General features: G+C 40.2%; 1 protein-coding gene and 2 long non-coding RNA genes across 3 annotated transcripts; 2 read left to right on the top strand and 1 right to left on the bottom strand.

Annotated features, from left to right (window-relative positions):
- The first annotated feature begins 24598 nt into the window (after positions 1-24598).
- On the top strand, positions 24599-25636 carry LOC133215416 (uncharacterized). Its single transcript, XR_009726407.1, has 2 exons — positions 24599-24664; positions 24976-25636. It is a non-coding gene; the product is annotated as an uncharacterized LOC133215416 (long non-coding RNA).
- A 3476-nt stretch (positions 25637-29112) lies between these two features.
- Positions 29113-70493, bottom strand: LOC133215415 (uncharacterized). The gene is made up of 3 exons (XR_009726406.1): positions 70427-70493; positions 33772-33943; positions 29113-29663 (listed from the first exon to the last, which is right to left on the bottom strand). It is a non-coding gene; the product is annotated as an uncharacterized LOC133215415 (long non-coding RNA).
- A 3628-nt stretch (positions 70494-74121) lies between these two features.
- Positions 74122-106901, top strand: TACR3 (tachykinin receptor 3). Its single transcript, XM_061359421.1, has 5 exons — positions 74122-74812; positions 90113-90301; positions 92045-92195; positions 103063-103259; positions 106134-106901. Exons 1-5 carry the CDS (start codon positions 74337-74339, stop codon positions 106447-106449), a joined length of 1329 nt encoding a protein of 442 aa, XP_061215405.1. The 5' UTR covers positions 74122-74336; the 3' UTR covers positions 106450-106901.
- Positions 106902-144179: the final 37278 nt, after the last annotated feature.

Below are 144179 nucleotides of genomic sequence, written 5' to 3'. Positions count from 1 at the left end.
GGTACTAAGCCTGTTATATTTAGGGTTTGAAATGCAGTGCATTGGCAGAAACAGACATATTTTTCTTTATATTCCAGCTCCCAGTAATAAGACATTGCGTGGTTTAATCTCTTTGTAGGCATTTCTTGCTTAAGGACCCAGTACTTTCACAGTTTCTATATTAAAAAATACTTTTATCATCTTGCAGGGTGAGACCCCCCCAATATATTCTGTTTGACAGATGGTCTTTATGTAATTCTATTGTCAAACAGGCAAACAAATAAAATAAAACAGAGTAAAAAGGAAAAAACAAAACAAACCCAAACCCTAAGCTAGAAAGAGGCCTGAGCCTATGATTTACTGTGATTTATTCTTCTTGGGTTTATTTGCAGTCTTGCAAGTATGACAGCTGTGATGTAATGACTTGGCCTACATATTGCATAGCACAACGCTGTAGGTCTTTTCATTTTTCTGTTGTTCCTAATCATTTATTATCCGAGATGATTATCAATCATTTCTTTTAAACTCCAAAGCACATCCTCCAAGCCACATGATTTTTTATATTTGAAGCTCAAAAAGTGTCTGACTTCAGTTTAGTTTTCTGGAAGTCATCAGTTCACAGTGAAGGCAAATGTGATTTCCATGTAAATATAGTCTGTGCATCAGTATTTCATGCTTAAAATCAGAAACACTAGAAGTGAATAGCTGTCTCTCATGCACAACCTGTGATGGGGCTGATGCAAAGCTAATATTTTATTATTTACTCCACCACAAATTCACACTGGTATTTCACTATGTTCCTGCACATCCAAATAAAAATATGGGGTTTTATAATCATTACTTTTGCCTTGTCTTTGGAAATATTCTACAGAAGGTAGATACAAGCTGAATCATATTTTGCCTTGGAATAAAAGTTTATAGTGTTATTATGATGGGGTGATTGGAGCTGAACCTTGTGTGGGCAGGTGACTTCTTGTTTATTGGCATGATAGAAAAGTAGTATATACAAGTTATAAAAATCACTAAAAGATACAGTAACAAATTCTTACTTTGTGACACATACAACTATTTCTAGTGTTGTGTTCACCCAGCTAAAACACTGTTTCCTAGAGCAGATATTTCATGCTTGTGCAGGAACATATAAATCTTATTTGAAGCTGAGGAAACATTAAATAAGAAAGGCTTTATATTTTGGGTGATTGGGATTCAGTATAAAGCTCCAAAGTAATCTCATGAAAGCAGGGGTGTGATCTAGGGGGGAGACACCAGCTTAGGAATCAGGGGGCTTGGGTTTCATTTCCAAGCTGTCTCGCTTGATAGTCCTGGCCTCTTCATCTCAGCTCTTAGTAATGCCATTTTTCACTGGTTGTCTGTCTTCACAATTGAAACTGTAAAATTGTTGTGACTACCATTATCCTTCAGTATGCTTTTCTACAGTGCTTACAGAGCATTGGAGCTCTGTGGACTAGGTCAGGCAATTTTGGCTGTGTTCTAGCACAGAAATAAGACAGTCTCCCCTTCAAATGGATACAAGGAACAGCATGATGATGTCAGAAAAATAAAGGAAGGAGTCTCATACCTAGGTTTCTGATAGAAATCTTAAATGAAGTTTCCTTTATTTTGCTACATGGTTCAAATGGAGGCATTAATAAAATATTAAGTGAATGAAGCCAGTTTGTCATTGCTTAGAATATCCATAAGTGTATGTGTGCTATTCTCTAGCTGCTGAAATACATTACTCAGATTTACACCACACATGTTCACCTATGGGTTAACGACAAATAAGCCCAAATTGAGCAAGGTGGTTTGGTTGTAAGAGGTCAGATAGGTTTCCCGATCTCACTTCAGTTCTTTTCTCCAGCAAGCACACCAACACCTGTGGTGTCAGTATGTTCACCTTTGCACACTGAAGCTGGTGCCCTGCAATACCTCAATTGAAGAATTTCTTTTCTATTTCTTTTCCAAAAGTAGTTATCATCAAGAAAATAGTTTTGATAATATACATGAACAAGTCAGAAATGTAGCTGAAAGTGATTAATTTGAGACTGTAACTATTCAAAGGAAAGCAATCATTATTTCACTATCTGTAGATTTAAGTTGGCAATTTCACAAAATGTCATCTGAATAACTTCTGCTATTGTCAAACAGGTATAGATATTGGGTACTACTGTCTGAGTACTACTGAGCCTGAATGAGTTCTTCCTTCTCTTTAATTTTATCTCTTTTTGTTTTCCTTTCTGTTTTCTTTTGATTATCTCTGATTATTTTTATGTTGATCTTTTTGCAATTTCCGTCAGAACAGCTATTCGTGCTTTTATAAGTTTTAGCGTGAGTCTCTTGTTTTAGGACATCATTCCTTCCCAGAAGGAGTGCCAGATTTACCTGTGCTTTTAGCTACTTTGTGCTATTCAGCTGATCAAAGCATCTGTAAGGCCATCTTAATCAGTTAAGCCTGATTTATGGCTGCTTTACTTTGCCAGAGCAATACTAAGAAACCAGAATGAGAACTTGGGCTCTATGCTTCTTTTCTTGTTTCTCTTATCTATCAGTATTCTTTTCTCTGTTTTTCTTCAGCATATTCCCTTATTCTTCTATTAAATATAGCCAAGTGATTAAAGAGTATTCAGGAGTTGAAAAATGATTTCTACTGTTAATCAAGTAATGTATTCAATTAGTAGTTCTCTTTATTATTCAAACAGCCCAAATACTGCTCTCTACAGTTCTCTTATCCCATTTCTCAACTGATTTCTTACTTTCTTTCACAGCAATTTTCTTCCTTTATCTCTTTATAACCACTGATGAAGAAGTAAAAACTAACACAATAATCATAATCAGAGTAAGACGATACAAATGCTCTATTTGCCAAATTTCTTACTCTTTGCAATATAAAAATATATGCCAGAAATCTTTGCTTACTATTTAAAAGCAGTACTAGCTAAATCCAGATCTTCAGAGCCCCCAGAGCTCATGCATAATCTTGGAAGTGTCTGAAATTGATATCAGAATTTTGTCAATAAGATCTTGCTTGGCTGAGTGTGTGTTTGTCTGTGTGCACATTTTGTGGGGACTTGAGCTAGCACGCATTCTCACAGAGCCACTGGATGCCACACAGAACACATCTATTGGTGATGCTATCACTGCCTGTTGATTACCTCTTAATGATACCTTTGTTACCAGTTTCTCAGCCCACAGAGCATTTAACCAACATTTGGGAGATATGAATGCAGTGCTCTTGAGGGGATCTTGGTCATCACAAGGAATATGCAACAATGCCCGTGTGCAAAGTGTGTTGTCATGAGAGAAGACAAGGGCTGCTCTTCTTCAAAATAAAGTAATTGATGCCTACTGGACTGAATACTTAACTGGGAGAAGGCAACACGGGATTCCAGCCCTGCTCTACAGAGTGATTTTGCATTAGATCCTTGCAGTGGATCCTCCCTTAGTCCTGGCAGTACGAGGACTAGAAATCAAGCTTTTCCTCTTCAGTTAAGCACTCCAACCGTCCACTATAGCATCACTCTTCCTCTGCATTTATACTGAGCCCATATGAAAAAAATGTTAAAAATGATCCTTTTCTAAACCTGGAATAACAGTCTTATAGGATCCTCTGCAAGCTATAGGATTCAGCACATGTAGTGTTAATACTCTTACTATTGATTTTAAGAGTTTAAAGAAGAAAGGAACCGAGCTGTAGACTATTCTGTGGATATAGGAACCTTAAGAAAGAATCATCTTACTGCTCATTATATCTACATCTCACCTTCACATATCATGAGGATTATTTGTGTCTCTATCTTGGGACCAGTACAATGAACATTAGTGGTTCATGAATTACTACTTCCAAGAATGTTTTCCTTAGTGGGCAATGTTAGATTCAGAAAGAATTTATTTCTTAGTGACTTCATGAAAATGGGAATCTTTTCCACAGTGCACTGATAATCAATATTCTTTGTATAGATAACAGATGTCAGTATAGTGACAATGACTCCATCATACTCATCTTTCTGCAGCACCATCAGCTCTGATATCTTTTTCAGACAGTTTATCAGCTTCTCAATTCCAAGTCAGTGATCTATATCTGAAGCTACCTGTATGTTTCCTTTTATATGGTCTCTTTCTCATCTTGACTCATAAAAAATCACCATTAGCACTTCTTTCATTTTCCACCTATGCTACACAGCTTGCACAAAGATTTTGATGTACAGTGCAGCCTGTTCTCATTTTTTTCTCTTTGTCCCTTCTGCACAGATTGCATCCATCAATATTAACATTTCAGCTCTGTGATCTATCTCATTACATTTCTGCATTACCAGCTAAGTCATAATTTCCTTCCTGTAATGTCACTTTGAGCTCATTTCACATACACTCTGCGTGCATATATAGACAATTACTGGCTCTATTGCTCGCTTCCTTTTTCCTGGCCTTGGCTTTTCTCCTTTGTCTTTATACTCCAGCATTCAATATTTATGGAAAAAGCTCTGCACTGAATTGTAACACCCCAGTCTAAGTTCACAGTTGCCTGAAATAGCATGACAGTACTAGCCTTCTGTATTTTCTTGTTCTCAGGTTTTTAAATATGAACTGCCCACCCTTTCCACAAAAAGCAGGATTCGGTCATGTTTCCAGTCCTATATGCTCTGCAAAGTGCTAACAGACCACTGGAGTCATATATATGAGTGAAACCCTGCAGAGAGCAGAGAGACCATCACCTACCAGTTAAGGGTTGCTCATTTGGCAAAATAAGAATAATCAGTGTTGCCCCGAGTCCGCACTAAAAGTTCATGAGAAGGCACTCTTCATAAACAGTGACTTCCTGGTAGGAAACAGGTTGCAAGTAGGACTCCTTTTTCTAAGGACAGCAAATCTTTCTCTCTCATGAGGCCACATGCATCACAGAGGCTTCCTGTTAGGAAACAGCTCTCTGCACCTCGTGGCTAGAGGGGCAAAACAGTGGTCGGAAGCGATGCCTAAGGTGATGGGCAACTCTCTTATGCCTGGAGGCCAGACATATGTGGACACACACGTATGTCTGGGAAGACCAGGTTATACTGGATTTCCTGTACCATTTCTCTCCTACCTGGAGGCAATTCTAACCATACAGTTGGAGTACTGGCCACAGTCCCTGCTGCCCTGACAAGGACGGTGTTTTAAACGTTGGATCTGTAATTTGTCACAGTGCTCATATAAAAGTTTAAGCTCAGTACTTGGGCCTCCACATAGTCCACTCCCCAAAACTTCAATGCTATAGCTCCACTCAATGAAAATAAAAGCGCAACGCTCTCTTGCAGCCCCTTTCTTCCAAAAAGCTGAGTTGCTTGTAAGTATTTCATTATTCACTAGAGGGCAACATTGCCTTAAAAATCAGTTTCTTTGCTCGCTTACACAGAAAAAGGTGAGTTCATACAAACACGGACAGAGAGAAAATACGCAAGAAATACCCAACATGCTGCTCCAAGGGAATAAAAAAATGCAGTGGCTATTGTAGTGCTAAGGCAGTGTCTCAGACTGGAACAGAAATCAGTGATTACAGAACGGGGATGAAAGAAAAAAGTTTGTACAGAGTAAGGTGCTCATTCAGTGAGGTATTTAAAAGTCCTCCATTAATCTGAAGCAAGGCTTTAGCACTGTTGTCCTCAGTCAGAGTATAAATTATTATGTCTAAATACATATTTATGTATTTACATAATAATATGTGTTTACATAGTTTACGTATTATGTAAAAGCTTTGCTAAAGGCTAAGGACTCAGGAAAGTTTCCCCACCTGGGGGAGTCTGTAGAAGGGCTTCTTCTGTTCTTGGAGAGGCCAAAACAGAAAGGAGGGATGTGGGCTGGGCCCTGAAGAAGACTCTTGGGATAGGAACCTATTAAGCAAAGAAATAACTTAGAAATGGAAAGAGACACGCTAGTGCCAAGAAGAGCTAAGCAAAAGTTTCTTGGCAAGAAGAAAGTCACAAGCATGGTCAGAGCCAGCTCTGTGGTCAAGAGTCTTCTTTGGGCTAGGTGCAAAGGGAACTGGCACAGAGGGAATTTCTTCTGCTTTTGCCTGACAGTTTTTACTTGTCTTTTATCCCTGCTGAAGGAGACAGTTACTCTTGTTTATTAACTCTGCTGCCCCAGTACCGTTGTTATCCCTTCTCCCTCATAATGCTGATGTAGTTATGTCCCCAGAGATCTGTGCCTGTGGGCAGCAGTGTGAGCCTGCTGTGCCTCTCCTGGTCAGGTTGTGTGCTCTTGCCACTGCAAACTGTGCTGCTGCCCACCCACCACCTATTTTAGGTACTCCTGCTGGGACCCACATAGGAAACAACAGGCTGTGTGCCCACTTAGGAGCTGCATGCTGGTAAATGAATTGGTTTTAGAAGTACCCAAAGACGCTTTTGCTAACAATAACATGGCTTGTCGAAGGTTTGTAATACAGCTTTTGTAATTGGATTTGAAACAAGAGACTGAATTCACACAGTGCTCTGTGCGGAGCATCCCTCCATGCTATCCTGGGTTGTTGATAGACGCAGGAGGACTGGGACATGTGTGCACTCTGTTTCACGTGGCACTGGTTAGCTGTGGCTGGTCAAATAAGCAGCAGTTATGCCTCATCTCTAGTCTCATTGATCCTGCTGCAGGGCTGTGACTGCCGTGACAACACTACTCAGGTGCCCAGAAACAAAACAAGTCTGTAAAGTCTTGCATGTTCCGTGTGAAAATCCATACCTGGCCTCTGCCTCACTGCACTTCTCTTTCTCACACTGTTTCTCTGCCCTGCTAAAACCTGCAAGGCAGGTTGCAACTGCTTAGAGCCTTCCCAGACAGGGTGCTGCACTTGCTGTGTGAGGGCTATAAAGGCAGCAGCCCCGTGGTCCTCCCCGACTGCTACCTTCATGCTACACAGCCCGGTATCAATGCCTGTCTGCCATGCTGCATTGCCAAATGCCTCAAACACCTCCCCTCACCCTGCACACCACCACTTCGCACTCAGAAATGGAAATGTTTGGAGTAGGATGAAACTATAAAAAATGAAGAGTATGACTCTGGCTTAGCTGCTGCTGTAACAATCCCCTCCATTTTGACTAAAAAGCCCCTACTATCAGAACTGCCAAAACCTTGCATATCTGGGAATGCCACTCTGCCTCCTTAAAACTATCTAACCATGTCTCCTTCCACAGACAGCTCAGAAATCAGGTGTTGGCAAGTGTTCTGCACAGCCAAAGCATGCCTACTCTCATTTAGAAACCAGAAAAGCCCCCTGAGATAATATGAACAGATTTATCAAAATCCGTTTATACCCTGTATTGCCTCTTTACTCCATCTTGTACTCCTTTGCTTTTTTTTAATCTTTCTTTTTGAGGATTGGACAATGTAGAAATATATCTCTTAAAGCTAAAAGCTCATGCTTTTCCCCCTGATGAGAAAAGATCAGTCCATGACTCTAACAGCTGCCCTGATGCATTTTTTGTTGTTTCTGGAAGTGCAAATTGAGAATATTGTCTCCATTCTGCCAAGAGAAATGCCAAGGCCCAAGCCTATGGGAACTGTCACATTGAGGAAGTAGCAAATTTGATGGAAAAAGGTAGAAAATAAACAGTTCTTGAGACAGACACAGATTTGGTTCTTGGAAAGCCAAGTCCTCATTTCCTTGCCTGCTAGCAATTCACAACCCGTACAGGACTTAGAATGCTAAGTACCTGCTTATCTTCTCAGGACCGCTGGAAAGATATTGAGTCAATAAACACATTTGAATGCACACTGTCAGGGCGACTGCTTCTCAGGATAGCAAGCTGGTGGGAGGCTGCTGCTCGCTACGGGTGCCCACAGCCTTGAGCTCTGCAGAAATGTCATACAAAGGGTGACCCTGAAAGGCAGGTTTGGCTTTTCATGCTGCCACCAGGGACTGACCGTGCAAATGGTGCTGCCACATCAGTGTGACTGCTGTTGAACCTCATTAAAAGCAGAGCTTGGGTGGCCAGTAACACTGTTTTGAAAGGAACCCTGAGAAATATGTACTTTCTCTGAGGCTTTTAAAATGGGTACAATAGCAAAGCAACGCAAAGAGTTCCCCATATCCTGCTTGCGAGCAGTGTGGGAATGGTTTAATGTATGAAGTTGGCAAGGACTTCCAGAGTATAATTTGTGGGTCAGATAGCCTGTTTTATAGTTATCCAAAATGTTTGATCATGTCATCAATGCTTAGAGAGACTAATGCACAGGGATTATGTTTCTGGAGCCAATACACTGGGCTCTTCAGATTTGCATGAGTAATAATTCTCTGGGCTAGTAGCTGTCAACATGCATTTATTCCAGTAATACTGACTGCTTACTGGTTTGCAATTCCTTAGCAATACAAAGATTGCACAGTTCAGCTACTGTGATGACTTTCTCAAACATCAGGAGTCTGAAAACATAAATGTCATCACAAACAGGGCCAGGATCTTTGGTTGGTAGCAGGCTGCTGTGAAATACCATATCCATTTATTACAGTTCCCCTCTGTTTCTTCCTACTCATACTCTTTTCCTTATAGCTGAAGTAAAACTGTGTCATCAGGAGCCTGAATTCTGCTCTTTCACTTCCTTCAAAGCCCAGTGCACATCAGCTAGTGCAGGTGCATGTGAAGAATTCACAGGAGCTTACTGGAAATGCACATTCAGCTGGTGAGATCAAGGTGGGTCAGGGCCAGCAGCCTGGCTGGGAAGGAGGCAGCAGCCAGTGAAAAAGATCCCTCCACTTCTTCCTTCCTCCCCACCTCCATCATCGTACTTTTCCCTCAGCGTAACCTTTCTATTCACTGCCTTGGATGTGGCAAAGCTGTGTAGCAGCAGTTTCAGTCAACACTTTCAAGGGGCTCAGGGGGACTGGAGTCAGTGAAGCCAGAACGGGGTATAACCTATGGCAACCAAAGCGACAGCTGCCGCAGCCTTTCATGTCATGGTTTTTCAGGCTCCAGAGGGAAAATATCTCATAAAAGATAACCATGTATGTATACATCCAAAAGGTTTGGGGGTGTTTGTGTTCCAGGCAAGATATTGTCAGCTTCTTTATTAACAGCTGGCAACAGGATGGAGTCACAGAAGCTGCAACAGCAAGTCATCTCATGCTTTGCTGTGGTGACAAAAAGCATAACAAGGCCAGTAAGCGACAGAGGCACACACCCCTGTTACCGAAGTCAGTTTCAATTAACACTGGTTCTTATTCCAGGTCTGCACAGCTGCCTCATGAAGTGATATGCATGCCTTTAAAATGTAGAGCTTTATGCTGCATGTGCTCAAAAATGTAAGTTAAAAATGCCACATGTGCTCTGGGAGGAGTCTTGTTCCTTGTTTTGCATTTGGACTTCTGCCCAGTTCAGATGTACTAGATCCATGTCTCGTACAATGGAAACCTTTTTCATTTTTGTTTTTTCACAAGAAAAATGACAGGGTTCTTTAAGCAGACACGGTGCTAATTTTTGTGTTCATTTACCCAGAACAAATCTGTTTGGCTTAATGCCTAGGTTATTTTTGATATTGTTTGTAACGTAGTGGGACAGCAATGATTAAAGTGTCCCCTACCTCAGGCACAGATTGCCGTAGCATATATCTGCTAAAGCCAAGCAAAGAGGGTTTGACTGATCCTTAAAAGCCCTCGCTCATATAAACACTAGTCTTATTCTCAGTAATATAATCAATTATTATACTTTAAATACACTTTTGGGAGGTGTCCCTGCCCATGGCAGGGGGGTTGGAACTTGATGATCTTAAGGTCCTTTCCAACCCTAACTATCCTATGATTCTATGATTCTAAATATTATTTCTGCCAATGGAACACGAATTTGGTCAAATACCACACTGGAGACACTTTAACAAACTTTTGTCTGTAAGCCTCAGTTTCTAAGCATAGGTAAGTCTGGGTGATGTGTTTAAGTTTTTTTTTAACCAGTTGTTAAATACTAAAGGCAAGAATTACTAAGAGAATAAACTGGTTTATCTTTCCTAACGTCCTGTGACTGCTGTCAATGACGATAATGCTGAACCAGAGGGCTTTGAGTCAATGCTGCACAACAGATCACTGCATGCCTGACACCATAATGGAGGAACTTCAAAGGGGATATGATACAGATTGAAATATTTTTACATTTCCAAGTGCACCATCGTTTACAGGGAGTTCAACTGGAATTTCATCCCAGTTTTGTGGGCAGCATGGTACAGGCAGGGACAACCTGCATGCCTCCTACACTTTTACCTTTGCTTGCCCTGTAGGGTTTTTTTGGTGTGTCTTGTTCTTTTATGGCTCAAATGAAACAAATTCACTTGAGAGACTCAAAAAAGGGAAGCAAGGGAGACTCAAAAGAAGGGAAGCAGGTTTGTGAAGATTTCTCCAACAGAGTTGGAGGAAAAGTGAAACATAAAAGCAGATTTGTTTTTCTGAAACTGTTCATTTTGCCATGAAAGCCTATTTAAAAAGAACAGCGCTAGGCTACACTCATGTAGCAGGGAGGAGACTCTGAGCATACTGCTTTCTGCTCCCTCTAACAGCTTGTTTTTCTGTGAAATAACGAGCAGGGTGGAAGGTTTATGAAACATTTATAGCTGGCTTCTGTGCTGGCCTCTGCCTAAGCCTAGCACCTTCCCTGAAGGCACCACAACTGTGCCCTGTTTGGCGTTTCAGGCCCCGCACTCTTCCTGCCACCCCAGCTTTGGCACAGCCTGAACAACACAACAGTCCCCAGCCACCACAGGGGTGTACCACAGCCTCTACCCCACTCAGGGTGCATCTCTCCCAGGGGCTGTGGGGCAGGATGGCAGTGAGGACACACAAGCAAAGCAGTGGCACCCATTGCCCCAGGGCCTCAGAGGGGTTATTGTGAGGGCCACTTAGATGCCAGGTAAGTTGGTTCAGCCTGAGCTGTGCCCCACCTCAGGCACAGGCTGTATTTCACCCTGTGCAGCAGTGGGAACTGTTCCACAAATGGGATTTGTGTGCCTGTGCTGGGGGACACTGGCAGTTAGTAGAGTTTAATACAGATTTTTTGTACCACACTTCATTCCTGAGAGCCGTACCTGAGAAATGCAGTTGTAACACAAGAACAACACAGTTTCCTGTTCCCTTTGTCTCTCTGCAAGTGATAAGAGTATCTCTAGGTGGTGAAGATGCTAAAAATTGTTTCCTCTACTCACCCATAACTAGCCTGGAAAGCATTCACACCAATTCCTTCTTAGTCTCTCATGACAAATATCCTCAGTGACATCTGTGATTCATTCAGTAAAGCAATGAGCTGGTGGAGATAAAGTCAGTATAGATGATATTATCAGCACAGGCCACAGGTAACTACTGTGATATTAGGATTTCATCCAGCAAGGACCTCAGCACAAATTAAACTCAAGTTTCTCCCACCTTCAGGAGCGGCTTAGTGTAAATAGTGTAAGTTTACACATTGCTCTCAGTAGGTGAAGGTTTTTCAGCCTTTGAGCTTACACTGCATGATAAAACAAGACACACAGAGCTGCTGTCCAATGGTTTTGTCAAGGGAAAGCAGAGAGATAAATTGTAATGGCTTTCACAGGTAACTAGCAAAGACGGTTTCTGATATGTTTTGAAGCACGGTTACTGGAATAGTGGAAACTCTGAACTTTACAATACGTCCTTGTAAAATGCCACAGGGGATCTCAAGCCAATGGGACAAGAGCAGGAGAGTTTCTTGGCATTTTCTTTCCCAGGCAGTTACAGGCTGTTGAACCTTTCCTTGAACTATGGCTTCACTGGAGCAATGACAGGACCATGACAGATTATGTCCAGCATTAAGGGCTATACTACTTCCTCCCAGTCAGGGAGCTCCATCTCACCTTTGCTGCTGTTTTGGCAGGGGAACAAGACGCTGCAGCTAAAGCAGCATGAAATCACTCACCATGTTCAACAAGGACCCAGCAAGACTTTCTGCACCCTCAGTAAAGCTCTTTCTGGTTCTTCATTTCCCAACAGCTTCTCCATGGAGATTATAGTCACTATTTTTTAAATGGACTTCACATATTTAAGCACACCTAGAAAATTCATTCATATTGGCAAACAAAAAACACCACACTGACCTATGCCAACGTATTATGCCTATTTTGTAAAAGTAAAAATTCAGAGTCTTTCTTTCTCATTATTTAACAATGCAAACGTTTTGGTTAGATTAAAAAGAAATGTTACAAAAATAGACGAAATATAGGTTGTGGAAATACAGTGACATTTATGACTACTAACAACTTTCTGGATGTAGTGCAGAAAGTCTGTATGAAGTGACCATTACCTTCCAGTCCCAAGAGTGAAACTTCAAGTGACTTGCCTTATGATGCCCAAAGGAATGAAGGACACTCAAACAGAAGTCGTCAAGAAGCAGAATAATTATATTCCTTCTGTTAGTAATGCACTCATCTTTGAAATGAATGCTGGTGTTTTGCATTTCAGAGGTTTGTGCTTTCCTCTGAAATGAGTTCATTACTAGATTTAACATCAGAAAAAGTATGTTTTCTCAGATGTTCAGCTAGTGTTGTAGTATTTAGGAACCTTAAATAAACAAACAAACAAAAAGTGTCTGTCTGAGTCATCAGCTGAATTCTGTTAGCAGTATTAAATTGAAGCTGTCACCAGTTTTTCCCACTTCCACAGTCAAATGACTGGAGTGGAAAAGAGCGCAGGAAGCATCACAAAGCTGAAGGTTAAAACAAATCAGAAAACATTTTTCCTACGATAAAACATTGGGATTTTGGCTTCACTTTCCAAATGTTTGATGTACACTAAAAACTCACTCAAAGCAGGACATATAAAGGAAATAATGGTAATAACTAAAGCAAAATGTCATCTGTAAATGTTTGGGCCAAAGTTTTACACTGGTTCTCAGAGCTGGTCTACCAAGGGTAAAAGCTGCGTGAGCACCTCTTATGGCAAGTCTTGGTTTGACATTTCAAGTTCACTGCAGGAGCTGAGTACAGGATGCACAGCAAAACCCAAAATGAGTTCCCTGAGCTGGGGAGATCTGCATGATCCCAGACATGCCCTCCTGATCTTTCAGCATGAGCCCTCAGCATGGCAGGAATTGGAGATCCCCCTTCCCCAGTCCTGGAGATTCCCCCCCCAGCCCCGGCTCATCCGCATCACTCCCCACTAGCCCCTTCTCAGGAGCCAAGGCAGCAAGCAGACTTTCAGCTAACAATAGCACTATGAGTGCTGAGAAGCTGGAAGAGACGAGAGTGAATAAATGACTGAAATCCAAAGGAACACAAAACACTTTCATTGCTGACTGTAATAACTGTCATCACTGTTATTTATAGGTGTCAGGTTGGCAGCTCTGCACAGCCCCTGTGCAACCATGACCATGCAGCTTAAAATGCAGACTGCATAGCCACTTCCCAAATCCTCTGTATTTAATCCTGCTTTTATTGCTGTGATGTGCGAGTGGTCTTGGGGCAGCACATGCACTGACACCTCTGCCCTTCTGACTTCAGCAATGGGGAGGAGGCCCTTCCTGAGGGAGACAACCAGCACCAGTGTTCCCTGGCCAACAATGGGTTCATTTTGTTGATCAGAGACAGTGGAGGCAAAACAAGGGTCTAAATCAGAGTGCTTGCTGTCTGTCAGCAGATCCAAGAAATAATTTAGGTCAATAACCATGGCCACAGAAGTTGTAATTTCTGAGTATGACTTTTTAAAAGTATTCACAGCTCTGTTCACAATGTGTTCTTGTACGCACTGATCTCGAGCTGGACCAAAACAGGTTTTCACCTTAACTGTCACCTTGATGCAGCCAAGCAAGCAGATAAAAAGCAAAAGAAGACTGTAGCTGGCAGTAAACCACCAACTCTGTTTATTTTTATCCCTTAGACAGGATTACAGTGAAAGAAATCTCCAGTTTAGAATGTTAGCAAAAAAACAAAGGTAGGAGGCTACTTTTTAAGGCAAAAAGCAAACCATAAAGCACAGGCCTACACTTGCAAGGAGTGTGGGGAATGAAATTGTGCCACCTGATAGAAAATTATATACTCCTCCACTGACTTCTTAGCTTTAGTCATAACATTTAGCAACATTTTTCCCAGATCTTATCAAATACATCTCAGTAGGTCCCTGCATCATGTGTTGAAAGCATATTGGAAGATTAAATCTACAGGACTTCACTCTGCCTGTCCTTGTACTTCTCTCTTACTCCATTCACATCACTGGGTGCACTTGCCTAGCTTGGTTGAGAGGAGGCTCAAGCTCCAGGTGTATTCCTCAGGTGGTTATGTCCTTGGGATTAAGTACACAGCAGAACAATAATTCTTTCAGCAGGGGCTGATGTAAGGTTAGATGTCCTGTGCAAATGTTCAGTTGCACTGGCTGCAAAGTCCTTGTGCTAGAAGAATTGCAACCACTTAATTTAGCTTGAACCATTTGAACAAGTATATGCTGAATCCCTGCAGTGTGGTGGCTCTCACTCTGACCCAGCAGCTTTGTTGCTGCTGAGCTACAGGAGCAGATCTGTCCCCATTCCATAGACCCAGTGGTTAAAAACCCAGTGTCCTGGGTTCAGCAGTAGCAGTCATTTTTCTCCTTCTTAGTAGCTGGTGCAGTGCTGTGTTTTTGACTTTCGGCCTGGGAGCAGTACTGATAACACCGATGTTTTTAGTTGTTGCTCAGTCATGTTTAGTCTGACCAAGGACTTTGTGAGTCTCATGCTCTGCCAGGGAGGAGGGGAAGCTGGGAGGAAGCAGAGACAGGACACCTGACCCAAACTGACCAAAGAGGTATTCCATACCACAGCACGTCATGCCCAGTATATAAACTGAGGGCAGTTACCCAGAAGGTTTAGATCAGTGCCAGGGTTAGGCTGGGTATTGGTTGGCGGGTGTTGAGTGGTTCTATTCTCTTCCCTTGTTATTTCCTTTATCATTATTATTATTGGTGGTAGCAGTAGTGGTTTGTGTTATACCTTAGTTACTGGACTGCTCTTATCTCAAGCAATGGGAGTTACATTCTTTCGATTCTCCTCCCCATCCCTCCGGGAGCAGTGCAAGGAAGAGAGGGGAGTGAGAGAGCGGCAGCGTGGTTCTGATTTACTGGCTGAGCTTAAACCACAGCACCCAATATCATATTTCCATTAAGGGCCATCCCTGAACCTGTTCATGTCCCCAGACCATGCCGACCCTGTTTATTTACACCACAGCTGCTTCCACCGACATCATCCCTCTGCAGCCAGCTGAGAGAACAGAACCAGACAGAGCCTTTAACATCTTTTGTTGCCTTTTGCAAAGCAAGAAAATGAGTCATGTATTTAAGTCAAACCACTCTTCCTTAGTGTCACCTGAGATTAATTCAAATAGAACAAACTCTCTTCTGCTGAAGCTCCTAAAGATGAAATATATCTGATTTGTTGACTCTGAAAGAAAGAAAAAACTGTAAACAGTTAAATGCAAGGTACGAAGCAATGAACCCACTATCATATGAGGTCTGTGGCATGTTTATAAAGAGGACAAAATAACAATGCCTTATAAAAATGAAATGTATTCTGAAAATAAAATAACTTTACTTGTGTGTTTGATTGTCTTTACTCTTTGAAAAGAGCACTGCTTTTTTTTGTTGTTGTTGTTTTGTTTTTCTCCATCTACATTGATTTGGTTTTACAAATCCAGTTCCTCAGAGTTTGCAAACTGTGGTAAACCTGTGAAATGCTGAAATCGCAAAGACCATGTTGAACCACCAAGGAGGCAGAATGAGGGATGGGGGAAAGGAAAGGATTCCTAGGTAGATTATCAAAATATGTATGTTTAGGCACCTAGTTAATGCCAACAAGTAGTAGATAGCAGAAAGAGCATGGAACTTCATGAAGTATTTCAGAATTAAGAGACCATAACGCTCAGAGGCATCTAGATGGTCTTCCAGGGAGAAATGGGAGATCACCAGTACTGACATCTTAATGTCCAGTGGGGCATTCTAGGGCCAACAAGCTACTTAAGCTAGTTTTTACACACTGTAAAGGAACTAATAAGGTGAAAGGTTCAGTTAACAACAATTCTTTGCTAATCAGCTTTGAGACTCACATTATATTTGTGCATCCACACTGTTTGTTCAGTAACATCCCAATGCAATTATGCCAAGTAGAACAGAAGAGGTCCAGGCTTGGCCTCCTTTGTTACACATTTTGAATCTTACACTGCATTTTGAATTTTCCATGGTGGGGGGGGGAATCAAATTGAGCTAGTGGGTTTAAAAATATCAGAAAGAAGCACATGGATATAAAGTGACCAGGAATACTTTTAAACTGGGAATTAGATGATTTCTAACCACAAGAACTGTGGAATTATGGAACAGTCTCCCAAGAGAAGTAGACAGCATAAAAAGCCAAATTCTCTTATGGTGGTATTTGGCTGGCCTGTAAATAGGATGGTGTGTCAGGGTTGCCTGTTAAGACCAGGCACAAGACTTGATGAGTCAGGAGATTCCTACCATGAGTGATTACTGTCTTCCTGTCTCCCAGCTACCCATTCTGTCTGCTACCACCATATGGCAACTACTGCTAGAATTAGCCATCTTCCTTTGGCGAGCAAGGAGCTGGGATACAGGGCAAGAGAGAGGACTTCATATGCTGGCCAGGTCCAGAAGCGCTCCACTGAACTCTGCTGTGAGAAACCAGGCAAGGTTTGCCACAGGCTGGAGTGCCCAGTGCTGGCTGAAGGTGTTTTGGTGTTTGAAATATAATACCATGCTGCTAAGGCTGGGATTCTTGACTATGTGTAGCATCAGGATGTTCCTGGGCTCAGAACTGCATGCACTGACACTAATCACTGCATTTTCATAAGGTGCCCGCACCTTTCACTGCTTTCCCAGCCTTCTGCTGCATGTTACTGCCTGGCCTCATGGCAGAGGCAACAAGGGTAAAGCTGTGCTTACCCACACCTCAGCTGTTGCCGTTGCAACCCGGTGTTTTACCCTGAAGTATACTTTCAGCTAAATAGCTACAGCAACATGTGTTGGGACAGTGAAGGTGATCTGGGACTGCAGCTCTGTCCTGCTTCCCTTATGTGGTCACTTATTTTGGGGACAGATGGCCAGGAACAGCCACATATTCAGTGAGATATGCAATCGCTCAATCCTCATACTCAGCTCTGCACTGCCTTCAGCTGTAGAACAGTGATAGGAAGGAAACAGGAAAATACCAAGTCCCTACTTGATTTGGCCACATAATGCTCTGAGACATATGGAAAGGTTTGGAAAGCTCCCTTGTTCCAGTAAACAGACTTTTCTTACTGTATATCTGATAATTTCAGCCTTTTCATGCTGAATAGCTCCTTAAGCTCAGTTCTTGACCCTCTTATTGTCTCTGAATATTGCTTTTCTGCAGAAGCAGCTTCACTGTGTTACTGAGCCCATTTCTGCCCCATGTGGAGAGTCTAGGGAACACATATATACTTATGTCCTGCTCAAAGGTGTCCTCTGAAATTTAACCTGTTTGACTAAAGATCGAAATCTGCCAGTGTAAATGGAGCTGTACCTGTTTGCCTCAGAGAACTGAACCGACTGAATCTCTGAACTACAGTAAAAATAATCTCAGAGGATTATGCTAAAAGCAACAGCGAGAGATAACACAGTCTGAAATATGTTCCATATACTGCAAAATACTTCAGAATCAAATACTAAGCAGTCTACTAAACTGGAATACACAATGGCGTTGATTGAGAGTCTGATTTATCTGCTAGTCGTACTGGATCACAAAAGCCTGGGTTACCTCATGAGCAGTCTCTACTGGCTGGAGAGGTATTCTGCCATGAAAGGAGTGAGTAAACAGAAGTTAAGTAATATAAATATGAGTATGTCAGGCCAGAAACACTAACATAAACTAACATAAGCATCCTCCTTAATACAGATGAAGGGCCTTGGTTTCCCTGATTCCTAAAGAAGTTAGTGTTATGACTACAATCCAAGATTATGTCCTGCGATTGTTAGTTACCAAAGATGATGTGAAGGGGCCATTGACCCTAATGTTTGGGGCCTGCCTAATTCACAAGCTTGGTTTCTATTCTTGAGGCTCTGTTTAGAAGATCTGGACAATAAAATGTCTTCTGTCCTACCTCTAATCTGTTAAAATCAAGTTTGAACACTCTAGCATTCAAGTTAGGAAAAGCTAATGACAGAGCTGAACATGAAACTTTAATTATAGTTTCGTATGGATCATATCCTACACATGCACTTCTCCAAAGGCACATTTTAGTGCCTAGTTCGAGAACACTAGTTCTGTAATTCATAGTGTTTATAGCTAGAAAGTTTCTTCAGTATTACCCAGTTAGTCTTTAAGCCTAATGATTCTTTCAGCTATTGGTATTTGCCACGCCATCCCACACTTCCATTCCACCTCTTTTTAATTAGGAGCGGATTATTTCTTCCAGAGGAGCTACTGAGAGAAATCTGTTTGCACTTGGCAGTTAGGCCAGAAATGTTACTGCCACTCCTGCTGTAATTGCCTGCTAGCCTCTATTAGTTTGTATTGATCTGACACAACCCACATTGTTGGATGCTTTCTAAATCTCTCTGAATTCAGCCTAAAATGAAGTAAATTTTACCTCTTTTTCCCTTCAACACACCTCTAAACCATATAAAAAAGCTTCAGCTCTTTTACAGTTCAGATTTCTCCCAGTGACAGATTTAATATTAGTTCACTGCTACACACTTCCAGGGCCAAGCCCCTGTAGCAGAGCTGAACAGAATAATAAATAGTGTGGGACAAAAAAAACCCCATACTACAGCTACAACTGCTCATTACAAATTTATCTCTAGTGCTGCTTATCTACTGATTCCAGCCTTCTGTCCCATCCCAGCCAAACCATCTGTATGCTTAGCAACAGCAATCACCCAAAATACTCTGCTACTGTGGCTGCTGTGAAGAGCTCTGGACTGTATGCTCCTATATCACGCCTTAGAAGTCAGTGGCTTTGTAGGCTGCTTGCTTTCCTCCCTGTTTGTCTTCAAGGGGATAAATGTGCAACTGTTTAACTGCAGGACAGATGTCATGATTTGCTATCAGGCTTTTGCCTAGTGCTGCTTTAGATGTGTCAGCGATGTATGTTGAATCTGCAGGCACAGAACAAGGCTAGAAAACAGGAGGCATCACCTTTGCCAGTGCTCTGCTGCACAACTTTGGGTAGCTATTTTAGCTTATTCAACTTCCAACTCCCACTTCTTCTGTTTGCCTCTTGACTCTGGTTTTAATAAGAATATAATCTTGGGCAGAGATAGTCTGTTTATTAACAGGCTAATAAATGGCATCATGACTGGAACTTTTTTTTGTTGTTTCTAGATGTTAATTTAATATAAATAAGGAGCAATTAAACAGTCTTATGTCCTATCAATAGCATTAGCTCACTTCAATACAAAAACGGTTGGTAGCTGAATGATGTTGAGGTGTGTGGTATTCAGCCTAAGTTTATTACCTTCAGATGAGCATAAACTGCAAATAATTGTCTGAACTGAAAGAACATTGAAGTTCTGTGGGGTTGAGCCAACAGCACTGGGAACCAGTTAGTATTTCTCCAGAGACCTTCAATGCTGTGCAATAACTCGTTCTTTCAAGAACTGATACTGGAAAGGAAGTGAAATGTTTATGGGCTACTAGGAGAGAGTTTATTTATATCAGTCTTCTGGAGCCATTTCATAGCTCAGTATCTTACAGCCATCTGGACTTCAACAGTGACAAATCTAACATGATTACGCTGCTGCCTTGCACTTCATTTCTTTTTTCAATGCCTCACACTAGTCAGTTGCCAAGCCAGTCTCTGAGGCATGCTGACTTCTTTGGCTGCCCCAGAAAACAAGGGAACAAGGGCACTGAATAAATGCTTGGCCATACGGGCTTTTATGGAAGGCATCTCATAATTCATCCTTTTTAACCCTCTGAGCCCAAAATACCAAGGCCATCCACTCTGTAGGGCTAAATGTATAACCTCTGGCAAACTGAGGGGTATTCTTAAACCATTTCCAGCTGAAAGACTTTTCCCAGCCAGTCAGAAAAGCAACAGTACATGCTAATTTCTACCAGCAGGCTCCCACTCTGGGTTTCAGACCACCTGTGCATTTGCCTAGGGCCTGTACACGCTGTGCTGTAGGGACTTAGTTTTGTGTATGCGTGAGGTTGACAATACATTATGCCCCCCCCCTCCAAAAAAGACAACCTACTTGTTTTCTTCCTTATTTGTTTCTGTTCATTTTAAACTTCCTTTGCTAATTTCCAGAGCACAATTTGCATTATATTTGGGTTCATTTAGTTAAAGGCCTAACTTTGATTTCTCTATTTGTCAGCTTGTGTATGTATTCATGAAGGCGCATCCCACTGTCAATGCCCAAAATAGTTTAAAAAATAAATAATAAAAAATCCTTTTCTTTTTACAAGGAAAATCTTTCTAAGTGTCAACATTTAAGTATTATGAATTCTTAAGCCTAACAGTACACTCCTTCTAGAGAGAGACCACTCAGTCCACAAGCACGTCAATGACAAAAAATGTTTTATGGAGCTGTAAAACTGGCTCAAAAAGCCTCCTTGCCAGTCTCCTGCCATCAGCAAGTTCCCCGAGCTATGTACAGCTGATCTGCTCATTTTATACGAGTTCTCCCCATGGCCTCTCATGTCCTGTTCCAGTGCTGGCGCATAAAGACAGATCAGAATGCAGTGCTATCTGGCTGTTTCTCCCATCCTAATGGCAGTGAGCAGCTGGGGCACAGCTGTAAGAATGGATCTGGGAGTTTACTACCTGTCCTGGGGAGCTGGCAGATGCTCCAGCCAAGCTTAATCTGAAAGCAGTTGGGAGCGTTTTTCACTGAAATAGTTGTTCTAAGAAAAAGCATCAGAGGTGACACTGATTCCTTACTCACTTGTAAGTTTTGTGTTAGAGAAGCAAAATTCTTCATAGAAGCCACAAAATATATAGGAGGTATTTCCAGCTATTACAGCTTTCCTTTAGCAACATGTATGAGAAGCTCTGAGCAAAAAATTCCATGATGATCTCTCTCTGCCTTCTTTTGCTACTGTATTTGCAGCTTAATCACTGGACTGCAATGTCCTGACTTAAAGACCAGGGCAGTTTGGTTTTTCTGACTGTGAAATGAGGGTAAAGGATCTGCTTTCTAGCCTGGTCCTTTTTCTGTGTGTGTTTTCGCCATGTATTATTGTTGAACAACTTCCCTCATGTATGTAATAAACCAGAAAGTTTGGTATGACACAGTGCAAGAGTATGTAGTTGCTTGGTGTATTTTAACTTGACAGTATCAGGGTCTGACTCCAGGGGCCATTAGCCATCATCAGCCTGACACAAAAAGCGGTGCTAAGGCATACTTCCATCCCTGAAATACGCCATGCTCAGCAGTGAAAACATAAGCCCTGCACGTTCAGGGCAACCAAAGCTGAGGCAGAGGCTTTGTCAAATGAAGCCACAGGGTGCAGTAAAAATGGAAATAGGCAGTGAGCTAGGAGCAGAGACATACGTCAAAAATGAGGGAAAAAATAAGAGCAGTTTCCTAACAACAGAGCTGGATGTAGTGATCTGAGAGCTCTGCAAGTGTAATTGCTTGTGTGCCATTCGGAACACTCCACCTCTGTTTAAAGATGTCTTGTGTACGTAAACACATTATCCTAGAGCCTGTACTGTGTCCTGTCTTAGGCCAATGGCAAAAAGAGACATCTGCCAAATGTCCTTCTACTTGGCAAAGGAAAGGTTTGTTTCTGCTTCAGCAGGTAATACACAGCCCACGGTATTTTACAATAATTAGGAATCCAGAAACAGCTTCTTGAGATGGAGCCCTATTGTGCTGGTTGTTTTCTGAAGCATAAAACAAGAGAAAGTTGCCCTTTTGATGACTTTACATTAGCAAGTGTATCCTTGTGGTTTCAAAAGACAAAGTAGGAGACATTCAGGCTGGATTTGAAAACAAACACCTCCTCCCAGGTAGGGTACCATCTAATTAACTTGATCAGAGCTACCCCAGCAAGGAAAAGACATTAGAAACTGAAGAGCCCCAGTGCAGTTCTTAACCGAAAATCTGATTTTCTTACTTGCTTTGATAAGCCTACGACTTTGTACAAATGAAATCTTTTATTGCCTCATCTCTATGTACAAGGCTCTGTACAATCACGTGCTTTCTGCTGTGCCTTCTGCTTTCTATCAGGAGCAGAGCTGGGACTTTGTTCCAGGTTTCCACCCTCTATAGGCATCACACCACTGAAAATGCAGCCTGGGGAAGAAGCACACAAAACGCAAACTCTTTCAAGCTGCTGCCCTTTAATTTGACTTGAATCATGTGTCTGGAACTTGAGATAAAAGTTTCCAATTTTACTTGAGAAAAACAGGCAGCCAGAAAAATCCACTTTGCAAATCCTGGCCAAAGTTACAGTGCCCTGTGGTGGCACTTGCATCATTTCTGTTCTTGTTTGCCTTTGCATAGTTGCCCTCAATTTTCCCTACTCACTATCTGAAATGTATGCCTGAATCAATCCTACTTACACTGGCTCACTCACAAGTATAAGAATTGTATATCACAACAAACCAAAGGTACACTTACTCTAGTGTGCTGCTTCCAGTGATGGCCAATATCAGACATAGAATCATAGAATCAGAATAGTTAGGGTTAGGAAGGACCTTAAGATCATCTAGTTCCAACCCCCCTGCCATGGGCAGGGACACCTCACACTAAACCATGTCACCCAAGGCTTCGTCCAACCTGACCTTGAACACTGCCAGGAATGGAGCATTCACAGCTTCCCTGGGCAACCCATTCCAGTGCCTCACCACCCTTACAGGAAAGAACTTCTTCCTTATATCCAATCCAAACTTCCCCTGTTTAAGTTTTAACCCATTACCCCTTGTCCTATCACTACAGCCCCTAGTGAAGAGTCCCTCCCCAGCATCCCTATATGCCCCCTTCAGATACTGGAAGGCTGATATGAGGTCTCCACGCAGCCTTCTTTTCTCCAGGCTGAACAGCCCCAACTTTCTCAGCCTGCCTTCATACAGGAGGTGCTCCAGTCCCCTGATCATCCTCGTGGCCCTTCTCTGGACTTGTTCCAACAGTTCCATGTCATTTTTATGTTGAGGACACCAGAACTGCACACAATACTCCAAATGAGGTCTCGTGAGAGCAGAGTAGAGGGGCAGGATCACCTCCTTCAACCTGCTGATCGCCTTGTCTTGATGCAGTTGAGGATACGGTTGGCTTTCTGGGCTGCAAGCCAGACAACATACAACTATCTTGTGTTTTATATCCTCTCCCAGTTTTCAATGGGTTTTGGATCAAAATCCCTCTGCCAGATATAGTGTCTTTGTTCATCATAGCCTACACTCTTACCTGGTAATACCTGGTGCTAAGAGAACTGCAAATAGAGGCAGAGCTCAGTTGCAGAACTTGCATTAGTGTGGAGGACATACTAACATTTTTTTTGTGACAAACCTTATCAGAAATAATATGGTTGTACATTTTCCAGTGGGCTGATATTAAATGCATTACTTACAGATTTGCCTATCACCATTGGTTGGCAACCAACCAATGACCCATACTTTACAGTGACTCTAATGAATACCTAGCACACTCCAGGATTCTTCTGTTTCTTCTGCATTTTTTAGCAAGCACAAACGCTAAACTCCAGTTTACTTCTAAACCCATGTTTTTATTAATCATCCATTAGGAATAACAATCACACATAACAGTTTCTACTCATATTTTCAATGTAGCTGCCAGAATTATTGATCATTTTATAATTTTCTGATTTAAATTTTTTACCTTTCAAAAGTTTACATACTTCTGAGATTTTGACTGTTAAGGATGATCTACATTTGAAATCTGAGTTAGAATAACATAGGGTGTACATACAAAACACAACAGCTATTCCTAAAGTAGTCCATGTACAGAACGCTGTATTGCAGAATAAGATAATCTTACACTGGTATAACTAGGAGGCAGGTGAACTAAATCAAAGTGGAGTCAAGAGCAAAAATTATGAAATAGAAGTGTATATACCTGGTATTGGTTATTCAGAAATTTATGAACAGCAATTCCAAACTAATTCCATGCCTCTGTCTCAAGTCTAAATGAGCCCACCCATCAGGGGCCAAGTAACATAGCTAATTTATCCAGCTGAGCAGTTAAGAGCACCATATTAACATAGCAGTATTGCTTTTAGTATCACAGCAAGCTCATTTGAAGCTCGGGTATTTCTGTTTCCATACAATGTCCCATGAAGGTGGCATGGTTAATAGAATATGAACAAACACAGATTGAAACATCAAAGCAATTGAAAGCCTATGGTCATCTCAGCTGGAAGATTATTGTATTCATGGATGAGGCATGGTAACTGGCTTTGCTTGCACTTCTAATCTGTTACAGGGCTGTTAGACAGGTAAGTATAACCACCATCACTCTGAAAAACAGCTGTTTTGCTGCTGTTGGTGGTCCACCCTACATATGGTTTCAGATGTCAAGCATCCTGGATCCTAACAACAGATTTTCCCCATCTTTTTTTTGCAGATCTTCTTCTATCACAATCAGTGGTCACTGGTGTGAATCCATCTTACTTTGTGTTTGAACAGATCAAGATTCCACATGCACAGTCAGTTAACTGCCTAAGAGGGATCTACAGTGGGATAATGAATTGTTAAATTACCATGAAGACCTCTCTAGTGCTTAATAATTGTAACATATATATGCTATGGATCACAATACTTGGCACAGGTTTGTGTCAGAAGTGACCAACTTAAATGGCTTATGAAAAGAAAAGTATTTCTAGATGATTTTTCAAGGGTAATTTTAAACACCTTCCAGTTCCTGGTGCTAATATTCCTGCTCAAATCATCCTAATTAGCAGTTAGTTGTGAAATATGAAACTGGGTGATTGTATTATTAAGTGCTTAAATTCTGAATATTGACTAAGGAATACTAGAATATGATCTACTGATTCGTTTCAAATTTTAAACCCATAAACCTTTCTTGCATCCATAATTTTCTGTTTAATATTCATTGTCTTGATTGCTCCATCAACACAGGTCCTCTACCAATATATTTTTTAAAAAGGAGAAAAAGAAAGGAGTAGAAGGGTGAAGAAGGGGAAGAACTAGAAGAAGACGGAAAAAGGAGAAGGACGAGAATAAGAAAGGAGAAAACAAAGGAGGCAGAGAAAGAGGAGAAGCAGCAGAAGAAAAAGCAGAAGAAGTGAAAGAAGCAGAAGAAAAAGCAGAAGCAGCACCAGAAGAAGATGAAGCAGAAGATTACAAAGCAGTAGACGATGAAGCAGCAGCAGATGCACAGGGAGCAGAAAAAGAGCAGAAGAATGGGAGTGGGCAGTGCGTGTGTGGCAGGGGGGGCTGTACGTTAACCAGAAGCTAGAAGAACCAGACGTTTTCATGGCAGTTCTCAATGGTTACTGAATAACACCTTTCTCAGATTTGATTCTAGGAACTTTGCCCTGTTAAGCCAAGAAGTCGTGACAAACAATAGAGGTGGGAAGACAGGAAACACAAAATATATCCCATCTAAATTTTAATATCAGTAACATCCAATCAATACTAACTCCACTGATTTCTGCAACATCACCTATTAACAGACCAATCTGATTTTGCACCTGAGTTGACTGAAGTTTGGAACATCAGCTAGTGTTGTGAAGTGTGAAAAAATGCTTTAATAAACAAGAATTAGTGCTAGCGATAATTTGTTCAAGTTCAAAAGCTTCAGACTATTTGAGCCCAAATGTTCAGGCACAGCTTAAATTCCTGCTAAAAAACTTCTTGACAGATACTCTCTAATCATGCTTATTTTCTTTGGAAATTAACAGATTGTAGGCTTTGATGAGATTAATCACACCTCATGAAAATCTCATACAGCATAGAACTTCTAACTGACGTTTAGTTCATAATGAATGAGAGCAAGGTTGCCATCAATAAATAAATATTTGTGTTATCATCCAAACTTCACAATAACAAGTAAGTACTGCATAATTTACAGTGAAATAACTTTGGAGAAAAACTCATATATAGAAACATTAATTCAGCAATTAGCCTTTTATTAATTAGGTTTCTTTCTTAAGGCAGAAAGGGATTTTCTGATGGAAAAATGCCTAGGCTATAACATTATATAGGAAAATATGCAGCAAATAGAGACTTACAATAGTATTTACTAGGGCAGGTTTGGTTTGGGAATGATGACATCTTGATTTTGCTGCTGATAACACTGGCAAAGTATCTGACAACACTGGGATAATGGTGAAGCCCATGTCTCATCAGGGAACTAAAAGGCTGAAGAGTACCCTATCAAGAGTGAAGGATCCTACTGATAAAACTGATTTTTCTCAGATCCACAACCAGTATATAATCAATTCTGTAATTCTATAGATTCTTGGTAAACAGACTGATGACTACTACATATACCATTCAAAAGCCTTTAACAGTGTCTATCCCACACAAAACTAGCACAAATAGGCATCCAGAAGTAAAGATCAGGTTCATGAAATAAAGCAAAACTAATTTTTTTGCTAAGCAGCTTGCTTTTCTTGTGCTTTGATGCTGGTGATGGTATAGGACAAGCCCCTCTGAAATACAGTGGCTAATACAGCTTTAGAAACTCCTTTCTGCAAATCTTGACAAGAAAAGAGCAAATTTACCCAGGTGTTAAAGAGACTAGCAATTTAGCATCCCAATAAAGAAACATGAAGCACATTCATGAAGCACACTGCATGACCTGTTATATACAACATACCCAGCACTGTCTCCACTGTTGCAGCACTATGCAAAAGCTTAGACAAAACAGTCCAGGCAAGGTGACAGTGACCAGGCTTAAATGGTAATAACAGACAATCCACATGTACAAAAGATAAACAACTGGTGTATGTGTTTTCAAACTTCCATCTGCTGGAAACATAAAGGTCTGTATTCTTGCTCAACAAAATTGTTCAGTTGATTAGACAGTAATGCTGCAATTGGAGCTTTTAGTCTAGGTATATATCCCCTCACTGACTTCCCAAGGCCCTTGACTTGTGGTCTTTTCTTCTCCAAGTCCCATATTCTCTCTCAGAAGGAAAGGGCACTTCTCACAAACCTTGTAATTGAAATGAGAAAATATCAGTACAAAATTTTCTCCCTGATTGTATATGACAGATGCACATTTCCAAGTACTGTCTGTCCTCTGTCAACTGAACCTATAAATCGGCTGCAGGGGCAACCCAGCAAAGCTACCTGAAGAGTTTAAGTATGTCAATAATTTTACTCAGTTGCATCATTACAGAACTTTCTCCAGAACAAAGTGTCCCATTTCCAGCAGTGTTCTAACTTCAAGAGCCGAGTTACACCAGAGATGCCCATAATTGCACTGACAATAATTAGATGTCAATTACTCTTGGATTTTAACACTGCATACAGTATTCAGCAAGTGAAAAAATACTAGAGTCCTAGTTCAATCTGATCTGACATTTGCTGACATAAAAGTCATCTTAGCATTGTGACCTTCCAAAAGAAAAGCCCAATTTACTCATCGTAAAATAAGCAGCATCATTCAGACCTAATTTTCCCACTTATGATAATCCCTTCCACATATTGATGTGGAATACATATTAAATACACAAACAAACAGAAGTGCTCTGGCATGTATTCAAAAGCACTGGGTATATAAAATAATAAATAACAACAACAAAAGTACTGCTTAGTGCCTCACAAACAACATTCCCTGTCTCGAACAGCATTATTTGGGTAGAGTTTATATACCTGTAACTTCCTATGCATTTCTACGTTCATGATTGCATGAGCTTCAGGACTTGGCAAGCTCTAGGATCTGTGTATCTTACGAGCTCCCAACCTGAATTTTGGACTTGTGGGATTTTATTTATGCCTGGAGGTGCCCTACTGTTGCCTCTCCTACTCTTCTGTCTCGCCTTCCTCATTCTCCCATCTCCCCAGGTTCTCCTTTCCAACTCTCTCCTGTTAAAGCTTTACCCTGTGCATTTGCAGTTGTTCCTTTCAGATCTCTGACATGTTTGTTGGTTTTCAAGGCAGATAACCCTCTTCACTGATTCTTGAGTTTCAGCTGGACAGTCAGCTATTGGCCACTAAAGGGTTTTCAAGAACTGTCAGTCAGGTAGCTATTGGCAGTAAGAGGGAGTGTTTTGGATGTTATGGCTTACAGCAGCACAGACAAAACCAAAAGGCAAGGCTAAGCAAAAATACCCTTGAAGATATGCATGTAAATAGCCAAAGGGTCTTTGTAAGCTGCTAGAGAACTGCCAACTCTGCTACTGTGGTCAGTCACACCAGGAAATCCAATCATGGTTCTATCCTAAACCTAGTGCAAATTGTTGCTGTCATTACCCTTGGACATCTGCTCCAAAACCAAGCTTCTCTAACATCAGAAGGAGGCTTCTGACTTTAATGTGTCTGATTTATGCACACTTGGTTTTGTGACAGTATCATCTTTCATACACAGCAGTTGTTCTTCCACTACAGCAGTCACACAGATCTCCTTTTAGCCATAGGGACAGATATACACAACATTTCCAATAGATGCTTAGGCCTTCTCTGGAACTTTTTTAGCATTTTATGTGTGCAGGTGAGTGTATGTGCATACATCTGTTTCCATAGTAACTGATCATTACTCTTTACAGAGAACTGCATACCACAAAGCCGAAAAATTATAACTGAGTTTAAATTATATCACCTTGTATTTTAAAGACACACACTTTTTTGAAGCCATGGTGAAAATAACTTTATCATTTCCTTTTCTTTATTGCACTGTGGTTAATAAGGCATCCTTACATTCAGAAATAAAAGCATTCAAGAGAAAATATAAAATCCAGTGTAGAGATTTTGGTGAAAAGGAAAAATAAATCTTTTGGACAGAATTCTACAGAAAGTCTTTACAAAAGGTGAATATAGAGCCTTCATGTAAGTACAAATTTGAGTTACTGAAAGTTACATTCCTGGCAACTTGGAAGGTACTGGTAAGGGGCACGTAGCTGTGATTCTCGGGAGATGGGCAGGAGAGCACAGCAGGGCTGTACAGCCTTTCCTCAGAGCCTCGAAGATGAAAAGACCAAGATGTTTGCTTCCCTGATAAAGTTCCTGGAACTGAAATGCTGTAAATTCAAGCCACTGGGAAATCAAGGTCTAAAAAATGATAAATTAAAAAAAGCCCTCTTGCATCTGTGTCCCAGAACATTTGCTTCAGTTCCTTTTCTTTCACCAGATTGCTGTCTCCTCTTAACTGGTGCCCAGCTCTACACAGAATTAAAATCCACCAAAATCTCACTGAAAATAACCAGCTCTAATCCAGACTTACTACTGATTTGGAGGTTTCAGATAACTCTGAAGTTCCTATAAATATGTGGCACCATTACATGTAGTAGTACAGGTTGAGAGAAGCCAGAGGACTAACAAAACCCTTAGCTTAGAAGAGCTGCTGCATAGGAAGGCATTCGGCAGAGAGAAGGAGGATTAAGAAGAGAGAAAATGAAATAGTGCAGCTGACAGCTTGCTGAATCAAGTGAATTATTTGGAGAAGGGCTGTTTCCAGTCCTTTTGCATTTATATTAGCTTGTTTTTCTTCCAAGGTAGCAACCTGCTATGTAATTAGAGGATTTTGAATAGTATTCATTACTCATTAGTCTCCTTTGGCTCCTTGGACAACTATAAATGTCTCAGAGTCTTCTCCATGCAGTGGGCATCATCTTTATGGTAGTTCCAATTAAGCAGGCCTAAAAAGGGACAGAATGCTTTTTCTCTTATTTTCATTCACCTTTTTTGCTGATAATATTCCCTAGCTACCTCTACCTCAACTTAATAACTTTGCCATTACCATTTGCCTCTGTTTCTCCCTTTCCTTCAGATCCAAGCCAACATATCTTGTCTCCTAGTCTTTCATACTCTTTGCTTTATTCCCTGTCTTCCAGCAGTCAAAATATTCACCTTTTCATTGTCAAGATTTCCTTGTCTAAATACAGCCAACTCAATTCTCTGTTCCAGCACATTTCATTCTTGGATGAAACCATATTATCCTACTGAGGATTTATGGTCAGGATGCTAAAGCTAAGAATGTCCTAAGCTGAAAGCAACAGTGACAGGAAAGTTTACTGAAGTGATCTGTGATGATTTGTCTACATGGGAAATTAGTGCTGAAAACATTAAGCAAATATGCACTGGTATTAATTTCAAATGTCATAGCAACAACAATTGCTATTCCTCGGGCAGTCTTTTCTACCCAGTTTCAAGGGAGAAGTCTTGAAAGCTGAAACACTTTTACACATCTCTGCTCTTAAAGAAAAACCAAACAAATGTGGAAGAGAAGCGGTCTTGCTGTTCTGTCAGCAGAGTTCAGGCTGACCTGATGCAGGGGGACCAGCCCGGCCCTGAGCTCTGGTGCTCTGCTACAGACTGCCCAACGGCACAGAATTGAAAAACTGGAACACAGTGGCACATCTTGTTTTTCATAGAACATAGTTATCTCTGTTTCCTTATCCTCTCCTCTGTTGTAAATCTTGCTGATGGATTTTGTCAGAAGATAACCTTTAAGTCTTTATCAGTGTTTATTCAGGACACAGGACAACCTAGATCTTGCTGTCATCTTTGGACAAAAATACCTCACATCATAATGCTTACTCATGTTTTAAACCATATACTGCACCATGAGTGAAGAAAGGAGCACCAAGGTTTGATCTACTGTTAAACAACTACTCATTTCAGGTTTTGATGCTCTGGTATCCACCATATGGACAGCTTATAAAATATTTTGCAATCAGATACAGTATTTTCTTAAATGTGAGATAAAATCAGCAAACAGAAAATGGTCAAATAGCCAAGCTGAGGAAAAGGGCATTAGCTTCTAGTTCTGAATCAGAAATTGAAGAATATGAGAGATATGACCCTATTTAAATTGGAAGGACTACTATTAACAGGAGGAGGTCAAAAGAAGAGATGCCAGATTAAGTGCTGTGCTTTTTATTGTCAAACCCCAGCCTTTTCAGTGGTTCTTGCAGTTGTTAAGAAGATGAGTAAGTATTTTCCCTTAAGCATCATGGATTCCGCAGCCTAAGGACTCCACTAATCTATTTGAAACCTTTCTTAAATGATTGTACTAGGATCTCATGTTTATACTTCCCAACTCTTTTCAGAGAAAACCTTGGATATTACATCTATTCAGATTTGTTGAATTATTTGGTGGGGTTTTTTTGGTTTTGTTTTTTTTAAACAAGTCTAACAAAAACAGTAGTTTGACTGAGGTTGGTCCAAATCCTTCAAATCCATTTTTCGTATGATACATGAGGAAAAATTTGGAAATCCTAACTGATCACTTACCATTGCAAAATTATTCTAAGGATTAGGTATGATTTAAGTTTTGAATAAATATGATGTGTCATATTTAAGATCAATTATTCTCAAATTTAAAACACTAAAAACTTGTTTTGCCCTTTTCTGAAATAAAAAATAATTTTTCTCCAACTGTTCATCATTCTGCATTTTCCTAAGTCTGTGACTCTTTTCACTGGTTTTCACTTACAATGTGGTGATGGAGACACTAAGAGATGTTACAGGGAGAAAATCCATTGCTGTTTATTGCGTACACTGCTTGGAGACAGCTACTTTACTTATTGAAACTAGTGAATATAAATGGCACTGCAAGTAGACAGCAAATCCTTCAAATATTTTACCAGTGCTGCTTTGGGGCAGTCTAATAGACAGAAAGCCAAACACTTTTGATCTTTTTGTCACCTCATTGTTGATTTAGGAAGATTTTCCACCAGAATATGCAGTAACTGTCACAGAAGGGAAATGCTGTCTTCAAAGTTTTTAACCTCAACTATATTAAAAAAATGGTGATAATTCCAGGGTCAATAGGGTTGGAAGGGACCTTTGGAAATCATAATGCCCTACAATCTCTACATAAATCTTTATACAAAGAAATGGGAGCATGTAGTCAAATGTACACATATATTGTCCTACTCATCTCACAAATGTAAGGACAATACTTGGTTTCCATAGAGGGGCCCTGACTGCTCAGTGAAGCAGTTTCCACCTGATTTATGGTTACAAGAAGATAACGAGTGGTTTATTCAGTTTTCACAACTGCTCGATGTCAGAGCTAGCTTTCCACCTCGGATGTGTCCTGGGTTCAGCAGTAGCAGTCATTTTTCTCCTTCTTAGTAGCTGGTGCAGTGCTGTGGTTTTGACTTTCAGCCTGAGAACAGCCCTGGTAACACTGATGTTTTTAGTTGTTGCTCAGTCATGTTTAGTCTGACCAAGGACTGCTCTGCCAGGGAAGAGGAGAAGCTGGGAGGAAGCAGAGACAGGACACCTGACCCAAACTAACCAAAGAGGTATTCCATACCACAGCATGTCATGCCCAGGATGTAAAACTGGGGGCAGTTACCGGGAAGGGCTGGATCTCTGCCCAGGTCCGGCTGGGTATTGGTCTACGGGTGAGCAGCTGTATTCTCTTCCCTTGTTATTTCCCTTATCATTATTATTATTGGTGGTAGCAGTAGTGGTTTGTATTATACCTTAGTTACTGGACTGCTCTTATCTCAACCCGTGGGAGTTACATTGTTTTGATTCTCCTCCCCATCCCTCCGGGAGCAGTGCAGGGAAGAGAGGGGAGTGAGAGAGCGGCAGCGTGGTTCTGTGTTACTGGCTGGGCTTAAACCATGACAGATGACAGACCAGCTCAGCATCTACAGCGTTCTCCTAGCTCCACTCTCAGTGGCAGGCGAAGGGGCAGTTTTAACACATTTTGACTGTCAGGGAGATGAGTATCTAGGTTCAGGCATGTACCTGTCCTTCCAGCCTCCATTCTAGAAGGTGGGAAATTCTGTTTCTGTCATTGGATTTGTACCACACCACCTGGCTCTCAGCTCTGTACAGGCACAGCCCACATGAAATATGGCTCCCAGTAGAACTATAAGCTGCAGGGTTGATCTCAGTTGCCTCTCACCCAGTGGTCCCGCAGATTCTCACCTCACTCTGTTCCTGTCTCTCTGGCCACCTCCTTCTCCCACCACGGCCCAGAAAGGGGGGAGCACCTTGTAGCTCTCATTTGACAGGAGGGAGACACTTGTCCTCAGAAATGCAAGCAGACAAAAGGCAGCTCCCAACCAATAACAAGGTATGACACACTATTTTGGTGAATGGAATTCAAGTGAAGATTACCAGTGAGAGATGACATGACTTACCTGGCTGGAAAGTATTTAATTTATTTGCACATATACTGACATTACTATGAAAGGAACCAATGACTGCAAATAATAAAGGATTGCATTAAATATGCCAGGTAAATAGAAACAATGGGATCTCTGATCAACACTGAGAAAATATTAGTAAAAGATGCTGATACTTTTTTAATTAGGAATTTATCAATTATTTAACCTCATTACTGCTATGGCATCCAAGGGAAATAAATTCAAATAATCTGATGTGATTTTTTTTATAATATGAATACATCACACAAAATTGGCTAAGGGAAAGAAGTGCAAAGGGTAAAACTGCTAGTTAAAACTTCAGTTTGAGACACAGCGAATAGGCATAGCTGGTAACAACGTTACGAGGAAATAACAAGAGATTTCAAGGGTTAGTTTTGACAGATCATGTTAATATTGCAGTTACTCCAAGAACTTGATTTACAAATCCTACAGGTTCTAACACTGCTGATTATTATCCTCATTTAATAAAATATATGAACTGAAATAATAAAAATGAAGTGTGGGATTTATCTTCTATTCAAATCAAGGTAAAGGCTCCAGGTGACTTTAAATTAAGCAAGAAATAGAAGTGTTCCACAATAGGTTAAAACAAAACAAGGAATAAACTCCAAACCTCTGAGATAAGCTCTGCTCCCCATTTGTCCCATTTATTTAAACAGTTAAGTTCTCAGTGAAGCTCTCTTGCCCACAAACATTCACGGAGTTTAGCAGGAGTAGAATCCAGTTCAGTTTCCCAGTCAAACGTGACCCTTTGTACTCTGCCCTGTGCCTGGGACTTGCAGGTGCTGCTGGAAAACAAATAGAAAAAATAGGTGACTACACTGTCATCCATAATGGAGGGCTAAGACATAAAAGAAGCCTAAGCAGCTACCAAAGAAAACAACAAATCTTACTCCAGTCAGCAACAAGGACAGCTTTTCAAAACTCATGAGTCAGTGGTCCATTTTCTTTCACAGTTACATAAGGCGCAGTGATTTAATTCCATGCCATTGAGTGAAAACCTTTTTCTATATTCCTTTTTTTTTCTCTCCTGAGGGAATGGTAAAAATTAAGCTGTTTCGGTGGATGTCAAGGATTAGCTAAGATTTATACCATCTTATTTTTTCATAATCAAAACATGATGATGGTTATGATAGTTAATTGGCAGTATTTAATATTTAATATTTGTTATAAAATTAAAAGCTTTTGTTCTAATTTATATTCCCATTTATATTCTGCAACTTTCTCAGAAAAAGTGTAACGTTCCCCAGTAATTTACTTGTCATCAGGAACTCTCTGTCTTTTACTTGGGGGAAAAATTGAGGGAGAACTTTTATGGTTGTGAAAGAATTCTTTCCCAGGTCGACACAACTGATTACTGCATATAGGTCTCACTGTTTTCATCAGTATTTATGAAGTAAAAGATATTAAGTGAAATTCTAATGTGTTTTTACATTCCCACATTATCATCCTTATGCAGTCTCACTTTAAGTAAAAAACAACAATCTGTCTCTCAAGGAGGAGCGGTCGCTATTGGTATACTGCTTGTGATATTCATTGTGAGTATAGTAAAGGCCTTTTTTTGTTAGGAATTGTACATCTTGCTCTCACTAACACAGTTGTTAAATAAGTTATTTTCAGCTCAAGGAGAACAAGTGAAAGCAATTTAAGCTAAGCCAGCCACCCTATGGTAAAATCTGCTCATGTGGCTCAACTATGACAAGGACATAAGTAATTACATCAGTTCTGAATAGTCATGAGACTTGGATCTGAGTTTGGACTTGTCTGAGACAGGGCATGATTGGATTTTTACTGGAGGGATAGAGCTGTGGGAAACTGCAGAGGTTTCCCACCTCTCACTACCTGAAAATTAACTTCTCTAGAGAAAGGATGCAGGGGAGGGTTGAAACTCAGAGAATTTGCACCAAAAAGTAAACAGAAAACTCCTGAGCATTTTCTTCTCCAAGCTGATTGTAACCTTATTTCTTTTCACAATGGTACAGCAGAGCTGTGTACTTATGATCTGCTTTTGCAACAAACAAAAGAAGATTTTCAGTGCTTGCCCTTCTCTTGTGTTTGCAATGGACAATTTAATCCACAAATACAAGCACGTGTGGGCTGGAAAAACTAGTTTGCAAGACCCGAATTGTTACATATCAGAAATCCAATGGAGTACATATTCTAAAAGCAGATTTACTTTAGACATTAAAGGAAGAAAATACAGTGGTGGGATGTATATAATGTAATGATTAGAAAAGTTGACTCGTAATGTTAACCATGTTTGAATAATTCAAGTTAAATAAGTATTACAAATGCAGCACCCCACATATAAATAAAAAATAGTGGAGTCATTATTTCATCAGTTGTTCTGTAAGCATTTCAAGGTTGTTTTACCACATGTGGTGAGAAGTGAAATACAGGATTTGGCAAGTATATTTAAATTCCGAGATGGCATTATTAGTAGACATATTTTCCCAAGAAAAGAACAAGGGAAAACAGTGAAAAGTTTAAGCAAGAGAAATTCTGCCTGCATGAGTGGCGAAACATAATTCGCACAAATGATGATCAGGCACTGGATTAGGGGCCCAGAGAAGCTGTGGTATCTCCACCATTGGGTATATTCAAAACTCAGCTAGCCTAGGCCCTAAGCAATTCCCATATACTTCTAAATTTGCCCTGGACTGCATGGAAATTTAGACTAGAGGCTTTAAAATATCATAATCTAACAAAATACGTAAAAAATATTGATTTTATATTTGGAAGGAAAGCTGGAAGTTTCTGACATGCACACACACTGTAATTTCTCAGCCCTATCCAAGAGACTGACAAATTACATCAAATCATAAAAGGAAAATATAATTTTCATAGTTGGAAATATATCCATAAAAAATAAAATAATAGCAAAGATAAATGTGGCAAAAACTGCTCTGGATACATTAGTTCTGTCTTTACATAAGTATTTGCATATAAGTTCAGTATATTGATTCACAGACTAACAAGAATACGGACCTGAGGAAACACGAAGCAGTTTGTTAAATTCCAGTGTTTTTTATTCGTTCGTTCTAATTCACAATTATGATCCCAAAAGTCAGATGAACAGACATAACTACCATCAAGAAAAATCATTTTAAAGTAAAGCAAAGTAAACTAAAAGTAAACAAGTGTTCAGATCCTTCCACAGACCCTGAGGAAGTCTTACAAATTTGTCACTGTGTCAAGCTGAAAAAATTTACAGCATTGAAAATCCCATTCCTGAGGCTTTTCTAGGAAAGCAGTATTTCAGCAGAAGCACAGAATGGGCTCAACCAGAACATCTGCAGAACTTCAGTTCTCAAGATCTTCGTCTATACAAAGAAGTGGGTTTTAAAAAGATATTTCAGAAAATCAAGCTGATGAGCTATTTGCTATTGCCAGTAACTCTACAATAGAGCCAATTATAAGCTAAGGGAAACCTTCTGGAGACCACCATACTGCAATAATATTACAACTCCATCTACCTGAGATGTGGAACAACAGACAAGCATCGTTAGAAATCAGTGGAGATTACTCCTATCACTTGGTAAAAGAGTGCAAGTTTGAACAGACCAAGTTAAACCCTGTTCAATTCATCCACAGACTTTGTTTTCCAGACTTCAGGTGCAGGTGCCAGAGACTACCAGCAGAGTAGGAAACTGCATTTTAAAAGAGCTTTCTTACTTTAAGTGATAACCCCACAGTCGCTCAAATAAACATGAGCAGGTAAATAGAATAGTTCTGCAATAGAAGCCTCAGGCTTCCAAAACCTAAAATGTGTTTGAAAAAAGGAGAGCTGCTAAGTGAATTGATTATTCATTTATATGACAGTATGTTTTGCTTTGTGACTAATACCTGTATTAACTGTATTATTGAGGTGCATGCAGCATTTTCATAACTGTTTACAGATGTAGGTCCAAGATAGACAGACATGTTCTCTTGGCACAAAATATAAGTCTGAATCCAGTGATATCTTTCCCTCCTGGAGCTCTCTTTCATTTCCTATTGGAGGTGAAGAGTGATGAATTATTGATGTATTTCATCAGAATTTATATTGATGACCTATATTAAAGGAGGAAAACAAAACAGAACGAATTTAATTTCAATTTTGACATTGATTTCCCCAGGAAATCACAAAATCTGCATCAAAATTATAAAGTTAAAAAGAGGGAGCAGTTACATATACTTGATAAATGGTACCATGAAGAGCTCTGTACTTGCAAAGCACAAACAGCCTCTGGCATTAGTGGAAATCAAATGCAGAGATCTTGGTTTCTCTTCCATTTTTCACTGTACTATCTAGTTTGGTAGCAGTACCTTGCAGATGGGTTTCAAATTCCAGGCATGGTTGCATATTAGCTGTTAAAAATTAATTGTAGCATACATTTTACAGGAGGTAATGAAAAGAGGAGAGGGGGAAGATAAGCTATTTAGAGATCATACCTGTGATCAACATCTGTGTGACAAATATTCATCTGAGTTATCTAATTCCCTCCATCGAGCTCCTTTGAGAAATATATCTTTACTCCATATAACCATATGCAAGGCATTTTGAAATGAAACTGTTTCCTGTTCCTATGCAAAGAAATTAAAACAGGGAAAAAACTTCCTGATGTGAGAGCAGGTGTAAGTGGTAAGCAATTTTTCTAATAGGCAGAAAAGTAGAAATCAGTGCAGCAGAAGTCAAATCAGATTTCTTCAAAAACTAGCTGGAAAGTTGCTACGTGCATGTAATGTGTTTTATTACTTTGCTACTTAAGACACTGGATGTCTGACAAATGTACTGCATTAGGAGTCCATAAAAATATTTATCTGTGTTATAGAAGGTGCCAACCCTTGGAGTCTTTAGACAGGAACTTTACTGTCAGCTTTCCAGAATCTTGACACATACGAATACAACAAACCAAAGGAAAAAGCAACAGCTGAGTTTTCTGTTGCTGGTGTCTCCAAGACAGAGCAGCTTAATGATTCATCTTTGAATATTACCTTGCAAAATGTCAGTAAGAGCAGAGATGACTCAATACCCTAGCAGTCCCATAATTCTCCTTTAACTTCCCCCTCATTAAAGTTTCACATCTGCATGGTGCCTCCTCTCTTACCGCTCCCCCAGGACCTGATCTAAGGGTCTGCAGTCGTAGACGTACCAGAGCGTAAGCACACCAACAACTGTGTCAAAGATCACTAAAACTGCAGTTAATATTCTCATTACATTTGTTACAGTTTAGAGCTCCAAGTGCACCCCTTTAGAAATTTTTATTAGGGAAAAGGCTTCACTTGCCTACTGATAGCCTCACTCAGCATCCTACTATTCTGACAGTGGGCAACAGCAAATGCCTAAGAAAGATTGTAAGAAAGCAAACATATTTGTCCTTCTCCATATAGTCAATCAGTCACAATTGCTCTGTGATGCAAGAAATTCATAGAATCATAGAATGGTTTGGGTTGGAAGGGCCTTGAAGATCATCTAGTGATCTCTGTTTATAAATTCTGGGGTTTGAGGTAATATCTTTGTGATTAACAGCTCTTTTTCATCTATGAAATCCATGTAAACATTGTAAACATTGACCTTTGCAATGCATTGAGGCAGAGCTCTCCAGTTTCATTATACAAAGAAAAATCTCCTCTTTTTAATTGTCTTCATAATTTCATTTTATAGCCCTGATTTATTGAAAGCTAACTAATACTTGAATCACAAACTCTAAAATATTCATTCCCTCTTCATCTTTTCCATGCATTGCTATCATATTTCCCTTCAGCCTTCCCTTTTCTAGACAGAAAATTCCTAGCCTTTTGCTCATACTTGGTCTCTCTCAGTGCTTGAATGGTCTTTGTATCCCAGACACACGGAGCGAGGACGTCCTATTTGTGTTCCAGCATAGGATCCTTGATTTAGGTGGTCTGCTCAGAGGAAATCAGGCACAAATTCTCAAGTACCCTCTCCTTTTGTTGGAGGTATACCTAGCTATGTAACTGTTGGTGGCTTGCTCAAATAAATGTTTTCTGATTAATCAGACACTAGCCTGCAGGCATCTTCAGGGCTTGTCAGTGAATAAGTTTACCTGCCATGCAGTGTAAATTGTAACTTTCTGCAGAGACAGAACTAACATTTATGAGCATCAGATGACCAGCTAGTGACAATACTGCTTGTTAACTTTTTATGATTGTTCCTTTTGTGGAGCTAACATCTTCCGAGACCAGTGGTGAAGGAAATTGCTCAGGATGATCTTTGCTCCTAATTACGAAGGAACTAGGCAATCCTTATTTGCAAATAAAGCTCTCCTCTCTGCCTTTTTGCGAACAAGCATGCAAGCTTCCCTGCAGGAAGTTCACACTGAGGGATCCATGCTCATGTACTCAGCAGGACCTACCTCCTAGGTGATTCAAAAGCAGCTATCCTAGCAGTGGGAAAGAGTCTGACAACTAATGGAAATGTTCACTTCCTCTAACAGTTCATCCATTGCCAGCCTAAGTGTGTTTTGTTATCACTAACAATTTTCAATGAAAAGTGCAGCTGACAGTGAACATACTTTACTACTGGCTAGGTTGAAAAGCTGCAGACAGAATGTACCCACCACATTCAGGTGGATCTCTCAGTTCTCTATCAGTGATTTGTCCTTGAAAAATCGATTCAGTCTGTAAGGGTTTTATTCTGGTTTCCCAATGGATCTTTAATGGACACTTGACAGCTCTTTAGGTATTCAGATATCATTAGAGAAACATCTATACTCCTTTCCACTGGCCCCCAATCTTTGTTTCCATTTGAATTATCTGACTAGAGATTTATTTTTAGTGTTTTGAAGGATTAGAATATCACAATCTCTACTCCAACACACAGCAGTAAGGAGATGGTGGGAGTGTGGAACGCCAGATCAGACTAGTGATTACTCTAAACCAGTGTCCTTTCCCTGCTTAACATCAGATTTTTACCTTTCTGTGTGAAACCTTGGAACCTTCCTTGCCTGCAGAGGAATTTCTTCTTCTTTATCTGCTAATTAGAAAGTGATGGTATACCTTAATCTAATGCTACCTACAGCAAAGAAAGAACATTTTCACCCTGAATTGTTAGTCTTCCACTAATGCACTGATTTTCATATACATGTTTTCCTATGCAGTAGCATTGCAGAGATAGATTTTCATATACATGTTTTCCTATGCAGTAGCATTGCAGAGATAGATTTTGGGTAGGTCATCTTCTTAGCACACGAGACACCAGAATTTAGGGCTCCCTTGAAAATTCTTCAATTGTCCAAAACTGGAACTTGATCTACACACTCTTGACTCTAGATATAAATTAAATTTAAATTTCAGTTTTGTATAAAAAGAGAATATAGGGTTTTCTGATGATTAAGTAATCCTAACGCTAAGCTATTAAAAATAAATGAATCTCCAGTTCAAATAAATGCTAACTTAACAGTAGGAAACAGTAAAATTTCTCTCTTAAACCAAAGGTATATTGAGGCAATCGCTGTTTCAACAATATATTTCTTTTCGGAAAATTCAGTCTGGTTGTCATTGACAGTGAAGCAGACCACACCAGTTCTGTTTGACCACCCTACAAAAACTGTTCATCCTTTCAATTTCAAAAAGAAACAGAAGCTTTGCAGACACAAAACACAGTTCACATTAAGGAATTTGAGAACAAACGGGGGCACGACATTTTAGTCTAAAACTTATAGTCTATGCATTTGCTCCACTGAGTGCCCCATTTCTATCCCCACTAACTGTTCACTTCAGCTCACTTACTGTTTAGCTCAGCTCCTTTCAGTAAAAAAAGGTCGTATTCTATTAAGAAACCAAGAGGACAATTTGTTTGTAAGATCACAGATCTGATTTTAATATGTCACAACATTTCAGGAAGGACCACAAGAGTTAACCTAAAAGTTTACCAACTTTATTTTCTTTCCTGAAAGTCCTGGGGACATAATGCCACAAGCTTTCCTCGCTGTAGCAATACAGATGGAATTGATGAAAAATAAAGTTATGAAGTACAACAAAGTAAGGATTGCCTGTGAAATAATTCTGCCAAAGATCAAAGGACTAAGAAGAAATTAGTTCTCCTAGGGAATTGACTGCATCAGATGCACCTAAATTTGTCTGGAAAGCAGAATGTTCTTTGCATGACATGAATTCATAGACATTCATCAGAGTTATGCTATTTTATTAAAAATAAGGTACCGTATCCCTCAAGCAATATCAAGGTCCTATGAACCAGCAGCTTTATTTTAAGTCCAAAAATTTCAATATCTTTATTACCCAAATGTGAATATTGAAGCAAAGTTATCTTTGTTTACCTACAGCCTTATTCTTCCCAGAAAATTCTTTCTTTTTATATGAGACCATTTCGTGAAAAACAGGTCTTTCACTGTCTTATGACCTCAGTGATCACACCTATGAACCCCAGTGATACTTCTTAGGAGGTAAAGGGGAAGATCTGCAATGGTGAGGATCACTTACCAGCTTCAAACAAAATAACAGCTTTAAGTTTAAAGAGATGCAGTGAGAGACTTGGACCAACCATAAAATGTCAGATGAAATACCTGCCTGTTTCAGTATGCGGTACTTCGTAACGGTGAGTGGATTCCTAGGGATAAGTAGAAAGAAAATGAGAGGAACGTATTTCCCAGGAATTGCCTCACAGCTTTCAGTTCTTTGTTTTGAAATCTCCTGAACCACAGTGGGCACCCATTCATAATAGCCCTAGGTCATTTTTCTTCTATTAATGTATCAAATCAGTATTGAACACCAGCAAACTTTTAGCATCTGCAACAGCCTGTGGCAAGGAATTACATAGATTAGCTCTGTAGTTTGGGAGATTTTTTTCTTTGTTTATTTTCAACCTGCCATAAGCAATTTCAGTACATACACATCACTGTTAGAGTGGCAATGCAGAATAGTCCTGACAGCTTAGGGTTTTGTCTGCCAAAATTCTTAAACTTCACCCTTGCTTTGTGCACTCTTGAATCCACTGAACAGATTATTTAAGAGTCTTTGAATCTAAGTTATCTAATGTAACAGATATTGGGATAATCTGCTTCCTTAGACAAGGAAACTCCTCTCAATAGAATAATTACTTCAAAATCTGTCATTTTTGCAAAACTTTAATTATCTGAAACAGTTCAGTAACCACCATTGCATCTACATAATTGAAGTTGAACTGTAATTAGCTGTTGCTCTAACAAGAAGATTGGTTGGAGCAATTAGAGCAGTCCTTCTTGGTTCTGATGTTTACCACTTTTAAATCTTTCCCAATACTAGTAGTATTGACTTATTTCCTGGAAGAACAAAGTCAGCTACTTAATTCCATTGTTTCTATTTGGTGCTTTTTTAACATTTTCTCTTGAATCTACATTCAATTTCTAAACTTTCATGGGAAAGTCCATTCCTTTAATCAAGTGAATTAGTTACACATATCTCCCAGTGAGTTGCTTTCCTCTAATTTAAAATTTGACTACACAGCTGTGTAACACTACACTGGTCATTTAGTCTACCATGGCATTTCAGGATCTCAGGAAACAGCTTTAGGTGAATCACATAGCAGTAGAGCTGCCTTGACAATCTAGAGTTAAGCAAGGCAAGGCTGTATTTTTAATATAAAATAAATCTCTCTCTGCAAAACTTACTGTGTTAAGATAGCACAATTACTAATATATGGCACATATATTACTAATATATGGCACATATATTAGTAATATAAATATACACGCACATATACTTTGTCATATGGAAACTATACATGCTGGGATAAGCAATTTGTTTTGGGGAAAAGGGAAAAATCACAGTAGGAAATTAGAATAAAGAATGCAAGAAAATAAAAACTGTCCCAGTCTCACTGGCCTCAGTTCTTGAAAGAAGGATCTGTAAATAACCAAGTTCAGAGTTAAAAGTATTTCTGTTTAGTGTACCAGTGTTGGGGTTTAATCCCAGCCAGCCACTAAGTACCACACAGCTGCTCATTCACTCCCCACCCCCACAATATTCCCCCCCCCATGGAATGGGGAGGAGAACTGGAAAAAAAAAAAAAAGGTAAAACTCGTGGATTGAGATAAAAACAGTTTAATAATGGAAATAAAATAAAATATAATACAGGCTGCCCAGGGAGGTTGTGGAGTCTCCCTCTCCGGAGGCATTCAGAACCCACCTAGATGTGTTCCTGTGCAACCTGCTCTAGGTGGCCCTGTCTTGGCAGGGGTATTGAACTAGATGATCTCCAGAGATCCCTTCCAACCCTTATGATTCTGTGAATAATACCAATTCAAAATGCAAATACAAATGAAAAAGGAAATAACAAAAATAGAGAAAGGAATAGAACTCAAGAAAAACAAGTGACGCACAATACAATTGCTTACCACCCACTAACTGATGCCCAGCCAGTCCCCAAGCAGCAATCGGCCTCTTCTGGCCAGATTCCCCCAAATATTGGAGTAGAGGAGCACAACAGCATTCCAGCTGAAAGTATGTAAATCCCACAAATGAACTACCTGAAAATGGCACATGCAAGAGCATCTAGAAAGGACATGAATGAGCATTTGACTTTGTCACAGTCAAGTGATACACTGAAGTTTTAAATTCATATATCCATCTCTGATCTCAGTGCCTTTGAAATTCCTAAGCTTCATTACTTCTCTGATAGTTGCTCTGAACTGTCACATCAGTGCTGTACAAAGAAGAGTTCCATACCTTAGATGCTTTTGCATGACGTCAACTTTGAATGAGTTCTCTTTGAGAACATATTATAAGCACATTTTTCCCCATGTTTCTGCTACCCTAGATTTTCTTTATTACAACCATTTTTCATGTAAGCCTCTTCCTAGTAGCATATGTGAGGTTTTTATATGGCATCACTAAGAGCCTCCTCAGCTATATAATTTACTTTATTTTTTTTTTTGCAAGTATTCACCTGGTAATTTTCTCATATTATAACTTCATGCTTTCTTAAAATAACCATTTTATTATCTGCTTCAACTAGTGTGAGCATCTCTTATTCTAGTACTACCCACAGATTTCATTACGCTATTATCAATACCCTCTCTGAGTGCTTAAACAAGGAGACATTTAATAAAACTGCTCCTAATACCAATTTCCAGACATATTGCTGTTATTCATTGCCTATAACATTCACTGTTCTGGCTGGCTTAAGGTATATTACTGTAACGCTATTCAAACTAGTTCAGACTCACTTTCAGCTAAGATTTTATGGGAAAATCAATCCATTTTCAAGCAGCTTATATTTTTGTGTCTCTACCGTCTCTCTACATTTTATGTTTCTATCCAGAAACAATCACATTTTGATTGGCAAGATCAATCCTATTTATAAAAAGAAGATACAAAACAGTGTTTATTTTAGTCTACAGAGGTACTATGAGACATACCTATTAATATTTTTCACATGCTGAATCACAGTGAAACTCAGTACCACAAAAATATCTTCCAGAAGCCATCACTCCTATCTAGATTTTGAAAGGTCCTGCCTGACCCTCAAGTTAGACCAACTTAACTAAAAGTCAGCCTTAAAGCTTGAATCATTATATATTAATGGCAAACAGCCTTACGTGTCAATTGCAAATAAATTGCAATTTGACATTCATCTCCTAACAAGTAAACTGATACAGAACAGATTTAAACCACAGTAGGTATCTTGTATGTCTTTGAACCTATTTCATTACAATACTTTAAAATCAATGTAGTTGTAATAAAGTTATCATCTACTCTTTCTCCTTTCTCTTCTCTGTCATACATAATTAAATATCTAGGCCTTCCCTTCCTTGAATCATGGGGATTGAAGTCATCATGGCAATGGGGTTTGGACAGTGAATATAGATCACTTCAGTTACTTCTTCTACCGTTATCCCTAACCCTACAACCTACCCCTTAGCCTAGTCCCTTACTATATTTCTCTTCACTAGTCTCTAAAGCAAGCCCCTACCTTGAAAATCCTAAACCTATCAGGTTGCATTAACCTCCTAACCCTAACCCGTTGGGCTACTGGGAGGCAGATGAAGTGCAAGGACTGAGGTCATGGGGCAAAAGAGAAATCCCTGCTGCTCCAATTAATTCCTAGCAATGGTGCATACCAACTTTATGCAAAATGGCCTTATTCTCTTAGGATGTGTGAACAAACATGGTGTAGGATTCAGGCCACATCTTCCCGAGGTCAGTGAAAGACTTTTCTTACATTGCAGTTACAGCAGGATCCTTGCACTTAAATTTCTCAAAATAAAGCGAATGTCTCCAGTTCCCTTAGCTTTCTATCTGTCACATGATTATATTTTCTCTACTTATTCCGTGTTTAATGGAAAAGGAGGCACAATTGAATTCTGTGTTGCTTCACTGATTGCACTGCAGAAAAAGTGATATGTTTGGGAAACAGCTGCTAATCCCACAATGACATATCCATTTTACAGAGATTAACATGGATGTGGATGAATTTTATACCATAAATTTCTAGAGCATTTTTTTAACTGTATTTAGTCTATATATGATCTGACTTGTGATGTGAAATGGTTATGAAGCACAAGTTGTTCTTTCCAAACCCATGCATCCACTTCAGTGCTGAAAATATTTCTTCCCCTTGAAAGGGACTTGAACTTCAAAGCATAATTTCAAAATATAACTAAGGTAACGAACAGTGCAACAGATTGAGGCCAGTGATTCTCCCCCTCTACTCCACTCTCTTAAGACCCAACCTGGAGTACTGCATCCAGCTCTGGGGCCCCCACCATAAGAAGGACATGGACCTGTTGGACTGAGTCCAGAGGAGGCCACAGTGATGATCAGAAGGCTGAAGCACCTCTTCTATGAAGACAGGCTGAGAGAGTAGGGCTTGTTCAGCCTGGAGAAGAGAAGGCTCAGGGGAGACCTTAGAGCAACCTTCCAAAATCTAAAGGTGGCCTACAAGAAATCTGGAGAGGGACTTTTTATAAGATCAAGTAGCGATAGGACAAGGGGGAATGGCTTTAAACTGAAAAAAGGTAGATTTAAATTAGATATTAGGAAAAAAATACAGAATGCAAACAGGAAATCCTTTCCCTATTTCTGTTTCCCAATTTGTATTTGAAGAGGAAGATACATTTTAAGATGGAGATGAGCATAGAATCAGATTAGATATGAGGAAGAAATTCTTCACTGTGAGGGTGGTAAGACAGTGGCACAGGTTGCCCAGAGAAGTTGTGACTGCCCCATCCCTGGAAGTGTTCAAAGTGAGGCTGGATGGGGCTTTGAGCCCTCTGGTGTGGTGGAAAGTATCCCTGCCTATAGCAGTGGAGTTGGATCTAGGTGATGTTTAAAGTCCTTTGCAACCCAAACCATTCTATGATTCTATGAAAATATTGCAAAAATAGCAGTGACTGTGTCATGTAGAAAGATGCTATATAGACACTATACTCATAGAAAGTAAAAATGTTTTAAAACATGTAAGAGCTTACATGAAAATACACTTTGTCTCAAGACACAATGTGATCTAGGCAGTGACTTGGACTATTTAATCAAAAAAGTTTGTGCTTTGATGTATTGCAAAGACTTTCTGCAGTGTGAAAGGCAGCTAACATTGAATAACTACATAGTTTCTATGTATGCTTCAGGTACCATTTCTTGTTTGTTCAGAACAAGAAGAATAGGAACTTTTTCCTAAATCACAAGGAATCGAATAGAGTGATATTATCAGTATGTGCCTTCCTACAAGATATTGGACCCAGGCTTAAAAATAAACAGGTTGTATAATGGATGAAAACTCTGCTTTCTATTGAAGTTCAGTTAGTAAGCAAACAGTGTATGGATAGGGAGGATGGAAAGAGAGAAAGAAAATATAGAAGCAATAATAGTAATTTTCCTACAAATCTAAGAAACAAGTCTTAGAATTCTAGGCCAGACACAATTTATAGGTATGGACCAGATGTAAATTACATATACATCATTGACTGTAGTGGAGATGCTTTGATTTAAAGTACCCGAGGATCTCATTAGAAGAAAGAAGTCACAAATTTCCAGATTTCTTCCAGCACTATCTCACAAAATTCCTTTTTCCTCTGTGAAGATAGAGAAAGACACTTTAGGAAGATACTTATTTTAAAGGAGCTGTAAATACAGAGATAAATAAGTCATAGTCAGTCTAAGAAATTCTCAAGACACCATGTTCCTGCTGCAGGAGCCATGGATTAAATTAATAAATAGTGCTGTATGACAAGCAGATGGTTCTGCAAGAGAAAAGAGAAAAATAAATCATTGCACTCTCTAGAGGACTAAGACACCAAATAATTACTCCAATGCATTAGTTAAATTAATGAGTTGTAAATGTGTCCTCCTCTGCCACCCCCACTCAGAAATTCCACCAAATCCTCCTGTTAACGAAGCAGGAGTCCTAAAGAGAAAACTGCAGCAGCATAGCACTATTTCTGCCATAATAACACCCCATTTTCCTACACCCAGTCCTATTCAAAGGCTGACCCCTCTCTGAAAACACTTTGCATTCTAAAAAAATACATCAGTTTTAGGCCTAATCCCACAAACACTCAACATGTGCATCTGCTAGCTTCAATGTGATATTAATAAAAAAGATCATGCTTGTGCATATGTTCTCATAGCATCATGTCCTCACTAGTGAAATTAGGTTACTTTTATAGCATGTAGTGATTAGTCCCAACTTTACATTTTACGAGAATTGCAGGGGTTGAAAGGAAGAGTTGCAGATGTTTCATAGAACATGGCTTGGGAAAATGTGTCATTTTGCTTAAAATGTGTACTGAAAATCTCTAACATCTCACGATGCAGAATGAAGCCTTGAAATCTGGCAGCATTTGTGATTTGCTACAGATACTTAGGGTCACAAGTCCCATATACTCCGTAGACAAGATAGAATTTGATAGCAAATGTATCTGGAGATTGTACCAGGACAATTCAGGTGCTGCTCCTGGCTGCATCAAGATAATCAGGAGAAGGACAGACAAAGTTAATCAGAACTTAAAAGTTAATCAGGACTTCTGGCCTCCTGGTCATTACAAAAACCAGTGCCAGTAAGAATTTAGGGTTTGTTGGGTTTTTTTCCAGAGCATTACTCAAAAGGCTGAAGCATACTTAGAATGAAAAGGATGTTGTAAATGGCTCATAAGGAAGTATCAGTTAATACTACCTTTAAATATGCTTTTGGCTATACTTATAGAAGCTCCACAAATCAGTTAGATTTTAACGGCAATATGGAGTATTACCAAAATATTAACATCTAATAAATACTGATCACAGCAGGAGTTTTCAATTGCTGTAATTACTCAAGCAAAGACCATTAGTGCTGCTTCCTCCCAGCTAAAACATCAAAGTGCCTTTTACTCAGTTTCATTTGCTTCAGACTGTAATATGTCAGCATCTTAATTAATCTTAATGAATTTATCTTTTGCCCAATTTCAAATTGTTGTTTATTTCCAGAAATTAATGCCATAATCTCAGAATAGCAATGCATACAGCTACATATAGACTGCTAAAGATAAAGTGGGGGGGAATATTCAAAGCAACTACAAACATAGACGTTTCATTCTTTTACAGTCTCTCTGGGCAATCTGTCTGCTACTCACTTTTTTTCCCCTTTATATCAGGTCAGTTTTAGATCCTAAGATAGTTCTGTTTCTGGAAGTCTTAAAGGTGTAAAGATATAATTAGCATGTTTCATGGACTGATAAACTTGCTTGAATCAAAACTGTAATTTATTTGAACTCCAGGTAAGGCCAAAATTTTTTTCTGTAAAAATCTTTTTTCTCACTCTGCTGGTGCTGGTGGTGTTACTCTGCTTCAGACACAGCCGTGTAAATACGTTTTGAACTCTTCAGCAAGTGAAACCTATAGAGAAATTACTCTGTATACAAAATGTTCCAGCCTTGACATTTGATAGGCTTCCCTTGTATTCTTACTTAAAACAAAATCCCTAATGATGCTGAAGCCCAGGTCAGAAGCAGAAAAACAGGATTACTGAATAATGGCGCTCATTTCTTCTTCCCCTTCTAACATGAAATCATTTCTTCAAAGAATCTTTTTTTATTTCTTTGGTTTGACATCTAAAGTCAAGCCTCAATAGCAAGAAATGTGTGAAATGTCAGAAATTGCTGCTAGTCTTTCATAGGTTGTCAGAGCAACTGGCTTTTTCACCAAGTACAGCCATGATGAAACAAACATGTTTTGTTTTCTCAAAACAAAAGATGTGCCATGGAGATATATTTGATATCAGATACAAAAACTGTAGCTCCACTTGCCAAATCGTCTCTGAATGCACCCAGAGAGATGTGGAGTTCAGACTCACTCAGGACAACCGAGCTCTGGATCCTCCACCTTAAAACATCATCAAAACCCCTGACTGAGTAACAGAAGCAGGCCTGTTGGTTTGCAGCTGTTGCAAATACTCCCATCCCTCTCCCGGTCTCATAGGTGGCTCACCTGCACATAAGTTTCTTATCAGATAGTACAAGGCAGCAAACATCCCATGAGGAAGAGTCTAATGATTCCAAGCTACAAGATTCAGAGCAATCCAAATTCCCCATCTGTGCCAGGTCAGTGAAAACCTCAGTTCTCTGAAAAGGAAGTGCGGAGTTCTTGATACAATTAAAGACCCTATGAAGATTCAGGCTCTCTACAAGACTTTTGCTAAGTTTTGGGTTTGGGGTTATTTTTCACCCTTCAAAGGAGAAAAACACTCTAATGAGAGGCAGACACTGAATGTTTTCGCACTGAATATTGCAGCATGTTAAACCTCTGTGACTGTATGATACATAATAGGCATACCATAAGTAACACAGTTCTGATAAACTGTATCTTTCATGATGTATTTTTTTTTCATGTTCACTCTAAGCTCTATCTTAATTTTGTTGCAGAAATACGCAATAAGTTGTTTAATCAACTCTTATCAGCTCTTTTTCTTCCTGTTCAGTCAATTATGTTCCAGTTCTAAGGAATAAACAATTGAAAAGGTGTACTGCCTAAATGTATCAAACTAAATGCTCTTTATGTCTAAGGGTAACCACTCTCTTTCATGAGAAGAGTGTGAAGCAAGCTCACTGCCCTAGACTTCAAGAGAACAAACTTTGGCATCTTCAGGAACCTGCTTAGTAAGGTTCCATGGGATATAGCCCTAGAAGGCAGGGGGGCCCAAGACTCTTGGTTGATATTCAAGGATCACCTGCTACAAGCTCAGGAGTGTTGCATCCCAACCAGAAGGAAGTGCAGCAGGAGGGCCAGGAGATCTCCTTGGATGGATAAGGAGCTGCTGAGGAAAATTCAAATGAAAAAAACAGGTTTATAGAAAGTGGAAGCAAGAACAGGCAGCCTGGGAAGAGTACAAGGATGTTGTCCAGGAAGCTAGGGACCAGGTTAGGAAAGTTAAGGCCCAGTTAGAATTAAACTTAGCTAGGGATATTAAGGATAACAGGAAGGGATTCTACAGGTACATAGCAAATAAAAAACACACTAGGGAGAACGTAGGCCCCCTCAGGAAGCTCTCGGAAGAACTGCCTACCCTGGATTTGGAGAAGGCTGAGGTTCTGAATGACTTCTTTGCCTTGGTCTTCACTGGCAAAGGCTCTACTGCACCACCCAAGTCTTGGAAGGCAGATGCAGGGACTGTGAGAAAGAAGACCTTGGGTCCATTGTAGGAGAGGATCTGGTTTGAGACTATCTTAAAAATCTGGATGTACACAAGTCCATGGGACTTGATGAAATCCATCCACAGGTCCTGAAGGAGCTGGTGAATGAAGTTGCTAAGCCGCTGGCCATCATATTTGAGAAATCATGGCAGTCAGGTGAAGTTCCCGATGACTGGAAAAAGGGAAGTATAACCCCCATTTTCAAGAAGGGGAAAATGGATGACCCAGGGAATTACAGACCAGTCAGCCTCACCTCTGTGCCTGGCAAAATCTTGGAGCAGATTCTCCTGGAAGGCATGCTAAGGCACATGAAAAACAACAAGGTGCTTGGCGACAGCCAGCATGGCTTCTCTAAGGGCAAATACTGCCTGACCAATTTGGTGGCCTTCTATGATGGGGCTACAGAACTGATGGACAGCGGTAAAGCAGTTGATGTCATCTACCTGGACTTGTGTAAAACGTTCGACACTGTCCCACATGACATCCTTGTCTCTAAATTGGAGAGACATCAATTTGATGAATGGACCACTCGGTGGATAAAGAACTGGCTGGATGGCTGCACGCAAAGAGTTGTGGTCAATGGCTCAATGTCCACCTGGAGACCAGTAACGAATGGTGTCCCTCAGGGATCGGTGTCGGGACCGGTCTTGTTTAACATCTTTGTTGGTGACATGGACAGTGGGATTGAGTGCGCCCTCAGCAAGTTTGCCGATGACACCAAGCTGTGTGGTTCAGTTGATACGCTGGAGGGAAGGAATGCCATCCAGAGGGACCTTGACACGCTTGTGAGGTGGGCTGATGCCAACCTCATGAAGTTTAACCGTGAAAAGTGCAAGGTCCTACATGTGGGTCGGAGCAATCCCAGGCACAGGTACAGGTTGGGCAGAGAAGAGATTCAGAGCAGCCCTGCGGAGAAGGACTTGGGGGTGCTGGTCGATGAGAAAATGAACATGAGCCAGCTTCAGTGTGCATTCACAGCCCAGAAAGCCAACCATATCCTGGGCTGCATCAAAAGAAGCGTGACCAGCAGGTCGAAGGAGGTGATCCTGCCCCTTTACTCTGGTCTTGTGAGACCTCACCTGGAGTATTGTGTGCAGTTCTGGTGTCCTCAACATCAAAAGGACATGGAACTGTTGGAACAAGTCCAGAGGAGAGCCATGAGGATGATCAGGGGACTGGAGCACCTCCCGTATGAAGATAGGCTGAGAAAGTTGGGACTGTTCAGCCTGGAGAAGAGAAGGCTGTGTGGAGACCTCATAGCAGCCTTCCAGTATCTGAAGGGGGCATATAGGGATGCTGGGGAGGGGCTCTTCATTAGGGACTGTAGTGATAGGACAAGGGGCAACAGGTTAAAACTTAAACAGGGGAAGTTTAGATTGGATATTAGGAGGAAGTTCTTTACTGTAAGGGTGGTGAGGCACTGGAATGATTTGCCCAGGGGGGTTGTGAGTGCTCCATCCCTGGCAGTGTTCCAGGCCAGGTTGGACAAGGCCTTAGATGATATGGTTTAGAGCAAGGTGTCCCTGCCCATGGCAGGGGGGGTTGGAACTCGATGACCTTAAGGTCCTTTCCAACCCTAACTATTCTATGATTCTATGACCCCCAACACATATTAAGTCATTAGCCCTTTGCATTTGCAACCTCTTCCTTCCCAGGCAACATTTGTTTCTGCTGCCTGGAGAAGAGAAGGCTCTGTGGAGGCCCTATTGCAACCCTAAATGGGGCCTACAAGAAAGCTGGGACTTTTTACAAGCTCAAGTAGTGATAAGACAAGGGGGAATGGCTTTAAACTGAAAGAGGGTAGATTTAGGTTAGATATTGGGAAGAAATTCTGCCCTGTGAGGGTGGTGAGACACTGGCACAGGTTGCCCAGAGAAGCTGTGAATGCCTCATCACTGGCAGTGTTCAAGGCCAGGCTCAATAAGGCTTTAGGCAACCTGGTCTAGTGGAAGGTGTCCCTGCCCATGATAGAAGGGCTGGAACTAGATGATATTTAAGGTCCTTTGCAACCCAAACCATTCTATGATTCTATGGTATTTAATCAGTCATTAAATGAAATACAGAGATGAGCACTGCAGTTATCTATCTGAACACAGATGATTCAAACAAATGCTCTCACCACTGGTTTTGCCGCTTCTTCAGTCCTTTAGTGGACACTGGCCCAACTGCAACCCAGTAGTGCCAAGTCCAGAGCACCCTTATGGTCCAGACCTTTAGGAAGTTGGAGACAGATTCGGTTTACTACAGCCCCCAGTAAGATACAGGATTTCACAGCAGCTGCGCACTTTGTAGATGAGGACTCTTATCCAGCTGTCTACTATGTGGTCAGCAGTAACAAAAACATGACTGAATAGCAGAAATGCCCTTACAAAATAGAGACATTATTTATGATTTATGATTAACATTGACACTTAGGATAACACTCTAGGTTGTAGGTCCAAGTAGAAAAGAGCAATACTTTGATGTTCTATGGGAGTTGTATAATTCCTACAGAGACGTAAATTTCCACACACTTGCCACTTACAGCACTTAGAGGTACGCACTCCCTGCTGTTATTAACAGTTCTCTATAGCTATACCTATTTTTAACCACAAATCACATTTACATCTAATGCAAATCACTTTTGTATCATATAGATGCTTTCACTGACCCTTGAGATAGTGTCATGGAAATGCACAGGATGTCTTCAAAATCCCATGGGTGGTAATTCTGGTGAGCTACAATAAGAGTGTCATACTCTTCCCAACTGCAAAAGTAGAAGAAATAACAACCTTATCTTAACCAATACAAAGAGCACTAGAATTGCAGTAACTTTTGGTATGGAAACTACTCCTAAATCTAGCCAATTCAATATCAAAGTAATATAATTCAAGGCATCATAGAACTTGCCAGACAGTCAGTAGACACTCACTTTAAAAAGCTCAGTCTGTTGCCTTTGTACCTTCAAAAATACGTAGATAAAATTCAGCCACAGATGCATTCATAAATTTAAGAAACCAGTGATGCTAAACTTTCATAGCATCTTAAAAAGAGAAGGGGTAAATCAAATTTAGATACCCTCTGAATGGAAAAAAAAAATGTTCCCATTCAGGGGATATCTGCATTCAATATTTTTTGAGAATAAAAACCTTAGCTAAGCACCATCGTATGTAGAATAATAAAATATTATAAAACAAACTGAACAGGCAGATCTCAGCACCCAGGGAGAGACATTTTTGATGCAATATTTGCAGAAAAAGCCCTAGTGTAGGAAAGAATTCAGTTAATGAATTATGGTTATGTTGTTTAGTTTTTCCCTTCAAAAAGAGACAAAAATGTGTAGCCATCAGACAAAACCAGCTACTGCAGATTAGCACCTAGTTCATGCAGAGAATAAGACCTTCTGTTGCAGAAGGCACAGCAGTACATAGTGATGTGCATATCCCATTCTCATTCTAGGAACTACTACAGTATTAGCCTCCATACTTTTCTTTGAAAAGAAATCAAAACACATGAAGAGATGGTGCCCATGTAGCAATTTTAATAGAATACACTAGGAATAGTGATCATGTATTTTCCCTGGTGGTCCAGTTTTCATACTCTGTGTTGACTTCAAAGAACTTCTCAAAGAAAAGTATTGAAGAGAAATAGCTGCCCAAGATCAGTGGGCAATGAAATGGCAGTTTTCAGTACAACTCTGGGCTCCTAGCTTCATCTTGACAACAAATTTTGGAACACTCTATTCTCCTTACATACTTGTTTCATATGGATATGTTGTCATCATAGAATAGAATCATATAATGTTTTAGGTTGGAGGGGACCTTAAAGATCATCTGGTTTCAAACTCCCTGCCATGTCCCTCTTCTCAAACATCATGCTGCTCAGTAGATACCCATTTACCTTCCTGGCAGCTCCTATGTTGATCACAGTCTTCCATTGGAGTTATTCATCACTCCTCGCCTCCAGAGCAGAGCTATGGATCTAACACAGCTTGTTTGCCAGAATAGAAGCTGGATGCAAATTAAGAGATGGTTACTCTTCTGCTACAGTTCATCCCAAAGGAGCTACATAAAAAATGGCACTGAACAGAAAAGAAACTAGGTCTTACAATAAAAGTGTACTCATGAGCATAGTAAGGCTCTCAAGAATCAGAAAGGCAACTGATTAGAACCATTTTTGTTTTCTCTTACCCCTCACAGCCATCTTCTAGCTACCCATATAGTTTTCCACAAGGTTGTGGAGTAGAGTGCCAATGGTTACACAGGACACACCCTTGAATCACCTACAGGTGCTTTATTAACTCCTTTGTAGCATTGGTAGCTGCCTTTGTATTCTGCTTCAAGTTCCAAATTTCTTTTTCAAGTCCTTATTTACAAACAGCTTTTCAGTCAATCAGCTCAAGGAGTAAAAGCAGTGAGAAGCATGTCACTTCAGCTGCAGCAGCAGCAGCATAGAATCATGGAATAGTTAGGGTTGGAAAGGACCTTAAGATCACAGTATCACAGTATCACAGTATGTTAGAGATTGGAAGGGGCCTCAAAAGATCATCTAGTCCAATCCCCCTGCCGGAGCAGATCATCTAGTTCCACCCCCCCTGCCATGGGCAGGGACACCTCCCACTAAACCATGTCACCCAAGGCTTCGTCCAACCTGACCTTGAACACTGCCAGGAACGGAGCAATCACTACTTCCTTGGGCAACCTATTCCAGTGCCTCACCATCCTCATAGTAAATAACTTCTTCCTTATATCAAAGCTAAACTTCCCCTCTTTAAGTTTTAACCCATTACCCCTTGTCCTATCACTACAGTCCCCAATGAAGAGTCACTCCCCAGTATCCTTATACCCCCCCCGCCCTTCAGATACTGGAAGGCTGTAACGTTTTTTCTATTGGCCAACAATGGCAGGGATGGAAATGAATTTAAATTTGGCTTATTTCTTAAACTAAAAACAGGAAAAAATAAAGAAAGAAAAAAAAAAAGGTATTTTATCCTTGTTTCCACTTTCATTTGAAGTTTCCAAGTCCTGCTTTCAGTATTCACTGTTAGTAGTGTTTCTCTGAACAAATCTTACCAAATTTCTGCAAGTAATTGTGTTTGCACAGATCCCCACAAACAAAACACATGCAATCATCTTTGCTGTTGAAATAAAGACTAATTCTAACAATGACTTTCATAACTTGAAACTGTAAGCATGACTGAAACATGATGAACAGATACCATCATTTCATCACATTGAAGGAAAAGACCTTTATAAAGACCTTCTTCAACTCCCCTTCTCTCTTCAAACTAGGCAATTTTATCAAAAAATGTATACAACTGTGTTTGGTTGCTACAGTTGGCAGTTTAGCCTGACTTCATTTAATTTGTTACTGAATACTAAATATTCTTTTCTGTGCTCTGTACTCATTGCTCTTTTTCATTGCCCTCTATTCCTCCCTAATTATGTATCTGTGGAAACAGACACCAGAAACGCAGCTCCCATTCGATTCTGTGCTATTTTGTATTTGGTCTGTAATGTGTTGCTTCGAATGCAAGACACAAACCTTTTCTTCAAATACAAATGTGTCTTCTGGAATCATTCCTCTTGAACACGAAAGGAGCCAAAACCACATCCAAAGCAATCAATGAATGCTAAACCTCTAAGGTTCTGTTATCTTGACTGGACATACAAATGGATAGGTGCTAAACCAGTGAAGCAATAGTTTTTTAGAAATTTTGAAAGCTTGTATGTTCTAATACAATTCCTTTGAAATTCATTGTAGTTTCTTATCAACCAACATTATTTTATATTTGAAATTTTGACACCTAAAACCGGTGTTTTTATTTTTATTTCCTCAATTTCCTGTGGATTAAATGAAGAATACCTTAAAGCCTTTCAAATTCAGTGTCAAGCCTTTTATGGTCCAGAAATCAAGGGGGATTAGTTTTTCTTCCTGGTCTTTGTTTAAGAGAAAACTGAAGTAAAAATCTACACTTCATAAAGCAAGAGAGTGAGAGAGAGAAATTGATACAGACATTGCACAGATCTCAGCATTGGTATTTTATCCGTTTCATGTCACTGTATAAAGAGGAGAGGAAGCTGAGGAGAGATAAATAAACTGTATAAGAAGCCATCCAAATAAATTTTCTAACAAACAGCATTGCCACCAGCTTGAATCAACCTAGAAAACACAGATCTTTCTCTCTCGTCTCCCAGTTGTTTTCTAACATGAAGCTGTTCCAGGCAGCAGCAGCACAGAAAAGGTGAGCAATGGGAAGTCATCTCTTTTGAACTGTCAAAAAGAAGGCCTATGCTGCGGATTGAGCTAAGTACAAATAAGACAGAAAATGGCTTCAAAGGCAGTATCAAGATGTATTCAGAAAATGCAGCTTAAAAGGTATTGAGGCTCAGGCTCAGATTTAGCACAGGAAGTTGATTATTAATTCAACCTCTGACTCACAGGCAGCAACTGTCTATACAACAAAGCATGCCAGAGAAACCAAGTGAGATGAGTAAATTCAGACAAGTATGACAGTTGTTACCATGTGCAAAGACTCTTCCGTGTCCCCACTGCTCCCTGTGCAACACATCTGTATCTCCTGTTCACTCCTGCAAGCTTAGCAATAGTACTCTCTGTGCTAATACAGTTGTACTTAAGTGAAACATGCAGATGATAAGTCTTAATACTCTCCTATGGCAACACCATGAAGGGAAAAGACAGCTAGTGCTCTTGAAACACAAGCCTAAATCACAAATATTTTGCATGGTTTTACCACAGGGTTTAATGAATGCTACTTAACTTTCCTGTTTATGAATGGAGCTAAGAGACATCTGATTGCTGGCACATTTATAAAGGAAAATTAATGCCTTCTAAGAAAACAGAAACAAATTACAAAGCACAGTAATATATAGCAAACATCAATGCAAAGTTGCTGTACATAATGGGCTAGTCAAGTCAGAGAAACAGTCTGCTATCTTTTAGGAGAACAAACACAAGAGACGTGAACAGAGCAGTTTTGCACTTTCTGGTGACATCTATCAGAAACCAGCACATAAGAAAATCTTCTTTAAAACTTCTTCTGTAATCCAGCACTGTGATTGCAATGCTTATTTAAGATTCTGAAACACTAGGGATGTGGAGTGATATAGAAAAATGCATATACAAGTAATGTCCAACTGGGCTTATACTAGCAATATCTGCTCCAAGCAGTGCAAATAAAATGGATGATTTAAGAACTTAATATTTTCTTCTTTGCTAGAGTCAGTTTCCTCAAATATTCCCCATCCTTGTCCATTTTTTGGTCACCCATCGCTGGCACTGAGAAAAGTTTTTCAGTACTGGTGTTTGCACCTCAGCACATCTTAAAGGTTTCTTAAGCCACGATGCTTCAGATGATTCTGTGTTACAGACTGTTCTGTGCTATTACAACTAGTGCAAGAGACAACAAACAAAGTTCTGCAAAAGTATGTCTCCATGGTAGTAAATATTTCTCACAAGAGAAACAGCTGAGATATGGGATTATACAGCCTCCATGTGCTATCCTTGAAGCAGAACTGAAATTGTAAACAGGTAAGCAATTGCAACCAAAATTCCCAAGTTGCAGGGATTTCTACTCACAGTCTCTGCCAAGATGACGGCAGTCTCAGCTATTATTTCAGTACTCTGAAACAACAAAGTGAACTAGCTGAAGCATTTACCTTTGAATTCAGGGAGGACATTCTATGAAAACCACCCTATGACTCCATGATATTTTGTGCCCCCTTAATGACATGGAAAAGTCAACTACTTCGCCTACTCATTAGCCTACAAGAAATACATCCTATCAAAAACACTGGGATGTGGATTGGCTCCATAACTGGCACAGGTGATCACTGTTCTTAACACAAAAATTAGTGTGTAATAGTAACAGTAAGTATGTGCGCAATGTTTCTACTTACAATTTCCAAACAGCTTTATAAACATTAGTTATTTACTTCACATTAAAGGAAGTGATTATTAGGTAAATGCCTAAAGAACACAACCCAGAGATATTTTCTTTAGCCATGTGTCATGCTTTGCCTTCCACATACTTCTAAGATAAATATCTGCTGGAAAAATCAATTGGATAATTACTGTGAATTATTGTTTGCAAGTTTATTTTTCTACTTCAGCTGCAAAAGAGAACCACTTGAAAGATAGTCTGTCTTACCCTATTTGAAAAGATCTCCCTATAAACTAGAGTCTTTGCATTCAAACATCAAAGGACAAGCAATGACCTTGTGAAAATCATTCAGAATGATGTTGCTGTCCTAGCTGGCCTGTACATTTCTGAGCACAGCTAATTAGACACCAAGCGAGACTTCATTAACAGTGAAATTATCTATTTCTGCTTTATACTTTTCTCCACTCTCAGCCAGGTAAATATTTTCATTTTATCATATTTGGGGAAAAAGCTATTGCTATTTTTTTATGGCAAAGGGAATAACCAGCTTGACTAACTTTTAATAAAAGCTTACTTTGACTAATATTAATAAGAGTTTGTGGGGGTGAGGGGGAGGAGGGAGGAGTCCTTCTAAATTAATTCTGCTTCTTTTACAGAGGCTTGCTTTAATGGATAGTAGCTACACAGTAAGCTCTGTCCTTTGTGCTTCTATACATCCATTAGCTGCTTCTTCTTAGCCAAGTGCCTTTACATTTTCTCAGCTCTCCCCTTTCTCCCTAAACAGCACCAGTCTTTCCGGTTTCTGCAAGGAGCTGATGGTATCTCCTTCAGCAAAGAGGCATTGCACACAAGTTGTTATAAAAGCAATGATGAACCCTCTCAGACTGCACAATTTATTCATGGACTTCCATATCAGAGACTCCAAAAGGAAGGACTAGGGTGTACTTCCCCAAGACATAAAAACAGACTCACAAACCCAACACATTTAATCACCAAAAATTCAGCATTCTCTTCCAGAATGTACAATTCTTTACCTCAGTTTAGATGTCTTAGAGATTATCTGAATGACTGTCCTCAAGCAGCTGTTAATAATTTTGTTTTACTCATGGCTCAGATGCAAACATGACCTCCCAAGCACTTCCTTCTGTGGTTTTGTTACTTTTCAGTGGACTAGCTGGGCTGATAAAGTGCTCACTGTTCTCCAACTGCCACTCTAAATCAAAATCCAAACTCAAATGCCTTAATGAATGTCATTACTGCAAATACTTTCATTCTCCTGAATGATAGTGTCTGTGTTTAACTAAAAAATTACCACTTGTATTAATTTATGCAAGTAAATTATTTTCCTTCTTCAATGTTTTCCATTGATTTACCCAACACCTCTTGCAAAATGTCAGCATTCTTCTTCAATTACAGTGTATATTTTGTTAGTGTTTGATGTCTTATCATTATACCATGTAATTTATTGTTTTCTAAAAAAGAAACTGTATTGACCTTTAAGAATTAGATGTGAAAGATATAAATGTAAACAGCTGTCCTGGGTTTAGCAGTAGCAGTCATTTTTCTCCTTCTTAGTAGCTGTTGCAGTGCTGTGTTTTGACTTTCGGCCTGGGAACACAGCTGATAACACTGATGTTGTAGTCTGACCAAGGATTTTCTGAGCCTCATGCTCTGCCAGGGAGGAGGGGAAAGCAGGAGGAAGCAGAGACAGGACACCTGACCCAAACTGACCAAAGAGGTATTCCATACCACAGCACGTCATGCCCAGGATTTAACTGGGGGTGACCCGGAAGGGCTAGAGGACTGCGGGGTTGGAGGAGGTATCGGTCAGTGCTTGGTTGGGCTGGGGGAGCGAGTTATCGGTCGGCGGGTGGTAAGATGTTGTATTCTCTTCCCTTGTTATTTCCTTTATCATTACTATTATTGGTGGTAGCAGCAGTGATTTGTGTTATACCTTAGTTACTAAACTGTTCTTATCTCAACCCATGGGAGTTGCATTCTTTTGATTCTCCTTCCCATCCCTCCAGGAGCAGAGGGAGGCCAAAAAGCGGGGGGGAGTGAGAGAGCGACTATGTGATTTATGGCTGACTTTGTTTAAACCATGGCAACAGCCTCCTGCCTTGCTGAAGCAAATGTTAGTTTTCTCCCTTGTGATTTAGGCTGTCTTCAGTTTTTCTCTTATATCAGTGTAATTCTCAGACATTTCATCCCAAGAAAGTGACATTCAGTTATGCAACAAAGGTGTTTCTGGCACAGACTTTATTTTTCAGATACAAGGTAGATTGGAAGATCAGATTAATCATAAGCTTGTTTACCAAAGAATCATGGATTCATTTAGGTTTGGACGCTACCTTTAAGATTAAGTCCAACTGTTAATCCAGCACTACCAAGTCCACCACTAAATCACATCCCTGAGCACCACATCTACACATCTTTTAAATACCTCCAGCGGACAATGGCTCAACTCCTTCCTTGACAACCTTTTCAGTGAAGAAATTTTTCCTAATATCCAAATTAAACCTCCCCTATCACAACTTCAGGATGTTTCCTTTTGTCCTATTGCTTGTTACTTGGGAGAAGAAACTGGCATCCACCTCACTACAACCTCTTTTCAGGTAGTTGTAGGGAGTTATAAGGTCCCCCCGAGCCTTCTGTTCTCCAGACTAAACAACCCCAGTTCCCTTAGCCACTCCTCATAAAACCTGTGGTCTAGACCCTTCACCAGCTCTGTTGTTCTCCTTTGGATACACTCCAGCTTTTCAAGTCCTAACATCACAGGACTGAAGGAAGCAAGATTTCCACTGGACCGCTTTCTTGATAAAGTCAATGGTAAAGATAGACAAGCTTTAAAAATATATATATGTATACAGTGGCACCATTCCATGGGAACTGGAGGCATTGCTGGTAGTGATTTCTGATAAAACACATTCTAATAGTATATGATTCCACCATAGACACAAGATGCAGAGTATATGCAGCAAAGAATTTATTTCAGTTTTCTGTGGTGGGAGACGATTCCTGGATTAGCTGATTAATTGCATTAACAAAGTGACATGCAAAAAGAAAAAAACCTGTGGGGTGCAGAACATTCTGACAGGAAAGATGTGCACAAAGGTGACAACATTAACATATCAATATGAATTTGTCAGTCATATAAACCTGGAACATTGGGTTGCACTTTGCTTTAAAAAGATCAGTTTGCTCTTCGCAAATAAGAAGTGACAGCAGTGAAAAACACAGTTAACTCCTGCACATTGATGAGACTTGGGGTAAGAGAGATGCAACTGGATGAAGAAAATCTTCAAGTAAAAATATCAACCTGCTATTTTCTAACCTTAAGGTTTCCGGCTGCCTGTAAAGAGATGGCAGGAGGTAGGTAGCATGCAAAGAAACACAGCCTTCAGTGTACAGCCACAAGAAATTTCAATAGGTATTTGGTCCTGAATCAAGACAAAAACATCAACACAGAGCTTGAGATTGCTTTTTGCCCAAGTGGAAACTTTCAAAAGTTTAGTTGTTTTGGTTTGGTTTTTACTAAATAAAAATTACTTGCTGTGTTTCACAAGAGAAACCACTTTCATAGTCCTCAAGTCAAACACTTTCATTTGAGATTTGGAGACGTGAGAAGCAAGAAGAATCTGTGGTAATGGAGGCCAAATAAAGTCCTGCCAATGAAAGACAGGGGTCTAAACAAAGCTGCTCTGTGTTGACAGATAAAACTTCAATATTTTTAGGTCTCACTATTGATGCCTGACAAAATGTATCATCATACAAGTGTTAATATAACCATAGACAAAAAACAGTGTGATTTTCAGTCCTTCCTCCTCACCCCAACTCTTGCACCAAAAAAACTTGTTTCAACATCTAATTATCTTCTGTCTTCTTTTTCAGTCTCCTGTTTCCCTTCTATTTATTGATTTGGCTTTTACCCCTTTGTCCTTCCTTTGGATTTCTTCTCTTCAGCTTTCTGTATTTTTTGTCCCAAATGGAAGCTGGCTTTAATGGCTGTCCTTGCCTACTAACCCAGCTCCAGCCTCCAGTTACCCTTTCTTTTTCCTTCTTGGGCATCCCACACACTGCATCAGTCAAAAACAAAAACATGAGGCAAGAACTGCTTAGCTGCAGGGCACACTAGTTCAACTTTATGGGATAGCAGTATTTCATTAGAGTGATGCTTGAATTCACCTGAAGTACATAAGCCAGACCAGGATCTCCCTATCTTTATCATCCATAAAAGAATATTTGTGCTCTAGGAAATGATGAAGGACTCTGTGGAACCAGAATAAATCCATTAAATAACACTCTGAACACATTCAGTCAGACACAAGAAATCAGTTTCTTTAGCCTACAAATGCTGCCTGCACACGCATTACTACCACTACAAATCCTACTTGACAAAATGAAATTATTTGAACAATTTAGCAAGGCAACAAACATTTTATCAACACTCACCATCTGTATTGGTTTTAAAAGAGCAAAAGATTTATAAAACAACCTGAGTCCCAAGAGCTTGCTACGTGTATGAGAACAAATTAGTTCCTGACAATAGCCTGAAGGGGACATGTGTGAATTAAGAGATTTATCTTTTCCCTTGTCTGCCTCAGAAAAGCTAAGGAAGACTCACATTTTAATTCTAAGTATCCTAGATCTCTGTATTATTTTCATAGTACTTTTCATAGCTACTTTCTTATTAGAGCCATTGCACTTGGGATGTGTATGTGTGTGAAAAAAAAACCAAAAACCTAAGCTGTGAGCTATTTCCTTTGTGGTTTATATAGACAGAAAAAGATTTTCACATTAATTTTTTTCAAAGGTCCAGTAAAGCTAGAAAGTATTTTTAATGAGGTTGCTACCTGGTGCCAATCCTAAACAAATGGTAACCTTTAAAGAGAACAATGTTGTTGACAGACTACTATGGTTATAGAAATTGTCAGATGATCAACTATTATCATTATGGATGCAATAACATTACGAGTGTAGGTACAGAATCCCAGGTTGGCTGGGGTAGAGTTAATTTTCTTCATAGTAGCTAGTATGGGCCTGGTTTGGATCTGTGCTGAAAGCAGTGTTGATAACACAGGGATGTTTTAGCTATTGCTGAGTAGTGCTTACACAGGGTCAAGGCCTTTTCTTCTTGGCAAACTGCTCTGCCAGGGGGTGGGCTGAGGGTGCACAAGAAGCTGGGAGGGGACACAGCCACAACAGCTGACCACAACCCCCAGTAAACACAAAGTGATATTCCATACCATATGATGTAACACTCAGCAATAAAAGTTGGGGGAAGAAGAAACGGGTAGGGTAGGGATGTCCAGAATGAGAGCATTTGTTTTCCCAAGTAACCATTACATGTGATGGAGCCCTGCTCTCATGGAGATGGCTAAACACATGCCTGCCAATGGGAAATATGAATGAATCTCTTTGTTTAGCTTTGCTTACACACACAGCTTTTGCTCTATCCATTAAACTGTCTTCATTTCAGTCCATGAGTTTTCTCATTTTTTTCCTCAGATTTTCTCCCTCATCCCACCACGGGGGGAGTGAATGAGCAGTTGTGTGTCTCTTAACTCCCTGTGGGGGATAAACTACGACAAGCCCATAACAGAATGCATATAAGGCTAAGGTAGCCTAGAGAAAAGAATAAATGCCAAGTTTCCTCATGAAAAAATGCAATTAATCCTTTCAAGAAGTTCGTGTCAAAATTAAGTCTCAGCTAATGGACAATAAATATGAGACGTTGCTACTCAAGTAGTGTGGAAGAAATAGCAAGGCAGAGGCAGCTCTACAGACTGGAATGTGTCTGCAGGAGCTGCATTAGAGGGCAATGGCCACAGTCCTTCCTTAGATGTACCCTCCCACCTAAACACATTAATTTTGCTACCAATATTATATTCAGTTAATGTTCTATGTGTGTGTGCATTAGATTTATTACCCACGTACATAAACACACAAGATTCATGGTAGAATGTTTTTCTGCTATGCCAGAAAGCCAAGCACTACAGAAGTGAGAAACTAGGAGCTAAGTAGAGTGGACTGTGTGTTTTTAATCCTTGTGGAGAGTTGTAACTGAAACAGAAGAGCAAAGCAATATTTTAAGGCAAAATATTTTAAGGCAACTTACCACCCCATGCTGTCACAAAAGCAATGGAAAAGTTTGTTCTGAGAGGATCCAGCTTAGTATCTGAGAGCAGTCCTGGCCTGCTACACTAATAAGTTGATAGCAGCTTCTCAGTTGAGTTAATCCATCAGCTATGAGCATAAAGTATCAAAGTTCCTTAAATATTTGAGAAACTTGCAGTGACAGGACAGTAGTTTGAAGTTCAGTGAGCCCACTCACTGAAAAAAAAAAAATACATACAAAAAAATAAACAATTATGCATTTCAAATGTGTAGCTGAATTAATAAGCAATAGAAACTGTTACTGTAAGAGGCCAAAATATTAGTTGGAGACAGTTTATGACAGAAATAAACATTCTAAGTGATCAATTTGATGTTTTTGTGGGAAATCTTCACTGAAATTTCAACTTTTTGCTAAAAATTTTTTCATTTAAAGACAAATTTTCTCCAGGAGGCAGGGAAGCAAATGGGGGAGGAAGGACTCTTCCTATTGCTACAGAAAATAACAAAATCTGTCTGATGAAATCATGCTCACAATCATGAAAATGACACAAGAAAGCATTTGCCATGCACGGTTTCTGCTTTGCATTGTAATTTATGACTACAAGCCCAGTCACTGAACATCAGTCAGTAAGCTGGACAGGATAAATGGAGAAATCAAACAGTGGTTAAGCAAGATGGTAATTACAGCTCATAAATGAAAGGTGATCGTCCCTTTAGAAAGAGTATACAAAGAAAGTAATTTTGCAGTCAACTCTTGTTAATATTAGCTATAGTGTAATACTGCATAGTCTAGCCTAGTACAGTGCAGCAGAGCAAAGCACAGCTGAAGAGCTTGCAAGATCCATCTTCACATAAAATAAACTTAGATTTTTCTGATTACATTCAATCTTTATACTACATTATTATTTGAGAATTAATAATAATGAAAAAAAAAAGACACAATAATAAAAATCTGAGTACCTTCCCTAAAGTTCCAAAACAATCATCAAATGTGAATGTTAATGTTTGGAGTTTATCTAAATAAATGATGTAATTTGTAAAGAATTCATCTTAAGATACTACATTTTGCTTTCATGCATCTTCCTCCCTCTTTGCTACTGCTTATTCAAAACTCAGCTGGTGATATAGGTTGTATCCACAAAAAATAGTCTAAATCACTTCACCTCAGAAAATTAATTGCCTTCCTCTCTGTTTTCTTCACAATGCTTCTGGAACATTGCTGAATTACTGAGAAAGGTCAGCTCATTTGCAAAAAGATTCTCTTTCTGCCAAATGAGCCAGTCTGACGCTAAAAACAGGAGAAAGGTTTCGTGATTTGCTGCATAAAAAAAGCAATCCCATTTTTTTGCAAGGAGAGGCATACACAGAAAAGCTTGGGACAAAATTACTGACATTTGGTTTCCAACCTTAGCAGCAATGATTGGTTGATGTAACTGGTAATCTCAGAGAATTTTACAAAGCTGATTAGAAGAACGGGAATTCTGAAGTTGAGAGAGAAACCAATTTCTCCAAGCTGAGCTGTGCCACAGGCAAACTAGAACTCAGGTCTTCACAAACTCAGTTCAGTGCTGCTTCCAGAACTCAGCAACTGTTTCTCTTTTGCCTCTAGGAAAAAGCAGATTAACTAAGAACATACTTTTCCTACTTATTTTTTTAGGTAAATACAGCTTTTTCCACCTGTTCAAAACCAAAACCTGCTGGGTTTAAGCTGTATCAAGAACACTGAACAGGGCTGATATAGCACAAAAAATACTTTTCTCTAGCACACAGGAAGAGAGGTCACTAACAGTAAGAGTTTGATGGATCAGACCCCCAAAAGGATGTTAGCACATCCTACTACATAAGATGATCAAAGCAAGGAAAATATATTCAACACTACAAATTACTGCTAGAATTATGACAAACACAGAAATCATGGCTTGATTCTTCTTTAAGTTATATCTGCTCTTCCGGGACTATTTCCACTATAACTCATTTTTGATGAGGAACTTTAAAGCATTTTAAATGATAGCCAAGATAAAAAGATAAACTAAAACCTTATTTTTGGATGCAAAGTTAAAAGCTGACTTTGCTTTTTAGTTAGAAAGGCAGAAGTTTAGAGCAACTCCCCAGAAATCAGAGTATTTCTGGATTAACTTCAGAAATTGTCATGAATACTTAACCGAGCATCAGCATGTCCTTTAATTCTTCCTTACAGTGACTTTTATGAGTTTAGCCTGTACTCCTTTTTAAATAAATATATTTTATCTAATAATCCAATGTGCTATAGTACTTTTGAGTTTTATTATTACTACTAGTTGTAATGTTCAATTCCTCCTGTATGCTTAATCTGCTTTGGTTAATTTTTTTTGCAGAGGTTATGGATATTAAATGTAATGATGTACTTTTCCTAAAGGCCTCAAAATGTAACTATTCTTCTTTCCTTAAACTCTAAGGAATATAGAAATATAAATGTAGCAGGAAAGCTTCTTTGGCCTTGTGAATAAATCCCAAATGTTTTTTAAAACAGTTTACTGAGCAGGAAGAAACAGAATAGCAATTTACAGACCATTGTAGCAAGCTTGTGGGAAAAACTTTGTTTTCTGGAAAGCTTGGTGGAGGGAAGTTACAGCTGGCATATTTCTAGAAAATCTTCCATTAGAAAAAATAGCTTTTCTACTGAGTTTCTATATGCTTACCATGTAAGCAATTACAAAGTTCACTTGACTTCGATCTGGCTCTAACATTTAGAATTTAAAATAATTTTTGGTCAGAAGTCATAAGAATGTAATAACATCACATGTAAAGTTATCCTTTTTTCCTTGTATAATAAGGAAATATCCTGTTACTCTTGTCTATGCTGCCACAATATGGTCTTATATGAACATTCCAAGTAGACAGTTTTCTAAAATGGACGAGATTTCTTTTCTGTAATTGCCTGTAATGTTTTATGATGAACAATCCATAAAAATTCTTTTTCAATGAAGAAAGCAAGTGACATTAAATAGCCTCTTAATACAACAGTGATAGTAAGATAATCTCTCCTGTTATCAAAAAGCAAAGTCAAGAAGCCTCCTTGTTTTACTTATCACGTAGCAGTTAAATACAGATGCATCACTGATGCCCTATGAATTATGCAGTAAAGCTACCTGAAAATCTTGTTACCATGATTCCATTCACACCCCCTCATCTTACTTCAGACCTTAAAGTATGCATTTTATTATGTATTAATAGGTATATACATTACTATATATATAAATGTATTCAGTAACTCCTGGAAACAGAAAAGACATTAGTAAAATCCCCCTTAATTTGGATGTTTGGAAGGAAACAAATTGCTGGAAAGAGCCTTGTAGGAGACAGAGGAAATTGTTTTGACAGTAGGTGCCTCTTTTATTGTCTTTAGTGGACTTAGAAACAGGCCCATAGGAATTTCAGATGGCAACAGCAGCTTGACATTAATTTCAAGACCGTAGGTTCAGAACATGCACAACCTAATAAAACACATTGTTTTCATCTCTGATGTATGTGACCTTATAATACTGCCATAATTGTAACTTAAAAAAATAGAATCATTAAAGCAATTTAAAAGAAAATAAGAATATGGGGAAACACGTAGTAGTGCATACATATATGTTAAGTTGCTGGCTCGTCTCACCTATGACATTGGACTGGCACTTGAGCAATTGGAAAATGATGAAAAGGAAGAAGTGCCTGGAGTTACAATTGCAAATACTTTGTCTCCCACTGGAGAAAATAAGAATGTACAATAGTCGGGGGGAAGGGAACCCCAAAAAAGAAACCACCCTGAAACAAAACAAGCACACTCCCATGCCCCCCCCAAAAACCCAAAATCTAACAAGCAAACAAACAACCCACCCCCCCAAACCAACCAACTTGGTAAAGATTTCACACTACTTTGTGTCAGGGACTGCAACAAAGAGTTTAAAGAGGAAAAAGAATAATAACAGGAAAGACAATCACAATAGCCCAAGAAAATGTTTTTTTTTAATAGCACATTCCACTTCATTCTGCCTTTACCTCCTCTCCACATGCGATTATAAGGTAGAAGTACCACTTGAATCAATTCACTTAATTTTTAAAACCAAAAACCTTATAATACCTTTTCCTCCCAAAGCCCAAGCTGACCAGGAAGCAAATTAGTACTTTTCACTCAGCTGTGCCCTACAAATTACATTTTGACACCAGCACCTCACTTACCAAGTATTCAACTACTTCAATCATGTCCTATGCACAGCAGCTAAAAACAGAGGGCCAACCTTTGCTCGTCACAATGGAAATTAAGTGTATTTAGCCTTTCAGAAGAATCAGAAAAGTCAAACTCTCAATAGCTGATGAAGTCCTCCTGGTTCTTTCTTCATCCTTCATCCGAGTTTTCTCACACAATATATTTTGTGAATATTACATATAATTCAGAATACTCTTTATTTCCATGCAGTGTTAATTTCCATTACTCATTCCTAGACCTGCCCAGTTTCACTTTATTCTAAAAGTAGCTAACAGTGAACTTGCACTTCAGTGTCATACTCCAGAAGAGAATCTGTCTTTGGCTCTGATTGTCCCCACCCCTCCTGCCCCGTCTTGCTACTATGAAAGACCATATACAGTATTTCTTGTTTTGTCCAACCCCTTTACTAGAACATCCTTACTCACATGGTTGTGATGTTGCCTGCTATCCTATTGAGTCATTTTCAGTTGGTGCCAAGAGGAAGACTTGTGCATTTATAATCAGAAATCAAGTTCAAACTGAATCTTCCAGCTGTGGGAAGAATTGCAAAAATTCTCCTGCTGTAGTCAAAGCTTTGCATGACTGACTGAAGAACAGGAGCTGAGGAAAACTAAAAACTGCTCCTCAAAGATCATCTCTTCTAGCTGGCAGCTGGAAGGATGGAGGGAATGAGGTCATTAGGGTAGGTTTAATCAAGCAAGCAAATTGAAAAACAAAAGCAATCTTAGTGCCCTCAGTGCTATAAACAAAAAAATGAAAAAGGAACCATAGAGGACAGATCTTGTGAAACAGAACTTCTGTACATAACAATGATGCAGTTAGCAATCATGCTAAATAGAGATGCTGTGCAGACTGCTATTTTACTACAAATCCCTCCTGATACACTACTGCTGATATTCTCTGGCTCTCTTTCCCATCCCACACAGAAGAATTCAGTGGAAGAGTGACATCAGTTGAAAACTTCAAGTACACAAGAAGACCTATAGAAGATTAAATCATAGTCTCATAAATAGCAAAGAATAGGGTAATTTCTAAATCTACCTTGTAATCAAGATGCTAAGTCAAAAGCTTAGCTTCTGCTCAGCTCAGAAAGAAAGGTTTTGCTAGAACTGTGAAAAAATAACTTAAAGCTCTATAAAGGAAGAACTACAGACAATCACAGCTACTTTCCTGATCAGACTTTGGATATTTCTTTCACATTTCTCAGTGTTTCTGTGAAGCCTGGGGAACTGCTAATAGCAGCAAGTTTAACCACAGTTGTCTGTACAAGCACAAAGGAGCTATCAGTGGAAAGGCAAAAGAAAACAGCAAATAGCAGATAATCAGAAAGCAGTCACTCTAAAATTTAGTACAGTCTTAACCAGAGGAAAATGAAACACTCCTACTGCAAATACGCATAACCTGGAATGGCCAAAAGCTAGCATAAGAAACCACATACCTGTATTGGTTTTAGAAGAAAATGCCAGAATGTTTACCTTCTACAGCCACCTCATTTTTCTACAGGAGACTGAGAAAAGACACAGACCTTTGTCTTTTGTACTACTCATTTGCATGTTTTTCACCACAGCCAGGTAGGTTTTGTTACTCAGAAGTTATTAACAGAAACACTTTCACTAAAGTTGCTGTGAAACTTATTTGAGGAACTGAATGTTGATGACCTTCAGCTGAACAATCAGTTAGTGTATAATATATACAAATGTTGATGGAGAAACACAGCTGACTTCACTGTCCAAGTAGATTTCCTCTCTAGGCAAAAGCCAATTACTGGCTGCTTAACCTCTTTCCTTAAATAAAATGGTAGCAAGACAGGTGATAAAGGGTAGGTCAAGCTATTTCTTTGCTGCAGTCTTTTTGACGTAGGAGGATGTGGTTTTGCTCCAATTGATCGTACCAGACTGCTCCTTTAGGGTTTCAATAAGAACGAAAGCCAGAGCACAGGCAATTTATTCTAGTAATCACCAACAAGAATCATAAATGTTCCCTACAGAAGGCTGATCCAGTTGCCCAACATTTTACCTGTACTGTTTAGTGTTCCACTTCTTAATACTAAACAGCTCCAGATACTCACCCACCTCTTCTTCCAGATTTGAATACCTGCAGCAACACAGCAGATAACATCCAGCTTACTGAGTAAGTGACTAGTGAAAAACCTAGGTTGCTGCTAAAGGACATTTTTTCTTCTCTTCACACACAGAGGAATGGGGAAAAGCACACTGTATAAAAAGCTCCCTACAGGAGTGGGATAGTTCCTCAGTGTCCTCAGCGTACCCCTGAAGAGGAAGACAGGACACTTTTGTCACATATTATGTTGGTGGTCTGGCTGACATACCACAAACACAGACTACAGAAAGCTTCCTGGTATTTGTTTAAAGTCTGAAGGACTCAATTTACCTATAGCTTTGCCTGTATAAGGTGACGTTGACTAGTACTGACTTTTCACTGTGACTAGGAATGCACTGAGAACAATTTCTCTTGGCAGCACTGTAAAGGATTATTAGTGAAGGACTCATGGGACTGGTTTCTCCAGAACACCCAGTGTGCAAGGGCAAGCAGTTTTCCAGGACAGAGAGCTAGATCAAACTTCATTTGTGTGAGAAGAGAAACAAGAACTCAGATTCCAGCTCTCAAAGTCAAAATACAGCCCCTAGTTCGCAGCATCGGGTCAGACTACTGCACATTGAACATTTTTCAGGGGAACTCACCACTGAGACAGAATTTACAATACATGACCAGGACATGACTCCATGAAGAGTACAGAGTAAGTAGTTTAAACATAGATCCTTCGTGTTTCTATACAAGGCAAGTTACTGGACGTGCTAACAGTATGCTGTTCCTGTATGTTTGCACTCTGCTGCACTGTTGGCAGTACCGTGTGCAAGAAATAAGGTCCCACTAGCCTGGGAATGTGAAAAACACATCAGCTTAGTAACTGAATAGAGTCTGAGGCTCCTAGTTTGGGCATAAGGGTGGAAAGGTATAGGGCACAGGGCTGAGTTTGTGCTTTCTGACTAACAGCCATATGAAAATCTTGAGTGAAGCTCTTGGAGTCAATAGCTGAATGTCCAAGTCTCTGCTATAACTAGTCAATTCAGTAGTCCTCACTCACTGGAACCCCCATCTGAACCCTTTCAACACTCAAACTCACAGAGATTTTCTTCACCACAGTTAATTCAATTTCTTGGATTTTGGCTCTGATTTAGACCATTTATTACAAGTCAGACTTCTTCGCCCAGGTAAGAGATTCTCTCAGTCTATCTCACTGGTCTATTTCAGATGACATGATACAACAAGAAGCCCTAGCTACTAAGCCTCTGGCCAGCACCCTAATGATTTTACCAGAGGAGAGCACCTGAATCACTCAACTGCTTATTCCTTACTGCCTTCCCAAAGTCCCCTTTACACACATCCAAAAGGCAGAGAAACATACCCCACAGTTTGCTGGAGAGCTATTTTAGAGCGTGGTTCAACTCTCTCAGAGCTACTACAGCTTCTGCTGACCCTGCTTCTTACTATGAGACCTCTTGAGAACAGGGCACAAAGCCTGCTGGGGAAACAGTGTGTGAACTACTATCCCCCTCTTCAGACTCACCTCCAGGGAGAGGATTAAAGACAATGCAGATGGAAGACTTGGGTCTTGAAATGGAACTGTGGGATTAACTGCAGTGTTTTTCCTGTGATGAGGACCTGCAGCACATGGGTAGGTTCCACACGTGCTATAGCAAAGTGTGGTTTTCAGCAGAGACTCTCAGTCTGAGATGGGCTGCTGCTTGTGATCATGGCAGGTGGTAAGAACTGAGAAGCATACAGAAACAGCCACAGTTGCTGTCATTCAAATTAAAAGTGCAGTGTAGACCTGACAATTAAAGTGTAGGCACTATTTCCACTGGGTAAATGCAGCAGGGAGGGAGTGGCACACAGGAATATTTGATGAATATGAAGATTTTGTTTAAAAAATGTAAACATGTCACTGTTGATAGGGGTATTGTATAGCTCCCACTCCTGTGATACAGCTGAAATATCTGCTGATGACAAGTAGTAGCTCTAAACTGTTAAAGCATGGAGCAGATCAGCACTAAACCACATTTTCTCCCCAAAGACTGCAGCTTATTGAATAACAGATTTGTTAGTTGAAGTCCCTTGCAATCAACCCTTGCATAAAACATGCATCCCCAACGCCAGCTGTTGTTAACGTGTTAATGAGAAAATTGATTTCTTGGATGTGAAATCATCAGGTGTTACATTTCCTCATTTACCCTCTTCTACCACCCTAAAAATCACCATATATAAAAATACTGTTTGCTCAAAATAATAATAGTACGAAGTGTAGAATAAATGCAAATGAGTAAAAAAGAACTAAAAATAGTATTTTTTTTCAAAGACACAATGAAAACAAACTCTTCCCATTTTACACATATCTAAGGACATCTATGTTTAGGGCTGCATAGTGTTTCAACAAAAAACAGTGTCTGACGAACATGTAAATGCCTTTACAGGCATGTAAGAAAATGTCACATTATAATTTTATAAATGTTTCTTGATGTCGGTTGTGATTTAAGCTGGGCTTAAACCACAGAAATGTCAATTACATGTTACAGATTGAAAAGTGAAATTAGAGAGCAGTGGGATGTATTTATCTATCTGAAGGGAATCACTATTCCAAACCTGTAGTTAACGGAATGGTTAAAAAGAAAGTGTGTACTAAATAACAAAGAGCAGCAAAAAAGCAGATCTGCATTCCTCTGGAATTCAGGAAACAGCTTTAATCAAAAGCAGCCTCAGCCCTGGGATATTCAACTAATTAGCCCTGCAAGGACAGGGCAAAAAGACTATTCTAAACTTAAACAAAGGCAATATAAAACAAATCTCTCAACATAAACAAGATGAGAATTCATTTTCTCTCTGGCGCTCTCCACAGCTCCTGAAAGTGCCTGCTGCTGTCAATGAATGAAATAAAAGGGGAGGAGGGAGAACAAAGAGGTGCTATCTTACCAGCCGATGAAGCTTATTGCTCCACTCCCTTCATGACGCTGGGTACTCACAAGCCTATAAAATGTGCCTTGGCTCCCAGTCAGCTTCTCTTTCAGCAAAATCAAAAGCAAGAGGTGGCTGTAGAGAGGAGCAATAGGATGCTGCTCAACCCAGAGGTAGCTCTCCAGTCTCAGCTGGTACAGCATTTCTAACAGTTGAACAGAGTAACCAAAGCTTTTCTGGCAGGTTTCTCGTTCCCACTGCCTGCTGTGCTGCCTCACTCCCTTTTTTCTTTCTTTCCTCTTCTTACCTGTTTGTGGTGATTTTGGTGGGCTGGGAGAAGCACATCATTTCTGGAACTGAGGAGAGGAACATCCAAGATGACTTCTGTCCCCACAGCCAACGGGAACATGAGCATGAGCAGCAGGTGGAACATTAGCCTTGCTGCAGTGGGTGATCCCTGGGGACAGGAACTGGGAGCATCAGCTGGAAACACTTCTCCCCCTGTAGCATCCTCAGCAGCCAACTTCTCCAACCAGTTTGTGCAACCCTTTTGGCGCATTGCCCTGTGGTCTCTGGCTTATGGTGGTGTGGTGGCAGTGGCTGTTTTTGGAAATCTCATTGTTATCTGGATTATCCTGGCTCACAAGCGCATGAGGACAGTGACCAATTACTTCCTGGTGAACCTGGCCTTCTCCGATGCCTCCATGGCTGCTTTCAATACTCTCATCAACTTCATCTATGCGCTGCACAGTGAATGGTACTTTGGAGAGGCTTACTGCCGCTTCCACAACTTCTTCCCAATCACAGCTGTCTTCGCCAGCATCTACTCCATGACAGCAATAGCTGTGGACAGGTGAGAAAAAGGAAAAAATTTTGGGTGAAATGTCAAGTTCAAATACTCTGCTGAAATAAAAATACACAGAAAACAATCATAAAGTAACAAGAGGCAGAGCTCTCAATCGGTCACTGATTGTGCTCCTCTGTACTTCTGTAACTTCTCTCCCTAACACACAGTTTTTCTCCCTGTCTTTGCTCTTTCTCCTTTAAATTTCATTGTTTTCACTCTCGCATTTTCTTTTACATTTCCTCTCTGTTTGACTTCAGTAGCTCTTTGTGCTCCATCTTTTAATACCAATTCAGTAGCAGCAGCCATTGCTCAGGGTTTTGTTTCCCCACCTGTGAAAACAGTATCTGTCCCTCAGTCAATGTCATCTAATTCATACTGATAAGTAGTTGTAGAGATTGTGTGTGAAGGGAGAGGATTTCAAACTTCCTTCCTCTTTGTCTTTTTGCAGCTGGTGGAGGCATTTGTCTCCTCCTCAGAAATCACTTCAGACTCTGTTTTTAATAGTTCTTCCCACAGGCAGCTCTGAGTTACTTGGTTCCTCCTGATTTTAACTAATGAGACCATTTACATTGTCATTTGTACATATCCAGAGGTCTGGTAAGAACATGGTTTCAAAGAGCTTGATTTTTTTGTCTGATTACTTCCTGCAAAGGAAGCCTCTGTGACTGTGAGAAAAAACAGAACAGGAAAAACATTTACCTTTGTGCTCATGACAATAATAGAATAGAACAGCTATTGTCTGACTTTGAACAGAGGTGCTTTGATGCACCACGTTTCTCAGAAGGTGATGTGAGTCTTCCCTGGGAAATGTTCCTTTCTTTATGATAATTTTCACATTTCCTGTACTGGAGAGGTGACCTACCCCATACTTTAGACCTCCAATGAATCCCTGAATTTTCATTCAGAAAAACAGATCACGTTGTACTTCAGATCTTTTATTCTTTTAGCAGTACACTCTAATCACTCATAAAACTCTTTTCTACATATCCAAATCACATTATGCATCTTGCCTGAACTGACTTGGCAGAACTGCAGCACTTTCTGCAGTTGGTAGTTAAGATTAATGGTGATGTGAGGTTAAGATTTGGTGATGGTAGTTAAGATTTTTATGAGGTTCAATCCACCTTCTGAAACATTATTTCTCACTTCTGGGTGCAAAGATTGGGAAACATGTTATTGTACCTCTTCTCTATGCTGTGGACAAGTTCATAATGCTTTTGTGTTGTTCCTTCAGAAAGATAAAAGGGTTTTAACTGATGTTGAGGATTTAACTGTTATTACTGCAGCTGATCACATCATTATCTGAGCAGTTACCTGGATGCTCTGAGTAAGGTTTTCTCATTGTTCTGGCAAAAACATCCAGGGAGATGTAGTACTTACCACCTTGAAAGTTCATAAATTTATGCTAGGAAACTGGAAACAAAGATAAATACAGTTCCCTGGGAACCCAAAGGGTGCATTTCCAGAGTAAAGTAAAGAATAGCTCTGCTCCACTCTGACTGAAGTGCAGTGGTCATATACAAATACATTAGGAATGTTTTCCTTGGTTTAGCTATGTGACACAGTGATGCTCAGAAGTGAAGCTATTACTGCTGTTGCTCACTTTGATCTATTTCTTGTCTGACAATCCCCTGAAATAATCACGATTTCCACCCCTCCACATCTTCCAAGCTCACCTGCCCCCACAGGCTTATCAAAATCTTCCCTTGGGAAAGCACAGTGAGCAATCCCACAGCTGTGTTCAGGAGAGCTCTCTGTAGTACCAAGGATCATCTTGTAAAACAAAGAGCAGTCTAGCCCTCCTTCCCTATTCAAATTGTTATTTCTTTTCTTTTTATACCAAATCACACCTGATGCATTCAGCACCTTTAACCATTTTCTGCCTACTACTGCAGAACAATTCTGCAGATTCAAGAGGAAAACTGGGGGTCAAAGTGAATCCCAAGGAATGTCCTTAGATGTACAGACTGCTGTATTCCAAGGCACACATCTACTGGGTGGACGTTTTTTAAACTTTGGTTCCCATTTCTGTGAAAGTTCAGCCAGTGCTTCAGACAGATCCCTGTGCTTTAGTTTTGACCCAGTAAACCCATTCTTAAACATTCATGTTCATCTAGAATTAAAAAAAAAACAACAACAACAAAAAAAAACCCACAAATTAGGGAAAAAATTACTGGGGGATTGGAAATGATGGGATTGTATGAGATGATTTAGTAGTGGAAATTGTTAACATCCCAAAACTGAAAACTTATGGGTTGCAACTGAAACTCACTAAAAAGCATGCTGTGATATGCTCCATTGATCCTTTTAGAACATCCAAACATTCACAGAGTATGAATGGGTCACTGTGATTCTAGGCATCACTGAGCAGAGGTCACAGGCAGTACATGTTTCCTTTCACATCATGTAGGCCAAATTGTTTGCACTGGGCTGACACAGATTTCCATGGAGTAGGTGGTTCCTGCAGTGGAGTGTGGTCATCTGGAGATGAGGATGAAAGTATCTGAGACTGCTGTATGACCGTCATTGAACACAGACTCAAATTTATGTGGATTTATTTACAGTTCTGACCACCCTTTCCTGGTGGTCTTTTTTCCCTGCCTTCTGTTTCTTTTCCAACAGGCTGTTTGGAGTCTCTTGCAGAGATGCCACAGGTAGCTTTAACCAAACCGACCCAAGTATCAAGCTGCACAGATTTTACACCACTGCTTCAAAGGCATTCATTCATTCACTCATTCTGTCTTCTGTAGCTCATGCTGCACAGTACCACAGTTACACTGCTTCCAGTGCAATAGTTCCTTCAGCTACTTCATGGAGATAAGCTTTTAAAACAGCCTAAGATACACTGAATAAGGGATAGTTCTGGAGCCAATATGGTAATTATCCAAAACGGTCATATGTCTTACCTCTGTCTGTGACTACTCACTGTGGTACAGTTCTTGGACATATTAAAGGCAGTAACTTAGGCAGAATTTATGTGATCTGGCCCTGGCTATTGAAGACCCACTGTGCCTTCCTACCAGTTCTTAACATGCAAAAGGGAGAGTTCATGTATGCTGGCACTTAATCTCCAATCCCAAGATTGCCTCATTATACAACCAGCTCTGTGTGTAGGCGAAGAAATTCTCTGCAAATGTCTGATGGTAAAAGTTCAGAATGGTAGGAATATAGCATAAAATAAGATGCCTTCAGTAGAGTACTTAGTGCCTCTTTATGCATTTTTTTCCCTTTTTTTTTTTTTAACACATCTACAGTGTGACTTTTTCAGTTATTGTTCTATCAGCAATTCCATAAAGATTTCCTCATTTCAACAAGCTAACTGTAAAAGCATCTGCTCTGGAATTATACAAGGTATTCCAACAGTGACAGTGAGTAGCTGCTGATCCTATTTAAATTTTATCACTTCTTTTCTTCCTAGTATGCAAGCAAACTTTTGGTCTTTGAAGAGGCATTGCATATATGTTACATTTATTTATATGCCGAAGTTATTGAAAAGAGTTACATATGTCAGTATTTCATACAAATGTAAATAATATTGCATCTATGATACACTAATATTCTGCATTACTGCAAAACAGCCTACACGGATTACTGCTGTTCAGTGTGGATCAATATAATAACATTAAAAAACACATAAAATCTTTTTTTTAACGAATTATTACAAAAGAAAGAGTCAAATGATGAGTTTAACCTAATTCTTTCTAAAGTTCAGATTCTGCCAGATGCTACCCACTTTAGTCTTATACTTTGCAAAATTCACAGCCCATTTTTCAGTTCAGCTACTTACAGAGTCAGACTTATTGCAGTAGAATGATCAAATAAAGCCCAATATTAAGAACTAAGAAAATTCCACTTTCATGCACTTTTTTTAAATCACAGAACTTTCCTCACATGTTGTGTTGGTGTAAACGCTGGACTTGTTACAGTTTTCTGCCATTAATACTGAAAGTTCAATAATTAACTTCAAAGCAGGAGGTTATCAAAGTAAATCATCATTTCTAAAAACTTAATCATGTCCCAAAGTCCAATTATGATTTCAATAATAACTTAAACTTTTTCCCCATTTTCTGGTCCTTCTAATAGAAGGAAATTTTTTTACCTACAGGCAGATACAGAACTTTATTCTGTTTTTGTCTAGTCCAATAGAGCTGTTATGAAACTTTTTATTTGTATTTATTCCACAGAACTGTGTCTGAAACTCTGTTTTTAAAAGCTATTCCAATTAGAGCTAAAAGACAGATATATAAGCACTCTTACCTTTGGTATCCTACTCAGCTCACTTAAGTATGACTACACAGAATCACACTGCTGATATGGACAACATGGTGATATCAGGATGGATGTTTTTAAAAATTTGACTGAAAAATTGAATAATCAAACAATTTGCAGCACAATGAGATTCAGAATCCAACAGCCATGGGCCCAGCTTTCTTCTTCCCAACACCCCTACACTCACTTTGCTGAACACCAGATCCAAAATCAAATTAACCTTCACTAATGAAAGATAATATCATTAGAGAATATCCATGTTTCAGAATATGATTGATTCTTGTAATTAGCAGTCTCTGTTTCCTTTTGGTTGCCCTTCTCATTTCTTTTTAATAACCTTCCTCATGCTTTTATAGTTTCCCATTTTTAAATGAAACACTATCACAGCACCTTTTGGGGCCTTTTATTGTTTCTGCAGAGATGCTAAAAGCAGCTATAATCAAGATAATATTCAAAGAATAATAACATTTAAGCCTGACCATAGCCACTGTTAAGGACCAACTCAAAAGCTCCTTGTTTACTTTGGGATTCCTCTTATAGATGTTCCATAATGCAGTAATTAATGTTGATGAATATATTTTATGTCTGCACAGAAGTCACTGGTATCTTCTATTATTATTGTACAGCCTGCTATCAGAGCCTAATTTCTTTCAGCATGTCATCATTATTACCATGAATTATCTGAGTGTGTAATCCTGAAGTTGATTTTTTCAGTCAAGCGTGGAGTTTCAAACCATTTAATTCTATATTATTCATTAATACATTTGTTTTACTTGACTTAATTTTAAACTATATTTAACATTCATTTTTGCTCTTCTGCTTGCACAATCTCCTTTTTATGAACCTTAGTATTACAGTGTTACTTTCCTCCTACCTAGTTTCTAGTATGTGTATTACACCAATATCCTTGTTTAAATCTTGTCATTCTAATTTCCCACCTGATTTCTTAGACTTCTAATATGTCTACAGGAGCCTACATATACTGGATCAGTTTTTTATTTCTCTGTGACATTGTTCAGTTACAGATGGCTGTTAATAATCCCTCTATATACTCATTAGTCTCCTCCATAAGTAGTATAATACAAGCTTGTAACAGAAAACAGTTAAAAGGCATAAACATGTGGTTTCAATTTATCAAATTCATCATATGTACACACTCAGATCCTCAAAATATCACTTAGGCTCTTCATTCTCTTCAAGTGTATGCTGCAAGAGCAGTTATTACTGTCACAAAGTAGTATTACAAGCCCTATCAATGAATCTGTTACTGAAATTCTGAAGTAGGCAATTGGGCCATTGAAAAATGGATTATTTTCCCAGTAGAATACATTTTGATATCTTTCTCTGCATGAGTTCCTACTCCTGGAACAAATTGCTCAAGGCCTTTATGCCCCATAAAAATTTTAAACTGTCACTCCTGCCAAACTATGCATGACCATCTTTAATCTAGAATAACTTTATCTGAATTGGGAGTTACCTGTTCTGTCTACTCAGAAACACTAAAGTATAGGGAAATGTGTATGTGAAAAAATGATCACAAATATGTCTGACAGGTTAGGATATGGAGGCCTACGACCTATCCTAGGTCATAGTATAGAGGCATCAGCAAAAGATCCACAAAAGATGTACACCAGTACTTGCAATCTTGTACATGTGCTTTGTACCAAGTGTTTTGTGCTTGGCTCACCAGTGAAAAGAGTTTGAAGCAATGGCAGGCAGGAAACCCACATTGCCCAACCCGCTGCTATCCCCTGCGCAGACATGAGCCCAAATAGAACTTCAGCCTTTGGCCTCTCTTTCACTCCCCTCAAATTCTGTTGTCTCAAAGTAAATGGATTCCATGTAAAAGAGATAATTTGCATTGAAAACTGGAGGAAGATACGTATTAGCAGAGGAAAAACAAAAGCAAAAGGCTAGGTGAGTTTCTTTTCAGGTTTCTTGTGCTTTATAGGGTATTTTGCCCAGAGAGAACTCCTCAAATCTGAGAATATTTTCATCTGAAGAAAGGGATGAAGGAAGCTTCTGTAAACTCACTGTCCTTTTTTTTCCACAGGACACCATTTTGTTGCTTGTTAGCATTACCTGCCTCTGGTGTCCCATAACTACACGAAACACTACCTGCCCTACCCCCAGACTAAAGCTCAATACAGCTTTTTTTCCTAAAGTAATGGATGACTTCATAATCATAATTTCATGAATCAGCCTTGGTCACTGTGTATTATGAAGGGAAAAATGCAAAATACGGTTTTAAAATTATTACAATTATTACCTTGCCAGCCAAACTACAGAATTCAAATAGAAAATCCTTTCCCTATTTCTCTGTTTTCCAATTTGTATTTTAAGATAGAGATATATTTTAAGATGAAGATGGGGGTAGATTCAGATTAGATATTAGGAAGAAATTCTTCACTGTGAGGGTGGTGAGGCACTTTCACAGGTTACCCAGAGAAGCTGTGGATGCCCCATCCCTGGAAGCGCTCAAGGCCAGGTTGGATGGGGCTTTGAGTGACCTGGTCTGATGGGAAGTGTCCCTGCCCATGGCTGTGGGGTTGGAACTAGGTGAGCTTTAATGTCCCTTCCAACACAAACCCTTCCATAAGTCTATGAAGCACATCATATTTCTGAATTCCAGTACCTAGCCTGCCCTCTGAAAATTACTAGTTCCCAGAATGAGAGATAAAATGTTGAACAGGAGAGCATTAAGGGTTCAAAAATCAAGACGTGAAACATAAAGGACTCTTTACGCCTTGGGGGCCTAAAATGATTTTCTAGGTTTGATAATTCTCTTTCTTTCTGAGAAAAAAGGTGAAATAGTTTCTGCAGAACATCCTGATGCAATGACTACAAGATTCAGACTGTGAGAGACACAGGAAAAATAATTCATTCGTTGCTGTGGTACAGACTTCTAATGATCAGGATAAAACAGAGAATCTTTTTGTAGTCTGCAGTACTTTTCAAGGTTAGTCAAGGGTTGGGTATTTTTGGGTTTGGGGTTGGTTTGTTTGTTTTAATATTATCGTGTATATGCCTGTATTTCTGACTGATTTACCAGTCAGGAGAGAAATTTCCATCATTCATATACCTGTGTTTACCTAAACTAAAGTTATTCAAAATAACTGCAGAAACAAGAAGGAAGTCACTCAGATGACAGTGCCAAAAAATATACGCAATGACAGGGCAGAGTGGGTTGTACTCTTTGCTCTAGAATTAAACAAGGTACCCCAACAGTGACAGTGAGTAGCTGCTGATCGTATTCACATCTTCATAGTGTCTGTGTAGATGGAGATGGTTTCTCAGACACTGCATTGATATTGGTCATTGATAGCCAAGATAGATCATATCCAAAGAATAGGAGGAAGAGAAGCCCTTCTATTGGGAAGTCAGTTAGCCCATTATTTTATGAAACAGACCAAAGAGAAGTGTTATCCCTTTTCTATTAATATGCACAGGTGTTGAAAACATTGTGTAAAATCAATTACATACTTATAAAAATCTAGCCCATTGTCAGTTACCAAAATGTTCCTCAATTAGAAATCATTGCACTGTTTTTGAGAACTTAGCTGTACTGAAGAATTTCAATATCCCTGTTTCAAGGTTTTAGTTAGGAGGTACCCAAAAGCAAGGCCTTGGAGGGTAGTCCTGATTTTGGAAAAGCTGCACTGTTATCCCTGCTCAGACCATGACAGCCATTCACCAAGAACAGCATATGTGCCACTGGAAAAATCAAGGCCAAGTTATCCTTCTGGGGCATTGCCCATTGACCTCTCATATGTACAATGTTTTTGTTTATCTGTCATGGTGTCCTACACTCTTTCTTCATGCCGTCAGTTTTAAGGTGATCACTGAGTAACAGCAACATTGTTCACTGTAAATCCTTCTAGCCACCAAAACCAGTCTTATTCAGCAGTCCTACAAAAATGCCCATAACCCCTCTTCCTGAAGAGAACGTCAGTCTAAGTAAATTAATACAGACCATTCCCACACAAAAAGATGGAACCTTGTACTAGCAGGTAGAAGATAAAGATTAAAGAATGCAAAAGTTAAGCACTTGGCTTTCACCATACAAAAAATGTCTCTAAAATCTCACAGTTCATTCCATCCTCTTCAGCCTACTGTATCTACCTTACAGAGACCTTTTGTAGGATTTTTCCACAACAATGTTTTAAATAAGGGCAGGGAATCATAGCAATTTCCCTACCTATGTTTCTTAATTACCAGTTGATTCCAAATACAAAGTTTCAAAACCAGCTTCTGTTTTAAGGGAATAACAGCATCTGTGCATTCCCAAAGGAAGTGCACTCTGCTGTCTGCTGTTGATGAGCCACTTACACAGAAGCATTATGATTCTCTCTCTCAGTCTCTTCCTCTGTCAAGTCTTAATTTCCTGTTACAATCTGGGGCTGAATTGATTACTTTTCCCCCCATTTTAGTTTATAAACACACTGTAAACAGGTGAAACAAACCACTTAGAATGATTAAAGGGTTCCAACTGTGTCTCCAGATGGGCATTTGTAGGATCCAATTTTGAACATCATTTTAGTTGTAAAATGTCTGACGTATTTTTGCTACAATTTTCTAAATAATGTGTTAAGAAATTTTTCCTGCCTATATTAGTCAGTGTACGCTGTTTTACAAAAAGAGAAATCAGGATTTTTTAAATAATCTTTTCTACTGTCAGGACCATAATATGTAAACTTCAGAAGCTTTTATGGGACTTTTATAGGACCAGTTATTTGTCTTTTACGTTATTTGTAAACTGTAACAGAGCTACATGCTGTCATTATAACCAAAGGCTTAAACAGTTTACCAGTGTTATTCAAATGAGGACTATCTCTATTATTGCTTCAGAAAAAACAGATTTTCTCGATTTGATGAACCCAAGAAACAAGTAATAAACAGTAAATTGCAGACTGATAAGTTCTGAAGGAAACTAGACCTATTCTGACCCAGGCAGATAAGAAAACAGTCTTGAAGGAAAAGAGTGCTGCAGCAAGCACACCATGATGCACCACCACTACATCTTGCAGCCTGACTGATATCTCATTAAGTTCACTAGAAAGATTATCGCTGACTTTGGCAGTAATAAGCTGGGGACAAAGATTAACAAAACACAAAGCTGAAAGAAAAACAGTGACAGTGGGATCACAGGAAACAAAATAATGTGCTAATAAAAAAAAAAAAAGGCTTTAGTGCAATGCATAGAACATGGTGCAAATGTTGAATAATCCACACTCTTGCAAGTGTCTGCTTGAATCTCTACCTAGAATCACAGTTAGGGTTGAAAAGGACCTTAAAATCATGTAGTTCCAGCCCCCCACCATGGGCAGGGACACCTCACACAAGATCATGTTTCCCAAGGTTGTGTCCAACCTGGCCTTGAGCACTGCCAGGGATGGAGCAACCTGCACATATTTACATCTCTAAATTTCTAAATGTGCATATTTAATCTTATAATTATTTTCCAAGTGTTAATGTTTATGCTGGGGGGGGTAATACTGGCTTCTGCTTGTTGTGATAAAGGAGCATAACGAGTAAATTCTTTTTAGTCGTTACATTTCAGAATCAGTATTGCTGCTTTACTATGTGGAACAAGCTATCTGTGGCATTATCAGCAGCTCCCACTGGAGTAAAGAAGCATTAGAAGTTCAATCCTGAAATCAAATGACTTCAGCAAGAGTTCACAGTGCTTTGTTCAGCAGAGAGTCCCATTTCTCCAGCTCGGTGGCTGACTGAACAGTAAACACCCAAAGACTGCAAAGTCAAGTGGCACAGTACCACACTGAATAATGTTTGTGTGGCTACAGAACGCTTTTCCACGGTGTAACATTCAGCTGCTTCTAGCCGTTATAAGTCCTCCTTCAGCTCAAATGTCTACCATCTTTTAGAGTGCTTACAAGTCAGAGGTGTAGGGAGGTCCAAGGTCTGTGTATAAATATCACAGAACACGGTGGACCTACAAGGGCCTCAGCACTGCCACTTTCACTGACTTCAGAAAGACTGCGTAAGTTCAGACCACTTTAAAAAACAGTGGAGAAGCAGAACAATAATTAAGACAGATTACATTGGAGCATCAGACAAGTCAATTTGTCCCCCTTGCATGCAGTTTATGGTTGCCTGATCACAGAGAGAAGCAACTCTTTGGGAGTTCTCTCTCATAAACCTTCAGTCTAAAGGTCTCGCCATCACAGAATCCCACTGTCAAAACATTGGGCTTTTCTTCTTACCTTGGAAACTCTAGTCTAGTAGGGACAATTTTTCTCATATGTCTTTTGTCTTTACATCACCTGAGTTTCCTTTCTTATTCTCTCCTCTCTCAACTCACTTTCTATCTGCTAATATTCTACATGTCTGCTTTTTGTGCTTCTATTAATTTCTCATTATTCTTGTTTCATTTCAATTCCTATTTTTGGATTCGGCAAACTGTTTCCCAGTCTCAGTTCTTCTGCTTCTGCTCCGTACCCTGTATCTCATCATCCTCCCCTTCATTCCTGGCCTACTCACACGATCCTTTTTTTCTACACCATGTTCAGCACCATTTAGTGCACAATTCAGACAGCATGTCTGCTGCTCCCCCTTGTGACTGGCACTTTGCCATACAAAATCTATTAAAGGATATCAAACAGATTAAGGAAATGAGCCCTAATGACAGAGTTCACCATGAAAAATTACCGACAGTTGTCAGCTGTAGGTAATTGGAATATACAGGGGCAATATCCTGTATCATATATACATATTCCCCCAAACTTAACCTCCTCACCTCCTCACTGATGGAAACATCCTGGCCAAAATGGACAGATATCAAAGACAAGGGCCAAGTGGAAAAAATAGCTACTGTTCCTTCAGGTTGAGCCTAAAGAGACAAGCAAACAACTTACCATCCTTAGGTACCAGTAATGGCAAGATCACTTTTCCAGCAAACAAAATTATAGTCAGGAGTAGGTATGCCTCCTTTGCGAATGACAGTTACTAGTGCAGGAAGGACTCAATTCTCTTCTAAGCTTCTTTTGGGTGCAAAGATTAACCACAGACAGCTCATCCATGGAGGTGTTTTTTAACGTGCAGCTGAGAGTCGTTCCACATTTTCCATTGTCCTTAATTATGGCAGTGATGGCTTCTCTAGGAAATTGCTACCAAACTTAAATGACAAATTTGAGTGAATGTTACAACTGCAGCTATGAAGCAGTATCTTACTATGTTAATTTAGCAATTTTGTTTCCAAGAAAAGCCACTTAGGGAACAAGTTAGATACTTCATTGTAATCGTTAGTGAACTGGCACATCAGAATAAATTAAATGTCTTAGCAAAGGCTCAGTAATAGAGAGTTGCCAATGCTTTCTGATCAGCTAAGACCTTCCTGCACAAAGGAATTACCGAGGAAGTGGTCAAGGCTTCTCCACCGTTTGTTTGTTGGAATGACTGACTGCTATGTTTTTGTAATCTATCTTGTGCAAAAGCGAGACTGTTGGCTTATCACTCAAATTTCAGCAACAAAGAGAAGTAGCCTGCTTTTCATCTGATCCTTGTATTTGACTTACTCAGCCAGACAATAGTTAAACATTTCTATCAGTACAGTTGTAGGAGTTATTTCACACAAAAAACACACATTTTTAAAGGGCAGTTACCAGACAGGAAGACAAACCAACAGAATTTTTTCTTAGCCAAAGGGAATTGCTGCTGGTGCCTATTGGGTATAAGAATAATGTGAATGTAATAGAAATCTGACAATAGCACATAAAATCATGTCAATGTGCAATCTGAAGAAAACTAGCAATTGAAAGGAATGATACTAGGCTAGAAGAAGATGCCTTAGGAGTCCCACAAGCATGTGAAAATGGTGAATTATTGGTTATCACCTACTACAGGTAAAGATCATCAAGCATTTTGGACAGCATTAGGCAGCCAGCACTCAAGCTAGCTCAGTTTGAAAGACAGGACTCATGACTACCAACTTATATTCATTACCAAGTTGCACTTGTTTTTTGGAGGAGAAGGGAACTAGGGGATAGAAGGCAACAATCCAATTAAAGTTTATATTCATGAGATCTGCTGCTTTCTTAGGTCAAGACACCCAGCACTCAAAACTATGCCATAGTTAAGATATAATATCAAAAGTACTAATTTAGTTGTAAAAAAACCCCAACTAACCAACTAAACAAAAAAGGTAAAGGAGAAGGGAACTAATTACCTTGTAGTAATACCGAAGTGTAGTAAAAGCAATGGGAAATGAACAGTTGTTTTAGATTACTATTTCTGCCAGCATTTGGATGTTTTAAGATATTAGCACAGTTCTCACGTCTACTAGAGGTTGTGAATCTCTAAGATGGCAGGTGCTGGGTTTATCACATATTTGATGGTTAACTAAAATGGAATTATTTTTGATAAACCAAATATCTTTTCTGCAATTAACTATCTCTCAGGTATGAAATGTCAAAAAAGTAGGAATATCCTGAATGAAATTTGTTTTCCATAGCAGGTAAGCATGGATGCAGATGATTACTTGGACAATTTTTTATCAGGAGCATTATCTTATAAATATTATAGTTATTGTAGCTAATGTCTCTACAGAAAAATCCTTGGCAAGTCTGCCTAGAACATTGTGTGCACTGTAACAATTAGGACATGTTGCACCCTCCTTCGTTTTAGATGACTGCTACTCTTCTGATTGCAGCGGAACACAACTTACTCATCCTCAAAAAGGATTAATTAAAATCACTGGTAGCTTGTCCATTGATTTCAATGGATTCCAATTCAAATCCTGCCTGGATTTGGAAGCACAGACCCAAGCAGTAATCTAACAGTGTAAGAAGGTTTCTCATAATCTAAAGCCAAGGCACAAAATGAGAACACAAAACATAAAAATTGTGAGTGGCTTTGGAATCGTTTTGTCTATGAATGTCAATATGACAACATAGACAAGAAAAATAATAATCACATATTGTGTCACTTTGGAATAGGATCTACTAATTTATACTTGCTTGCCTACAAAATAATTCATTCTCTGTCAGTGTAAATTAAGATTGTATAACTTCTAAGTCCCACAGCAACAATTAAAGTCTCAACAATACCACAAAATCTACAAAACCTAATAACACAAAGTGCTTTTTTTTCCCTTTTTTCCTACAGTCTTGCCATAAAATGGCTATTACTGCCTATGTAATTTTCCATACAGAAAATGGTCTCTGAATTCATCCTGAGCCATCTTTATGTGAGGTAGAAATGCAGAGGAGTACATGACAAGCCATAGTACATCTTTTACTTATTGCAATTCCTTTATAAGGTATAAATGACACAAGAAGGGCAGCAATACTGGAAAATTCTGCACATGTAGGCTGGAATAGGTGTGGTTTGACTTTCTAACTGTATTTAAAACCTGTAACAAACAGGAACAGGGGCAGTTAGCAGGCATGAAGACTGGAGGACATTCATGATCACTGGCATACTCCAATAATCTTGTCAAAGATGATCAGGTAACTGGACATGTACCGTGAAAGAGTGAAAGTGTACAGGCCATAATGATTGTTTGGCAACGAGTTTGCTTCTTCCAGAATTAGTACTAATAGCCATGGCTGATGACAAAGTGTTGAAACTGATGCAGACATTCTCCTAGAAATCTGGCAAATTCCCATTGGAAATGATTTTCTCATCGGTAAAATATTCAAGCTGGTTTTCATGCTTACCCCAGTTTCCCACCTGCTTCAGGTGTTTTCATATAATATAACAAACAAAATAAAACAAAACAAAACCAGAAGGAAACACAGAAAATAATATTTTGTTAGTTTTCTTCTGACCTCCCTGGTTATTCCTGAGCTGCTTCTAAATCATTGCTATTCTAATTCTGATTTTAGAAAAGCAATGGCTTGGAAAAACAGTGTAGAATATCAATGTTACCAATGACTGCAGAAGGGCAGATCTTCATTCAGATTCAGTTTCCAGAATAAGCACAGATAAATTTCTTGATTTAAATTGCTGATCCATTAACTGCTACATTAACTCACAGTCAGCATGGAATCAATCATGAATAAAAGGATTTTTTAATGTACTCTGGGAACCCTCTGGATCTGAAGCAAAATATTAATGTAAAAACCATTTCCTTGTATTGTTTCAGAAAACATTAGGATGTCAGGTTAAAGAATATGTAGTTAGTTATTCAGTGTGCTATATCAAGTAACAGAATATGGGCACACATATAGCCAAAATCACCCTGGTTTTATGGAAGTATAAAAATTTCTTTAAATGTGATTCTGGCTGATACTTATCAGTATTCTCCTAATACTGGAGGACATTTTGAATAGTGCTTTTTCCTAAGCTTTTAAACTGCAATTAGAATAAAATTTTAAATTATTTTTTGCATGTTCTTCTAAAATTACCATACATGGATTTCCCATACAATTATAGAGCTACAAAAAGAATGCTATCCTACCTGACATCACAGGAACTGAGAAGGCAAGTGAGATGTTTTCATGCTTTATGTATCTATTTCTCTTGGTGCTTTTCTCATTTCTACATTACCCAAGGAAATGCGCATATGGCTCCTCTCTCCATTTCTGTATGAATTAATTGCAGTCTGGGTCTCTTTGGCAGATGTTCCAAAATCAGTCTGTGTTTATTGAAATGGATTCATGTGGACTTACCAAGTTCCTGTAGGTTTTCAACAGATCACTAATAATCCTCACAGCTTGACTGTAAATTTTTTAATTAGAGATAAACCCTGTATTATGCAGCAGAGTAACAGAGGGTCCAGCTGTATTGTTGCTTTTTCAGTCAGGTTGTGTAATAACATGATTAACTCTTTGATAGTTGCTCTACTGGTATACATTTGGTTAACCAGGTGCCCCACAGCTTTAAAATAATATTCAATGGACCTTCTTCCAGCCTTCATAGGGGCTGAACCACTCACAAAGCACAATGCCATTCAGAAATCCGGGAAGACAAATATCTCTGCTCTTATCCTTCTCCCAACCCTAAGCTTTGGTTGATTCTAGATACATCCTGATCTCTGACGGTTTCTTATGCACAGGTTTTTGCTTTCTTTTACAGATACATGGCCATTATTGATCCCTTGAAACCTAGGCTCTCTGCAACTGCTACCAAGGTGGTCATTGGGAGCATATGGACTTTGGCTTTCCTGTTGGCCTTTCCCCAGTGCCTATACTCCATAACTAAGGTGATGCCTGGGAGAACTCTTTGCTATGTAGCGTGGCCTGGTGGTCCAAAACAGCACTTTACGTAAGCTTTTGTTCTTTTAAACTTGTGCGTGGTGGTGTCTACACTTGCAATGGACTTGGCAAAAGTTGTAGAGTATCATGCAGATACTCTGCATGCAGAATAACTAACAGAATTAATCACTGAGAAATGCAGAACAAGTTTTAGGACATAGAAAGGTAGAATATTTTAAGTGGTAAGTGGAACACATTTATTCTCTTCCACTTCTATGTGCTCTTCATCCCATGCTGCATGTTTAACATTGCTGCTTCACTTAAGATGGCTACTTCTACACAGACAGAAATAGTCAGAAATGGGGATAGAGTAGGCATTTCAAAGCAACCTTCCTTTTCATCCTAGATAGGAAAAAATGTATTTCCATCCTCTCCTCCTAATCAGATTTTTTCCTCTGGATCTCTTTGTGAGAGGGCTGGATTTTCCCGCTTCATTCTGTTACATTATCACCATTACTTATAGCAGTCCAAATAAGAAAACTGTAAAACCTGTAACTGGTTCCAGTTTCTGAAAGTGTAGAATAACAGTCAGTTAAATTGAATCTATCCTATTTTACCTCTGGCAGAATTAGGAATAAGTGGTTACCTAGCCATAGAAACAATATCTGCCCTTTGATGTCATTACTGGCATTTAAGATGAACTCGGTGTTCAAGGCTGAAAGCCTGTGTGATCATCCAGAATCAAATTTTACTTTTTGCCCTCTTTCAGGCAGGTGAGAGGGCTCACCCCAGTCACATATATGATTTGTATCACTTTAGGAAGAACACAGAAGTATTTCTCTTTAGGGCAGGAAGATCACACTCAGTGACGGCTGGGGATTCGTCACTGATTGTTCACTAGGATTTTATCTGAGGATGGTATTCAACCAGGAAGCAAGAGTAGTTGCCATTTTTTCCCTAGTGCTTCTATCAGCAGAGATGACTGTTGCACATAGGCAGCAGATATTTCCTATGTGCAACAGATCTGCTATATGGAATACTGTCCTGGCTTTTGCTGGGATAGAGCTAAATTTCTTTCTAGTAGCTGGTGCAGTGCTCTCGACTCTAGTCTCAGAACAATGCTCGTAACACACCAATGTTTTAGCTGTTGCCAACTAGTACTTACCCTGATCAAGGACTTTCCAGTCTCTCATGCTCTGCCAGTGAGGAGGGGCACAAGAAGCTGGAAAGAAGCAGAGACAGGACACTTGACCCAAACTAGCCAAAGGGATATTCCATACGCAGCACTTCATTCCCAGTGTATAAACTGAGTGAGTTGGCCAGAAGTTAGTGGCTTGTGTAGTTAAACCAGCTGTGGTTACACCACAAGTACGTCGGGATAACACAGAACCTTTGCATAAGTATACCACTGAAATACTTATTTTCCTCTTTCATTTATGGTCCAGAACACAAAACACCCACCTTGTCCTTAGGATACCTGGCTGTGCATAATTAAAAATCAATTCAGCTAGTTATGGACAAACATACCCTTATTTTTCAGTCACTAATCATGATAACTTTAGAGTCCTTCTTAATTTATGATAGTGCAAATTCAAAATCAGCTCTAGAAACCCCATAAAGCTCTTGCATTAAAATGTAAACAAGTTTGCAGTGCAATTCAAGACTTCCAAAAAGCCGGTGAAAACACCAGCAACTAGCCAGTCAATATAAAACATGCCTTGTGCTACAGTAGCACTCCTGTCTTCTAGCAGCCCATTCCATTGGTATAACTCCTCTGAACGCACTTATCAGCTTTATGTTTTTTTTATTGCAGGTATCATGTTATTGTGATTGTCCTGGTCTACTGCTTTCCACTGCTTGTCATGGGCATCACTTATTCCATAGTGGGAATTACGCTCTGGGGAGGAGAAATACCAGGTGACACATCCAACAAATATCACGAGCAGCTCAAAGCTAAGAGAAAGGTACTGCTCCATTAAAACTCCCTAAGTGAACCCTGATAACATCATCTGCAATTGTGTTGCAAAGTATCACAGTGTATATCTTCAGAAACACCAAGTCACTTGAAATAAGAGTAATGAGAAATCTATTTTTATAAAAAAAATTAAGTTTGACAAATTGCCTTCTATGTTCATTACCTGGTGGAGTTTTTTGTAACCTTTGTTCACCACTAAGTAAAGGTTGGATTTTAACTTTTTATTCCACATATAGCAGCATATACTGTGTCTGATATGTGGAAACTAAGCCCAAATACTTAGTCTTTAAAGAGCTAAAATACTGAGTTTTGAACAATGGACTAGTGAACCTTTAGCTCCTCTTCAGCCAGGGTCTCATCCTACTGAAAGGAAAGTGAATATTGCTGTAATTTTCAGCTTTGAGATGAGTGCTGATTGGCCTGCTTATATTAGGTATTTTAGGTTTTAAATCAATAACCTTTGGTGAGAAATAGAAATCATATTTAACCAATTACTTTCTTTCAATCTTTTTCACTGTAAGTCTTGTCTGATCTAACAAGATTGTGGACTGCTTATGAACTGATCATTTGACTATTTCCAGTTCAGTTTTCATGATGTTACAGTGCCATTAAAGTTTCTTTCTTATAATGTTCTTTTTCTTAAGATAACTTTCTTCCTTAATAAGACAGTCCTTCTGGTTTTTATTCCTGACAATTTTTCATACTAAAATGCATTTAACCTTTCATATTTGAAAAAATGAAACGTGAACATGGACTTCTAACTCACAATGATGAACACATTTTCAGTTGCTCAGTTTGCTTCCTGACACTGTGAATACGTTTCAACAGTGGCATAGGCTAAGATGCTGTAGCAATAGCAGATTGAGGCATATTGGGTTCTGAGACAATAGGGATCTTCTGCAAATACTGGGGGACACTGATGTTTTAATTTCTTACAGGACACTGTCAGCGACATTAAAGTGTTTTTTACCCACATATTACACAGAAAAAGTTGTTACGGTAGAGTATATATGAAGGGAAAGGTTAGGATCATTTCTCATTCATACAACTTCAGATTCCTAAGAGGCAAGCACAAAATTTTTATGGCAAGTTTCAGTTGTCAGAATGGTAGACAGCTTTTCAGTATGATGAAACCAAAGGTGTTATTTATTTTCGCTTTTACATAGCTTTTTTAAGAGGACAAAATGCTAGCCTCTCTTAAGTAAAATGCAGTTGGACTAGAATTATCACCACTATTGTTTTGTAACAGCTTAAAGATTATTTAGAATGTGAACAGATAGAAAATGATAAAAATCAGCAAGATTTTTCACGTGCTTTAAATATTTGTCCCAAAATGAAACTATTGGACTAATTTCCAGAAATGTTAAAGCATTTTAAAAGATCAGCATTTTCTCTTTAACATAATACATAGACACTTCCTGATTACCTCAGCACCCTTTTCTCCAACCAGATTTGCATATCCCACATGCCCTTAGTCATCGTGCTTGTAGTAAGTGTGGTTAAAACCCTTCCCAAATCTTTACTCGCGAAGCCAATCGATCGATCAATCAATCAATCAATACATAGAAGTCCAACATTATCATTACAGTCTTTGACATGCCTGTTGTCACTTACCTGAAAGTGTATTTTCAATGTCACAAAATTATGTTTTCTACAGAGTATAAGCAGGAAAAGATTTCACTCATCGATTAAGTGTGCTAGCACCAATACTGTCCTTCCAGTCAGTGAAGAACTGGCAAGAGACAAGGAGTAGCATCCTTAATTAAAGGATGAGAGTACTGGAATGCATGCCTTCAACACATGGAACAAGAGGATTAAATTATGGGCAGATATATTGTAACGGCATCAGTGACTTTATTGGTAGAGCTCCATGACAGCTCTTTGGTTCCACTGCTGTGCTCCCCAGCAGGATTTATGAAATACCCAGTATTTGGAAAGATGATAGACTGGAATCCAAATAAAGCTATAATCCAGCCTGCCTCTGATAATAGAGCTATTTCTTTTCCTTTATTCAAACAAAGAAATCCTCCGGGGTTTTTTGCTATTTAGCATGCAGATATCAAAACATACAGAAAGTCTGTGCACCTGTAATGAAGGAGAAATATAAAATAGCTGACTGCATGTTTCATTTTATGCAATGATACAGTACAGAGGATGTTTGGTTAGGACTGTTTGAAATGGTATATAATGTTAGAGAAGGCAGTGAATGGAAGAAAAGAAAAACAATATTTGCCAATAGAAGAGTTGAAGCTTGAGAAAGTTGTTAGTAGCTTGATAGACAGTCTCATTACTCCTTATGTGTGGCTCCATATGTACCCTGAATCCTTCTGAAACCAACATCAAAGAGGAAAGGATTCAAAGTATTTCACGATACACACTACAGGTTGGGCAACACAAAGTCGTACTCAGTATCTTTAAGGGTCAAAGACTTGAAATTTTTAGAGATTCAGGACTGCCAGAGACTAATATCAATACCTTTTTATTTTTTGTGAAAGATCAAATGTCTCGGGAACTGACCCACTTAAAGTTGCCTGACATCAGTCTTTTGAGCTTCTGAACTGTCACTACATGTGGGGACTTTGCAGGCATTCCCCCTTCTTAAAGCTCCTGGCATGAGACTCACTGATATCCAACTGAACATCATTTATTCTCCTTCAGTTCTAATTTTCAATTATAGTTTCAATACTGTCATATGTGGCTAAAGTTTACACAGGTGGTTTATAACTTTACTACCAGATTTTACTAGGCCATAGTGTTCTTTATAGTCACTGCAAATAATTAGACTTGCTCACAGATGTTGTCTCCACCTTCTCTTTTTTTAATATCTAATCTGTTCCAATCCCTCTTCCAACTTTACTTAGCCTGTAAGAGGGAATAATCATGTACTGTAAATAAAATCAATCAGTTATTGTTGTCTTTGTCAAGAGATGCAGCTCTGATACAACTGTTTTCTGAAACATGTGCACGTGTTCGGAAACAGTGTGCACATGCCATTGCCTTGTCCCAAAGTGAAGAATACAGAAGAACAAAAAATACTCTTTCAACTTCTATTTCTTTTCTTTACAGTTCCCTTTACCTCTATTAACTTTATGATAATATATCACTTTTCAGCAATTTTCATTCCTCCATACATAAGCTTCTGTCTGCATTTGTTGCTTCTCCTAACACAGCTTGAGGTGTCATTTCAACTTCTTACTGTGATAATGATTTATTAAAGGCCACATTTTTCTAATGTCAAAATTGTTTTTCAAATTTGCTTGTAAAAACAGAAAAAACCCTGTATATATTCTAATGACTCATAGTATTACAGGACTCACTAAGGAGATGGTCAAGGTTTACAGCCTAAGTACATAAGGCAATTTTCAAAGTTTTATATATATATTTTTTGACAGCAGAAGTAGATATCCCATATCCGTTTACAGTCAAATGCATCTATCTAATCAGTTAATATTTGTTAGTATATACAGCACAGTGGAGGAGAAAATGAAAAAGTAGGTAACTTTAGACTTCCATCTGAAAAGAAAATACTATTCAAAACAATATGGGACTGTAGGAATAATGATATCATGAGAGCCACTTTTGAATATGAATTTGAAATATCACACAGTGTGAGAAGCCGAATCAAGTAAGATGGCAGGACACACTTTTCCAAGTCAGGGTCAGAACAGTCATATGTAAATTCAAAAATCACTCAAAATTACTGTGTGAAAAAAGCTTTTACTAGATAAACAGAAATGTCCAGGTGAACTCTTCCAGAACTACAAGTAAATATTACAAAAAGGCATCCAAACAATTTTAAATAATTTTCTGAAATACTTACATAAAATATTTCCCCTCTTTCATAGGTTATGGAAGTAAGCAACAGGACGGGATCTGAGCAAATGGTCTCTCTAAGAACTGCTGCATGAACACTTCACATGTAGCTACTCACATGTATTTTTCTCTTAACGTTATCTTATTAACATCACAAGGACCAGCATTTCAATCTCCAATAACTTACATATGCTATATTCCATTTTCAAAATGGCATTAAGAGTCAAACTGTTTAATATAACAGAAAGTCAATATAACTTGACTATCCTAAATTCTATTAAAAACACAAGCTGCAATCAACTACTCTACATAGCTTTGTACTACAGACTTCAAGGGACAGCCAAATCTTCACAGCTGACACCCTAGTCTATACTGAATCACCACCTATGCATGTATTTTAAAAGTCAGACAGTAATAAACACAGCATTTTTTGGCCTTTATTCAGGTAATGGTCTACCAAGGCTGCACATCTGCATATGCACTTTTCCATGCTATGTATGCAAAGAGAACCAAACCCTGGAGCACAAAGATACAGGGGGAAAGCATCTGGTTTGCAGTTCATCCAGATCAGCCATGTAACAGCAGACTATGGAAGAGACTTATATTGTCACAGACCTTGCCCACCACTTGATTATTCATGGCGTATGAATATTTCCACCTTGTAGATTCATTTGTGTTTCATGGACAAAAATGACTGCTATGGTGATGTAGGAGCACTTTGCTTACATGTCGACAAGGTGCCTGCTCCAGAACTGTTCAATCATACACAGAGGCACGTTCGCTCCCCTCAGGAAGGTACCCCTCCCCTTTGATGTGGGGAATTACGCCCCATTTTGTTAGTCCTTAGTTCAGTAAATCCCAGATTTTTTCCAAGTATGCTCGTACCTATGACAGTGTAAAACAATCCCCAGAGCTAGCTCAGTACCAGCTTTTATCTCCTCTGTGATACATTAAATGAGGACAGTCTCAAAACTGTCACTGTCAGAGCTGTGTTCCATGCAACATTAGAAAAGCATCATCTTAAAAAGCCAGTAGCAAAGACTGCTCATGAAAAATGTCACTATTGTTTTGATTTGGGGGGATCCCACATTTTAGCATTAGCAATCTGATTCAAAGCTACTTCATACTAGAACAGAATATCTTTTTCAACATTACACCTTAAATAACAGAGTAAGTGGTTGTGGGTTCGGTCTGTAGCCAGGGATTATGCAAACTGAAATGAAAAGTAGTTTCTTTATCTCATGTAACTGAGAAAAAGAAAGTATAAGTTGGAAGAATAACATTATTTGTTGAGCACTGGAATTGATAAGTACCTTACCTGACTGAAAGACTTCCAAGTTGTTTGAAACTTTATCATTCTAAATGTGCATCTCTTTCAGCTATTAAGAATCTTTTCTCTGGGCTAAAATAGCACAGAAAATCCTTGAGCTTGCCAAAATTATATGAAAACGTGCAGCACCTGGCATCTCAGAAATCAGTCCTTTCTCCATAATAGTAGAGACCTTTGAATCTTAATTTTATTGCAAAAGATTGTTTACTCCAAATAAACCTTGTGGAGAAGCAGAAGACATAGTGATGTTTCCCTTCTCTCTGGTGCTTAGTGTACAAGTGCCATGTATGTCCCCAGGATTGGGAAGTGGATTTACTGATTGCATCCTTACAGTGAAAGAATGCTTCTTACTCAGGAAGGGTTTAAAGGAATGGGCAAGACTACAAAGCACATGAATCAATTTTTTTTATAGACATAGTTTTTCTTAGACATAGGCAGAAGTACATCAATATCAGCAGAACACGTTGATGAAAATAAAAACTACTTTGATTTTCCACCATATTCCAAATCTAGCCTCAATACTCACCTAAAGGTTGCACGACCAGGAGACTCAGTACAACTCATTTTAACCAAAGTCCCGGAACAGAGGAAAACCTCTTTCCTCTGGCCACACTGCCCATAATACACAGAAGGAGGTTGAGCAGAACACCAGAGGAAAATGGTGCCACTGGGATACCGATAGATGATGTTCACTGTAATCATAAATTTTTGAAAACTCCATGGTAAAATGATGGCAGGAACAGAGTCAGGCATTAAGCACTACTGAATTCGGTAATTTTCTGGTTTGCTTGCTTTAGAAATATTTCCTAAGCTCCAAAAGCAAACCCTTATTAATGAATTTTATGCAATGCAGAGGAGAAAGCATTTGAAAAATGGTGATATCTCAAAAAACAAAACAGAACAGCATACTAAAAAGAAATAAAATCAAAGAACTTTGTATTGTCGGAGCTACAGGTCTATGTACTCCATCCCCCCTAAAAACAAAACAAAACAAAGCAAAACAAAAACAAAACCAAAAACTATTGGGGCACTCTTTTAAACTCTGCAGCTGAACAAGCCGTTCTGCAGCAAGAGTCAATGGAGATTTTTTAGTGAAATATCACAGTGTACTTGGAAAAGACGATAAAGCTTTTGCAGCAAATTTGTACTTGGCCTTTTTCACTTTTGTGCCCTAATTGAGCTTAATTATTTACTCGCATTCATACATCAGGATTTATACCAAGTAAAATAAGAGTGCTCTGTGTTTATAGACCTTGAAGGCAGTTTCTGTTCATGGTTATTGATATAATCCAGAAATGAAACTTAATAAAAGGATTAGAGGTACAGACAAGAATTGCAAGAACTGAAAGGTATGGCGTAGCACAGTACGTGTGCCTGTCTCTGAAAGAGGAAATTGGGAATAATCTTCCTCTTATTCTTCTTTTCCTCTGTTTCTGCCAACATATATTCATTCTTAGTGGATGAAACAAACACAGACTAGTGCTTTTCCATTATTCTCATTACTTCTGTGGTTAAGTTCAAATTTAACTGTAACTGCCCTGTGTTTCAAATGATTTTATGCCACACAGACTTGCAACATCACACTTACCTTTTTCTTATAATATATCAGTGAGTGCATTGTACTTTCCATAACAACCTTTTTTTGGGTGGAAAAAATAGCACTTTTTTGTGCTTTACACATTCAACGCTACAGAACTGATGGACAGGGGCAGAGCAGTTGATGTCATCTACCTGGATTTGTATAAAGCATTAGACACTGTCCCACACGACATCCTTGTCTCTAAATTGGAGAGACATCAATTTGATGGATGGACCACTCAGTGGATAAAGAACTGTCTGGACGGCTGCACACAAAGAGTTGTGGTCAATGGCTCAGTGTCCAGCTGGAGACCAGTTACGAGTGGTGTCCCCCCAGGGATCAGTGTTGGGACCGGTCTTGTTTAACATCTTTGCCACTGACATAGACAGTGGGATTGACAGGGAGTGCGCCCTCAGCAAGTTTGCCGATGACACCAAGCTGTGTGGTTCGGTTGATACGCTGGAGGGAAGGAATGCCATCCAGAGGGACCTTGACACGCTTGTGAGGTGGGCTGATGCCAACCTCATGAAGTTTAACCATGCCAAGTGCAAGGTCCTACACCTGGGTCAGAGCAATCCCAGAGACAGCTACAGGTTGGGCAGAGAAGAGATTCAGAGCAGCCCTGCGGAGAAGGACTTGGGGGTGTTGGTTGATGAGAAAATGAACATAAGCTGGCTTCAGTGTGCTCTCACAGCCCAGAAAGCCAACCGTATCCTGGGCTGCATCAAAAGAAGCGTGACCAGGAGGGCAAAGGAGGTGATCCTGCTCCTGTACTCTGCTCTCGTGAGACCTCACTTGGAGTATTGTGTACAGTTCTGGTGTCCTCAACAGAAAAAGGGCATGGAACTGTTGGAGTAAGTCCAGAGGAGGGCCACAAGGATGATCAGGGGACTGGAGCACCTCCCATATGAAGATCAGCTGAGAAAGTTGGGGCTGTTCAGCCTGGAGAAGAGAAGGCTGCATGGAGACTTCATAGCAGCCTTCCAGTATCTGAATGGGGCCTATAGGGATGCTGGTAGGGACTATTCATTACAGACTGTAGTGACAGAACAAGGGGCAATGGGTTAAAACTTAAACAGGGGAAGTTTAGATTGGATATAAGGAGGAAGTTCTTTACTGTAAGGGCAGTGAGGCACTGGAATAGGTTGCTCAGGGAGGCTGTGAATGCTCCGTCCCTGGCAGTGTTCAAGGCCATGTTGGACAGAGCCTTAGGTGACACAGTTTAGTGTGAGGTCTCCCTACCAAGGTCCTTTCCAACCTTAACTATATTACCATTCACTTCAGTGAAACTAAGACCCTTATCCGAGAGAAAAATTATAGCTCAAATTTTTAGTTAATTTTTGTTATTTATGAAAAGCAGCTGTAAAAGGAATGATTGAGAAAGCAGTGGGCTTTACTGTCTGTCATTCTAGTGACCTGTTACTTCACAAATCAAATAAAAAACTAATGGCCACCTAACATCATCTTTTGCTTGTTGTCTAGTTTAACGATTTGCTTCAGGAATTTCTGCTTTCTGGATGATGATGACATAATATTTAATCGTGGATTTCCAGACAAACAGCTATAAGAAAATTTTATGCTGATCTCAATGTTTTTAAAGATGAGTGTTTTGTTTTAAATGAAAAAGTAACCTTCCAAAAAAAGATGTGATTTTTGTGGGGATGATTTGGCATTTTTTACTTCAAAACTTAATTTCAAAAAAATAAGTTAAAACATTTAAAATAAGAATTGAATTGCCTGAAATTTTGACAAAAAAAAATTTGTTAAGTATTCTCTTTGTGTCATACTGTAAATAGTTACTTTGGGATTTCTGTTTCCCTGAAGGAAACATGAAATACTTAGTAGTAATGTAACCTAAAACTTAGTTCATTTTGTGCTTTCATTTTTGAATGCAGCAGTTGAAATAAAAAAGCTATTATTTGTATAGGCTGTGAAGGTTTATTAGCTTTAGGAGACCTTTAACTAGGCTCTTCAAGTACTGCTTGTCCTAACCTTCAATATAACACAAAAAGAATTTGGATGTAAGAAAGAGACAAACAACTTTCTTTTGAAAACATAGCTAACAAAATTTAGTATGCCAAACCGGCAACCTGCTCTCTCACTGCGATATCTACCAGTTCTAGGGCATGACTGGCACAGTATTCAACCAGATTAAACTGCATTTGTTGCTGGAAAGCTCTGCTGTTTCAGTTCTCAAGCACTGCACAGATGAAATGTGCACTATAAATATGGATTTGTGTGATTACACTTTGAAAACTTCAAGACAAAAATCCTTCCATTTAGTACCTACGATATTCCAGTGATAAATAATTGTAGGAATAATTTCACACAGCTGGTACTTCAAGACTTGCTAATTAGATATGAAGGCAAGTAATTAGACTTTCAGGCATTTTGAAATTACAAAAATCCTGAATGGTGTTGAAGTAATGTTTATCATCCCTGGCAGGTATAAAAACACAGCAACAAGTGCATTTGTAAGTCAATGGACAGAAAACTTAAGTATTGTGGTATAACTATGGAGTTAAGTCTTCTACCCATACAATGTATGCAAGGCACAGCTGTAAATTCCCGCAGAAGGACTATGGAAGCTATGTCCAAAGGAGTAGAAAAGACATGCCATTTAATGATCCACTGTGATTTCCCAACATATTTTTGTTTTATCATTTCAGATACAGACTTGAATCCAGAAATGTCTATTCACATACAGTCACAACTTGTTCTTTACCAAAAAAAACCTATTATATACAGTCCTATGTACATCTATACATGTCTAGATATAGACATACAGACGTACACTCAGCAAAGGTGAAACTGATACTGTCTTGGCTTGTTACCTTCCCTTATAATCTTCCTTCTGCAAGATTTACAGTTAATGATGAAAAGTGCTTTAGAAGAACCAAATATCAATAATGTTGGGGTTTGTGTGGACAGATGAGCCGTTTGCATCTTCAGCTGATGATACGTATTGGTAATAATAAGTATTCTCTTGTACAGTACAGACCCAGCCAGCATGAAAGCTTGTAAACTGGTGTCAGATATTAAGCGAAAAGTTGCTTTATGTTTCCCACAGGAAGATGTAATATGGATGGCACCATAAAATTTATATGTAAAATATGTAAAATTATTTAATTACATTACTTGAAATTTTATAAAAATATCAATCTAAGATATGTAAGTATGGCAAATGTCTTCTTTTTTTTTTTTTTTTTTTAATTTCCTGGCAAAGCTACAAGCAGCAGGAAACAGTACCTTGTGCAGAGAAATGAAAACAAAGCAGCTATTGATAGCAATCCCTATTACTCTCCAGTATTGACAGTACAAATGAACGAGAGACATCCCAGCACAGATCTATCATGTCTGGTTTCATTTTACTCACAAAACAAACAAACAAACAAAAAAATCTGTTGTGTAAATGTGTGACATATTGGTTGAAAAAGGCAGCTGAGCCGGTATTTGGCATAGCTGAAGAGGGAAAGATAGGAGTGAAATTTTTCCATGACTTGGAATTTCTTGTGTTTCAAGCACAAAACACAGCTCCTTTTGATTTGTGATTAATGGAAACTATGGTAGCTAACAGATGCTACGATGCCTGCAGAAAACAACAAATAATGATCACCAGCCAAGGAAACTGTTATCCTCTGAAATAAAAAAGAATACTGCAGTTGCTCATTTCCTACAACCTTGTATTTACTCAAATCACATCTAATAAATGGGAATAAGCCATATACTTGCAGACCACAACAGTGAAAGATATCAGGGTCAATAAAGACCAAAATGAGGTGTCCCAAAACCCCTGTAACCTTATCTCATGATTACATATACAGAAAAAAGTAGTATTTTAGATGCCAAATACAAGTAAGGAAATATATTTTCTTGGAAGAATCAATACAAATGAAGTTAGGGAAATTTTAATGTTATTTTTCTTAGGAAAAGGAGGATTTCCAGCCAAGGAAAAAAAAAAAAAGAAAGAAAATAAAATTTAGGAGAGTCAGATTAAAAGGGAAATTATGTAAAAGCATATTCATTCTTTGCTTTGACTAACTTTAATCAAATGCAAGAAAATCATTAATGGATGTTGGAATGCTAGTCCAAATAATAAAAATCTAATGTATATTATTTACATCCTTCTTTCAGGTGGTAAAAATGATGATTGTGGTTGTGCTGACATTTGCCATCTGCTGGCTGCCGTACCACATTTACTTCATAGTTACTGGGATCTACCAACAATTAAATCGGTGGAAATACATCCAGCAAATCTATTTGGCCAGCTTTTGGCTCGCCATGAGCTCTACAATGTACAATCCCATTATCTACTGCTGTCTTAATAAGAGGTAAGAGCTGGTTATGAAAGAGTTGGTATGCATAACTTCAACGAGAATGTAAATGGTTTAAATGGGATAAAAAACAAAAAAATTTCACTTGAATAATTTTCAGTTACTGGGAAAGAAAAAAAAGCACAAAAAAAAAAAAATTCCCTTTAGATTTGTACTTGAAATGAACCCCAAGAACCAAATGTCCAGTTCCAGTAGTTACGTTAGTCTAATTTTAGAGCAAAGTTAAGTATTCAGAAACCATCCCTTGCTGTTTCCATATGCAAAATTTAAAATTTATAGCAGTTTAATATTTTTTTGTTTGCAAAGCATTAAAATGAAGAAGACAACCATTAGTGATATACAGTGGAATCTGCATGTTCACTAACGAATTGTAGCCATAAATTTGTTTTGCAGTACGGGAAGGGTATAATATAAAATGTGGTTTACTCTGTATTTTAATGCTTCATCATTAGATATCTACCGAGCTCTGAGGTCTGTAACAGGCTACTAAAACAAATATTATTTCATACTGAAATACAGCACTGTTTGATAGCAACACATTTTGCTCTGAATTTCAAAGGCATTGCTGTTGAGTTTGGTGAGATATTTGGCAGTTTGAGACTATTCGATTGCAGAATGAACTCATGCTTTTTATTTCAGCTTGTAGGACCAGGATCTAAACAAATGTCATCCTAGCCATATTGTTTTTCAGTATTACTTCTCATAATGGAGTCAGTATGAATCAGTATCGAATAAGTAATTTAAACATTATTAGAAATCTCTTTTGAATGAACAACCAGTGTCAAGTTTAATTGCTGACAAGTTTTACACCAATTTTGTTGAATATTTATAAAACCCCACTAAGGATCATGCAATACCTGTGAAAAGGAGTCTAACTGAAAATGAAGTGACCAAATCCTGCCAAGCTTTTATTGATGGAAAAACACTGGAGTTTGCCTCCTTGATTAGAATAGCTTATGATACCTAACATTCATTGTCTTTCAAATGTCAAGGTAATGCTCAATTTCACACAGTCTTCTTCCCCTTTTGATGATTACAACTGTTTAAAGAAGATGTAAAGTTATAGTATTCCAGAACAATACCCTAATTCAAACGGCAAATTTCCTATTAATTTCAACCAGAATTCTCTGGATGACCAATGTCTGCAAAATGAAAGGTGAGGAAAGATCATGCCTCATATTTTATCAGTTACTACCATAAAACCTCTAAAACGTTGCCATTTTCTTCAAAAACTTTCTATGCAGAATCACAAAAGATGTTATTCAGAAAAAGTTAGTGTCTCATATGGCTTGTATTGACACTCGTACTTTAGTACAACTAGTGTTTAAGTGCAAAACTAAACATCTGGGTGAAAGAATATAAACAAACATTTCATAATTTTGAGACACATTAAAGGTCATCTTGTACAGAACGTAATGCAAGGAGGAAATTCTGGTCAAAGTTTTCTTATAATTGAGCTCAATATTGGAATCAAGAAGCCAGAATGTCTGCCTCCTATTCATGCAGCAGGAAAATACAGCCTGTTGTTGGGAGTCAGATCAATTCATGCAGTATTGTTACCTCTACTGGATCTAATATGAGACAGAGTTACAACACCTATTCCCCAGCCTCATCTTCCAGGCTAACTGGGGTTATGTGTCTTCCAGGCTTATGTATCTAGGTAAAGAGTGCATTATTTCAAGATGAAGAAAAAACATGCCCTGAATAAGAAAGAGAAGGTGAGACAAAAAATAATACAGTCCAAAGATATTTAGGTTTTACCGTCTCCTTCACTAAACCCATTTCCATCAGAGATTCTTTCAGTGTTTTTTTCAAATTTTGTAATTCCACCTGAACAGAGAAACCCTAAATAGCAAGTTACCTGCTCGCTTGTCACCATGTGACAGCTCTGTGACAAACCTGAGAAAAATGAAGAGGAAGAAAGTTATTTCTGTGAGACCATTCAACTTTCACTGAAAACAATCTAAATTTTTTATCTGTAGTCATCACTGTGGTAGCTTTACCATTGCTCCAAAAAGCTTATAGGCCCAATAAACAACACAGCTGATCACTGAAAGAGAAACGAGAGAAGCAAGACAAAGTGAGAAAGTCTGATAAGTTTTAGGTCTAGGTGAAAAGGTGCTCTTTTGAAGGTTACATATAAATATACAGCAAATTGTTTATCTAACATTTAACTTCTATTCTGGAAATGCATACACACAAAAATTAGCAGTAGTCCTTATAGTAAATCTGTTCCTCTAAATTGAAATAACATTATACACTTCTGAATATTGCAAGCATTAATATGCTAAAGCCTCTAAATTCCCATTTATACACTGTTCATGTACAGTTTTCAACCTTCTAGGATCTTCTTTGGTTATTACAAATAATTTTCTAAATATGTGATATGACCAATTAGTAAGCACCTCTGTTAGAAAGGGAAACACAGAAGGGATATTGGAATCTGGAAGCTGGGATGGTATTTTACAGAAAAGAATGTTATAAATTTTCTTGCTGAAAGAAGATGAAAATATAGGTACAGATTTCCTCACAGCTCAAATCAAAACAATTTCTGTGAAGACAGTGCTGTGAAAGCTGGTGTTTGCTTATTTAGGCACAGGTAAAGGAAGGGAAATTGAGTACAAGGAAAATACCAACGTTAAAATGCAGGGAAAGTATATTGAAATCCAAACCAGAAATGAGCTGTTACCAGTAACTTTTTTTACCTTACTCAGACTTTAGTCAAGGAAACCCCCACTAAGTTCACCACTAAGAGAATTAAGCACAAGATAATTATCCAAGTCAGTGTCCTGTCAGCACAATATACATTTTCAGATGAAGGCCTGTGGCTGGCTCACAACACAGGCTTTCACCAAACATCTTTCCTCCCAGGTTCCGAGCTGGCTTCAAACAAGCTTTCCGTTGGTGCCCCTTCATTGAGATGTCCAGCTATGATGAGCTAGAGCTCAAAGCAGCCAGATTTCATCCCACTCAGCAAAGTAGCCTATATGCTGTGTCCAGAATGGAGTCCAGCATGACAGTGGTGTTCGACGCTAGTGACGGAGACAACACCCATGCCAGCCGTAAGAAAAGAGCAGCTCCAAAGGACATGAGTTTCAATGGCTGTTCACGGAAGAATTCCAAGACTGTCTCCACAGCCTCAAGTCTCATCGGTTCACTGCACACATCAGTAGATGATTATTCCTGAGCATTTCATGGTGACAGCTGCTAGAAGGGCAGCACTGGACAATGCTTTCCTACTCTGGGACTAGATATTCATGCCACAGGAAAGCAAACCTAACTCTACTGATGAAACCTAGCTATAAATACAGTGAGATTTTTAAGCATCACTTTTCTGCTTGGACAGAAGGAGGAACTTGAAGACATGTGTATGCTCCAGTTTGAAAGCACACGCTTATACACAGCAATGTTGGTAGCAATTATCTGAAACAAGCCAATGGCATATAATACATTGTTTCAGTTGTATCTGACCTGTGGCATTTATGTTTTGCTTACTGCAATGTAACAGACTCCTTATTGAAGTCGAAATGCATGGTGGTTTCTACTATGAGTTTATTAACCCCACACAAAATTACATGAGATGTGATAAAATATTTCTTTATAATGAAGACATAATGAGCCCCAGTTTATTCTTTTTTGTTGTTTGTTTTATAATTACACCCTATTCCCAGGCAAATAGACAAAGGGCATTAATGTGAACAAAGTTCAGCTCTGTCTGCGACAGGAAAATTTTTCAAATATAGATGAAAAATATTTTATTTTAAAGGAGAAAATCTCCAAGGGACTAAGTTAAATTCTACCCAAGTTTCTGTATTAGTGAACGTTAGATTCCAGTGGAAGGTGAGCTTCCAGGAGGATTCATTGCTTAGATGAATGTCTTGTATCTTAGTGATAAGCTGTTTAAGTACTAAGAACTTTCTCTAATGACCCTAACAGGACCTTTGTGATTGACTTTAGAAAGGTCAAAAGATTTTAAATTGGAGATTCACATACAAGAAAAATACCACTGTGACAATAAGCTCTTCTCTGCGGAAGATACAGTAACATACTTCACTACGAAACGCCTCTACCAGTAAAAAAAACATGGGAAACATGGGCTGTTTTCCAAAATTTTCCATGTAAATGTATCTTCTGCCTGCATCTGAAAATATGTTAGGCATTATTACACAGACACTTTCCCACCTGATTCAGGGAAAATCTACTATCACTGTTGCAAAGAAAGCTGAATTTACTATAAAAGTGACCAGAGAGAAGAAGCCTTTGTTTCAGATAAATGGCCATGTCAGTTGCATCAATCAGCTGGTTGGTTGAATGCTTGTTCTCAAACAGTTAACCAAAACTGAAGCAAGAGTGTCTTCCCAAGATGGCCAGACAAGCAGAGAGGAGTGTATAACTGACTCAATCCAAGACAGCATCAAAGCTGAGCAACTAACAAAGAAGTTTGAAGAGAGAAAGGCTTGAACTGGGTTTAGCTCACTTTCTTTCCCAGCAACTAGAAGTGCCCAGCATTGTGAGCATATGTTATGAGACTAATAACAAGAATCATGTTTGCATTGTGATTCATCTGTATAGTCAATTGCTATATTCTGCTAAGTATAATTTGAATTTGTACCGTGGTTTCAGTGCCTTGCTGTATCACTCGGCTATATCAAAATCCTGTGTAAGAAGAAACATCCTCAAATAAGTAAATCTAGTACTTAAAATTGAACTCTCCATGCATGAAATAGCTGAAGAACCTGGTCATAGAGTATTGTACTCTGATAAAAACACCTCACGATTCCAGACTCAGTTTTCCTATCCAAGGCCTGATCTTAAATCCTCTGAAGCAAAGAGCTCTGATCATTAATGGCCTTCCTTTTAAATTTAAAATCTTTACAGGTGTTTAACAACTCTGCTGAGAAGATTCAGGATAGCCGCACACAAAAAAATAATGAACCTAGGCATATTAACCTGATGGTGATGTATTACAAACATGTGCTGTAAATTCCTCTGTCTGCTCATGTACAACTTTTGAAGAACATGTATGTATAGTTGTTATATAAACTGTCTTTTCTAACTATGGCTGTTACAAAATCAGTGTTGATAAACGTCAATACATGGATGTGTGTTTGAACAATATGGTTGTAGTGAGATGAATTTATTGTTTCTATATGTAGAGCGTGACTCTTTAAAAGCTATATATACAAATATATATCACAAATATACAAAGCATGCTTGTTTTGTATATACAAAACATGATACTCGGTTGACAAATATTGAGGAACCAATAGTGGCTTCTTCACACCTATGCCTTTAGTGGAACAATTTCACTTTACTAAGTATTTTAGGATATTACCTCCTAGAGAAATAATCTATTGATAATCTCACCGTATATTGTGGTGTAGTGGTCTCAAAAACACCCTTAACATTCCTGTAGTTCTCCTCTGAAGTTACAGAATATTCCTGTACAACAAATGAAGAAATCTGCGCTTTTAATCACAGCATTGCTTTAGCAAAACATTATGATGATACATGGAGCAAATCCATCCCTCTGTCTCACTCTCAAAAAGCATGAGGGGTTACACAGTGAAGTAGCTTCTAAAATGTTTATCTGATGAAAAGACTTCATTGCTCCCTGAACTGCCATTTTGCTATGATGTTCCCTTGATATAGGTAGGACAGGTTTAACTTTCACGTCTCCACAGACAGGATGTTTAGTGTAAGTTTTCGCTGGCATTCCCCTGACATTGGCTAAAGTTTCCAAAAAAAAAAAAAAAAAAGCGGGGGGGGTTAAACATGACTACATTTAAACACAGATATTCAAAAGATGGCTACATTTAAACACAGCATTAAACAAGAACCTCCTATCTCACCAATATAAGTTTCAAAACACAGATCTTCAAAACTCATTTAATTAATAGATATTTATAACACCTTTGTCTCAAGTCTTCCATATAAAAGCATGATGTTGAGAGGAAAACTGAACTCGGATCTTGGAGTAAGCTCAGGATGCTCATACAAGATGCATTCAGTAGATTGCAGCCTGTGGCTACTTGGCTGGGATCCCTTCACAGCCTCCCTTCCAGTGCAAAGGTTGTGAGGCACTGGCAGAACTGCATGGCATGAGCTATTTGTGGCATTTTTATGTCTGGTAACTAAATGTGACAATTGAGGTAGGTCATTGACCAATACTAATATACATTTGCAAAAATAACATTCAAAAAGAGCTAGTGCAGAAAAAGAGAGCAAACCACAAGTTTTAGAAGTTGCCCTTTTATTATCTAGATAAAAACATTCAGGTATTTTGGATGCAAATGTTTCTTCTTCAATAACAGCGAATTCCTTTTGCAGCAGTAAACAAGAATCTCCTATTTCACCAATACAAATTTCAAAACCTTTCAGGCTGTTCTGTCTAAGAACCGTGGAGTTTATAAAAACACTTTTCCCTGTTGCATTTATTTCAAGAGTTTTGAAGTTGCCCCAGCTCACGTAGAAATTTAAACCTGCTGTATATAGCTCCCCCTAGTTCAAGATGAGCTTTAAATTTAGAGTCCCCATTTGTATGTGCTCTTTGTACATATTGCTACAAATGATGCAGCGATAGCGCTTAGGATACACCACTGTTTACAAATGCTGTGTGAGTTCCTTGTATTAAATAATTCATTCAGTTCAATTTAAATCCTCCTGTTCATGAGCCGGTTCAAGTGATTCTGCATTAGTTATTCAAAATGATTTGTAAGTGCAGTCAGAGATAATTCTTTTTCAGTCCATGAGCAGCTGCTGTGGGTATTTAAATTCAGATTGTTTCAGATAGTTTAATATATCACATGGTATACCATTATTGGCTAATTGGATTCCCTCTTCCTATCTATAAGACTCAAATGTGTATATTGGATTACAACTGGAATCACATTTCCCAAATCAAATGGTTACATTTACAAATACCAAACCTGCCTGTTATGAGTGCTCTGTAACATAGTCTCTGGAATCACTATTTCCCAGTTTCCCAACAACAAGTTTTCCACTGCAATATCTGTGATACAAACAAAAAGGGACACCAGGGCCAGACACATGGATCGTATTTCCAAAGCACACTTACTTTGAAAATTCGTGTTGCCCAGCCTGCTTCAATTTATGTTTTAGATTAAGAAAACTAATCATTTATCAATAGACATTCACCAACAGAAAGCTACAAACCTGTTAACACTTGAAATAGCAGCTCACTCTAACACTGCCTACAAATTCATATACAAATGAAAGTGACAACAGATCAAGTCTGTAGATCTTGTAGACGCATAGTAGTAGATGTAGTCTTGTAGATGTATACTTTCTGTGTATAGCATACACACAAAGACTTCAGGCAAGCTCTTTCCTGAGTGCAAGGGAAAACTTCCTGCAGAGCATCTCCAGATCGACAGAGGTTCTGCCAGATGAGGTCTGACAAGCTAAGGACAGGGAAACGTTCCAGCATCAAAGGACTCCACAGAGTACCCCAGCCAGCAGCTCTTTCCAGTCTGCGATACTGAAATATACCTCCTGGATGTTAACTGAAAATTTAAGGCAACCAGCCACACTTTGAAGAGCAAAGGTACTCCTCTTCCATGGCCCAAATCTCCACAGTAGGGAAGGAAAGAGGCTTTGTATTCAGAAGTGTGTTCTAATATGTTCACAGTGTTTATTCATTTTGTTTGAGTTTGGAACCTTAAAAACACTTAAGCAAGGACATTAATAATGAGCTAGGTAAGGCTACCTACCTGGAGCAGTTCTCCTGGAGCTTACCTTCGACAAGGAGAAAGGAAGTGATCTTCACTTTTCCTCCCATACCTTGCATCCCAGCACCCTCAGGGCTACTAACCAATGATACTGCGGTTACCCAACCAGCTAATATGTGTGGGGCAGCAGGACTAGTACTGGCAGAGGAAAACGACAAGAAGCCAAACAGTGTGTCCCTTAGTCCAAAATTACTTTTCATAGCTTGTTAGGCATGGAACTCCCTTAAAAATAACAGGATGTTAGTGGGTATAGTTATATCTATTTGTTGTTAACTAGTACCACATAAACCAGACTTTATTTCTCCCCACAGCAGACATTTATAAGCTCTTTTTTTCCCCAATAGATCCTGTGGTTCCTCAATAGTTCTCCCATATTAACCTAAGATTCTGGCTCCTAATCCCTTCCTTCTGGTCTGATCCTCAGGCAAAACACAGGAGGGACTGAGGGAACCAGAGTTTTCTCAGTAGGAACCCTTTGAAGTAGCCTCCATTTAGCACAAGATTTAGCCCAGCTTGCTCTGTGTCAGTCTCTCACATAGTCTGATTAGAGCTCCCTGCCTTCTGGCAAAGTTGAATGGTTTCAGGAGACTGTAGATGTTCCCTCATCACAAAAGAGATCAGCCCTCAAAATACTCTGGTACCACTAGTCAGACATCTTAGCCTCTCCTCACAAGCACTGATCAGGCATCCCAGAAAGATGGATTAAGCTTTCACCAAAGAAACTACAGGCCATCAGTCAGAGGATGTTGTGAATTTGACTTCTCAGTCACCATGGCAGCTTATCAAACTGCACATAAAAATGGGTAATTGATGGTAATACCTATGATCAGCTTGGCTATAGGTTGCAGTGACATTGTCCAAGGAAGGGATCTAACTGCTTTACATCCCAAAGAAGAAAGAGCAGTATCTCCCACTGGGATTGCAAATTTAACAACTATCCAGGTAAATGGTTTTAAAAGACGTAATTTGAAGTGTAGTTTTGCAGTTTACTCATCTATTTTGCAGTCTCTTGGGTTAATTGTGCTGGCACCTTCTATACCTTGTATGGTATGTAAAAAGTATCATCAAACAGCTAAGGTATATGCATGTGAAGTTTGACTCTGTCCCTGAAAAGCTAAAAAATGATTGAGTAGAAAACCACCATAATGTATTTTGTCTTTGGAAAACAGAGAATTTGCTCAGAGTAGCTAAAGATGAATTAAAATGCAACAACCTGAGATCAATGTTTGTCTCTTCCAGTAGAAAAGGTTGACAATAACATTTTTTCAATAGCATTTAAGTAAGCAAGGTTGGATGGGGCTTTGAGCAATCTGGTCTAGTGGAAATGCCTCCCATGGCAGGGGAATTGGAGTTAGATGGTCTTTAAGGTCCTTTTCAACCCAAACCATTCTATGATTCTATGATTCTATGAAACAGCATAAAAAAACTAATCACAGAGTATCAAGAACTATATCTCACCCTTGGAAAAATACATGAGAATAAAAAAGCAGCTGAAAATAAATTAATTTCCTGGAAAAAAAAATAAACTTATTTGAGCATGCTACATATCTGACCAAATTGTTCAGCTTCAGAGTCCAGATTTAGCAGAGTTGTAAGTGAATTAGACTGATAAACAGAATTTATCAGAGTTCCACTAATACTTCTGCAAATCTGGAAAAATAATTGTCCTAGATCTTATGAGTTGTTTTATTGGTTATCTGAACACTGACTTCACAAACCACAGAATGTTCTGAACTCTGGCACAAATTATAAGTCTGAAAGATTATATCAGAAGCATGTTTTCATGGTCATAACATGCAAACAGCAACCCATGACAAACATCAGACACTGAGTTGTTGAATTGGCTTGAAAATAACAGTGTACAATCATATATCAATGGGAAATGTTTCCAAATATATGTTTTGCTTGTTTGTTTTTGTGTTGTTTTTTTTTTTAAAGCATGAACAACTGAAGAGAATAGAGAATTACTACCGAACAAATCCAACAGACTAATAAAGAGCTTCTAATATGTTCTTTCAAGGTATTTCCTTTTCAAACAGTCTAAGCACCAGTACCCTATTTTCCCAAGTAACAGGGTGGCTGATGAGGAAATTATCTCTCATCAAGTATCTTCATCAAGGTTGGCTGTCCTACAAGGCTAACATGATTAAGTTATACTAGATTCCAGCAGCAGCAGCATGCAAAGAAGAGATGTCTTTCTAAAAGACATCTCAAAGAGCTAACTTTCCACCTGTCCAGCTCCCTCTTGCAGATGACACCATGCCACACAGTACAACGCTGGGATCAACTGGAAGTCTCCTTGCTACAGATTTATACAAGGCACATGTCACATGTCAGCTCAGAAGGATTCAACCAATTTGCTATATAATCTGATTGTGTGTGCTCCATTATTTATTACTTTTTAAAAATATTGGTATAAGTACATTTCAAACACGATGAGCATTAGCATATCAGTCACCCTGTTATTAGAGGTTATATAAAAGCTAGTGGAAATACAAAAATAAGTTACAATATATTCAGTTTCTGAGTACATGCCCACAGGCATGAATGAAAAGGTTGAGTTGTGAGTGACAATACAGTGAAAGCCAGCAAATGAAAGGGCACTTTCAGTTCACAACAAAAGGTTTTTTAAAACTATTACATTTACATTTAACATTTACATTTTAGAACCCCTTGGCCCTGCCTGTTCCAAAGGAGATGGCAAAACTCCTCACACACCCTACCTGTCTCCACTTGTCCTGCCATAACAAGATCTTTGAACAACCTCTCCTTTTTTTAACTCAAAAGAAACCTGACCCTGAGGCCATGAGGGAGCTGCAACACAACCTGACAGGTTTCCCAGTGCGGCTGCACCTCTGCAAGCTCTGACACAGAGCACTCTACTACTCATCTTGATGAAGACCTAGAAACCCAACAAGACAGGAGTAATAGATCCTAACTCTAATCACTTTCTACTAGATAATTCCATTTGCCTTGCCTGCCACAGTGACATACCAAGGTACATGTTACATAGAAATTCTCTGAAATAGAACAAATAATCCACACATACACACATAGGTTCTGCGAAAGGAGAAAAACCTTGAACTAAATCTGTGAGTTCCACCTATGGAAAAGAACTTTCCCAATGTGCCTTGGCCTCACAGTGGTGGCTTTAGGGCCCATTCACATAGCTGAGAACCTTGCAAGAATTTGAGAGTTTGCAAAAACCAGAGTACTGACAGGACAGCCACCAAAAGATAGAACCTGGGCTAAAGTCCCCAACACCTTGAGACTCAATCCCCACCTGTGGAAAAATGCCGAGATATTAGACAAGAATATTTCACTGACTCAAGGAAAATTTTTAACAAGTACACTTTTGTATTTCTTTATGTATGTGTGTGCACATGTATAAATTGTTATAGCAACTGTAGTAAATTCTATTCACTAACTTTATAAGATCCACCTTAAAAATTCTGCTCCATGATACTTATAACTCTTTTGATGAATGCTGTTGACCAAATCTGAGACTAAGACTAGATCCAGCAGCACGTAGGCTCCATCAATTTAGAAAGCAAGGGGGTCTATTCTGTACCTCCTGACTCAACAGGATGATATACTTATTCACTACATTTCATCCATTAAATATAAATAGTTGCCCTAGTCTGAGACTAAGATTGGATTCAGCCATACCTAGGCTACATCAGGAGTCTAGAAAGCAAGGGTGCCCAATATGAATCTCATAACTCAACAGGACGGTCTCCCTTACCCTTTGTGCCTTCAGTCTGTATCAATCATCTTTAGCTCAATTTTCTCTCAATTTTCCTTCATATTCTTCATCCATATACTTGCTTTCCCACAAATGCCAATAAAGTGGGGGATGGGGGGGGGGGGGAAGGCTGGGTTTGATTTTTTAATGCCCCCTCCAGGTCATCTATGGCCTTAAGTATCCATACATGTCTGTATCCTAATGTGGAAAAGCAATAGGAATCCCGAAAGTGCTGAACAGAGGTACTTCTTTTTGTGTATCAAAATGTGTGGCTGCAGAAGGCAGTGGGTAAACACAACGCTAACAACTGTGACAGGGAATTGGTACGTCTCATCACATTGACAGTAGTATGATAAAATAAATACAATCATAATACAAGCATCATACTTAATTTTCTTACATTAGTAGCATAATGCTGCCAAAGTGCTTACTATGTAGCAAGACTCACTGTGCTACATACCTCACAGAGCAGAAAACAAAAGTTCCTGCTTCAATGATCTTACAATTTAAATATAATACAAGAAATGACGGGCAGATCAAAATAGGTTTGATTAGAAAAAGCTCTCAAAATGTCTCCTTGCTCTCCCTGTGGAAAAGTACAATGCCTTTCTTCCCCTTGCAAGGTTAACATTGAATCACAAGACGATCTGTGAGAAAGCATCTGGGACCAAGTACCATATTCCTTTCACTTGCATGCAACAAAGTTAATTAAATTACACAGGGTTCACTCTGCTATAACTGAGAAAATACACTCAGAGATTTTCATTATTGTTTCATTTGTATTCACTCAGGTAGAAAGAAGAAAACATAAAGCATTATTTTTCTTAGTTTTGCTCCTGCGACATCCATTTACACAAAGATTAAGAATTTGTTAAAATTATAGAGCTATAAATGACAAGAGTTTTTGAAAGAGATAAAAGGAGAAAGCACTGCTAACATTCAACCATTAATAAGAGTTTAGGTATTTCCACTTAGCTATTCAAATGATTTAATTTACTGATTGGAAGAGGAAAGGCTTTTCCTGATGTGCAACAGTGGGTGTTTGTAGAGAAATTTTAGAACTATTAGAAATGTAATAGCCAGGGTTTGTTCTCAAAACCCTGTGACATTTTGAGAGTAAGATGTGCATTAAGGAATCAAATCCTTAGCTGTGGGTCTTGGCTACTGATAGAAATATTTTGGCTTTACTGCATCCTGCCTAAGTCCCTTGGAACTACTAGCTTTTAATGCACTGTTACCTTATTGACAAGGATTTTATGACCTTTCTCAAGTGATTTTTGTTCTACAACTGTCTGATATTTATCCTTCAGGACATATTAATGCTAGCATCATACATGGAAATATTGGCTATGAGGCAACACAGACACAACCCTAATACTTCAAAAACAGAAACCCTGCTTCCTAACTGCAGAAATGCAAGAATTTGTAATAGGCAAAATCACTTACATAGAAAAAAATAATTCAAAAAGTTGAATGTATACACAAGCAAGAGATCTGCTTTTTATATACTTTGAAAGTTATTAATATGTATTATTCTGCAATTGGCCTACAGAGTTATGAGTTTAGGATGCCACTGATGTTATTAAGAAGATACAGAGTTTCTCAAAGTAACCCTGATACCACAGCTGACATGGCAGGGCACTTCAGTGGGCTGAGTGATGTGGACTTCCTTCCTACAGCTGAACTTAACAGAAATCCTCACCATCACAGCTGGAACTCACTAGCCCCTCCTCAACTGAGAAACCAAAGGCTGAAACAAACAATCTAAACCATCACACAGTCTCTGTATTTGGGCCATTTAGTTCATACTGAGGAAGGTCTTTTCACACTACAGAAGAGCTTTGTTCTCTGAAGTACTGAGAAGCTCCGAATCCTGACAAAGTCAAGGGTGATGCTTGAAAAGTTATGATCTTAAAGTGTTATAAATTGTGACATTATGTGATGAATATGAAAATGAAAATACTTCAGACCAATCTGCTTTTACCTATATTTTGCAAATATGAGGCAAATGCACAGAAAGAAAGCTATTACCTCCATGGCTTGGCTATAGACAGGAAAGTCATAATATAGTTGCTTTAAGCTCTGTAAAGAGGTTCCAGATGCATGTGTCAGAAAATGGATTCAAGGAACCATTCTTTATCCTCATCCACACAAATGCTCCTTTGTAAAAATATCTAAATAGAAAGGGGGCTGAGTGAGAGCTTTTATTTAGATATATACTAAAGCCTAAAAAGTGGCTTGCCTGGAGGACCATAGTATAACTGGAACATTCTGTTTCAGAGGAAGAAAAAATGAATACTACATGTGATAAAACCACTATCACCACAGTAACACAGATAAACAAGTCATCTAATGCTACAAACTGGAAAAGTACTCCTGTCTGAAGCATGTGAGCCTTTCTAATTTGTCTTATCAGATAGCCATGAAAGCCTCATGAAAGTAAAGTACATCTTTTTAGAGACAGCAAAATAAATTAACAATAAAATACCCATTGAAAACCAGTGGTCAGATTATCCATTAAGATTAATGTTTTTAGCTTCTCTGGGATGGAAAGGATGAGCTTCTGAAACAGGCTTATCATTTTCAAAGCAACACTGTGGGGCCATTAAGAAAATCAGTGATTTTAATGGTAGAGAAATCTGTTCTTTCAAAGAGTATGAAAAGGTCAGAGAAGAAGTATAAGTAGGTGGTAAGAAGAATACACTACTCAGAAACCTTTCGGGTTTTTATTCCAGCTTCCACTGACCTAAGTCATCAATTGAAAATGTTGGCAAGATGGAAATCCCTTCCTTCAAAGAATATTTTAAAAGTGCTTAGCCGAAAAGAAAAGCCTCACTTGCTACCATTGAATATTTTAGTATTTCTTATCAATTATAAATATTTCTAAAATAAAAATAACGTTGAGCAAATTTACAATATAAATATCTATTTTACACATTTCAAAACTTACTTTCAACATTTCAAAATTTGACTGTTTAAAAGAAATTGGTTTTCCCAAAATATTTGCCATAAAACTTCTGAACTTCTCTGATGAAAGGAATAAAGAAAAAAATTAAACTGAAATTCCTGTGACATCTAAAATTTCAACTGATTATATAAATTAAGCTTCTTCACCGCTTCAACTGCTTAAAGCTCTCCTTAATTAAAACCTATTATTTCTCAAGAGGCACTTTACCTATATCACATGGAAGCATAGAGTTGTAAAGTTCATCAGTAGAGAGAAAACTAGAAAAACATCACTTTCAAACAGAAAAGCTGTAAGTATCTGAAAAGCGTGCATGCAGGGAAGTCTGCACTAGAAACAAGGGGATTGACTGAACTGAAATAAAATCGTATTAATATTTGCATAACATGATACTACATCATAAAATCTGAGCTATTTTGTGGTGGGGAGGAGGGAATACACCTCCCTATTCAGGATCCATGTGGATGGTTTTATTATGCACATTCCTGAGGTCTCTGTTCACCCTTATGTGAGCAGTTTAATACCTCTAATTAGCGCTATTAGTATATCGTGGGGTTTGTGGAATTTAGTGTCATCCCAGTGTAAGAGAAGACAATTTTGGGGTGAGGCAATACTGAAGCATACCCTGTGGCTGCCAGGCCCTGGGTGACAGGATGCACTTCGTCTGCTATGTCCTCTGTATTTCACAGTATTTTTATAAGGCAAAGTATATAGCTGGTAACTTAGATAGTTTTCAGGAAGTTTTTCTACTCCTTAGACCAAACAATGCTTATGAGTAACTTAACAGATACTTCCATCAGATACAAAACTGCCCAACACGGTATAAAAATAGATTCCTAATCTGCATTTTAGTTTTATTTTAATCAAGATTTCGTCCCATCTTTCTCTCACAAGATCACAGATAAGAAGGAGCAAAACAAGATGTCCCATACCTATATTTGCACCTAAAAATGTTTGGGCAGCTAACTATATAATAGTATTTTTAAAAATCAGGAATGTATAAGTACATGTAATGGAAACCATTATATCACACAAAACAAGGTAGAAAACTATCTCAATATAAATGCGAAATTTAGGGAAGCAGGCCGGTATAATGTACATTCTCTGGACTACTTGGGTACTGAAATGGATGAATCACAGACACAAAAGGAAAAAGCTCTCCAACAGAAGTATCACTGGAAATTATTCTTAGGCAAATATCTTACAAAATGCACATATACCATCATTACAAGAAGTACAGCAATCACTCACTTCCCTTAACACCTGTATGTCGGGGACATACTTCTCTATCTAATGAACATCAGAGAAACCACTTATTCAGCTTTTGCTATTCCCTTGTGATTGCTAGTGTTCACCATTAAGGCCATGCATTATTCCACAACCAAACAAAAGCCAAAGTCATCATCATTAAAGAATATTATGTAGCAGAACATCTTACAATTACAATGCAACCAAAAGAACATGAAAAAAACATAGCAATCAAATCACAAACCAGCTTAGAGAAGTACAAAATACTCCCAAGCTATCAGAGACCTAGACTTCTCATGTTTTTAAGAAAGCTTCAACTCATCTACTAGCTAAATGCATATGCCTGTGTGGGTGTTTGGGCACATAGCTAAGTAGTCCAAGTATCAACAACCAAGTAGCTAGATACCTAACTAGAAGAACATCTTCCCTCTTCCCACTACCACCATATTTTTTAGCCTCAGTAAATCTAGGACAAAAGTTAAGAACAATTTATAAAAGCTAATCCCTTTCTCCTTCAGAGCTGGTGCAACATATGGAATCTTTAAACTAGTGTTTTAAATTAAAATTACTTTCCTCAGGCAAATTCAGCAGTTTCATAAGGTTTCAGTAACATCCATTAGAAGTTTTGATAAAAGTTTTGTTGTCGTAAGTAAATTACTTTCCTATAGCATTTGATTAAAGTAGAACAGGAAACATCAGAACTCAGAGACTTCTTCTGAAGTGTACGTTACTTTTACAGGTATCTCTAGGCTTAAGCACACAAGATGAAAAACAAAAAAATCTGATACACATTGATTCACAGAGCAAAAGGAAATACAAACCTTGTAGGTGAGATGGAGTGCCGTGTTCAACTCTTCTCAGCTACTTGTTCACCCTCTGCACTTCATTTGTCCCTCTACCAAATAAATGCTGTCATGCTCTACAGGAAAGTACACATTGTCAGGCTCCCTAGCAATTACAAATACTGTAGTGTTATCTGCAACGCATTACAGGTGACCACAGTGCTGGTTTTCTAACACAGAAATATGTTTGAATCAGGTAATAGGCAGTCAGGAAAAAAAAAATAAAATCCTTAATAATCTCTTTTTCAATTCAGTTTTATCTAACCTGGTTGGATTGGTTCACTACTTTTTTCTTTTTTGATATGTAAGTTACAAACAAAATCAAAATGTAATAAGGGCTTTTCACACATACTATAGCAAAATGAAAAAATCAGAATTAATATAATGATTAAGTCATTGATTCATGGATATATATTAATTATAGAGCCACTACATCTCCCAGCTGATAGCTTTGCTAGGAAAAAAGGGGGAAAAAAAGGTTTTACAATTCATTTTATAATATTTTTCATATCATACTTTAAAAAAATTGGAAGAAACAGATTCCTGGATTTGCCTTTGGAAATTTTTGATGCCCATGAATCTGTTTGTCAGAAGATATTTTCCGTTAGTAAAAAAGTTGCCTTTTCTTAAACTGAATAAAACTGATCTTAGCTATAACCCATTCTGTTCCATTTACATAAGACCTTTCAGTGACTAATCCTACTCCAATTCATATTTACCTCCTCCTCAAATAATTTCCACCAGGTTTTTATATTTTGTTTCTTTTTAAACTTAGTACTGTTGATTTTTTTCTTGCCTACTTCTAGCATCACTTTCTAGCTCCAGTTAAGAGATGTAATTAAACGTGTGGTTGTAAGTCAAGGTGAAGTTTGCACAGGAAGAAAAGACAGTTATTTTGCTGTTCTGTCTTATGACACTTCCAAGGAAAACACCGATTTTCCTTGGCTTTTTAAGTTGGTCTATTTCATTACACCTCATATTTATATAGATATTCATAGGCTTTTACAGCAACAGGCCTTCCTAAAAGCAGAGATTCAAGTTTTTATTCAATGTGCATTTTCTACTTGAATAGCAAATAACTAACTTTCAGGTTTCTTCTTGTTGATTAATTTTACTTTTCTCCTCATGTATTTGTAAAGATCCTTATTCTCTCTAGGTTCTTTGTGCAACAGCAAATCACTATCTAAGTTTGCTTGGCTCTACCAAGTTAAAGAGATGAAAAGAGTAATGGAGCATGAACAATTCTATGTACTGCTCTTCTGAGGCGTGACCATTTGCTAGAGCAGTAGTCATAGCACAGTCTCTAAAATGGACAAGAATGCATGACAAAAAATATTGCAATAACTTAGTGTTCCTAAGACAGCCAAACATGGACACCCCCTCCCCTTCTTTAAGTGTCCTCAGTTCATGGGGCATTCAGTTTTGCAGAACTGTCATTGTAAAGTCTCATGATAGGGAAGTCTGTCATTTTACAGATTGTTTTGAGGGAAATGAAGCTGTCTGATGTCCTTAAATGCTTAGGAACTTGTGTGGAATATAATACGAGTCAGGGTGTCTTGCAAACTTATTATTTCTGGTTTTAATCAATCCCTTAATTTTAATTCCTACAAAAATGCATATCTATGTAATTGGTTATGTTCTAAAAAGCTGAGGATGCCTTTGCAAATTCACAAATAAACTGTTCACAATGATAAACGTTTTTTATAATCAAACATGGCACAGATTATTAGATAGGTCATCAAGCTGTTATTATTTTGTAACAGATGAACCAAACAGCAGATTTGACAGTGATTTACTCACTGAGATGTCTTTAATTATTAATGTGATAGATTTCAAGCTGTCATCAATGGCTGCTAAACCATTCAGAAATCAGCATCAGGCACTGAACTTCAAAGTGAGTCCTGCTGTTCAATGATTACCACCTCTGGAAAACTTCTATTTTTAGATACTGAGCTTACCATCAGTTTAACATAACTTGCTGCAACTGAAAGCTTTTCCTGAGTTCCTAATTTCACTAATTCATAGACAGAGGCTAGAGTAAACGTGCACTAAAATATCAGTGTCCAGGACTGTCATTCTACTGTGATAAAGAAACCTGAAGTAAGTTAACATTGCAGAGCAATGCAGAGGTACTACTGCATCAGTACACATCAAGCTGTGTGGTGCAATCAACATGCTGGAGGGAAGGGATGTGATTAGAGGGAGCTTGACAGGCTCAAGAGGTGGAGCAGCACAAACTTCATGAAGTCCAACAAGGCCAAGTGCAAGGTCCTGCACCTGAGTCAGGGCAATCCCAAACACAGCTACAAGCTGGGAGGAGACTGGATAGAGAGCAGCCCTGAGAAGGACTTGGGGTGTTGGTTGACAAGAAGCCCAATATGAGCCAGCAGCATGTACTCGTAGCCCAGCAAACCAACTGTACTATGGCCTACATCAAAAGGAGCATAGACAGCATGTTGAGGGAGGTGATCCTAACCCTCTACTCTGCTCTCGTGAGACCCCACCTGGAGTACTGAATCCAGTTCTGGGACCCCACCACAAGCGGGATGTGGACCTGCTCAGCATGAGTCCAGTGGCCACTAATCTGATCAGACCCACTGAAGCATCTCTCCTATGAAGACAGGCTGAGAGAGTTGGGCTTATTCAGCCTGCAGAAGAGAAGGTTCATGGGAGATCTTGTAGCAGTCTTCCAATACCTAAAGGGGGCCTACAAGAAATCTGGAAAGGGAATTTTTACACGGTCATATAGCGACAGGACAAGAGGGGATGGCTTTAAGCTGGCAAAGAGGAGATTTAAATTAGACATTAGTTTAAAATTCTTCACTGTGATGGTGGGGAGACACTGGAATAGGTTGCCCAGAGAAGTTGTGGATGCCCTGTCCCTGAAAGTGTTCAAGGCCAGGTTGGATGGGGCATTGAGCAACCTGGTCTAATGGAAGGTGTTCCTGACTGTGGGGCAGGTAGCCTGGAACTATATGATCTTTAAGGTCCCTTCCAAAGGTAACTGCATATGTAAAGCCCTACCTGGTTTGTTACCAGGTGCAACTATTAACTCTCAGTTCAGCACCTAGCCTCCACAGGGTTTATACATCTGCAAGAACATTGTATGAAGAAGAGTTAACAGGTTTAGAGCACAGGGAGAACTACACTGAGATCAAGAACTACACACCAGGAGCTAGCAGTTCAGAAAAGGGTAGAACAGTCTGAGAAATGCGACTGAAATAGAGATCACTGGTGACTGGTACCACATGAGGCAATGTCTCATATATACACAGCAACTTCACACGCCACTTGGCTTCTCAAATTCTACCCTATTTACATTCCTCAAAAAGCAGTTTGGAAACTGGTGACACTTCTGACTTCCTTTGAACAAACATATTTGACGTATTAGAGCAGTGAACTGGGCCTGTGCCCTTGTCTTAGGCTTTCGTTTCTTTACAAAATCTCAGGAACTACTATACTTGGCCTATTCCATGTATTCTGCCTGTACTTTTCTTCTGTGCTTTGTAGCTTAGTTTCTGGATTAGAGTGCCTAGAGAACCACAGAGGTCTTTCACCTCCTATAATTTGATATAAGTAATTACACTGCAGAATAATGCATGCTGAAAGAGTAAATACTGGTATCCTAGTATATCACTGTTCTGAATTAATACAGATATTATAGCAAAGACAACTGCTCAATAATTTTTCTGGAAACAGATTCTCAAAGAAAAACATCAAATAAATTCCCTTAGATGTCTCCTGCATAATGCACAGGAAAAAATGCTATAAAGCATCTCCACGAGAATAAATTATTTCCATAACTTAAGGCCACTTTTTTGTGAAAATACATTTTCATGGACTAAAAGAGTAGCAAGCTCATTCTTGATCTTGTTCCAGAATTTCCAGGCACATAACAGCCTAAAAACAGAACAAATACATTAACTTGAGGAAAGTTTCTCCAGGACATGTTATTTTCCAAGCACAGCAGTAAAAAGGCAGAATTTCATTGCAATATTTTATCATTTAAATGATGAAGAAATCAGAACCTCCATCAGGCTGTTGAGAGGTATAGCTTGAAATATTTAAGTCAAATTGATGTAAAAAATTACATCTGCCTTCAGACTCATCATAGCACAGAACAAAGGGCTAGGGGTTTCTCACAAATTCTACATATAGAAAAACTTCACTAACAAGATTCTTTTGATTTCACCAGTTGCTAGTTCAAGTGTTTCAGACAAGGGAGAAAACCCCCACAAATCTTTTTGCTATGGATTACAGAAAAGCTACTGGCAACGAATTTGACAAAATTTCACATGAAGTAATTGAATACAGCAAAAAATAACTGAAAAGAAAGATGCACCTTAAGAAGATGCCCCATAGTATTATATATGATTAGTGAGATTAGTTTCCTGTCTGCAGTTGCAATACTAGAAAGTCCTCCTCTGAATGATGCTTTTAATATGCTGTTCCCTTTCATTCTTTTCATCAATAGAAAGAAAAGGTTGAAGTTACAAAAGAAAGCTTCATAACTATCATACCCATAAGTCATTTTATCTCTCTGTACACCACTCAAGGAGGGTAAATATGAACCACTGCTACAACAGAAATTAAGTTTAATATTGCAGTTACTTCTCTGGAACCACCGTAGCAGTGATAGAACACTGCTACCTAGTCTCCAGCACTGGGTGGGGCTACCTGGTGAGGGCTCTTAATGAACTGACATCCTATCAGCACTAGCTCTACTTCAGCTTCCATTCATATCCATGTAAAGAACACTTCAGAATAGACAGTGCTTTGGCCAGACCCTTTTCTGGTGTATATGACCAATCACCTTCTAAATTAAGAAGGGCTTTACTGTGTTACAGTAAGAGTGATTTTAGCCTTTTTGTTTTAAACATTATTAAAATATTGTTCAAAGTCTGGGAATAGTGACAGCTGTAAAGTTACGGAAAGTCTCCTATGTCAATTCTCCCTCTTCCTTTTCAGTGATTGCAGCAGGACTAGGAGCAAGTCCTAGCTTCCATCAGCTGCTTCCTGACCCACAGCCTTTTCTCTGAGCATTCGCTAACATCAGCCATCAATGGAAAACCATGCTTTCTTCATCAGACTCAGCCTGGCTGCAAAATACTGGCAGCTGCAGGCATGTTTGGGATGAACTCCACAGTGCAGACATCCAGCACTTGTTTAAATAGAAATGATACAGATGGTTAAATATGACAGTTTTGGATGTGCTGGCAGACGTATTCGGATATATTAGCAGATAATAATTTACAGACATCATAAACACATGTACATATTATTGCTGGATTATGGACTTGAAATATTCCTAGTTTTACCTCAAATTTTTCCAGTATCACATTTAAGGTGTTTGGCATCATGTAGTGTGATAATACATCAACTATCACTTCATGTCTGTGTTTGCCTCTTAGCATTGATTTCTCTCACAACACGGAACTTGACACATTGTTTGCTTTGTTGTGTGCTCATTTTTAATTGGACACAACGGATTTCAGATGAACTTTGAGAGAAAACCGCTGAACTTTCTGATCAGAATCACTTTCACATCACTTCCTGTTATAAATACTGGGTTTATCTTTATTCAAAGTGTTGGAACTCTAAGGGAATTCATTAAAACATTTTAAAACCACTGAGTTAAACTACAGATTTTTTAAATGTCATAAATATTTATAACATAATTAGTAGTACAATTTTAAAATATGTATTATACCCTGCTAAGATAATCTAAGTACTAAGACACATAAACAAGTTATCATGAAATAGAAACTTGCCATGTGTCAGATGATTCATCTAGACTTTAACTGCCTCTGTGCATCTATTGGGCATACAGTAAAATAACTTCAGGTAGATTTTCCTGCAACAAAAGAATGCTAGAGGACTCTATGGGTAATCGCTACAACCTATTTTAAACGTTAAGATAAAAAGTATACCATTGTACAAGACTAGCTGTCCTAGCAATTTTCTAAAGAGAATTTTATTCATTCCAATAGCTCCAGTAAAGACCAGACTTTATTCATAAAGCCTCATTCTTATTAATTTCTTGTTTGAATTTTAGACCAATACTTTTCCTTCTGTTTGATGTACTTTCTTTGTTTTCCTGAGACAACTGAGATTTGATACTTTTTCTGAAGGCCATTAAGACAGACTTGATGTTAGGAATAGTAATTATTCTTATTTAGGGATTAAAGACTACTGCCGCTAAGAAGCTGCTGCTAGGTCCCCTGTTCTCTCTTGCTCTTCTTTAGCACCACAATACCTAGAACACTTGCATCTTACACTACTATAGCAAGATTTTCCTGGTCAGTGCTTGAATGCATAGGTGCATGCTGCATAAGTGGTTTTACTTGAATTGGGAGTGTGCTTTTGAAACAAGTCTTTTAGTCATGCCACTCCTACCAGCCAACACTTTGGATCACACCTCCAAATGTCTAGTTTTATCTCCCAGAGGAGATTAACCCAAAGACACACTCTAAAGACTAGCAGGCATTCTACCAAGAGAACTAGATTAGACATACTGCAAGGAAACCCCTCCTCCTTAAAAACAAAGCAGGAACATCAGGTCCTCAGTGCAAGCAGTGTGTCTCTACAAATCTCCCACTAATGCAGACATAAGCAATGTCTGCTGAATGGCAGTCTACTTCTTGAAAGCAGTGATCAGTATTACCTTAAATTTCTTTCACCTCCACAAAATTGTCTATCATCTGATATTTGCATAAATTATGCAACCAAAAATAATTTGGGTAGAATTTAACATAAAGACAGATTGTAGATAAATCCAGTTGCTTTCAGGCAGAACTCTGTTGTAATACTCCTGAAAAAGTATTATTGAACAGTCCTTTCAAACTTCTGACTGTGTAATATTGTATTATGGTATCTCCTGCACTGCATAAGTACATCTTACTGCAGTTTTACATGGTCTTGAGATGTTTATGAAATCCAGAGAGGAGGATGACAGGCAAAGTATAGTCAGGCAGGATTATAAAGATAGCTGTAGCCTGACAGTCAGCTTTATGGTGGAAAGCAGGAAAGGGTTCATATTGCTACAGACAAGTAAGGTTGAGCAGAAGTTACCATGAAAAAGATATCCAAGATGAATATCTGTTAAGAAAAAGCGACTTCAGAGTGGCTGCAGGCATAGTACTTTAAAATATTTCACCAGTCTGACAAATAATGCCAGGGATTCAGGCACATGAGCCATAAGATGTTTTCCTGAAAAACAAGTTAAAAAAACCCCAAGTAATGAACTTCTTTGTCTGCTATCTAAGTGTTAAGTGCTGGTTTTCAGAAATCAGGGATGAATTCCATCCCTTAAAATGGAATTCTTCTAACATGTAATACTTTTATATTGTGTTCATCTCTACTTAATTTTTAATAATAAAATGACAAGTAATTTAGAGGTTTTCGCATGTAATTGTGCTAGGTACAGACATTTTGTTGTAACACGATCTGATATTTGGCTCACATAACAAATTTATGATAGAGTCACAACAGGTGTCAGTTACAATAAAATCAAATATTGCAATATTAGTGAAAGCAAACTTTCTTTTAGAAGGAAAAGAATGTCTTTATTATTGATTTTTTTCATTTCATACTTGAAGATTGTGACCTGAATTTAAAAAAACATAATAAATTCTCTGTATATTCAAGTGCTTAGTAACCTCACTCATGGCATTCATTCAGTACATATTACAGTACCAGAATACTATTTATAATAGCAAACTCAGAGAGAGAGAGAGAGAGAGAGAGAGAAGGAGCTCTATAGAGGTCTTTTTTTCTCCATGGAGAATGGCTGAGGAAACAACTGCATTTCCAGAATGGCGCCACACCACAAGTTTCTTCAATGCAAGGTTGGATGGAAAGATTCACAAACAAAATATCTTCAGCTTGAAACCACACAAAATAATTCAATCTGCCTCTAACTGGAAGAGATCAAATGTACTAACACATGCAAAAATTAGCACAGTTTATTTCTGTGTACCAGAAAACAACAAACTCACATGGTTCTAAATAGTTATTCCGCCACTGGGACAAACAACTATTAGTAAAGGTGCTTTCTTCAAGTCTGCAAACCTATAAATATGTTTATCCTACTCTTAAACAGTGAGTGGCGTTCAGCTCTAAAGTTTGAGCCTGTAATTAAATACCTCCTGCTTGCACTTTCTCTCATCTTCTGCGAGAGGTATCACCTCGCAGATTAAAACAGACCTGGAAGAAGACCTTCTCTCTTACAAGCTCATCTGCCTCCCTTGCTCCAAAGAAGCATTTATTAGAACAAAACGCAAAATAGAACCATAAGGCCAACGCTAATATTCTTTTTCATTAACCAATACCTCTAGCTTCTGGGATTTTACAAAATTCAGTCTTGCCTATCTGAAAATAGCAGATATTAAACTACTTATGTATGTCATCCATTCAGGAAGTTTCCTGACAACATGCTTGCTGCTCTTACACAGTATCTCCATAAGGAGCAGAGCATTCTAGAAGCTGATTGATTTTAGAGAAAACTGAAGATGGAATAGAAGTATTAAAAAAAAAAGAAGTTTATTTGGAATTTCAGAGCTATCAACTACAAATTTTTATGAGCTTTAAAATTGCCTCAGTGTTCATTCATCTGCAGTGAAAGACTGAACTGGTGACAGACAAATGTGACTTGCCATAGCACTTACATGATACTGAAGATCAAGAGAACCACAAGCTTTACAAGTGAAGTGGGTTAGGATAGAAATGTCTCACATCTGGGAAATGAGTAGCATCACAGTGGTATTCTTACATAGATGTTAACAAATCTCAGGAAATTCAGACTGGGTTTCAGCTTCTGCTCATCCCTTCAAAAACATTTAATAACTATGTAAGAAAGCACACTTGGCAAAGCAAATGCCTGATCTCCATTAGGTACTCACTCCTAAATTGTGAAAATACCTGAGAGATGCCACTCCTGTTCATCAGTGTATAATACCTGAAAAAGAGTATGCCATCTAAAAACACTCTAAGAACCACTTGCTTCCCTCACAGTCCCTGGTGGGAGGTTCATCTTTGTGTCTGTTCAGTTGGAAATACATCCACCTCAACAGCCAGGTGATCTCCCAAACCTTACAACTAAGTACCCACTGTTAAAAGACAATACTTGAACTTCAGTAAAATAGAGACCATCTTCAATAAACATAATCCCATCTTGTTATTAATAAAAACATTGCTGCATTACCTTCAGAAATAAAGAAGCAGCTCTGTGGACACACCTTTTTCAGGATTCTATGAGTATGCAATCTGGCCACAAAACAAATGAAAATGTCTAATGTTTATAAGACATTTGGTACAGCAACATAAACAGCACAATCCCCAACTTGTAGTGCACTAAATCTCCAGCAACTATCCACTTACATAAAACCAACCCAATATAATGACAATCTTATTCCACACACAATATAATTTTTTTACTAAAAAAAAAGCCTGTTGTTACACTGCATTAACAGTAATTACAGCCACAAAGTAAAAGTACTTCTATGTCCTATTAACAGCCTCTGTCCTGATATTAAGAACGTATCTCCCCAAACAGCTTACTGCACATTCCCAAACATTATGGCTATATTCAGCAAACCAAGCGACAGGCACTACAACTACTCCAACTCCAGTGACAGGCACTGGAGCTACTCCAATTACACTAACAGGCACTGGAACTGCTCCAGCTCCAGCAGCAGACAATGCAACTACTCCAACTACAGCGAGAGACAACGCTCCTACTCCAAAACCAGAGACATCCACTGCAGCAACTCCACCCCAGCGAGAGGAAGTGCGGCTACTCCAATTCAAGGGACAGGTACGGAGGCTACTCCAACTCAAGTGCTACTGGAACTTCAGTGAAAGCCACTGAAGCTACTGGAAGTCCAGTTACAGGCACTGAAGCTACTGCAACTCCAATGCCAGGCACTGCGGCTACTGGAATTCCAGTGACTAGCACTGCATCTACTGGAAATCCAGTGGAAGGCACTGAAGCTATTGGAATTCCAGAGACAGGCACTGAAGCTACTGCAACTCCAATGACAGGCACTGCAGTTACTGCAACTCCAGTGACAGACACTGTGGCTACTGCAACTCCAGTCACAGGCACTGCAGCTATTCCAAGAACCAGTGCCAGACACTGCGGCTACAGCAACTCCAGTGACAACCACTGCAGCTACTGGAATTCTATGTCAGGCACTCTACCAACTGGAACTACAGTGCCATACACTGTACCGACTAAAACTACAGTGCAAGGCACTGCAGCTACTGGAAGTCCAGTGACAGCCACTGCAGCTACTGGAAGTCCAGTGTCAGGCACTGCAGCTACTGGAAGTCCAGTGGCAGGCACTGCAGTTACTGCAAGTCCAGTGACAGGCACTGAAGCTACTAGAAGTCCAGTGGAGGCACTGAAGCTACTGGAATTTAACTGACAGGCACTGAAGCTACTGCAAATCCAATGACAGGCACTGCGGCTACTGCGACTCCGGTGACAAGCACTGCGAATAATCAAAAAACCAGTGCCAGGCACTGTGGGTAGAGCAACTCCAGTGACACCCACTGCAGATACTGGAATTCTGTGTCAGGCACTGTACCGACTGGAACTACAGTGCCATGCACTGTACCAACTGGAACTCAAGTGCCAGACACTGCGGCTACTGGAACTCCAGTGACAGGCACTGCAGCTACTGGAAGACCAGTGGCACGCACTGCAGCTACTGGAAGACCAGTGGCAGGCACTGCAGCTACTGGAAGTCCAGAGGCAGGCACTGCAGCTACTGGAACTCCAGTGGCAGGCACTGCAGCTACCACAAGTCCTGTGACGGGCATTGAAGCTACTCCAAGTCCTGTGACGGGCACTGCGGCTACTCCACATACATTCACAGGTACTGCAGCTACTCCAAATCCCATGACAGGAACTGCAGTTACTCCAAGTTCAGTGGCAGGCACTGCAGCTACTTCAACTCCAGTGAGAGGCACAGCAGCTCCTCCAAGTCCATTGACAGGAATTGCAGCTATGCCAAGTCAAATGACAGGCACTGCAGCTACTCCAAGTCCAGTGACAGGAACAGCGGCTACTTCAAGTCCAGTGAGAGGCAGCGCAGCTACTCCAAGTCCAGTGACGGCCACTGCAGCTACTCCAAGGCAAGTGACAGGCACAGCACCTACTCCAAGTCCAGTGACAGGCACTGTGGCTACTGGAAGTCCAGTGACAGGCACTGAAGCTACTATAATTGCAGTGACAGGCACTGAAGCTACTGGAGTTCCAATGACAGGCACTGCGGCTACTGGAAGTCCAGTGGCAAGAAATGGAGCTACTGGAAGTCCAGTGGCAGGCACTGTAGATACTGGAAGTCCAGTGGCAGGCACTGCAGCTACTGGAAATCTATGTCAGGCACTGTACAGACTGGAACTACAGTGCCAGGCACTGCACCAACTGGAATTCCAGTGCCAAGCACTGAAGCTACTGGAAGTCCAGTGGCAGGCACTGCAGCTACTGGAAGTCCAGTGGCAGGCACTTTAGCTACTGGAAGTCCAGTGGCAGGCACTGCAGCTACTGCAAGTCCTGTGACGGGCACTGTGGCTACTCCACATACATTCACAGGTACTGCAGCTACTCCAAATCCCATGACAGGAATTGCAGCTACTCCAAGTCCAGTGACAGGCACTGCAGCTACCCCAAGGCCATTGACAGGAATTGCAGCTATGTCAAGTCGAGTGACAGGCACGGCAGCTACTCGAAGTTCACTGCCAGGCACAACGGCTAGTTCAAGTCCAGTTGTTAGCGTAGGAACAAACACATAACCACCGGAATGGTTATATGAGGTGCTTTATTGCAGCGCTGGGGAACCAGGGGTACGCACCCAAATCTGGCTCCAACCTCGTCACATCGCGTTCGCAATTTATACACATTTAGCACAGGTTACAACATCTACTAATACATATTCATTAAGGATTGCCACATCATAAATGTTACAACATCAGCCTCTTCTGCGCTTGCGCAGCCCCCTCTGGTGGTCGTCCTGATGAAGTAAGGAGTCTTCCTCAGATGAAGTAAGAAGTCTTCCTCAGGTCGCCCTCTTCACCTTTCCCTTACTGGGACATATCCCAACCCTTGTGTGGATGCTAGCACTTTCTTATCAGTTTCTGGTATGCCTTTTTGGCTTTCTAAAATATCGGTTCTACTCGGGTATAGCTTCACAGTTCATTCCTTTCTACACTCCCTGTACCATATATGGTTAAGTTAGTTTCTGTTGCTAAGAACCACAGTTACAGGATGGTACAGGCATAGTTATTGCTAAATCTGCAGCATAGCTAAAATTTAAAACAGCAAAGCTTTAGCCACATATAAAGGCCTTCAATTTATAAACCTTTAAAATATAAAATATAACTATTTCTACTATGCTTTCTTCTATTGTTATTATATGTTTATCCTATCATAAAACACCCCCCCTTCCTTAATATCAAAAGAGGGGAGTTCTATGATAGAACAACCACACAAAGTTACAAAAAAACGTTACAGAGTTACAAAAAAACGTTACAGAGAAAAACTTCACGAGAAAACTTCACTATTCTCTAACACAGTGACGGGCACTGCAGCTCCTCCAAGGCAAGTGACAGGCACTGCAGCTATTCCAAGTCCACTGACAGGCACGGCTACTTCAAGGCCAGTGAGAGGCACTGCAGCTACTCCAAGTCCAGTGATGGGCACTGCAGTTACTCCAAGTCCATTGACAGGAATTGCAGCTATGTCAAGTCAAGTGACAGACACTGCAGCTACTCCAAGTCCACTGACAGGCACAGCGCCTACTTCAACTCCAGTGAGAGGCAGTGCACCTACTCCAAGTCCACTGATGGGCACTGCAGCTCCTCCAAGGCAAGTGACAGGCACGGGCACCTACTCCAAGTCCAGTGACTGGCACTGTGGCTACTGGAAGTCCAGTGGCAGGCACTGAAGCTACTGGAGTTCCAGTGACAGGCACTGCATCTACTGGAAGTCCAGTGGAAGGCACTGAAGCTACTGGAGTTCCAGTGACAGGCACTGAAGCTACTGCAACTCCACTGACAGGCACTGCGGATATCCCAAAAACCAGTGCCAGGTACTGCGGCTACAGCAACTCCAGTGACAGCCACTGCAGCTACTGGAATTCTATGTCAGGCACTGTCCCAACTCGAAATACAGTTCCATGCACTGTACCGACTGTAACTACAGTGCCAGGCACTGCAGCTACTGGAACTTCAGTGACAGCCACTGCACCTACTGGAACTCCAGTGACAGGAACTCCAGCTACTGGAAGTGCAGTGGCAGGCACTGAAGCTATTAGAATTTAAGTGACAGGCACTGCGGCTACTGCAACTCCAGTGACAGTCACTGCAGATACTGGAATTCTGTGTCAGGCTCTGTCCCAACTCGAACTACAGTGCCATGCACTGTACCAACTGTAACTACAGTGCCAGGCACTGCGGCTACTGGAAGACCAGTGGCAGGCACTGCAGCCACTGGAAATCCAGTAGCAGGCATTGAAGCTACTGGAAGTCCAGTGGCAGGCACTGCAGCTAGTGGAAGTCCAGTGGCAGGCATTGAAGCTACTAGAACTCCAGTGGTAGGCACTGCAGCTACTGCAAGTCCTGTGACGGGCATTGCAGCTACTCCAAGTCCTGTGACGGGCACTGCGGCTACTCCACATACATTCACAGGTACTGCAGCTACACCAAATCCCGTGACAGGAATTGCAGCTACTCCAAGTCCAGTGACGGGCACAGCGGCTACTTCAAGTCCACTAAGAAGCAGTGCAGCTACTCCAAGACCATTAACAGGAATTGAAGCTATGTCAATTCAAGTGACAGACCCTGCAGCTACTCCAAGTGCATTCACAGGCACTGAAGCTGCTCCAAGTCCATTAACAGGAATGGAAGCTATGTCAAGTGAAGTGACAGACACTAAAGCTACTCCAAGTCCATTCAGAGGCACTGCAGCTACTCCAAGTCCTCTGACAGGCACAGCGGATACTTCAACTCCAGTGCGAGGCAGTGCAGCTACTCCAATTCCAGTGACGGGCACTGCAGCTACTCCAAGGCAAGTGACAGGCACGGCACCTACTGCAAGTCCAGTGGCAGGCACTGAAGCTACTGGAATTCCAGTGGCAGGCACTTAAGCTACTGGAGTTCCAGTGACAGGCACTGCAGCTACTGCAACTCCACTGACAGGCACTGCGGATATTCCAAAAACCAGTGCCAGGTACTGCGGCTACAGCAACTCCAGTGACAGCCACTGCAGCTACTGGAATCCTATGTCAGGCACTGTACAAACTCGAACTACAGTGCCATACACTGTACCAACTGTAACTACAGTGCCAGGCACTGCAGCTACTGGAATTCTGTGTCAGGCACTGAACCACCTGGAACGACAGTGCCAGGCACTGCAGCTACTGGAACTTCAGTGACAGCCACTGCACCTACTGGAACTCCAGTGAAAGGAACTGCAGCTACTGGAAGTCCAGTGGCAGGCACTGCAGCTACTGGAATTACAGTGACAGCCACTGAAGCTACTGCAACTCCAATGGCAGGCACTGCGGCTACTGGAATCTGGAACTCCAGTGAAAGGCACTGAAGCTACTAGAAGTCCAGTGGCAGGCACTGCAGCTACTGGAAGTCCAGTGACATGCACTGAAGCTACTGGAATTCCAGTGGCAGGCACTGAAGCTACTGGAGCTCCAGTGGCAGGCACTGAAGCTACTAGAATTCCAGTGGCAGGCACTGAAGCTACTGGAGTTCCAGTGACAGGCACTGAAGCTACTGGAGTTCCAGTGACAGGCACTGAAGCTACTGGAGTTCCAGTGACAGGCACTGAAGCTACTGGAAGTCCCGTGTCTGGAACTGCAGCTACTGGAAGTCCAGTGGCAGGCACTGAAGCTACTAGAAGTCCCGTGGCAGGCACTACGGTCACGGGAATTTTGTGTCAGGCACTGACCCGCATAGAACTACAGTGCCAGGCACTGCAGCTACTGGAACTCCAGTGACAGGCACTGCAGCTACTGGAAGTTCCGTGGCTGGAACTGCAGCTACTGGAAGTCCAGTGGCAGGCACTGAAGCTACTAGAAGTCCAGTTGCAGGCACTGCGGTCCCTGGAATTCTGTGTCAGGCACTGACCCGCATAGAACTACAGTGCCAGGCACTGCAGCTACTGGAACTCCAGTGACAGGCACTGCAGCTACTGGAAGTTCCGTGGCTGGAACTGCAGCTACTGGAAGTCCAGTGACAGGCACTGAAGCTACTGGAGTTCCAGTGACAGGCACTGAAGCTACTGGAGTTCCAGTGACAGGCACTGAAGCTACTGGAGTTCCAGTGACAGGCACTGCAGCTACTGGAAGTCCAGTGGCAGGCACTGCAGCTGCTGGAAGTCCAGTGGCAGGCAATGAAGCTACTAGAATTCCAGTGGCAGGCACTGAAGCTACTGGAATTCCAGTGGCAGGAACTGCGGCTACTGGAATTCTATCTCAGGCACTGACCCGACAGGAACTACAATGCCAGGCACTCCGGCTACTGGAAGACCAGTGGCCGGCACTGAAGCTACTAGAAGTCCAGTGCCAGGCACTGAATCTACTGCAACTCCAGTGACAGGCACTGCGGCTACTGGAAGTCCCGTGGCTGGAACTGCAGGTACTGGAAGTCCAGTGGCAGGCACTGAAGCTACTAGAAGTCCAGTTGCAGGCACTGCGGTCACTGGAATTCTGTGTCAGGCACTGACCCGCATAGAACTACAGTGCCAGGTACTGCGGCTACTGGAATTCCGTGACAGCCACTGCAGCTACTGGAACTCCAGTGACAGGCACTGCAGCTACTGGAACTCCAGTGACAGGCACTGCAGCTACTGGAACGCCAGTGACATGCACTGAAGCTACTGGAATTCCAGAGACAGGCACTGAAGCTACTGGAATTCCAGTGGCAGGCACTGAAGCTACTGGAATTCCAGTGACAGGCACTGAAGCTACTGGAATTCCAGTGACAGGCACTGTACCGACTGGAAATTCAGAGACAGCCACTGCAGCTACTAGAATTCCAGTGGCAGGCACTGCAGCTACTGGAAGTCCAGTGGCAGGCACTGCGGCTATTCCAAGAACCAGTGCCAGGCACTGCGGCTATTCCAAGAACCAGTGCCAGGCACTGCGGCTATTCCAAGAACCAGTGCCAGGCACTGCGGCTATTCCAAGAACCAGTGGCAGGCACTGCAGCTACTGGAATTCTATGTCAGGCAATGTACCGACTGGAACTACAATGCCAGGCACTGCGGCTACTGGAAGACCAGTGGCAGGCACTGCAGCTACTCCACATACATTCAAAGGTACTGCAGCTACTCCAAATCCCGTGACAGGAACTGCAGTTACTCCAAGTCCAGTGAGAGGCACTGCAGCTACTCCAAGCCCAGTGACAAGCACTGCAGCTACCCCAAGTCCATTGACAGGAATTGCAGCTATGTCAAGTCAAATGACAGGCACTACAGCTACTCGAAGTCCACTGACAGGAACAGCAGCTACTTCAACTCCAGTGAGAGGCGGTGCAGCTACTCCAAGTCCAGTGACGGGCACTGCAGCTATTCCAAGGCAAGTGACAGGCACGGCAGCTTCTCCAAGTCCATTCACAGGCACTGCAGCTACTCCAAGTCCACTGACAGACACTGCAGCTACTCCACGTCCATTCACAGGCACTGCAGCTACTCCAAGTCCACTGACAGGCACAGCGGCTACTTCAAGTCCATTGAGAAGCAGTGCAGCTACTCCAAGTCCAGTGACGGGCACTGCAGCTCCTCCAAGGCAAGTGACAGGCACGGCACTTACTCCAAGTCAAGTGACGGGCACTGCAGCTACTGGAAGTCCAGTGGCAGGCACTGAAGCTACTGGAGTTCCAGTGGCAGGCACTGAAGCTACTGGAGTTCCAGTGGCAGGCACTGAAGCTACTGGAGTTCCAGTGACAGGCACTGAAGCTACTGGAGTTCCAGTGACAGGCACTGCGAATATCCCAAAAACCAGTGCCAGGTAGTCCGGCTACAGCAAGTCCAGTGACAGTCACTGCAGCTACTGGAAATCTATGTCAGGCACTGTACCAACTGGAACTCCAGTGCCATGCACTGTACCGACTGGAACTCCAGTGCCAGGCACTGCAGCTACTGGAAGTCCAGTGGCAGGCACTGCAGCTACTGGAAGTCCAAAGGCAGGCAATGAAGCTACTAGAATTCCAGTGGCAGGCACTGAAGCTACTGGAAGTCCCGTGGCTGGAACTGCAGCTACTGGAAGTCCAGTGGCAGGCACTGAAGCTACTAGAAGTCCAGTGGCAGGCACTGCGGTCACTGGAATTCTGTGTCAGGCACTAACCCGCATAGAACTACAGTGACAGGCACTGCAGCTACTGGAACTTCCATGACAGCCACTGCAGCTACTGGAACTCCAGTGACAGGCACTGCAGCTATTGGAACTCCAGTGACAGGCACTTAAGCTACTGGAATTCCAGTGACAGGCACTGAAGCTACTGGAATTCCAGTGACAGGCACTGAAGCTACTGGAATTCCAGTGAAAGGCACTGAAGCTACTGGAATTCCAGTGACAGGCACTGAAGCTACTGGAATTCCAGTGACAGGCACTGTACCGACTGGAAATTCAGAGACAGCCACTGCAGCTACTTGAATTGCAGTGGCAGGCACTGCAGCTACTGGAAGTCCAGTGGCAGGCACTGAAGCTACTGGAACTCCAGTGACATGCACTAAAGCTACTGGAATTCCAGTGGCAGGCACTGAATCTACAGGAGCTCCAGTGGCAGGCACTGAAGCTACTAGAATTCCAGTGGCAGGCACTGAAGCTACTGGAGTTCCAGTGACAGGCACTGAAGCTACTGGAGTTCCAGTGACAGGCACTGAAGCTACTGGAGTTCCAGTGACAGGAACTGAAGCTACTGGAGTTCCAGTGACAGGCACTGCAGCTACTGGAAGTCCAGTGGCAGGCACTGAAGCTACTAGAATTGCAGTGGCAGGCACTGAAGCTACTGGAGTTCCAGTGACAGGCACTGAAGCTACTGGAGTTCCAGTGACAGGCACTGCAGCTACTGGAGTTCCAGTGACAGGCACTGAAGCTACTAGAATTCAAGTGGCAGGCACTGAAGCTACTGGAATTCCAGTGGCAGGCACTGAAGCTACTAGAATTCAAGTGGCAGGCACTGAAGCTACTGGAGTTCCAGTGGCAGGCACTGAAGCTACTGGAGTTCCAGTGGCAGGCACTGAAGCTACTAGAATTCCAGTGGCAGGCACTGAAGCTACTGGAGTTCCAGTGGCAGGCACTGAAGCTACTGGAGTTCCAGTGACAGGCACTGAAGCTACTGGAGTTCCAGTGACAGGCACTGAAGCTACTGGAGTTCCAGTGACAGGCACTGCAGCTACTGGAAGTCCAGTGGCAGGCACTGCAGCTACTGGAAGTCCAGTGGCAGGCAATGAAGCTACTAGAATTCCAGTGGCAGGCACTGAAGCTACTAGAATTCCAGTGGCAGGAACTGCGGCTACTGGAATTCTATCTCAGGCACTGACCCGACAGGAACTACAATGCCAGGCACTGCGGCTACTGGAAGACCAGTGGCCGGCACTGAAGCTACTAGAAGTCCAGTGCCAGGCACTGAATCTACTGCAACTCCAGTGACAGGCACTGCGGCTACTGGAAGTCCCGTGGCTGGAACTGCAGGTACTGGAAGTCCAGTGGCAGGCACTGAAGCTACTAGAAGTCCAGTTGCAGGCACTGCGGTCACTGGAATTCTGTGTCAGGCACTGACCCGCATAGAACTACAGTGCCAGGTACTGCTACTGGAATTCCGTGACAGCCACTGCAGCTACTGGAACTCCAGTGACAGGCACTGCAGCTACTGGAACTCCAGTGACAGGCACTGCAGCTACTGGAACTCCAGTGACATGCACTGAAGCTACTGGAATTCCAGAGACAGGCACTGAAGCTACTGGAATTCCAGTGGCAGGCACTGAAGCTACTGGAATTCCAGTGACAGGCACTGAAGCTACTGGAATTCCAGTGACAGGCACTGTACCGACTGGAAATTCAGAGACAGCCACTGCAGCTACTAGAATTCCAGTGGCAGGCACTGCAGCTACTGGAAGTCCAGTGGCAGGCACTGCGGCTATTCCAAGAACCAGTGCCAGGCACTGCGGCTATTCCAAGAACCAGTGCCAGGCACTGCGGCTATTCCAAGAACCAGTGCCAGGCACTGCGGCTATTCCAAGAACCAGTGGCAGGCACTGCAGCTACTGGAATTCTATGTCAGGCAATGTACCGACTGGAACTACAATGCCAGGCACTGCGGCTACTGGAAGACCAGTGGCAGGCACTGCAGCTACTCCACATACATTCAAAGGTACTGCAGCTACTCCAAATCCCGTGACAGGAACTGCAGTTACTCCAAGTCCAGTGAGAGGCACTGCAGCTACTCCAAGTCCATTCACAGGAATTGCAGCTATGTCAAGTCAAATGACAGGCACTACAGCTACTAGAAGTCCACTGACAGGAACAGCAGCTACTTCAACTCCAGTGAGAGGCAGTGCAGCTACTCCAAGTCCAGTGAAGGGCACTGCAGCTACTCCAAGGCAAGTGACAGGCACGGCACTTACTCCAAGTCAAGTGATGGGCACTGCAGCTACTGGAAGTCCAGTGGCAGGCACTGAAGCTACTAGAATTCCAGTGGCAGGCACTGAAGCTACTGGAGTTCCAGTGGCAGGCACTGAAGCTACTAGAATTCCAGTGGCAGGCACTGAAGCTACTGGAGTTCCAGTGGCAGGCACTGAAGCTACTGGAGTTCCAGTGACAGGCACTGAAGCTACAAGAATTCCAGTGGCAGGCACTGAAGCTACTGGAGTTCCAGGGACAGGCACTGAAGCTACTGGAGTTCCAGTGACAGGCACTGCGAATATCCCAAAAACCAGTGCCTGGCAGTCCGGCTACAGCAAGTCCAGTGACAGTCACTGCAGCTACTGGAAATCTATGTCAGGCACTGTACCAACTGGAACTCCAGTGCCATGCACTGTACCGACTGGAACTCCAGTGCCAGGCACTGCAGCTACTGGAAGTCCAGTGGCAGGCACTGCAGCTACTGGAAGTCCAAAGGCAGGCAATGAAGCTACTGGAAGTCCCGTGGCTGGAACTGCAGCTACTAGAAGTCCAGTGGCAGGCACTGCGGTCACTGGAATTCTGTGTCAGGCACTGACCCGCATAGAACTACAGTGCCAGGTACTGCGGCTACTGGAACTTCCGTGACAGCCACTGCAGCTACTGGAACTCCAGTGAAAGGAACTGCAACTACTGGAACTCCAGTGACAGGCACTGAAGCTACTGGAATTCCAGTGAAAGGCACTGAAGCTACAGGAATTCCAGTGACAGGCACTGAAGCTACTGGAATTCCAGTGACAGGCACTGTACCGACTGGAAATTCAGAGACAGCCACTGCAGCTACTTGAATTCCAGTGGCAGGCACTGCAGCTACTGGAATTCCAGTGGCAGGCACTGAAGCTACAGGAGCTCCAGTGGCAGGCACTGAAGCTACTAGAATTCCAGTGGCAGGCGCTGAAGCTACTGGAGTTCCAGTGACAGGCACTGAAGCTACTGGAGTTCCAGTGACAGGAACTGAAGCTACTGGAGTTCCAGTGACAGGCACTGCAGCTACTAGAAGTCCATTGGCAGGCACTGAAGCTGCTAGAATTCCAGTGGCAGGCACTGAAGCTACTGGAATTCCAGTGGCAGGCACTGAAACTACTAGAATTCCAGTGGCAGGCACTGAAGCTACTGGAGTTCCAGTGACAGGCACTGAAGCTACTGGAGTTCCAGTGACAGGCACTGAAGCTACTAGAGTTCCAGTGACAGCCACTGTACCGACTGGAAATTCAGAGACAGCCACTGCAGCTACTTGAATTCCAATGGCAGGCACTGCATCTACTGGAAGTCCAGTGGCAGGCACTGAAGCTACTGGAACTCCAGTGACATGCACTGAAGCTACTGGAATTCCAGTGGCAGGCACTGAAGCTACAGGAGCTCCAGTGGAAGGCACTGAAGCTACTAGAATTCCAGTGGCAGGCACTGAACCTACTGGACTTCCAGTGACAGGCACTGAAGCTACTGGAGTTCCAGTGACAGGCACTGAAGCTACTGGAGTTCCAGTGACAGGAACTGAAGCTACTGGAGTTCCAGTGTCAGGCACTGAAGCTACTGGAATTCCAGTGGCAGGCACTGAAGCTACTAGAATTCAAGTGGGAGGCACTGAAGTTACTGGAATTCCAGTGGCAGGCACTGAAGCTCCTGGAGTTCCAGTGACAGGCACTGAAGCTACTGGAGTTCCAGTGACAGGCACTGAAGCTACTGGAGTTCCAGTGACAGGCACTGAAGTTACTGGAATTCCAGTGGCAGGCACTGAAACTACTAGAATTCCAGTGGCAGGCACTGAAACTACTAGAATTCCAGTGGCAGGCACTGAAGCTACTGGAGTTCCAGTGACAGGCACTGAAGCTACTGGAGTTCCAGTGACAGGCACTGAAGCTACTGGAGTTCCAGTGACAGGCACTGTACCGACTGGAAATTCAGAGACAGCCACTGCAGCTACTTGAATTCCAATGGCAGGCACTGCATCTACTGGAAGTCCAGTGGCAGGCACTGAAGCTACTGGAACTCCAGTGACATGCACTGAAGCTACTGGAATTCCAGTGGCAGGCACTGAAGCTACAGGAGCTCCAGTGGCAGGCACTGAAGCTACTAGAATTCCAGTGGCAGGCACTGAACCTACTGGACTTCCAGTGACAGGCACTGAAGCTACTGGAGTTCCAGTGACAGGCACTGAAGCTACTGGAGTTCCAGTGACAGGAACTGAAGCTACTGGAGTTCCAGTGTCAGGCACTGCAGCTACTGGAAGTCCAGTGGCAGGCACTGAAGCTACTAGAATTCAAGTGGCAGGCACTGAAGCTACTGGAATTCCAGTGGCAGGCACTGAAGCTACTGGAGTTCCAGTGACAGGCACTGAAGCTACTGGAGTTCCAGTGACAGGCACTGAAGCTACTGGAGTTCCAGTGACAGGCACTGAAGCTACTGGAGTTCCAGTGACAGGCACTGAAGCTACTGGAGTTCCAGTGACAGGCACTGCAGCTACTGGAAGTCCAGTGGCAGGCACTGCAGCTACTGGAAGTCCAGTGGCAGGCAATGAAGCTACTAGAATTCCAGTGGCAGGCACTGAAGCTACTGGAATTCCAGTGGCAGGAACTGCGGCTACTGGAATTCTATCTCAGGCACTGACCCGACAGGAACTACAATGCCAGGCACTCCGGCTACTGGAAGACCAGTGGCCGGCACTGAAGCTACTAGAAGTCCAGTGCCAGGCACTGAATCTACTGCAACTCCAGTGACAGGCACTGCGGCTACTGGAAGTCCCGTGGCTGGAACTGCAGGTACTGGAAGTCCAGTGGCAGGCACTGAAGCTACTAGAAGTCCAGTGGCAGGCACTGCGGTCACTGGAATTCTGTGTCAGGCACTGACCCGCATAGAACTACAGTGCCAGGTACTGCGGCTACTGGAATTCCGTGACAGCCACTGCAGCTACTGGAACTCCAGTGACAGGCACTGCAGCTACTGGAACTCCAGTGACAGGCACTGCAGCTACTGGAACTCCAGTGACATGCACTGAAGCTACTGGAATTCCAGAGACAGGCACTGAAGCTACTGGAATTCCAGTGGCAGGCACTGAAGCTACTGGAATTCCAGTGACAGGCACTGAAGCTACTGGAATTCCAGTGACAGGCACTGAAGCTACTGGAATTCCAGTGACAGGCACTGTACCGACTGGAAATTCAGAGACAGCCACTGCAGCTACTAGAATTCCAGTGGCAGGCACTGCAGCTACTGGAAGTCCAGTGGCAGGCACTGCGGCTATTCCAAGAACCAGTGCCAGGCACTGCGGCTATTCCAAGAACCAGTGCCAGGCACTGCGCCTATTCCAAGAACCAGTGCCAGGCACTGCGCCTATTCCAAGAACCAGTGGCAGGCACTGAAGCTACTGGAATTCAGTGACAGGCACTGAAGCTACTGGAAGTCCAGTGGCAGGCACTGAAGCTACTAGAATTCAAGTGGCAGGCACTGCAGCTACTGGAAGTCCAGTGGCAGGCACTGAAGCTACTAGAATTCAAGTGGCAGGCACTGAAGCTACTGGAGTTCCAGTGGCAGGCACTGAAGCTACTGGAGTTCCAGTGGCAGGCACTGAAGCTACTAGAATTCCAGTGGCAGGCACTGAAGCTACTGGAGGTCCAGTGACAGGCACTGAAGCTACTGGAGTTCCAGTGACAGGCACTGAAGCTACTGGAGTTCCAGTGGCAGGCACTGAAGCTACTGGAATTCCAGTGGCAGGCACTGAAGCTACTGGAATTCCAGTGGCAGGCACTGCGGCTACTGGAATTCCAGTGGCAGGCACTGCGGCTACTGGAAGTCCAGTGGCAGGCACTGAGGCTACTGGAAGTCCAGTGGCAGGCACTGCGGCTACTGGAAGTCCAGTGGCAGGCACTGCGGCTACTGGAAGTCCAGTGGCAGGCACTGCAGCTACTGGAAGTCCAGTGGCAGGCACTGCAGCTACTGGAAGTCCAGTGGCAGGCACTGCAGCTACTAAAATTCCAGTGGCAGGCACTGAAGCTACTGGAATTCCAGTGGCAGGAACTGTGCCTACTGGAATTCTATGTCAGGCACTGACCCGACAGGAAACACAATGCCAGGCACTGCGGCTACTGGAAGACCAGTGGCCGGCACTGAAGCTACTGGAATTCCAGTGGCAGGCACTGAAGCTACTGGAGTTCCAGTGGCAGGCACTGAAGCTACTGGAATTCCAGTGACAGGCACTGTACCGACTGGAAATTCAGAGACAGCCACTGAAGCTACTAGAATTCCAGTGGCAGGCACTGCAGCTACTGGAAGTCCAGTGGCAGGCACTGCGGCTATTCCAAGAACCAGTGCCAGGCACTGCGGCTATTCCAAGAACCAGTGCCAGGCACTGCGGCTACCGCAACTCCATTGACAGCCACTGCAGCTACTGGAATTGTATGTCACGCACTGACCCGACTGGAACTACAATGTCAGGCACTGCGGCTACTGGAAGACCAGTGGCCGGCACTGAAGCTACTAGAAGTCCAGTGCCAGGCACTGAATCTACTGCAACTCCAGTGACAGGCACTGCGGCTACTGGAACTTCCGTGACAGCCACTGCAGCTACTGGAACTCCAGTGACAGGCACTGCAGCTACTGGAACTCCAGTGACAGGCACTGAAGCTACTGGAATTCCAGTGACAGGCACTGAAGCTACTGGAATTCAGTG

Source organism: Neopsephotus bourkii, unplaced genomic scaffold (genome assembly GCF_033783945.1).
Source record: "Neopsephotus bourkii isolate Nb327-2 ecotype Australia unplaced genomic scaffold, CSIRO-AGI_Nbou_v1 NB_977, whole genome shotgun sequence".
In the NCBI taxonomy this organism is placed as follows: Eukaryota; Metazoa; Chordata; class Aves; order Psittaciformes; family Psittacidae; genus Neopsephotus; species Neopsephotus bourkii.
Note: the sequence above shows the minus strand (reverse complement) of the source record. Positions and strands in the feature narration are given on the sequence as shown.

Excerpts from the sequence above, each read along its gene's own strand:
- TACR3 (XM_061359421.1), top strand. The coding sequence starts at position 74,337 with ATGACTTCTGTCCCCACAGCCAACGGGAACATGAGCATGAGCAGCAGG. Across the intron at positions 90,302-92,044 it reads GGTCCAAAACAGCACTTTAC|GTATCATGTTATTGTGATTG; the intron begins GTAAGCTTTTGT and ends TTTTTATTGCAG. Across the intron at positions 103,260-106,133 it reads TACTGCTGTCTTAATAAGAG|GTTCCGAGCTGGCTTCAAAC; the intron begins GTAAGAGCTGGT and ends CTTTCCTCCCAG.